Below are 121,840 nucleotides of genomic sequence, written 5' to 3'. Positions count from 1 at the left end.
CAGTGGATAAGCTTTTAAGTCAGAAAGCTAGCGTGCTGGCAGCAGTGTCCCCAGCTCCAGCTCTTGTCATCAGGCTTGACAACGCTGCAGAAATGATTGATGCTGAGGGGCCAGTGCCATCGCTTGAGATGACAGCACTCAGGAAAGCTGGCAGTGCTCAAGGAGAAAGGATCACCACAGAAATGCAGTCTCATTTCCCCTTGTCTCCAGAGTTAGTTACTCAAAGGTCATAAATGCGTGGATCAGGGCTTCTAACTTCACGAGTTCCTGGGCAGTGGACACCAAGGGTTGTATTTCTGTAGGAAAATGTGGAGGTACCTCCCTCAGGTCACAATGCCATGAAGCAGCCAGTATCTAGAATTCATTTGGTGTATTGTGCGGTTCAGAACTCATGGAGGACCATGGCAAACGTCCACCCGGCTTAAAAACAACCGCGGTTAAGTCCCCGCATTGAGGATTCTTCTAATTATGCCCTGGGAGGGAAGGGCAAAAGGTGAGTGAAGCACCAGGACGCCTACGAGTTAGCACTGGCATTACGTTGTCGGTTCTTGTGCCCTGTGGTATCAGAGGAAGCTGTTTTTTGGCAATTTGCCTGTTATCAAGAAGGTCCTGGAAGATAACCCAGATGGCAACGTGCTGCGTGAAGCAACTTCAGCTTTTCTCAGGAGCTTCCCACTTGGTTCATACGCTAGTCCAAAGGCAGTGGTCTTGCCCGGTGCCTTTGTTATTGGTATTTCAGGTTGAACGATCGTTTGTGTTGAACAAATGGCATACATCAAACCATTGCTTTTAGTAGCTTGTAAGAGAAAGGCCAGGAATTAGACTCAAGGTAGCTCTGAGGTAGCTCAAAGCACCAGCCTCTCATGTCCATCCATTTCTTCTGAGGCCACTTCAAATTCCCTTTGCTCCCAGAGGAGCCATTTCTCACTGTCACTTCCGGCCAGCCCCGTTCTCTGAGGTACTTTCTTCGGGTGCTTATTTCTCTCACAGAAAAATTCCTGGTAGCTTGCCACAGTTTATCTCAATAAATCTTCACATACCCAATTTTTGTAAGCTTTTATTGGTGTCAAGTGTTGAGCAATCTAATATTGCAACATTTGTACCGAGCGTTCACTGTCATCAAAAGCAGAGAACGGCCTACTGGACACGATTTCCTTTCAGAGGCAAAACAAAGACGCTTTTTGCTAAGCCCAAGCGTTTCGGTCAAACACCGCCAGCCTGACCCCAGCCGTTCACACGTGGAGAACTGGCGTCAGGCAGCCACCGAGCACCGCAGAGCTCCCTCGCCTTCCAGAAGTGGTTTGTCCGCACCGGCAGAGCAACGCGGGATGACTGGGTTCCAGTTCAGCAGCATTTAGAGTCCAGTTTGTGTAGGAATAAAGAGAAGGCGGAGAATTGAAGCGTAGTATCCATATGCTGTATTCAAAATGAACAGAATTGGTAAGGACAAACGATTGCAGGTGTCTTTTTGCAATTATTAGGATCGACTCATTCTAAAGTGCTATTATTAAATGGATTCAAGGTGAATTACATCTCTGGTAATAACCATAATACTTCCAAGAGTAGCTTTTCGAATTATCTGTTGCCTATGTGCCTTCCAAAATCGTGCGTGCCGCATCTCTTGGCACAAGTGTAGCGACCGTGTAGACAGAAGTGACATCTGCGCATAGACGTGGCCAGCTGGACACCAGGCCGGACTTGGACTGAACATCTGAGCCGGAAACCCAGATTCCCTCAGAGAGGTTGGCTCCTGCTTTTACTAAGTCACTGTCAAAACAGCGCAGATAATAGAGCGGCAGAAGCAGAAAAGCTGATTCCAAGTAACGTGGACAAAACTGAGCTCACGAATCATGAACAGCAGCAGCAGCTGCTTTGATTTTGCATTTGTCTTTCCTGAAGACGTTCAGCAATTCCTCACAGCTCAGGTGCCATCACACCTCAGGTTAAAACATTTCTTCTTTTGTATTACCCTGCTTTTACATAAAATCCTTTTATATTTTATTACCAGTGCCTATTATTTGGATTAAGTTGCTTCCCTTGTGTGACTGGCTACCTCCTGGCTACCTCCGAGAGCAGCAGTGATGAAGTGGGGCAGAACAAAAGCAGCAGATGCTCTCCCTTCTGTCCCCACCACCCGGCACTCCTTCCCCAGACCTCTGTCCTCCCTCCGTCCCTTGATTTCTGGGGGTAAGAAGGGGGAGAACTGTCGCTGACAGCTAGTGGGATGGTGATAAAATGCTGTTTTTCTCTTACCTCTTTATAATAATCTCTGTCAGAACATTTCCAAAAAAAAAGCCAAACCAAACCAAATCACCCGAACAACACCCAAGCACCCAAATTCCATTGTCCTCAATGAATTCCCTTGTCCTCAGGCTCTTCACATTTTGCCTTTAGTACCCATTTAACACAGCCTCCCTCGACGCTGGGCAAAATCATCAATTTTCCCGTGCCTAACTGGAAATCTCTGAGCAGTCATTCCAACATTGGGCGCTGCAAGATACATCACGACAGCACCATCTCTATTCACACTTCTCCAATACGCCCTTGAGAAATCATCTACTGTATTTTCAACTCCTTTTCTGGATTGGCATCCAGACCTTCGCTTGGTATTTCCGGAGTGTTAACAGCTGCCTCCCTATTCCTGGTGAACACTTCAGTGAAGGTTCTTGAAAATAACCTCAAACACCTAGCGATCTGTTCCGAGAGCTGCTGGAGTTTTCCGCAGAGGCGCTGGCGGAGACCATGGGGAGCATCGCCCTTGCGACATCGGTATCTGGGTTGGCTAAAGGCTGCTTGAGATTAGAGGCACGCTTGTAAAAGACAATGCAGAGGTGGGATGGGAGATGAGCTGCGACATAAAAAGAGCAGAGGAGGAACTGGGGCACGCTTGGCTTTCAACCAAATATGCAGTGTATGCTGCTTATAAACACAGGAAAGAATAAGGAGGTGGCACATGAAAGCCCTTAAGTCTGTCAAAGGAGAAAATAAATTACAATTCTGCATTATTACCAAGGACCTGCTTCACAATTCAGTGAAAAAAAAAAAATAAATTCCAGTGGCTACAAATTTAGCTAGTTCTTTGGGGATTTGTCTTCAGTCTCTGACCTGCCAACCAACTCTCTATTGGTTTAGAAAATGACTTACTTTGTTTTGCTCTACCTCCCTGTCTGTAAAATGGGTGAAAAAGAGTAAGAAGAGTGGTGTTTCCTTACCACCGTGCCAGACAGCGGAAGTTCGGAGCGTGGAGGTGCCCCAGTGCCACAGAGTCTGCCACCACACCTTGGAAGTTGAAGAGTCCCCATCCTACGGAGCTGGTTTCTGATGCGCGCCTAACAGAAGGTAGCCACCAGCACAAAGCAATTAGTTCAGTGACATTTTCAGCTGCCTAATGAGTTTCTCTTCTGCTTGTCACACAAGGGTTTCGGAATGGGAGCTTGCATTACCAGCTCTCAATATTTTACGCTTTTGCAGGCTGCAATTCAACAGCTGTCTCAATATTACAGTCGGAGCCAAGGTATTCCGTATAGATTTTCCTCAATATGTTGAGGAAACCTTTTTAGAAATTTTTTCAAAACCTTTGCTGTGCCTCTTTGCTGTTCATGGTTTGATTGTGGCTACCTGCTTATTAGAAATCTGGCGCTTGAGTATTTCTCATACAAACATGTGAGCTGAGGTTGTTCTCACGTCAGGGAGATTAATTTCATGGAAAGCTCAGGTTTCTGCCCCAGCACTTTCCCAGGCTGCACACCATGTTCTTGTTAGTCAGTCCACAAAAATACCACAGATCTCCTACAGAATCCCACTCTTTCCAGCCTTTCTGTTTTGCTTTCTAGGTTTGAGACACCCGTATCGATTTTAAAATTGAACCCACAGTATCTTTGACACCTTCACACGGATCGATATTCTCTAAGGCTTTGCCTTGCTGCTCTATTGCAGGAGCCCCTTTCTGTGTGGGAAGGGCTTTCTGCAGCAGATCCATCACTGTCCAGGGCTGGAACACGCCTACGGATTATCTCTGGAAAACCTTTCCATCATGATCTTTGGACCACTTGAACCACAGACTTATTTAAAAAAATGCAATATTTAGGAAAAAAGAAAGTATACCTTTGTGCTTGATATTACTTTAAAGTACTATTCTAGGATTGCCTGTATTTCTGGAATCAGACTTTATATCAGAAAAAAAAGTTTATTTTGTTTATGACTAGGCCAAGAGGTGTGTTCTCTTTTTGTCCACTAGATTTTTCATGCAACCTGCAAGTACGCAGAGAACATTCAAGACCTCAGGACACCTCTATTCTCCCATTCCAGTTCTACCATTACATTATTTGGCCTTCTGAAGATAGCTTATGCAACTTGTCAAAATCTGCAAGTTCTGGCCTATTTCTGACCTTCAGCACTATTTTTAGATCAATCATGTACAGGTCACCAAGCATCATCTTTGGTTTTGTCGTTTAGGCAACCTTCTTTCTTCATTCACCCTGTGTTACCAAAATCCATGGGTGGTCCCTTGCCTTCTCGCCCAGGTGTCACACTCATAGATGCTGTGACTATTTTGTGTGCCTTCAAATTCTTTGTCCTGTGAGGAGTGATCTCACCCACCAGGCTCTCCTCAGAATATTTCTATTTCCCTGGCTCCTAGGGCTGCTCAGCTGAAATCGTTGCCTCCCTTCCCCATCCCCTTCCAGGCTTGGTGTAACCCTGTGATTTGCAGGAGGCCGTCGAGCAGACCCTTGGCAGCTGTGGGACAAGGAGCCAGGTCTGATGGGACCTTGGTAGTTGCCCTACTCACCTAGAAACTGTTCTTCCTTCCAACCGCATGTGCCTGCGAACAGCGCAGCTATTGTGGGAACAGGAAATTAACCCTGTTCTTTCGGGGGGGAAAGAACCTTTCGCAGCTGGTGTCAAAAACCTGGCAATTTCATGGCCGCAACCGTGCCCGGGCTGGAGCAGTAGCTGAGATATTCATGTGCAACACCAAGTCCTGCTTGCTAAATGTCACAGAGTCAGCAGGGCTTTCATCAGTCATGGGCAGATTGGATGGGGCCAGCCAGCTGCTCATGGCCTCACCACCACTCTTCCCTCATGGCCATGTACTGCATCACCTGGACCTTCATCTCCCCCACGGAAGATGCACATCTCTCTCACTGGATGCCCTCCTCCTTCCCCTCGGTTTCTCCTTTCAGCCCATTGGGAGAGCGGACCCAGGTCCCCCGCAAGCCCTGCCTGGCAAGCCTCCTCCAGCCGTGCTGGGGCTGCAGGCTCGGTCCAGCCAACAACCGAAGCTCGCGGCAACCCTCACAGCCCGCATCTTCCCAGGCAGAGCAAGGGGTTAAAAAAAATGGTGAGGGATTTATCTGCGAGCTGTGGAAAGGACGACTGAGAAAATGGAAACTAGCCTGAATTTAAACTGAAGGACCCCCATTCTTCTGCCAAGCCACTCGGTTCCTCAATCAACTGCGGCCTTGTTTTGCAGTCAGGCATCGGAGGCTTTGGAAAGTCGCTCAGATAAATCTGACGGGAGAGCCACAAAGGCTGGCTTTTCTCTGGCTCGCTCTACCTCGAATGTGCGACGCTTGGGGATGCGGCTGCCCTCAGTGGCGCTTCTGTACTGCCGGAGCACAACGCACAATGATGCCATGGGATGCTCTTGCTGCTGGGCTCCTGCTCACTTAAAGACGCCTTTAATTAAAGCGAGTCCGGTAGGAAAGCGAGCGATGAGCTTTCCCAACAGCACTTCTCCTCCCCAAAATAACATCTTTGTTGAGGTCGGGAGCGGGTTTCGGAAGTGCTGCAGTCTGCTCCACGTCAGGCTTCACTGCAGCCCTGCAGTCCTGTGGCTTACTCGATTTCGAGCTTCTAAGGAAATACTTAATTCCCTTTTATTTTTTATTTTTTTTTTTTTTAGTTCAATCAAGTAATGCTTTCAGTGATTTCCAATAGCTACACTTTTATTTCTCGTTATTAGAGAGTCAGGATGAAAAAATACCCCACAATCCCAGAAATCTGATTATTCTGGGAAACTTTGAAGTTCCCTTCTCCAATGCTCTTCTTTGATGTTCCTATTTAATAAATAATGATTTTACATCTGAGGTTTATCTTACACTGTGAAATGCACCATTATCCTCAGTGTAAAAAAATTCTTCTCATTATTAGCCACCACAAACACCAGCTGAAGCTGTGATTCAAAAGGGTGCTTGAGGCTGACCTGCCCAGATACGGGGCGACGTAGTTTTTCGCATTAACTAATTGTAAAGTGGAAAGCAGCGTTGCAGACAGAGGTACTGCGACAGGGGGAGGAAAGGGAGAGGTTAGATCAAAACAGAACAGGCACACACAGGCAAAAAAAAAAAAAACCCTAGCAGACGCTCAAAAGACAGAAATGCATCAGATGAGAAACAGAACGTGAGTCTTTTCGTAAGATTTTTCAGTCACGGCCGCGGGCACTTTGTGTGAGAGCGGGAAATAGGATGACATTTCTGGAGCTGTGCTGAATTAAAAATCGTAATTAAAAAGATGAGAATTTACTGTAGAAGGAACTCATTAAAGACGTCAGCGATGGTACATGCGGCGTGTTACTGTGTAAAGCAGGCCACCTAAAAGAAATTATTTTAACCTATTAACGTGATGTGATACTGGCGTTGACTGCAAAGTTAGCAGGGTCTGAAGTCCACTCTCTCTCCTGATCCGCCAGGACACTGCACCCAAGCCTCAAATTCTGCGTGCGCGTTGCCACTCGAGGAGCCACGCAAGGACGAGGGTGGGTAGGGTCCACCGCAATACTGGAGGCGAGGGCATAGAGCAGGAGCACACCAGCACCAAATACGGAGAGAACAGGAGAAGCAGAACAGAGAAGTAGAAGCTGGAAAGAGAGCTCCCATGTTTGTTTTTTTTTTTTTTATCTCCTGATTTCTCTGAGATTTTTTTCTTTTTTTTTGCATTACAGATAAAACCTTGAAGTCTTAGCTGTCCTTCCCACATCTCATCGGCAAGCTGTGATTAAATCTTGGGCAGCACAAAAAAAAAACCAAAACCCACAGGCAGGTGAATTAACAGAGAACAGAAATTAGCTCCAGTCTACGTGGCTTGCCAAACTGTAGCTGGTTTCACATCCTCAAGCGAGTTCAAACATGGTAGGAGTTCCTAATACAACAACAAGACTTCATAAAACCATAACTGGTCTGAACCCTCCATAAGACAATTACAAAAGACACGTTACTCTAAATTTAGGCTCCTCTTGCATTTATAATTCTGCAAGGCATTGGATGTGTTTCAGAACCATAGACAATTAAATTCTGGAAAACATGAATAACTAAAGACCTTCTTCTCCAGAAAGTCTTTCTTTCCTGACTCTTGGGGAAAAAAAATGCAACTCTGTTTCTAGCCATTTCTTCCTTAAAGCATTTCCAGAAAACAAAAAGCTTGCAAGATTATGGAAAAAAAAGAAAAAGATTTAGTTGAAGAAGCAAAAATCCTGAATAATTTCTCATAGCCTTTTACTGGAATCCAATAAACACATTACCAAATTACACTGTATATTTTACTAGGCTGAGTTATCTTTGTGTGTATAAGAGGCACAGCAGGAAACAAAATAATAAAAAATATTAACTGCCTTCTAACTTAGTAGAGTTATAAAATATCTAATTGCATAAACTGCGTTTGACACGAACAAACGGCGTTTCCATCAAACGTTGTCTTTTTGGCTCCCTGACAAAGAAAAGCTGAAGGAACCAGGATTTTTGTTTCCGAAGGGCAAGTTCTTCTATTTTTATAAACTCAGCAATCAATACCGAAGTATGAGCATAAGCACTTTTAATTTATGAACTGTATACTTTGAGCAAGTTTAATAGTTGAATTTTGTGCGAGTTGTTGTAAGAGTGTTTATTTTTGTCGTACCGCGTCGGGCCGCTTAATGGAAAATATTGCATTAAAGCATAAAAGCAGCCATATACATGGAAAAAACCAGAAAAGGAATAATTAAGACACAGCGAAATTAATGCCGTGGAGATTTCTTGTGAGCAGAAGAGCGCCATGAACTTGAGGGAAAGCACAACCCCAAACAGGGAGCCTGCACCCCTGCTACCCTGAGGCAGAAGACCATCAGATATGAAGATCTTGGCTGTGGCTAGCGCTCGGATGAACAGGCTTCTTCCCCCCTGGCGAGCACTTGGCGCTCTTCTTCTTCCCTTAAAGATCAGAGCTCAGCCTCAGTTTGATACTTGGCTTAGGTGGGGTTTTGTAGCCCCTTCCCAACTCTGATGACGTGGCTTGTCCAGCACGTCCCCTCCAAAGCACCCCTCCGGCGCCTGTCTTTGGACCAACTCGCGGATCTGCTGGTTTGCACAAAGCTGGGAGCTGGCCAGAAGAGGTTACATGTGTTGGTTTAAGCTGACCTAGAAAGGACTTACCAACAACAACACTGGGCTATAAAAATATCGCTTCTATTCATCTCTGAGAATGAGGAGCGGACTTTTATGAGACTAGCTGCAGAGTGAATCACCACTACCCATTGTTCACAGCTGAAATATAACATGACGTTCATGTTAGGGAGAAGATGGCTCTTCCCACCGAGCCCACGGTCCAATCTGATAAGGATTTTTCACAACGCCTATTTATCCTGTAAAAAGCAGGCGCTCTCACTTTCTAATATTGATGGTAGTCGCAGATGGGCTGCTGGTTGTCATGCAGATGACAACCTTCCAGGGAGTTTCAGTTCATGTTAAACAGAAAGTGGTGCGATTTGCATGTCTCTCTAGAAATGGTGCAAGAACCATATTGAGAACCAATATTGATAATACTCTGAACGCGAAGCAAAAAGATAAACACACGCAGCAACAAGGAGCATATGTCACATGGTGGCTCTAACAGCTGTTAAAAGAGTGCAATATCACGCAACGGGAAAAGCATGAGATTAAAAAGAAAGCAAAAAAACAAGTTTGGCCTACCCAGCTTTGCCAAGAAATAATATCAGAGCCAATTCTTCATAATTCTTCTCGTCTCCCAAGTAACTAGTGATAGGACAAGAGGAAATGGCCTCAAGCTGCAGCAGGGGAGGTTTAGGTTGGGTATTAGGAAACACTTCTTCGCTGAAGGGATGGTCAGGCACTGGACCAGGCTGCCCAGGGAAGTGGTGGAGTCACCATCCCTGGAGGTGTTCAAAGAACGTGTAGATGTGGCACTTGAGGACGTGGTTTAGTGGACATGGTGGTGTTCGGTTGACAGCTGGACTTGATGATCTTGGAGGTCTCTTCCAACCTTAATGATTCTATGATTCTATAATAAGCGTATTCTAATTAAGATCATGCATTAACTAGCAGATTGCAGAATGTCTACACACAGCCACAAACTTTACTGGCCAAATCCACTTACGAGTGTAGGTGACCACCACATGCAAGAAGACCACACGCAAAAAACAGGCCCACTGAGCTGTAGGTGATGTCCTAGAAGTGTCCAGGGCTGGGAAGAGACCTCTCACCACCCTTTGGCAAGGGAACACAGGGCCAAGGCGAGTCTGTGCGTGCATTATTGGATGTCAGGCTTTCTATTCTGGAATTTGGCCTATGGAAATGGAGTGAGACAAAGCAGCAGGTGAGGAGGGTTGTTTCGCAATTCTGACTCTCAACCCACATCACACACACAACAAAGAAAAGTGATATTTGTTCGCCTAGCTGCCTCAAGCTAGGACGAAGTGCTCATGACCACGTGTGGGATCCAACGGCTCTTACCTGTCTCAAAGGAGTTGCACTTCTCAACCTGGTTACGCAGTCAATAATTGGTGGAAAATTGTATCATCTGAAGAGCAATTTCTACACCAGCCAAACCGACCTCTCTGATAGCCTGCTGTGTTCTCCCGGTGCCAACTTTCTTACTTCTATTTCATAGAATCATAGAATGGTTAGGGTTGGAAGGGACCTTCAAAGGTGGAAGAAATAGAAGATTTTCAGGAAAGTATATGTACAATGTTCTCAGCTCATTTTTTATTACCCATAGACTGACTTCTCCTAAGTATTCAGCTAAAATAGATTTAATCAACTCATCAAAACAGAGGATCATTCGAATCAAGGCATGGTGCTGAAGACCACGCGAGCATGGAGTCCTACATGCTCTCTGTAGGCAAGTCTCTTCATACAAGCAGGACTCTCACGTATTTAATTAACGTAAGAGTGTGTCTGTATGCACAAGACAATAAAAAACTTTATACTAAGTTTAAAAAAAATTTAGAGCAAGCAAAACCGACAGCAGACAGAACTGGGAAAGACACCCCATGGCTGGCTTGGAATTTGAACCTCAATGATTGCTCCATGATGTTCATGCCAGCGGAGCCCACGTTATCTCCTAAAACTCGTCAGCAAAGGACAGCGTTGAGGTTTTGGACACACACGAAAGACAGAACATGTTCAAAAAACACTGAATGGGTGGCGATGCCGTGGCAAATCCCAGTTCAGGGCTAGCGGTGAGCCATAGCAATTCCACTGATCTGGATGTGGCCTCTCTCCTTCAGCTCGGGCTGAGGTTCAGGCGGCCTACTCGTTTCCCGATGAGCGGAGCAGCGTCTTCATCACCCACACATAAACAGAGGAGAGGGACGTCAGAAGCTAGCCTGGAATGTAGAAACAATTTGAGCATGGCTTAGTAGAGTGAAGGAGAAGAGCACATGAGTAATTGGAGTCATCAAGGAAGGGAAGACAGAGACCAACATCGGCAAAGCTTAAGTAAAATCCAAACGAGAGCGCTTGTGTGTTCCCTCATCCGCAGCCTCGGCTCTCCCCTCAGTACAGCAGGCAACTTTTCTGCGGCGAGAGGAGAAAAACCACATGCTTAGCTCAATATCTCATGATTTAATAGCGAAGAAATTCACTTAACTTTTTTTTTTTTTAATATACTTTGCTATTTCAGCTGGATCCAGATCATTTTTGCAAAATGCTCATCGCATGCTTACCTTTTCTAATACCGGTGAAGTGATTATGGATGCAAATGATCCTGTTATAGTTGTTGCCACGGGAATAAACTGCAATGTCATAAGCACAAAAATAAAGAGGCCGCTGCAAAGGAAGATGCAGCAGCCACGGCTTGAAGGAAGTGTTTTTTCGGTTATAAATGATCAACCAGTTCCTCCGAACCCCCTGAGCTGCGGGAGGTAATACAGCAGCCCCGTTTTGCATTTTTATAGAACCCTGCATAATATCTCAAATCGGGTTTGAAACAGAGAGCGCCTCATATGTGATGGCTGGAGGTTAAAAGGCAGTTTTGTCATACCAGGAACACAAGTGGGACCTTCTAAAGAGGCTTTGCCTTAGAGCCTGTTCTTCTAATGCTGAAATACAATCCCAGGAGCACACAGTTGCCAAAAAAAAAAAATTAAAAAAAATTTTAAAATACTCTTTTGTAGCAATATGCATGCATGAGCATGACGAGGATACCGTACAGCAGACATGTCCTTCCAGAAACTCCCCTTGGGCAGGAGTTCTCCACCGGCCGAATCCTTTGGGCCTGTAGACACAGGGTGCCACAGAAAGCTATGAAGACCAAAGTCTGATGAGATCTAGAGACTCATTTTAAAGTGAGAAAAAAAAGAAAAATAAAATCAATGTGGCTTAGTTATTCTTGCATGGTCAAGGCAAAAGACCATGTGGTCAAAAAAAACCCCTCACTTGGAATCAATTAAATACAGATTTCGAGCAAAGCCATCCCCTGACCTTGCTCCGAGGAGCCAATAGACCGTTAGTAAGACCCCAACCCACTGGCTCGTACGAGCCCCAGCCTCACACACGCCGGGTTGCCCCACCAGAGACACCGTGTGCGGAGGCAGCGGTCGTCAGAGAGCACAGACCAGGAGACACTGCTTTGGTACTTTGGGGATTTGGGGACATTGGAGCAAAAGAGGACGCAAGCCCAGCACTCTCATCACAAACATGTTCCTTCGGTTAACAGAGAAGAGATGCCAACGAGGCTGCAATAAAGCTCCTCATTTTTTTTTTTGTTCTGATTTGCTTTTCCAGCCCTGCCAAAGGAATCAGAGGGTCAGGTTTGCGGTGGCTCCCGTGCCTGTCCCTGCCTTACTTCATCCTAACCCACCCTCGCCAGTTGGGATTCTGCCTCGGTTGGGCAAGGCCGCAAGTCATCAGCCCTGGCAGCTGCCTGTGGCCTACCTGCGCGGGCGCTGGGCTGCCGGCCAGGAAGAAAACAGCCTCGCTGGAAGGCGTGAGGGTAGGCGTGGTGGGACAGAGCCAGCAAGCTGGGCCGAAGCCAACCTCCGTGCACCTCGGTGGTCGCTGGGCTTCAGGAAAGGACCATCCAGAGGACGCGGCGGCAAGCTGTGGGCATTGCCAGAGCCCACCCTCCGTCTGCTCTGGCAGGGTGCACGCAAGCAAAGTTTGCTTTCGTAGTCTCAGGCCGACTCATGTCACAAACAGTCAATTAGCTTTTAAAAAGTTAAATAAACAAACAGAGCGGGAGATTATAACTGATTAACTGAAGGCCAGGAAACACGAGAAGCTGGTTTGCTAGAAAGAAAAGCTCTTGTGCTGAGATCTCTGGTAATTAGCAGCAACAAGACCTGCAGAAATTTATGAGGGGAAAAAAAAAAAATGGAACTCTTCCTGTTTAAATGTTCTCCTTTCACATGTTTTGCTTGGAAGACTGGCTTAAAATACAAACACAGCCTGGGTCTCGAATGCAGAATAGATTCATGCTCTGCAAAAGTCATATGCTGGGAGTGCAAATCAAATGAACATGGCTCAATGCAAGTTGTGTTCCCCCCCCCCCCCCCCCCCCCCCCCAATTGTGTATTTTGTTAACAACTACGGGATTGACAGCTCAATACCTTCCTCCAGGCACCTGGAAGGGGAGTTGGTTACTGTTGGCAAACACCCCTGGTCCTCCTTGGAACGTGATTGTAGACCAAAGCCGCTGGAGAGTCAAAGGAAGACTCCCTTCCCCGTTACCGAACAACGCGATTCGAGAATAATTCAGCGATTTCAGCTCAGCGACGGCTCGCGTGACCCCGTTATCAGTCTACAGCAGAGCTGCTGTTCATGGCGCAGAAGCCCACCTGGTTTCAGCATAGCCGGAGCGGAGTGTTCCGGAGCAGCGCGGAGTTTCCCTGATTCGCAAAAGAAGATCTCGGGGCAGAGCTGAAACCCTGACCTGGATTGCAATGGCTCTCCAAGCTGTGTTTAGGGGTCTTCAGCATGGCTGTGTTTACTCTTTGAAATTGCAGATAAATTGCAAATTAAAGAGAAAATTGCAAATTGAAGAGAACCCTGGGTCTTTCTTTTTTTCCTTTTAATTTTTTTTTTTTTTCCCCAGTTTAAGTGCATTCATCTTTGCTTGGCTGCCCTGGCCTTTGCCTTTCTTTTGCTATTTCAGAAGAAAGCTCAGATCACAATTAAGACTTGCTCAAATTGATAGCAAGCCTTAGCATACGCTTGGGAAAACAGTACTAGCAGACCAGCAGTAATTTCGTTGGGAAGGAGGGCAGCACGACTGACCCTGACTGAACATATACAGCTTGTTAGTGTTGGGTTATTATTCCCCTTTATGGTCTGAGAAGGTCCCAGGGGCAATTACAGCTCCAGGATGCAGGTGTCTGCACGTGGCTGAGGATGGTGCTTAAACTCCAGTACAAAGGTGAAGGAGAGGGATATTATTTGATGATGAGAGGGCTGGAGCAGCTCTGCTGTGAGGCCAGGCTGAGAGAGCTGGGGCTGTTCAGCCTGGAGAAGAGGAGGCTCTGGGGAGATCTGAGAGCGGCCTTCCAGTGCCTCAAGGGGGCTGCAGGAAAGATGGGGAGAGGCTGTTTGGTAGGGCCTGGTGTGACAGGATGAGGGGTAATGGTTTTAAAATAGAGGGAGGCAGATTCAGACTGGACATAAGGTGGTGGAGCACTGTCCCAGGTTGCCCAGAGAGGTGGTGGGTGCCCCATCCCTGGAAACATTCCAGGCCAGGTTGCCCGGGGCTGTGAGCAACCTGATCTGGTTGGAGATGTCCCTGCTCCTTGCAGGGGGGTTGGACTGGGAGCTGCTTGGCCTAAGGGCTCTGGAAGTCCCACCAGCAGCATTGCTGGGGCATCCACTCCTCTCCTGTGGCTGGGGTATCGCTTAGGTGTTCGGACCTAACTTCCCAAAATCCTCAGCAGCGGTCAGACTCTTCCCAAGCTGAGACCAGTGACAGCAGGATTAGGCCGCAGTGGAGGGTTCTGAAAAAACCCTCAAAGACAGAGCAGCCCTCCTTCCCCTTCCAAAACCAGTTGTTGATTCGGGGAAGGAAAAACCCAAAGCTCAACCACCGTCCCTCACAGGACCTGACTGCACATGTGTACTCACCACAGAAGCTGGTGAGGCTATTAGCACCCATCCTTTGCTCGCTTACCACTATTGGAACGCATGGAGCCCTTTTTCCAGGCTATACTGGTAGGCACAGGAGGATGATGTGTAAAACCCTGCCTGTGGACACGCTGGATGTCCCCAGCTGGGGCCACCGCGGAGCAGAGCGGGCACGGGTAGCAGGCACGTCCTCTTTGGAGCCTGCCGAAGCCTTGTTCACGTTAAAAAGCAAACGAGGGGGTGACAATTAAAGTGTTGCATATTTTTGCCTAAAAACAGCTCTCCCACCATCTCACCCCACTTATTCCAGTGCAGCGCTGAACTGCCGTTAATTTACACCTACCAGAAAAGAGGAGGAACCAGAACATTTTACTTCTTTACACAAGTATTTCCTATTTTAGTGCCTAACATCGTGGGCTTCCTTTGCAGCCAGTTTCCCCACAGGCACGTTGGTGGAACTGCCTCCGCCCAAGGCCCGTTGCTGGCCCGGCTTGCGCAGCCCAAGCCGTTTTCAGCCCAAGCTTTCGATAACCCATTCACGGGATGACGTCCCCACCTCTCCATCACTTGCATCGGTACCTCTTGTGTTCATTGTTACTCTCCAAAACACGACTGTAAAATCATACAGTTGGTTAAATGAGAAAATCCGGTTTTTTCCAGCCACCCTGACAGCACTGTCGTGCTCTGTTGTGATGGCCATGACCGCACGCATTACATCGCGCATCAAATCTCCCCGTTTGGGCTTATCTCCACCGGTGTGTCCTGCCGGTGAGGCTGTTCGGCGCGTCATCCGCTCCTTCTCCTGCTCTCAGCTCCAGTCTGTTCCTCTGCTTCTCCATATGGCACGAACCAGGGCTGCGATGCTGATTAGAAGAGCTTTGACATTTATCCTGTTCGATTTACATCTTCAAAGGTCTCTGAAAAATGTAAATCTGTATTTTTTTGGGAAAAAAAATAAAATGCACTTCTGAAGCAGCTCCTGTTTAAGTGCACGCAACAAAAGGCAAGGAAACGGAAGGCTGGGCTCCCCAGTGGGGTGTGGGAGCTCATCATCCTTCCCTTGACGAGCGGCTGGGGCAGTCACCGGTGGCATGGTGGGCAGGACGCCAGGCTTGGCCCGTGACTACAGACGTGGTCCAAGTGAAGCGCCAGGATGCAGGGAAGAGAAGGCCATTCCCCGCTCGTGTGTTCCCAAACACGCACGTGCCTTTTATTTATTTATTTATTCTGGCATGGCACTGGAGGACCACGCAATCAATACCGGACCGTAAAAAGCTAAAACTGCCGACCAGGGCTTAGCAGCATGTAACGAAAAAAGTGGTACTTGCATGGCGGCAGCGGCCCAGTAGCCTCCCCGCGCCCCGTCACCTCTTCCAGATGGAGACCTCCATGCCGGGAGCCGTCCTTCCCTCGGCTGGGGAACGTCAGCCTTCAAATTAGAGATGCCTGAGAAAAGCAATATGAATAAACGACCACCTACCAACGAGCAGTGTTTGCAGATGCCCAAAAGTGACACGGGATCTTTTACATTCTCAATTAGATTCACAGAGGTTCATCAGGTGATGCCAAAACTGCTGGCACAGGAGCGCTAAATCATCCTTTACGGGCACATAAATATGCATTTCATTCTCTGTTGCGTTTCCTATCCGCGGTGATTTCACACGCAGCTGTAGATCAGCTCCCTTTTGGTCACAGTCTGCCACCCTTTTCTAGCCATTCAAATTTACAGCAACATTAATAATTCAAAAATAATAGCGTTTAATGTGTCCTAGATTTCCATAACTTAGGAGGAGGCAACCGTTCCTCACAAAGACTCCAGAAAGCAACAAAGCTGGCCCGAACATAAGCTTTTTCACCCTGATTAACACATCCTTCTCTATTGGCAGAAAGCATCCGTCGCGTCGATGAGAAAATAATTCCATGGATTATGTCACATCGATTCAACGTGAAATTCAAAGCCAAAGAGAAAGCAGAAAAGCATTCCCTGTGTTCCTACAGAAAATATCACTGCTTCAATTAGGTGCTACAGAGCCTTGGAGTAAACATATTTTCCACTGGTTTTCTTAGAACCATACCCAGTTAAACCTCCAAATATTCTTCTGCATGTTCATTTTTCATCCCAGTTTAATACCACGCCTCTGGGTGTTGGTGGTTAAGGGGATTCTGCCAAGCAACGCGAGCCAAGAAAAGCTGGGATAAGAAGGGAAAATATGGCCTTTATATAGTAAATAAACTTTTCAGCCTTAATGTTATGCTGTCAACATAACTCAGAGGGGCAAAAAAAAACCCAAAAAAACCAACCCGGTGCGAGTTGTACCTTGCATTTCTTGGACCGTGTGAACGTCCAGTTCTCCGGTTTTCAATTGGCTCCCAATCCAACGGAAATAACGCACACAGCTGAGTATTCAAGCCTCTAATAAATCTCATCTTTGTGCAGATTCACTGGGATTTGGAGCAAAAAACAACACTAGATAAGGCTTTTCAATATTTCTAGTAAGAACTTGAGCTCTAGGGAGTCTAAATAGACCACTGATGTAACGAGCACGTATTGGTGAAGTTGGAACTGAGACCACCTGGAGGCGCATCTCCAAGTAGGACAAGTGAATGGCACTTAAATACGTGTAACACCAGTATGGATGTCTTCAAAACAATAGTAAAAGCCAGCTTTGCCAGAATAAACTGGGAGTGTCTCAAATATGAACAGGTTGGAAGATATAAACCTCCCGATGTGCAAAAGTCCCTCCCAGGAGCGCTGACGGTTCTGGCGGCCCGGAGGTGGGAATGCTGATGGAGAAGCACCTTCCTCACCTTCCCGCAGCACCTGTGATAGGGAGCTGGAACTGCGTCTCGCTCGCTCGCAGATAGAGAGGATCCAACGTTCTCGTCCTCGCGGCACTCGTTGTGGTCCTGCTTACGAAGCCAAGTCCCCCTAAACACGCTGTGCTGTTCTTCACCAACAGAAAATTTTCACCCTGAGTTATCATTGTGAATATCCTTCCCTTGCAAAAGTGTGGACAGGGGAGAGAGAGGGAAAAAAATCACTGGGCTTATAGGTGCTATCAAACTTTAGAGCTAAAAAACCCTGGCAGATGGCACCCAACATCTGGGAGAATGCTAATGCCCAGATATAAAATTTGTTTTCCTTATTTCTCTTTGTTGGGACCCTATTTGGTTACAGTGTGTTCTAATAAGATCTGTTTCCGAGGCTCGTCTCTGAAATTTAAATCTCAAAGCAACATTTATAAACATTACAACCTATCAGCTGTTACTGCAGTGCAGGGCTGAATTCAGAGCAGTGACGGCGTGCATAAATACGTCGCGCGGACGTCTGCAGCACTTTACCAAGGAAACAGCTAAGAATTTTTTTTTTTTTTAAACGAGATGGCTGAGAAGGAATAAAAAATGGATTATGTTAGCATGCATCATGAAAACAAATGGTTTGACCTTGTAGCAATAAATGGAGAAGCAGCTCCATTAATCAGGTAAACCCCCCCAAAATTATAAAGGTTTGCTGTTTCGGGGGCAGGAACCATCTCTTTTTATTCCTCTTTGATGGCAGCAGGCACAGCAGGGAGCAAGGAGCCATGGTGAGCGCTCCTGAGCCCTGCGATAACTCTGCTCGCCGTCCCAGGGGAGCAGCGCGGGAATGGTGCCGAGTCATCAGCATTCCTGGAGCCTCTCCCAGTTGGTCCTCAGGGAGCTGTGAGGGCTGAGGGTGATGCTGGGCTCCCGCCTGGAAAGCCTTGCTCACCCCAGCGTGGTGGGACTCTCGCTGGGGTACACATCCCACCCGTACCTTGCCATTCCCAGTGATTAGCTCCATTTTTGGAGTAGGTGGGGAAATCTGGGTTTCCCTCTTCTGGCTTTTCCTCAACCATGGAGGAAAAGCACGGGTCCTCTCAGTTGAGGACAGCAGGTCAAGTCTGTTCCCAGCTGAAATACTGCAGGAGAAAACCACAATCAAAAGGACAGCTACCTTCTTTTGGTCAGGCACCAGACCAGGCTGCCCAGGGCAGTGGAGTCACCATCCCTGGAGGTATTTAAAGAACGTGTAGATGGGGCACTGCAGGACATGGTTTAGTGGACATGGTGTTGTTGGGTTGATGGTTGGACTTAATATTGGAGGTCTTTTCCAACCTTAAAGATTCTATGATCCCACCTCCCAGCCACAGTGAAAACCCTCCATGCCAGCTTTCCAGGTGCCGAGGGAAGCAAGCAGCTCTCTTCAGCTCGCTAAATTGACAGCTAGGGTAGCAAGAGCTGTCTACAACATCTGTGTATCTGAAAGGGCTCGAAAATATTCCCATCGGAGGCACTGGATTAAGAGACCTGGAGGCACGTGTCTTTTAAAGCCTGGATCTCTGCTTTCTTCTGCCATAAGCACAGGTGAGAGAAGTCAGATGAGGGGAGGATGCTGATAAACACAACCTGCCACAGAGCCTGCGGACGGACCTCCTGTTACCAGAAATGTAGGCGGGATGGGAATATTTTCTTCAAACCAAGGAAAAACTAATTGTACAGCTTCTTCCCGTAGCTCAATCCCCTCGGCAGTGCAGACATCCAGCTCCCAAGGTCACTGGGGAGAGATAGCTTTGCTCCTACGCACGGGCTGCCCAAGATGGTGCTTGTCGCCGAGAGGCCCCAGGATTCTCATTACAAAGCCTTTGGAAATCAAGTTGCCACTGCGTGTGTGTCTAATTTTGGATGCCTTGGTGTGAAAGGTTTCATTTACCAGGTTATCTCCTTATTCTACTGCTACTTCACCAATGTTAAATAAAGTATTAATGCCTAAATGGAAAAAAAAAAAGACCACCCAAACCCACCAAACCAACCAAAAGCAAAGCTAATGATTCACCTTGCATAAAACGCAAGGGGGTTAGCTGAGGTATGGACACTGGTGGAAGAGCTCCGGCTCTGTTACTGGCATCTCGGTGAAGGACGTGTACAGAGCTAATCAAAGCTGGGCACTGACAGCAGTACAGCATCCAACACCTTCATGGTGTCTTCCCACCTTCTGTCTAAGGAGAAGAGGTTTGCAGAGACGGCAACCTTCTATGAACCTGCGGCACTTTGGATCAGGGGCATCTTTCCATGAGTTCTTGTAAAAGAAGTTGCAAATTCCTCCAGCTAAGGAAAAGCCAACACTGCAGAAGGGCATATCTTCTACAAGTGCCCTATGAAGTCATATTGAAAAAAGAAAAAAAAAAACCTAACTCTCGGCCACACCCTTACATCAGTTCATCATGAAAAAACACATTTCTGTCTTTGTGTTATTGGCAGTAGCTTGAGATTTCCCTCCGGTCACCTCGTCGCAGAGCGGTTCTCTCCCGGGAGTGTTGCTTTTCCGGAGGATGATGCAAGCTGCAATCAGCTAAAACAAGAGTTTTTACCTTCCATCCCCAGCGTGGGACATTGCTCTCCAGTGAGGTCAGGTGTTCTCCAGAAACTTTCCATACCCTTTGGCCAACTAAATAGTTGCATGTGAGGAGAGGAGAGAAAAGAGCCCAAATTCATTTTCACATGGTCTCTGAGAAACGCATAGGCTGACGAGCTAAAATGAGAGTGCTTTTAATAGTGAAAACATGTTTTCTTTGGCCTACAAGCAACCTAGAGCTTTCCAGGTGCTCAGGCTTGAACTAGTCATGTAGATCTAGAAAGGCCTTAATTATTTAACAGGCACAAAAGGAGGCCTGAGGAAATGATTCCTCCTTCCTCCTATCCAGTGCATGGCTACAGCGAACCCTGGCTCTTGGATCACAGCGGGGATTTTTCCACATAGCTCAGAAACCCTGAGTTTTATTTTTTCCCCTTCATTTCCTTCCTGCTAAAGGCCTCCTTGGTGCACAAAGCCTGGAAGTTGATCTGGGCTCTCCGAGCGCAGGCTTTGGGTGAGCCCAGTTTGAAGTCGGCTGCTCAGGCCCCAAAGATGGACACTTGCCCTCAGAGGTGCAGCTGGAGCCCACCAAAAACCCTGACGTTCGTATTTCGGTTCTTCAGTTGGTTGTCAGGAAGCAGGATGGGTGGTAGAACCACTGGTTTCTCAGCACCAGGTAAATGCAGCAGGGCAGAGGTCATGGGGAATGATGTACCAATGGCCTCGCCAAGCTGCAGCATCTGCCCCCAAATGGGGAGATCACTGAATGGTCTGGGTTGGAAGGGACCTTCAAAGGCCAAGTCCAGGTCATCCCTCGGGCCCTGCTGATTAGAAGTCCAAGCAATTCATCTCCTGCCTAAATTTACAGTGAATGCTTCCTGTCGGGGCAAACAGTGAGTGCTTCCTGTTGGGATTGTCCTGGGAAATTAACCGCTATAACAATTTCCAGAAGCCAGTGATGGCGCATGCTGTTCCCAGGGCAGATGACTCAGTGGAGTCATCTCGTCATGGTGTTTTGTTCTCAGCCTTGGACGCTAGAGCCCCCAAATGTACCGTTTGCCACACAGCACCCTGGATTTACAGCCGGAGCAAGACGGACGCCGCCAGGAAGGGGCAGGGGAAATAATTCCTCCTGCCTCGCAGAGTGAGAAGCCGAGAAGCGGCTGCTGTCTCACCATAAAGAAACCTGATGAGTGGTTTTAGCCCGGGTGGCATTTCTGCTTTCCCGTGCCACGTATTTCACTCTGCCATGCATGACCCTCCCCTGGTTCCCATCTCCCTGCTGGGACCATGAGCTCTCCGGAGCAAGGAGCTGCCCAGAATTTGTGCAACACCTCCCATCACAGACCCCGTCCTACCTGAGCTGCGAATAGAAAAAGTTGGTGTTGGCCTGTGCCATCGCCACCGTCACCACTATAGCTCAGTTAATTAAAAAAAATAAAATAAAGGAAAAACCAATCAATCAAAAATAATCCAGATGAGTCTTTTCTTCTGCTCATGTTTCAAGGCTGTGTTGAGTGATATTTTCTCTCTACGCTTAATTAGGGTGGGAACAAGGTAGGTTTGAGAAGCAGCCCTTATATCAAGCGAAGACATACTGTAAGAGACCGGCCTTGCAAAAGAAAGCAGCTGAAGTGGGGTAAAATAAAGCAGGCAAAAGGGACACATGTTCCTCATCTATCTCATAATTCAATAAGAGGCTCTCAGTGAAGTTAATTTTAAGAGTTGGCTGCAATTGGTCTTCCTAAGGAAGGTGGGGTGATGCTGGGAGCCTTCTCATTGCCCACTGGATCAACTCTGGTTTATCTGTTATGACCCAGGCGTACGGTCCCTACTAAGGCACAATTATCTGACTTTATGCTGTTAGGCAGCTCCTCTGAGCTGTAGGGAGCCATGTTCGCCAGTCATTTTGGAGTACTGCAGCACTGTAAAAGCCCCCAGTGAATCCTCCCAATGCCCACAGCCAACAGAAGAAGAGCCAAGAACTCCTCCAGGAAAACAACGAAGAGTCATTTCATACTTTTAGCGCTGGACAGAAAAGCTCAAGCTTTACCTACTACCTGGCAGCAGCCTCGTGACACAGAGAACAAGGTGGGATGCCAGTCTCTCACACCTTCCCAAGCAAGCCAGTGATCTTCTGGTTCCAACACTCTTCCAACTCAAAGTTTACCACCTGCTCCTCACTTCCCCCATGCCGCAGCACAAGGTGACATCAGAGCTCTTGCCGTTGTCCTTAGCCAATCTATTGAACTGCTCCATGTTTCAAACGCGTTTATTCACTCTTCATTTAAAACAGCCATGCTTTCTTTAAGCTGATGACTGAAGAAGAACAATCTGCCCTGGCCGTTCCTGTTGCAGCCCTTCCAAAATATTTTGGCTCACAGCCTCTGATTGTCTCTAGGGCCACTGTGCATCTGTCCTATCAGGCCTGACTTACCAGACCTTAAGGTGGGCCGTGGGTGACAGTTCAAGATCACTGTTTTCTCCCATTTGAAATGCCATTTGGCTTTGTCCTAATCTGCAACACAAATGGTCACGGGTTTTTTTCCAACCTTCCATGAAGCGTGGCAGCTCAGAGCGTTCTTGGCTCAAATACTTCTCGTGGGGAGTCAACCAGATGAACCTGCTCAGACGAGCGGCTTTGAAACAGGGTTCAGAGGCCTCGTGCCCGTTACGGCACATGCGTGATGATCTCCTGACAGAGCACCTACACCACAGTGAGTTACAGCCACAGGACAGCGTCAAGCGGCCGCGGTTTTTAGCCAGAACTCTGGCACAGAGCCACCGCTGCAAAAGCGGACAAGTATCAATATTGCATCAACATTTCCCAGAGGAAATGTCTCCTCCTGATTTCTTTGATTGAGAATTGAATTCCCCTGCTTCTCCAAATCTTTTCTTTTTTTTTTTTTTTTTTTTTAAGAAACACTGCCTTTTGCTGAAACTGCATATTTGTCTCAGGAAATAGTGCGGATAACCTCCCTGCCAGCTCAACTTAAGCAATCTTCTGTACAGTTTCTGCCACCAAGAGACACAGGCTTGGTGTTCAAGAGATGTCTTCCCAACCTGGTACTCTACAGCGCGTTGCCTTGTTGTCATTAGAGCTTCAATGGAGGAAAAGCACAGGAAACCCGTTGTACAAGCACATGGGTACTTTGCTACAACCAAGGAAAGTTTGTGACCATATTCAGAACATAAAAGGTACAGGAGCTTCGCAGAATTTGTGCTAAAACTTGTAAAAAAAAAGTAAATAGTAAGTTTTGCTGCTAATTCAGTTTGGTTATGAGAAACTAGGTGTTTTCAGGCTGCTAAAAAGAGTTCAACAGCAAGTTCAGGTCAGCATCAGCTCTTAGTCTGAAATACAGCCATAAGGGCCTGAGTGCTATGTTCGAGAAGATCTCGTTTTCCTAGATTAGGTGATGACGTGAACACAAATTACAAACAGAGCTTTTGAAAGGGTGGAAGGCGAAGAGAAGGAGATGTGCTGAATCATGGACATTTTGGCCAAAAAAAAAGGGTTCTTGCCAATAACTCCTGTGGGAAGCCAGGGCCTATAGACAAAATAAATATATTTTGTTCTCCTACAGATCTTATCCTGCCAAGTGCACAACAGGTAATTGCCAAACCTGTAACCACCCAGAATTTTCATGTATTTTCAAAGGAAGGTGATTTTAGAAGAAGCAAAGAGGGAGAAGACAGTATTGCCTTTGGAGCAGGCTGCAGCCATGCCACAAAGCCAAGAAGCTGAGCTTTGCACTAAGAGCGAGATCTTTCACACATAAAAACCTAACACAGCAGAAAGCAAAGCCCTCACAGCTACGCACTCGTAGTCATCATGGGTGGTGAAACCTCTGCTGGCTTGAGCATGGCACGTGGAGCCCCTTCAGCCCAACTCTCTAGGACATTTCCTCAACGTACCCCTAAAAACAGAATGTGCAGAACACGGGTTTTGCAATATGTTAGTTGTACTCGGTAAAAAACTTTCCATAACACACATAGATACCATCTTCTGTCATGGCCTACAAAACACTTTAAACAACCGTTTCCTCAAAAAAAATAAAACAAAAATTTATATCGTGCTGAAAGATGATGACAGACTTCAGCGGGATTAAGCAATTTCTCTCAGCATTTTTGTGGGTTTAACTAAACCCAGAGATTACAAGCAGAAAGGAAAGAACCACCCCCAGATTTTCCATTAAAAAAAAAATTAAAAGAGTGAGGAAACATTCTGAAAGAACTCTGGAAGGTAAACAGGCCAGTTAGACATGACGTACTGTAGCCTTGACCTCCCATCAACAACTCCCTGTTATTCCGATTCAAATTAATCGCCGATACGGTTTTCTTCTTACCCCTGCAGCTCCAGCTGTTTCTGGATGTTTCCGCTTTCCAAGCATGCAAAAGGAGAACATGTAGAGGGAGGAAAGTAAAACACAGGAAAAAAGCAAAAAAAAACCCCAAAAAACCGCAAACCAGTAAAACCTTTGGCTCTCTGAGCACCAAGAGATTGACCAAAAGCGTGGCAACTCTTTGTCAAGTTGCTTCCAAGAGTTCTTCAGTGTCAACTGATGGCACCAGCTTTGTAATGGGCATCTCATCATTATATATATATATATATATATATAAAATATTTATATAATATATATATATATATATTATATAACGGACTCATCATTAAAGCGTCTCACCTGCTGCCTCAGGAGCACTGTGCAGCCCTCCAGGCGACAGAGTCGGTGATTCCGAACGCACAATGCATATGATCGCTGGGAGAATAAACCCAAATCATGCCGGACACTTTTGGTAAAAGTTAGGATAAAACATAGTCGTCTGACACAGCAAACCACATCGTAAAAGTAGAGAAGCAGCCTGCCAGGAGGGGTTTAGAATTAAACACTGTACTTGATTGCTGGAGGAAGGACCAAAGATCAATGGACGTGCACGGAGGAGCTTGTGTATTTTCACGCTGAAGACCAGGGCAAAAGCGTTAATGGTGTATACGCCCTGTACGTACACTGGACACCTAGTGTGTTGGCAGACGTCAGCAGTAGAGATGCTAGGGCCACTTTTCAGCTTTTCTGTCACCTTTCCTCAACGACACAAGCTTGTGGGCTGCTGCCGTACTGCAAACAGGAGATACTGCCACCAGAGATAAATCTCACCGCAAGCGATGCTCGCGTGCAACACGCCGTTCAGCAAGTTAATGCACGTCTGTAAGACAGTGTCTTGATAGGTTAATCCTTGCTAAGACCTGAAAATTAGGAACTTTCTAATGACTCAAATAATAAATCAATAAATTCAAAGATATTAAATACGAAGTAGAGTAAAAAGAGTGTAGTAAATAGCAATACCTCTTGCACAGAAGAGAAAAGAAGTCTGTAAAGATTTTTTTTTTTAAACAAGGCTGGGAAGTCAGATTTAACTTCTCTCTTAAGTAAGCAATAAAAGAGGGAACAAATGTATTTTTAACCTCGTTATTACAACAATTAGCTGCTTGTTACTCGATCACCAAAGAGTTAAGCCCCAAAGGGCAGCAGTTTTTCCAGGGTGTTTTGCATTTTTCAGTACTTAGACCGGGAGCCGTTGAGCGCATTACCACACACAAACATCTCCCACAAGCATCGCTCTCAGTGCCTGGCTTCTGCTCAGGTTGAAAGCCGAGCCTATGCCAGAGCTTGGGAGGCTCGGGGACCGCCGAGCCACGCTCCAGCGAGCTGGGGCAGCAGCCAAGCCACACGGAAAAGGACAAGTCAGGTAACTAGTTTTTTTTTTCTGCTTATGCTTTTCTTTTTTTTAATTTTTTCTGGCTCCAAATAAGTATATAAACCAACACGCATCTGACGGCGTGGGAGGTCAGGCACGGAGAGGGAGGGAATGCAGGAGGAACTGCCCTGTCCCTTCTCTGGGCATCGCCATGGCGCTGGGATGGGGTCAGTGGTGACGCAGTGTGGGATGATACAGGGAAAGGTTTGGAGGACAAACACCCTGCCCTACGTCGGGCCAAGGACAACGTGTGGGGAGGGAAGCGAGACACCCAGCAGCACCAGGGAAGAAAAGCACCCCAAGCAACACGCAGTCCCACGTTTGGAGTTTTCCCAGTCTATTCCGAATATCTGGTTCATTATTTTCAATTAAAAAAAAAAAAATCAGCGAGCCTCGCTAGCTCCTTCAAGGATGCTGCTGTTCAGCCTGCTTTCCTGCGTGGCATACTGAACTGATTTAGAGTGCGAGAGAAAGGGGGTTTGGCAACTCGAGTGTTTTTGGGGTTTTGGCAAGGCGACAAAATTTCCCGACGAGATGGACACGTGTCATGCCCTTTCTCCTTCCCCTTACTGTGTTCTCCTCAGCTCAGGCATCTGTCAGCACTTTGGATCATCTGGAAGCGACATTTGGAATAAATAAGATTTTTAAGTAAAGCACTGATAACAGACACAGGATGGTTGGTTACCTGGATCTGAAGGGCGAGTTCTCTCTTTGAGTCTCCTGTGGAGAAATATTCAACAGACAAATTTTAATAAGTAACAAAACCACGCAGGATTCACCAGCTTGGACCTTTTTCCCCCATCATTAACAATCATTGCTTCATCCTCTGCTAACACAGTCCTACCGAATAACTAAAGAGGATAAATTGTTGCGACTGTACAAAAAACCAGGCAGACAGAGGCCAGTCCTCACCCAAACCGTGATCAGCACCACGCTGCCGCACCTTGATCCCTGTTTAGAGGGAAGCTAATAAATCTTTCCAACAAGAAACCATTGCCCCGCGCTTGAAGCGTCCCTGGTACACAGGCCTAACTCTACTGATTGCAGTAGAATCTCTTTGTCTTTTTTTCTATTCTGTTGTATTCAGGCAAAACTGCCTTTTCGTTTACCATCAGCTTAACCTGGCACAGGACAATCCTGTTCCATGACATGGGCAGGACCCACCACCCTAGGACGTGGGAGTATGGAAAGCATCAGTTTAAGGTCACATCGTAGCGGTTATTTTGACTGACGCGTTGAGCGCGCAGGCCCAGCCGGCTGTGTACGGGTCTATGGATCGAGGACTCCCTGTAGGCCGCCAAAGAGCTCCAGATCCATGAGGGATTCCTGCGACAAAGCCTTTGCGAGGCGGTGAACATTCCCAGTCATTTACACCTCTCCGTAAATTGGCAAAAGCTGCCTTCTGCAGCTCAGGCCTCAGCAAAGTTCCTGGGCTTTGCTCAGCGCTCTTTCCTTTAACAAGATTGTAAAAAACCCAACGCCGGCAAGGATGACAAGCCACTGGCAGCACATCCACAATTTAGTACGCAGCCCTAGTCCGTCCCCATCACCGCATGCCTCAAGAACAAACGTAGAAATATTTGCGTGCTATTTACTACAAGATTGAAAAATGAGAGAAAAATGTATTCGAAATACAATGAAACTCTCTCCCTTGCAAAACCAGAGTGTTTTTTTCCTGAAAGCTGTGAAATAAACCAACACAAAACCTATGTTCAGCGCACGAAAGTATCTTGGAAGTTCAGACTAAGGTCCCAAGGTGGGGAAAGCAGAAGCCATTGCCGAAAAATGCAGCTGGCATAAGAAAGAGAGAGTGTCACCACAATTCACCCAACGTATGGGTGAAGCAACGTTGCTTTTTCTTGGAGATTCGGTATTTAAAATGTTTGTTAGAGACTAAAGAACCTCCTTTGAGAAATAGATTTGCTAGCGTTTCTGGCTGGGCAGACTCAGACTGTAGTTTTGAAAGGCTGGCTTTTCAGGGTGTTTTGTCTCTTTCTCTAAAAAGAAAATTTAAAAAGCCTTCATTTTCGTTACTGAAACTATATTTCCCCTGAGCCCCTTCCCACCGCTCCCCTCATTATTAAGAAAAAGCATGAGTTGAGAGTTTGAGAGTTTGGCTTTTCAGTGTCCGAGGTTGAAAGGATTTCGAAGGTTTCCAGCTTCAAAGCCCTGCTGATGCCCAAATCCTACATCAACAGGAGCTGCAGGTTTTGATTTTCAGAAGAGTGCCTAGCGCTCGTTGCCCTCGAACAGGGTTTTGCTAGTGGTAGCAACATGAATCCTTTCTATAAAAAGTGCACCAAGAAACAAGTTGGTATGGGATAATCTAACCTTAAAAGGAGAAGAAGGAAAAAAAAAAAAAAGGCAGGACACCTGACCACCGAAGCCATGCCGTGAGCTGGCCTGCACGCTGCTCCCACAGCTCCCTGCGCGAGGTGGAAGAGCAACATCAGGGCAGGCGAAGAGGCTGCCTCGCTGACTTTCCCATATGAAATTCTAATTTCTAACTTGTGAGGACCTCTGCTAAACAGCAGCTGGATTTCCATACACCGCAGCTCCTGGTGCATTTTTTGCAAGTGTAATTTACTCATTTTGCAGCTGACCCACTTCCAGTCAGGCTTGGTATTGAACAAATCTTCCGAAAGGCACTAAAAGCTCTGTGCTCTGTATGCTAATGAAATCATAGAATCTCACTGCCATGAGATCATCGAATCTTTAAGATTGGAGAAGACCTCCAAGATCATCAAGTCCATCAACCAACCTGCTCGGCATCGCCGGCTCCCATTAGCAGCCACATGCTGCCGGCGGGGACTAATTGGGAGCTTTTGAGCAGGGAGGGCACACCTTGGTTTGACTTTTCCCTGAAGGATGTTCAAAATCTGCCAGTGAGTGTCCTGGCAGCAGGCAAAGGGAGGAACCTGGCCCTTTGTAAGGGCTGGACTATCCTGAAGCACAGCAACGCCCTGCTGAATTGCGTAAGGCTTCGCCACGTAGGTGACAGCAGCTCATTTGGGTGACCTCCTGCACTTTGTCCGTGGCCCTCAACTCAGCTGGCATTTACTTAAAGCACAAGGAATGAGCTAAAAGCACCAGTGCCGTCCGAGGTCACAGCCCGCGTGAGGTCCTAGGGCTGCCTCTCACGCCCAAGCGTGCTTACATCACTTCAGTGCTGTTATGCTGAGGGTGGAAATAATTTGAATAACAGACTTCAGAAGCGTTACACAGGCAGACTTACTCAGAGCAGAGCCTGCCGCCCGCCTGCAAAAGTGGCTCCGCACACATGATTGAGTTCCAGGGATACCCCAGTGTAAATCTGGAAATAGAATCACAGAATCAGAGAATGGTTTGGGTTGGAAGGGACCTTCAAAGCCCACCCAGTCCAACCCCCCTTGCAAGGAGCAGGGACATCCCTGACTAGATCAGGTTGCTCAGAGCCCCGGCCAGCCTGGCCTGGAATGTGTCCAGGGATGGTGGTGTTGGGTTGACAGTTGGATTTGATGATCTTAGAGGTCTTTTCCAACCGTAACAATTTTATGGAAGAGAGGTCTAGAGAGGTTTTTGCAGCCCACTATGAGGAAGGGCAATGGATGCACTGTAGCTTTACAGGCATTTATCAGCACTGTATTTCCAACAAATGTTGTCCCAAGTTCTTCTTGAAACCATGGGAGGTTTACGATAACACTGTGACTCTGCTTATTCTGGGAGGGTTCCTCCCACCTTTCCCTCCAAGAGATCAGAGAGAAATTATTCTCCCTGAAAGATCTTGACTGTGAGTTCACATAATCCTGTTTGTAATCAAATGATAATTTAAGTGTAAATTCCACTTCATGCTTTTAGGAAAACACTGGTATAATGTATACTGCTATTAAAACCTCATCTTCCAAAAAGATCGTTACCGCAGCTGCCATTTAACAAAGTAGGAAAAAAAAAAAACCAGAGCAATTCAGAATTTAGGCAGCTATGTCATCTATCTCTCTTTTGTCACAAAGATGAATTTTAACTGCTACGTGAGATTCTAATATTACACAAAGAGCCCCAAAAGGGAAAGTATGGCAGATAAAGCACACAGAGATATTTAATCCTGGATTTCTTCTTTCTGGAAGACAAATCTGTACCGTGAATATTCTGCTAATAGTCTTCCTTGAGGAATGTGTTTACAGGCAATTGCTTTGAAACCATCGCTCCCGTGAAGTTTTAGGAACCCGATTGATCTGCTCCTCGCTAGCGAAGACGCGAACGTCGGAATACTGACAGGAACATGGAGAGCGCCGAGATGTATTAGCATAAAGTTCACATCAAACGCAAGGAGAAAAGCAAAATAAATCCCCTCAGAAGTTTCTGCGTTCTCGGTAAAAGCCAAGACATTCAAACCACCGCTCGCACCACGATGCGCTATGAGCTGCGGAGATGATGGGCCGCTTCATCAGCAGGCACCACGGTCTGGCTCATTATTCTCATTAAATTATGCATGTGTGATGAGGTGGGGGGGGTCAGGAGTGAAATCAGAAGTCATTCCTGTTCATCAAAGTAGCAGCCACAGCAGCTCAAGAAGCCCACAGAGCTCACGGCCTTGGGGAGAAGATCGGTGCTACCACCCAACCCCATGCAGCCCTGGCCACCCAGCAGCTGTGCCGAAGAGAACCAAGGCCAGCAGGAGAGAGAGAGATTATTCTTTTTTTTCCGCTCCATTTTCCAGCACAGAGAAACAAGACCACGCAGGCAGCCTGTCCTAGCACCATTGATGCCCAGGTGAAGTACAAACCACAGCTGACCCCAGCGAAGACCAACCAGCGGGTAGCAGAAAGTCATTTCATCACTCACCAGCATTTTTCCCAGCCCAGCACGATGCTGGCAAAGTTGTTTTTGCTTGCGCAGCAGAAGCACTGCGACGGAATAAACGTGCTCGCCGAGATGGAGCCATCAGCACTGGTAAACCACCACCGCAGATCGGGCCGCAGCGTGGGCTGACCGTTGTCTCGTCTGGCGGCACCGCCGATCTCGCAGCTAAGTGCTCTTTATCAGCGCTGGGAAGGCAGAACAGGATGAGAGCAGAATAACAAAAGCTCTGAGACGTGATTTATGGAAGCAAAAAAATAAGCTATTAGTTTCCAATGGCATTTAAGTTCCATAGGCCAGCCAAGACTTCTTTCTCAAAAAAATCCACTTCACTGAGATACTCGGTTCTACAGGGACCTGTCTGTGTTGTGCTTCGATGGTGTTATAACAATAAACAGGCAGCTTTGCCTTCAGGGACTGTGGACACTGCCAAAGCACTGCCAAACCTACAGGAACCTTAACTCATTGCAGAAGTAAAGCCAGACGGCCCAAACAGGCACGGAGCTGGGGCTTGGGCAGGCCGGGAGCGCGCGTCAAGGAAGAGTGACACAGCACGGGCTCTTGCCCAGCTGCTGCTGCCAACTGGCTTACGGAGGAACTTTACATCACCGTAAAGTCCAGGAACTGCCTTCGAAAAACTTAACCGGCTCCTTGAACCTCCACACAGTTAACTGTTTGTGAATTGAAGGCAACGTGTGATTTCCCAGCCTCCCCGGCAAATGGCGGGGATAAAGAAGAAAGCGGACACGCAGCCCTGGGCGTGGAGAGACGCGCTTCTGCTCCGAGCCATGGGGGATGCTTGGGGGGGAACCCACTCCAGATGAAGAGGAGGCTGGCTGTGGCATGGCGCGCTTGCTGGAAAGCGTTAAAACCTAGGCTAGAAAGAAAGAAGACAAATTTCTTCATCTTCTTTCTAATCATAGAATCAATTGTTTAGGTTAGAAAAGACCTCCAAGATCATCAAGCCCAACCATCAACCCAACACCACCATGCCTACTGAACTATGTCCCAAAGTGCCGAGTTTACACGTTCTTTGAACGCCTAATACATTAGATTCTAAAAGATTCTAATCACTTCTCCCCCTCCTCAGACAACTGAGGCTGGCTGAGAGGTGGGATGTGTTTGGGAAGCTGCTGAGCTTTGCTGATGAGTTGCCCAGCGCTTTTCACCGATGAAGATCGACGGTAGCTCATTGAGCACCAGCCCCATCGTGGGGTTCCTGGGCTAACGGCTGCAGTACAGCCACTGGAACATTTTAACTGGGTCTGAAAGCACATTCCTCCTCCAGGGATGAAAAGCCCGTGAGTAGGGTAATCCAAACTGGGGCAGTAACACAGCTGCTTTTGGCAGAGCCCAGGGGCTGGCAGTGGTCACCGTCCGAGGCCATGTGGCCGAGAGGAGACCTGGGCTCCCTTCAGGGGCCACGCAGCAGCACCCAGGTGAGACCACAGCACAAAGTCACACCCACCGCAAGCCTTTGGGGGGCTGTGAACTGAGGCCCTTTTGCCTGGCCCACATCCTAGAGTGGCTCAGGCAGTTTATTTTAAATTGAGTCAATTTTTAGAGTTACGGTTTATGAGCCAAGAGGATTTAATTTAAAATCCTACATTGTTTTTTGTGGGGTTTTGTTTTGTTATTTTTTAAATAATCAAATTAAGAGCACCCTCCCCCCAGCCTGGTCCATGAAGCTTTCCCTGGAGATGCTCAATTGAAAGGATCTGGAACTCATCACAGCACCATCTGCCTCTCTCCGAGAGGTGATCCATCATCCCGAAAGTTTAAACACCCATAGTGCCTTCATCTGTTGTAGTGTTCAAACCAACCTATCTTAAACGGTGAAAAGGAGGACACGCTGTCCCCTCGCGGCACAGCGGTCAAGCACCAGCTCCCATGCCTGCTGAGCCATAAACCACCATCGTTTCCGAATTTGTACCACCCATGCTAAGAGATCCTTCTTCTTAGGGAAGACACATGGGCAGAGATGGAGTCTACGTGTCACACCGGCTCATACATCGCCCTGTCATGGGGGTGAGGGAGCAGCATGGTCCTCTGCTATGACCAGGCGAGAGGCCAGGCCAGACCTACAAGACAGCTTTATCCATCCCAGACCAACGCTGACCAACCAACAGATCAAGTACACGGAGATGACTTTCCACTCCTGCTGTTTGCAAGCGTTGGTATTGCACAACGCGGGTGCTTTGGTTCACACCTGAGGACAAGGTCAGCTCCTGATGCCATCGAGGTTGGCTTTCCCCTGCCCTGTGGTGGCTTGGTGCTGCCAAGGAAGGTGGCCACAGCTCAGGTCCCTGTGCCCAGTACAGCTCTACGCATCCAAGAGGCATTGCCAAGCCTTTTGGAGATGGGGTTGTACAGAGGGACCAAGGTGCCTTCCAGGAGAGCAACCACCAGCCTCTTAAATCCTACTAGCATCACAACTTTGCTTCTACGATTTGGATTTAGGACGCACCAGCGCAAGACGTCAGTGTTGGTACTGTTACGTGAAACACTGGGAGGGGGAAAAAACGGTACAAAGCATTTACTATCACCTCTGTTCCTAGCAGATGAGTGGGCAGCCTATAAAGAGAGTTGAACTGAATGCAGGGTTTCTTCTAACAGCCTAGGAGGAGACATGCTGTCATTATTGGCTTCAAACAAATCCTGCTCGAAAAAATTACTGTTTGTCCAGATTGGCAGCAAATTGTTTTCTTAGACAAGAACATCGAGTAGTCCACAAGTTCATGATTCATTCTCCACCACAAAGATCTCCACCCTACGTTTCTCTAACAGACGGCTGCTTATTGACTTGCTAAAGCTTTTCTTAGCCTACCTGGAGACACCAGCCACCGTCATCGTGCTGATCTTCATCTACAGGGAGAAACACATGGGGGCAGCTGAGGGTTCTGCTCATCGCTTCACAGTTCGAGCTCCTGGACGTGGCTCTCCTGCGTGGGAAACAAGCTGTAGCCGTGAAGATTGCAATTCTGGAAAGCACACGGTGGTTCGAAAAAGCAAGTACATCTCACCCCCAAAATTGCCTCCCCGCTTCAGAGAGGCCACCGTAGGCACCACGGGATTGGTGAAAACAGAATAAACCTGACAGATGCAGGACATTTATGGACTGAAAGAGAAATTCCCCTGACAAGCTCCGAAGCCAGGCCAACGGTGCCGTGCTGCTGTACGCTGACTCAGAGGCAACCGAGGCATGAAATACAGCGTCTGTCCCCGTCCCTTTTCAGTCTCGATCCAGCTAAGGATGTCTCATAAGGCAGATCAGACCGGAACAGAGATGAATCCAAGCCTGGGTACGGATCCTCCTCCAAGGCCACTTCCACCAGCCAGAGCGTTGCCTGAAAAAGGGTGAAAAAGGATTTTTGGAAACACTTACCGGCGTGATAACTCACTGTCACTGGGAGCCAACGGCAGCGATTGTCCCCATGCCGCCGGCTGGCCAGCTCCACTCTTCTTGGTCAGAAACGAGAAGGAAGGACCACAAGACCTGCTGCCTCTCTGGACTTGACCCGCAGCTCGCCTTGGAGACAGCTTTCGTGATGAAAAGGCCTTTCCTGAGGTATCCAAGCCACATCAGGATCAGTCAAGACAGAGTTAAAAGCCACAGCAAATCATCCCTAAATCAAAAATACGGTTACAGCGTGTGCTTTGGGACGAGCGCAAAGGGCCAACATTCAATTTTCCTTGAGTCAGCATATAAAATGATTGGCCAATGTCTGAAATGCAGCCGCCTCCGTGATGCACACTGAGATTTCCCTGGAGGAGAGAGGGAGAGAGATGTATTCAAGACGTAACGCAAGTAGCATGAACTGAGCTTTTTTAATTCTCTCTTTCCCCGTTCCCAGGTTTTGCTCCAGTGTCACTCGCAAGGCTGAGTTTTTACTGATGTCTGCATCTGAAACATTTTCAAAGCCCAGAAGCGAACAGCGCTGTGCAAGCCACTCGAGAACCACTTTCCAATATTTATACGAACAACCTCGGAGCTCCGAAAAATGTCTCAAGGCCCTCCCGTCCCACGCAGGCCCTGCGTTGCACCCCTGAGCTTTGGCTCTGGCCCAGAGCACAGGAAAAGCCTGAGCTGGTGAAACAGAGGTTAGTCAGATCTGAGTAAACATCTGGTCATCGTCAGCGCGGAGAGCAGCGCGCCGAGATGGGTGTTGATGGCCTTGGCCCTCAAGAATTGCTGTTCCTTACGAAACGGAGAATTTTTAAAGTTTGCTGTATACAAGGCTGTTTATTGGCTGCTGTTATTGTTTCCAGTGGTTTCCTTTTCCAACACCCAGCTTGAGAAGAAGGATTAATTGCATCCAGCGGACACCTCCCCAGACACCCACCGCGTTCTTTACTCTGTCGGCAGCGGTAACATAGGCCGGCAATTCCGAATTTGACTCTGCTTGGCAGCAGGGACTCCCTAGCACCTTCTGAAACCCAGCCGCTCTCGTCAGAAGCGCCGTCCTTGAGGCAGCCAAGCTGGGAAAACGTTGGCCAGAAATGTGTGAATTAGTCAGTCATGCTGTGAGTAACAGGAAGGGAGGTATCACGGCCCAGATGACTGCTGCCTCGTCACGCAGGCTGCGGAGCTCCACAGAAAATGTTAAAGAGCGTTATTCATCCTGCCGCTCACCGGGGAAACGCACTTTCACTGCAAGGCGCCAGGGGATGGCGTCCATCTCTGTGCCCATGCTGGGGACCCTCCGAATACCGCCAAGGGACAAACTGGGAGTGTGAGCTATACTGATGCTACGTCACTAGACACTCCCAACGGAGGATGAGGTGATCTCCAGTTCTTCTTTGGAGAGATTATTTAATGAAACTGCCCAAGGCAGTGGTGGAGTCACCATCCCTGAAGGTGTTCAACAAACGTGTAGAGGTGGCACTCCAGGACACGGTTTAGTGGACATGGTGGTGTTGGGTTGATGGTTGGACTTGATGATCTTGGAGATCTCTTCCAACCTTAATGATTCTATGATTCTACGAAACTGCAGGGAGTGACATCCCCCCAAACCTGTCTGCTTTTGATAAGACAGCAACCCCACCAATGACCAGTCCGTATGGACAGCACAGTGCCCTGCCATGGTCTCCAGGTGAGCTCAGCCCATATCAGCATTGCCCCAGAGCACAGAGCCCCACGCTACCCTGGCTGGGCTGTAGTTCCCCAGCCATGGAGAAGTTGGTTGATACAACTGGAGCCCTGCATCAGACCCCATTTGGGTAACTGCGTGGCGCAGGTCCCACTCCCCCATGAAGACCACAAGAGTCAAACCCCATAGGGGGAGGTGCGTAGGCTTTACCTGCATCTCTGAAGAGCCCTGGTGTGCACATCAGGGTCCTTCTCGCATTCTGCACTGAGCCTGAAGAGATTCAGGGGAGAAATACTTGAGCGTGCACTTTCCTGAAGGAAGGTCGCAGTTCCAGATTGTTTCTCTGTGTTCAAATAATCAGGCTAATAAATCAAAATCAGCTCTCAGAAGATTCCTGTTCAAAAAGGATTAAAAACATCAGGGTTTTTGCCAGAAATAGTAGGCCTGGATACAGAGTTTGACCCCTTTTTTGCCAAACACACAGAAAACATCTGCACCGTCAAGCAAAACTATGCAGTAAATTGGATCAAGATGATTCCGACTGTGTGGGTTCCCCAGATCCTTTGTTCAGATGGAAAATAAGCAAAATAATATGCGAGTCTTATAAACTCGGGATACGCATCGATTTATAGGGGGGCTTTTACGCCTCTAGATAAACACATCACAAAATCGCTTCGTTTAAAAGAGCACAAGACAAAGAAGATGAGCGTTTCCACGGCACAGCGCGAAGCTCGCCACTGTCTGTAGGTTAGGTTCAGTGCACAAAGACGATAAAAATGAGGTGGTGCTGACAAGATCGTATTTTATGCAACAGTATTCTACGAATAAATCAGGGAGGATGAGAAAAGAGCAAGTTTTACCTGTTCAGCACTAGACAATAAAATTTCAATATTCAGCTGGCACATAGCGGTATCATCAGCAAGTCAGAGCCCTGGTAAACGAAGAACTTTACAAATAGCAGAAGCCCCAGTTCTTGCTGGGAAAGCACACTGGGCCCTGGCTGATTTTGGCAACAAAGTCACCTACAGCAAGTCCCAATTAAACTAGGCCTCTCCACCAATGGCTCTCTCGCCATTGCCTCTCCCCACCTACATCCCTGTTATTCCAGGTGAATGTTTCCAGCTCTCGGGTCAAATCAAGAGCTTTGGAGTAAGCTACTGCGTATCCCGTAACTCTGATTTGGGGGTAACGACCATCACACCCGCTGAACGTGGGCTAAGGGAAGCCATCCCTGGAAACGTTCCAGGCCAGGTTGGCCGGGGCTCTGAGCCACCTGATCTGGTTGGAGATGTCCCTGCTCCTTGCAGAGGGGTTGGACTGGATGACCTTTGAAGGTCCCTTCCCACCCAAGCCATTCTATGATTCTATGACTCTAAGTGGTATTGGTTTACCTTGTGCAAGCCTTTGGCCTCCTACGTAACCCAGATGAGGTTTACAAAGGCACAACCATATCTCACTTAATGTTTCCCTCGCTTGCGCTCAGCCGTTGGCCTTCACACACAGCCCGTTAACAGTTTCGTTGCTTGAGCGCGATCCCAGCAAAGCTCGGCGCTCCGGGCAGCTCTCCTAGGGAGCATCTCCACCCGGCGAGGAGGAATGGCTGGCGGCTGCTGACAGCAGAGGCGTTTGAAAGACGATGGGCTAAATTCAGCTGTTGTTGCGGAGGTTACGCCGCTGAGATCTTATCGTTCTGGGAAAAACACATGGAAGAGATTTCAACAAATACAGACGCAGAAAGCAGAGCGGAACATTAGATCTAGAAAGAGTCCAGTGATGCCTTGTGTTTTGATGGATACCGAGCCCGCAGCGATGTCCTTTGCACGTAAGTCCTGCTGAGGAAGGATGGCCTATCTACAAAGGCCATCGGCAAGGCAGAAGGTGTGGTTTTAGTCTATCACTGAAAACTCCTAATCCAAGTGATTACTTATGCAACCGACGATCTCCTGGGACAGCAGTACTCTGGACCCACCTTCCTTTTGGTACTGTGATGACATGGGCTGAGCCACTTTGAAATCGTATGAGGTACTCCCATGTTTTAACTGGAACGCTATCATAACTTATTTTTTCTTGGCTTCCATTACTCAGTCAGGAGCATTTCTTACAGCACTGGGCCACCTTCCAGGCATAACATCTACCAAAGGCACTGCCTATGTCCTAGTTTTTCTCAGAATATGGCCAGAGCGAAATGACTACAATACAGCAAGTGCAGAAGAGAAGCAGCAGCAAGGAGGTCAAATGGTAATTAAAACCAAACCGAAAGAAGAGCAAACCAAAACTGCCTAATCTACGACCCCAGGAGAGAATTATTGCGAACAGCAAACAAAATCAGCAGCGCAACACAACTCTGCAGGGCAACGCGGGAGCCAGGGCAGCCCCAGTATTCCCAATACCCCGCGCTGCTGGATCAAGATCCATTTTCCCTGCCCACACGCCGAGGAGAGCGCCCACGGGTGGGCGTGGGGCTTCCTCAGCACCAGAGCACCCGAAGGAGGAGGCAAGCCTGCTGCGGGTGTGTAACTTCTAACAGGCAACGTCAACGATGCCTTAGCTGGCTGACCTAAATCCACGAAAGAAGGGCACAGCAAAGATCTGTTAGATCAACCTCCCTAGTATCCAAATCACAAGGGCTTCTTGACCAGGAGAAGGGTGAAAATTCCAAGCGCTGCTAGAACTTAATTTCCAAGCACAACCAGTGTTCCCGCCAAAGCAGGGCCATCACCATCCACTCCCCAGGATCTTCCAGCAGCCCACAGTCATAAGCACCTCCGAAGGCAGGAGAAAGACATACGCAGCTCCATCAACACAGGTAAACACATAAGGAGCATGGAGATAGAAACGTTCATGAGTTATTTCTGATCCCACCATTCACATCCCTCTGAGATACCCCGTTGAATGCCCGGATTGACCAAGAAGTGCCTTAGCTGTAGTCTAGCTGGCCTCCCAACTTTAGACGGAAGAAAGATGCACTAAATAGCTCGTAATTCCTCCAAGAAAGGAGGGGGACTTCTTCATGTCATCCAAAAGTCCCTTCTCCTCCTACAGCTGCCAAAATTTCCAGGCCTTCTGCCCACCACTGACCAGCCTTCAAGTAGCCGTTCTAAGATCACCGCAGTTGGCATTTATCCCATACATCTGCATTCATCCTCTTCCTAATCATTCTCATCCTCCTTTCCAAACAATAATGAGGATTTTTTTTTTTTTTTTCCCCAAATACCAGACCGAGGGTTCAGACCTGTTCAGGTGTGAAGTCTTGGCATACTGTTGAATTCACGCGAAGCCAGTTCGTTGCCACTGAACAATAGCTGGCGAATTGGCAATTGCTCAAAGAAATCACTTATCAAGGCCACGCCCAACAAAAACAAACTGGTAGCGCAAAGTTTTGAAGTGCATGAAAGGAGGATTAAGAAAGGAGGATGTTGTTGCAGTTAATGTGTAAGATTGAGAGATGAAGATCTGGGTTTTTATTAAAGGGACGCGCCCCGTGATGTTGGGCAAGCTGTAGAAAATCCCTTTATTTTTCATGTCCCTCGAAATAAAACGGGAATAATACTATTTTCCTACCCGGTGGAGAGGTTTAAATCACTTTGGCCCTAATGCTCACAGTACCCACCACCAAAACGTTTGTGAAGCACAAGGCGAGAGAAAAACCAACTCAACCAACCACATCCAATCGACTGAACTTTTAAACTCCAATGAATTGACTTTCACCCAACGTTCAAAGCCCAAACTGACTACACACCAAGAATAAGCATGAGAAACGACACTCTACCGGGTAGTTTTCTGGAGTGGCTGGAAGCCCTGGGAGAGGGGCTGGGGAGAGAGCACCTCCTCAATCGTGACTGCTCAGCTGCGCCTACGACAATCTCATCAATTTTGCGTCACGGCGCAGCGTCCCAAGGGCAGTTGGAGCCCGGGGCGCGCTCTGCATCCCCGCCAGCTCTCACGCTCCTGCTGTGCACGCCCACGCGCTGGGTTTCAAGGCATTAAATTGCATTCATCCAGCTGAGACCTCTGTGGTCCCACAGGGGTAACCGCGTTTTAACCTGCCGCCTCTTTTAAGCGAGCCTGGTGCGTGGCATCCTTTCCAGCGAGATGAGCAGCTTTTCAGTCACGATCCCAGATGAACAAAAGGTTTTTGAGGAAATACTGACTCCACATCCGAGCAACGTGAGCTGCAGATGTGCAAGAGCCAGGCTGGGAGAGGACAGGACCGCTCTGCTGAGGCCTTGCTGGGCCAGAGGGCAACTGCATCCAGGGCTGCGTTTCCCACATTTCCAGGGAAATAACTGCGCTGCCTCCTACACGCTTTGCAAAAGCACATAGCGCAGGGCTGCGCTGCCCCCAAAGCCTGATCCCGTGCTCGGCGCTGACATGTCGCAGCTGGAACTGCTACCCACCACTGCAGGAAACGGCTTTCGGTCTAAAAGGAAGAGAAAAAAAAAAAAAAAAAAAAAAAAAAATCACTTCAAGCTTGGCAAAGCCTTGTAGGAAATTTTCAAGGAGGCCTGTTTCTCCCACGCATCCTCTGCATCAGCACGGTTACTATTACTGTTATAATTTAAGATTACAGAAAAATAGAGCATACAACGGGTGACTGCTTTGGCTCTTAAAAACCTGGCCAAGATGCTGTCGATGTTAAAAGGGGCTGCCGCACGCCCGTAACGTCTTTCCCATTACCACTAGCAACACCGTGCAAGCCTCCGGTAAAGTAAAAACACATGCCGGGGCGTTAATCGTAAGAGATGGATGGGCCGCGGCTGCCAACGTGCATTTCTGCGCGTAGGTCAAGCGAGACGGAACACAAAGGAGAAACACATAGAACAAACGTGCTCAAATAATCACCCTCCAAGCAAGGAGCTGCATAGTGAATCCAAACTGTGACAGATTTTCTTGCCCGCAAATCCTGCCCGGAATGGCAACCGAAAATACCAGATAAGCGTCCATGAGGCCACCACTGCCACCGCCACCCGGCCCACGGAGGCCCAAGATGGCCGCCGTGGGCAGGGAGGCCTGAGGCCTGTCACTGCTTCTGCTGTAAAAGCACAGCAGAACACAGAAAATACAGGAATCCATGGAATCTTGCAGTTACACCGGAATCAAGAAAAGCTCAAGTTAAACCTCAAAAAGTCCCACCCCGCTCCGTTTTTTTGCCGAGTTGCGTGCTCCCCGGCTGCAGCAAACCCTGCAGCCTTCCTCCCCTCCCCGCAGAGCCCGGCTGCGGACGCGCGACCGCGCTGGCTCCCGGCGGGCAGCATGAGTCACCACGGGGGACGGAAGTTGTCCGCGTGCTTCCGAACGCTCCGAGACACGCTCCCATGAATCAAACAGCCGAAAATAGCAGCAGATAAGCGGGGCAAGGGCTGTGAATCTGCAAGACAGAGGAGGAAAGCGTTTTACGATCCTCCTTCCTTCCTCTCCTCTTTTTTTTTTTTTTTTTGGCTAAATACACAAGGTTTTCTTCGGGACATGGCTTTCCACATCGCTCATGAGCTTAAGTAACCCAGCTTGTGCAAGCAGCCACGCGGTGACGGGGCTGTCTGGTATTGCGGGGGGCCGCCGAGCTGACGTCAGCCTGCGACTCAGCAGCTCCCACCCTGAAAACTGGATCCCAGAAGCTCTCTGCTCCCAGCTACCACGTGTTCTGCCTCTCGGGTCACGCTGGTGGTCGCTGCTGGGTTGATTTGGGCTGCGATCCCCGAGTCAGATTTGGTGGGGATGGGCAGCATGCGCGGACAACGAGGAGAAGAAGCTGCTCCTCTCACATGCCACAGCCACCCTGCCCCAGCGTGTGGAGAAGAGCCAATTTCAGCCCCCGGCACGTCCTCCCACCACCATCCCAGCTCCTGGTGACTCCTCCGTGTGAGCCCGCCTGCCGAATCTACCGCACCTCTGACACCTGCACACCTCCTGCTCCCACCTGGCAGCAATTTTTTCCTGAACTAAATCCCAGAATCAAATACAACACACGGCACGGAAGGAGCATGAAGGCCATCAGGAATCTCCCACATCACGCATTCGCCTTACTGATGCCAGGAAATTGTAATTTCTTTGAAGGAGAGGCACCCGGAGACATTGATCATTTGGGGAGGGACAAGGACCGCGTATCCCATGCCAGCTTGGTACAAGATAGGGCTTGTCCACAGCACGGTTACATGTCAAGCAGAGTGAGGGAGACGAAAGCCCTGGGTGCTGATGAAGGCAAGCAAAGCCAGCGCACGGACACAGGAAGAAAAGACATGCCGGGGAGGCATTGGGCCTGTCATCGCTTACAACGTGCAAACACAACAGCGGTTGTTACCGGAGCCAAACAATGAAACTGGAAAGAAAAAAAAAAGAAGTCTCAACTAGGAGAGACTTTGGGTGGGAGAGTTGATCTGATGGAGGGTAGGAAGGCTCTGCAGAGGGATCTGGTCAGGCTGGATCCATGAATTTTGGACAAGGCCAAGTGCCAGGTCCTGCACTTGGGTCACAACAACCCCACACAACGCTGCAGGCTTGGGGAAGAGGGGCTGGAAAGCTGCCCAGAGGAAAGGGACCTGGGGGTGCTGGTCAAAAGCCATCTGAACATGAGGCAGCAGTGTGCCCAGGTGGCCAAGAAGGCCAACAGCATCCTGGCTTGTGTCAGGAGCAGTGTGGCCAGCAGGAGCAGGGCAGTGATCGTGCCCCTGTACTCAGCACTGCTGAGGCCGCACCTCAAATACCGTGGGCAGTTTTGGGCCCCTCAAGAAGGACGTTGAGGTGCTGGAGCACATCCAGAAAAGGGCAACGAAGCTGGTGAGGGGTCTGGAGCACAGGTCCCATGAGGAGCAGCTGTGGGAACTGGGGTTGTTCAGTCTGGAGAAGAGGAGGCTGAGGGGAGACCTCATTGCTCTCTACAGCTGCCTGAGAGGAGGCTGTAGGGAGGTGGGTGTTGGTCTCTTCTCCCAGATAACTTGTGACAGGACAAGAGGAAATGGCCTCAAGTTGCAGCAGGGGAGGTTTAGGTTGGGTATTAGGAAACACTTCTTCACTGAAATAGTGGTCAGGCACTGGGACAGGTAGAGTCACCATCCCTGGAGGTGTTCAAAGGACGTGTAGACGTGGCACTCCAGGACATGGTTTAGTGGTGGACTTGGCAGTGCTAGGTTAACAGTTGGACTTGATGATCTCAAAGGTCTTTTCCAACCTAAACAATTCTGTAAGACAATTGCTGAATCGAAACAGCTACAAGAAGTTTTGCTCTTCCTTAACAGAACATGCTGGGTTCCCCACAGCACATATCTCGGTATCTTGTACCAACTGTTCTGACACCCTGTGCCAATATCCAACATGACACAAACAGATGGTAAAACCCCTCATTTCCCTTCATTCAGGACGGCAAAGCCATCGCACCACTAGATATAACTTCTCTTGTTCCCCACCAAGACTGTTTCTCCCTGTGAGCTTTGCTGGGATCCACATGTGGGACAGGAGCTGGGCGAGAGAGGAGCCCACCACCAGCCTTGCCCACCCCGCACGTCCGCCCCTTCCCAAGGTCAGGCCGCTTACCTGCGAGCTGCTCGCGCGTTGTTTGGGGTAGAGAGCTCCACCAGACCCCTGTCAGCCCGTGGTTTCTCTTATAAGTTTAAAAAAAAAAAACCAAAAACCTGAAAGACATGGCACAGTATGCAAGGAAGAAACGTACAATTAAAGTTGCAGAGACAGGAACAGCCTACAGAAAGCTCTCACGCTCGGGTAACGCGGGTAGAGAGAAGGCCATGAAGCCTCTCGGTAAAGCTGCTTGTCCCAGGAATCCCGCTTCTATCCAAGTCCTGGCTCCACGACTATTCCATCCAGGCCTCTGCCCCCCTCCTAGCCCCCGCGCACACCCCGCAGCGAGCCCCAAGAGCTCGCCTCCCCGCTGCCTTCCTCGTTGCCCATAAGTTTTCTCCAGCTCTGAAGAGCACCGGCTAAATTTCTAGCCTGCTAGGGAAGATTAAATAATCACCCTCCTAGATGTAAAATGAGTATGATTTATTAAAAAGCCCAAAATTTTACAGAGCTTATGAAAACATCACAGGGGGTTTGTAGGTGTCCAGTTGAATAAGTGCCCTGTTCAGCTTTTTGCGGGTTTCGGTCCCTGAATCGGAAGGTATGCGAGCATCGCTGCCAGGGCAAGGGTGCAGAGGCACAGAGCAGGGACCTGCCCTCCTCCAGTTCCCTCCCCATAACTTCTCCTGCCTTCTGTTAATTAAATCCCAATTAGGGCTGCCTGCTGGTAACAGCATACTGGTCTGAAAAAGCCTGGCCTAGTGCTGGGCTTATTTTGCGAAGCGTCACACAAATAAGCAACAGCAGGTCTTACTGAAGCACAGACAGCTCAAACTATTCTCCGCAAGTCTTTGCTTTTTGCGTGTACTGTGCTAATTTGGGGAAAAGGCCTCTCTAGAAACTGCTTTCTTCCAAAAATATTTTAAAAGCACATTATTAAATGTCACATCTTGCATAAAATTGACAACATTAAAGCTTTTGAATACCAACACCAGGGGAAGCGAGAAGGAACGCAGAGGGAAATCAGCACGGCCACTGTGACCATGCCGGGACGTCCTGGCGAGGGGTGGTGGGGGCATCCTGCTGCTCGGGCAGCGCAGGCGAGCTGCACCTTCTAACCCCTCCGAACGCGCCACTGGATATTATTTTTAATGTCTTAGAACAGCACTAAGAGTCATATGGCTCATCCCTAGTCACCGCACAACAATCCTCCAATCTATTCTGCACTAAAATAAAAAAAAAAAAAACCAACCAAAACCAAAAACTTCTCTGTAAATGCAGTGCTATTTTTCCTGCTTTGCTCTCAGCCTCCGTAGCATCGCTCTGCAGAAAGGAAGCGTCCACCTCGGTGAACCCGCCACGGAAGCGTTTTCACAGCTACAAAGGCAAGCTGAGCGTCGGTGGCCGCAGCACAAGGAGGCACAGTGCACACAAAAGCTGTCATTTGGAGAGGACACGTTCATCTGATGCGCTTGTTTTCAGTCATATGAAGAACTCCTCCTCCTCCTCATCCTCCGCTCTGTTTGTAGGGCAGGCCCGCCGTGTTTGCAAGCGGCAGCCCGAAGCTCTTGGCCCTGCTCTGTTGCTCCTTTTTGGAGCAAGCTGGGTCCTGTCCCGGGAGGGCACGGCCTCGCCGGCCCCGTCCATGGGCGCTCGCAGGTGGAGGAGGCTGCTGCGCAGGTCCCTGGAGAAGCCGTTCAGCGGGCAGCGGCTGCCAGCGGCATTCACCACGGTGAGCCCAGTGTCGACGTCGGTCTCTGCTGCCCGCCCATGAACACGTCTCTCCTGGAGGGAGGCCTGCGGCTCGCTGCTGGGGCGGCTGCGGAGGGAGGTGGCATCCCACCACGACGGGGCTGCTGGACCGCGGCGAGAGGAGCAGGAGCGCCTGAGGAGGTCATGGCCAGCTTGCTCAGGAGTCAGGGCTTCACTGCGGTCAGATTTTATTTTACCCTTCGTGGCGTTGATCTCCTGGGTTCCCCGCTTTACTAGGAGAGGGGCTGGGACACAGTCTTGCAGGAATTTTTCATTGCCTGGACTATCACGCTGATGGGAAAGCCCGACATTTGTTTTAAGGGGCTTAGAGCTGTCTTGAACCTGTTGAAGAAAATTTGGAGAGAACCCCATTAGCACATCGTTCTAGCTCGACCACATGATGATGCTCTCACCCAGCCTCACCGTGCTGAAACCACCTGTAGATCACTCAGAGCCCCACCAGAGAAGAGCACCAGACTCTTCCGAGCCAGAATGATGGAAGATGAAACTTCATGCAGAAGTTTCAATTTGCTGCAGGTGACCTAAAGACAGCACACCACAAATAGCTGTGCCTCTTCCCAAACCTTCCTGTAGGCATCAGGTCTGTACTGGAGCTCCTTCACATCTGCAAATCCTGAGCAGCTGCTTTTGGGAAAGAAACTTGTTCAGGAAGCTCTGGATCAAATGACGTTCCTCTGATGGCTGGGCAACGCATGGACCAACACCATGGGTGATGGGTATCCAGGAAGGAGATACTCATCCCAACAGCAAGGCCAACAACAGGCTTGGCTGTTTGTTGTAAAATTTGAGCAACAGGGATCTCCTGTGAACAGTCTGAGAAAGGACATGGAATTAGTGAGCAACTTCAGGGAGGAAAAAAAAAAAAAAAAAAAAAAGGGGGGAGGATGTGGTTTATTTACTTCTTTATCAAACCATCTCTTCCCCAGTAAAACCAAGAAAAGAATTCTTGCAGGCTCAGGGGGGAATGACAGCTCCACGTGGGTTGCAGTCCATGAGCAGACCCTTGGATCTGGTTTCCAGTTAAGGCAGAAAAGTCAACCGTGGAAAGAAATTATTTGCAGGTACAGACCTTGCACCTACAGCAGGAAGAACCACAGAGTCATTTAGGAAGGGACCTCGGGAGGTCACCTGGCCCAGTCCCCCGCTCCAGGCAGGACCGACACCAAAGCTACGTGAGGATGCTCCAGTCCAAGTGGGTGGGGAACCAGTTTATAAAGTGATACTCAATAAGAAGTACGCAAAAGGCTGCCCTGAGGATTAGTGTTCAAGAGTAGCATATAAATAGGCCATACGGAATAATTAGCTTGTAACAAATGACTTCTGGAAGGAAAAAGAAAAAAACCACAAGATGGGCAAATTATTTAAATATCCAAATTACAAGGAAAAAGAAAAATAATCAGAGGTGGGAGCGGTTGTTACAATGGAAGGAAAGCACACTGAGATACACTGCCCTCCTGCTCACGTGCGTAATTCCCATAGGTATAATCCCAGCACAGCCTTTTGGGTCATTTTTTAATTTATTTCTATTCATACCACCTCTGGGTCGCATGCTTGGACAGAAAAGGCAGAGATTTCCTTCGACACATTTCTTCGGCACTTCTGCCCAACTGCACCCCACGCGAGCTCACAAAAATCTACTGCAGGCGATGCTGTATCAGCGCTGTACTTGTGGTACCTCTGGTTTTGGATGCTAAAAATCTGCTTGCAAAAACATTTCACGCAGAACGGCTTATCAGAAAAAGAAAACTGGCTGCTACGATCATTTCATTCAGGCAGGGAAGATGTTAAACCAGCCTGCTCAAAAAAGCATTACTAATTTCAATTTAAAGCAGTAATAATGTTAAATTAACAATATAAAAACATTCCAAGGATCTGTGCTTATATTTATCATATTGATCAACAGCATCACAGCACTGGCAGATCCCGGTTACTGCACTGACAAATTCAAAAGAACACATGAACAAGCAAAAATCTTAATTTCCATTTTGAACCAGTACTGCTTCCCTTGAAAAAAAACCAAATTAAAAAACCCCCCCTCCTCTCAGAGCACCACAGGCACATACCTGAAGCAAAATGGTATTTCCTTCGTAGTCTTGCGTTTGCCACCTGGTGCTACTGATAGGAACGCAGGGGTTGGGCAGGAGAGGCACCAGCTGCCCAATTTCTTGCACCTTGAACTGCACGGCCGACGACTCCTTCGGCTCCGCTGCCACCCCGAGGGGCAGCTGCTTCAAGCAGAGCTGCACCGCGACACTCCGGGTCGCGTACAGCGCGAAGACGCAGAAGTTAATGTTCTGCATGGCCGGTTCTTTCTGCAGGATCATCTCGTAGAGCCTCACCGCGTCCTCGTAGTTATCAAAACTGCAGTAGAGGGTGACGCGCAGGATTTCGGGGCCGCAGTGCACCCGCCTGATGCCCCACACCGGCATCTGGTCGTCCAGGCTGTAGAAGTCCTGGTGAGTTGGGGTGTAGGGGTGGCTTTGCCTGTTAGCGAGCTGGGCACACTGGTACCGCCAGGGCGGGCGCTGGAATTGCTCGTGGATCTGGAAAATCCGTTCTTCTCCCAAGCCTTCGTGTAGAAAAAGGAGAACAGATATTCCGGGAAAGCCGCAGCTTCTCTTACGGTATCTCTCGTAGTATTTCAACGGAGTAACTCGCTCAGACACCAGGAAAAGGCGGATGTCTGGGCAGATCCACTCCAAGAGCCGATCCAGAGTTTGCTGCAGAAGCGACGAGTGCCCCGAATTGGCGAGGAGATGCACGGTCATCAGAGAGTCTGCTCTGTCGTCCATTGCAAAGGTTCCTGGCAAAAAATAAAAACAGACAAATTGGTGGCTTCCCTCTTCTTCTCCTACTCTTGGAGCCTCGGTAACACAAGTCTTTGACAGAATTAGTTCATTTTCCAACTCCACAACTCCAGCTCTGGTCCCTGCGTGCACTGAACTGTCTTGTCCAGAAACACCTCTGTGTCCCACCGGAAGAGAAAAGCAGGAATTCTCCGAGAGGAGATGACGCTGTAAGCACACTCGCCTGTCAGCGGTGGAAACGGATGTGCCGGGTCCCGCCGAGTCCCACCAGCGCGCATCTCTGATCGACGCCTTTTGCACAGGCGATGCGGCACTCGCGTTGGAAAATCCCAGCGTATTTTCCTTGCGGTCAGCAGGCTGGCTGTAGCTGGTTGTAAAAAGCTTGTGATCTTTGTGAGGCACACCCTTCTGGGGCATACAGATAAGCTATTCTTTAAAAACCAAGGAAGGAAAACAGGCTAACAAAAGGAAAAAAACCAAACATGTGAACACAAGGGATAACAATAAGCACAGATAGGAATCAGCCTCAGGAAAGAGGAGCTTTGGGGAAAAAACCTTGACTCCTAGCGACACGCGTCACAACGTCGGTCGCTTGCTGCCCAGCTGCAAACCAGCTCCTGGGCTGTTACACACAGCCCAGAAAAGCTAGGACCAGGCTTTTCTCTACAGACCTGCCCCCGCTGCAGCCAGTGTTTAAATCAAAACCGGGGCCTCCGCCGACTCCAGTTTTACTCTCAACTGGGCAAAGTCTCCAAGGGCTGAAGGGACAAGTAGTGGTGGTTTCCTCTATGTGGAAGATCACTCTCACTGGTAGAAATACACATTCATGCTGTAAAACCACAATAACAACAACATACAATAAAAAGGCTGACTAGAAGCTGAGGGAAAAAAAAAATTAATTTGCACTGATGGAGACAAAAATCACCCGCAATGCTGCTGAGCAAGTGGCAAGTGTTGAGAGGGAGAGAAAAACATCCCAGCCTTTGACAATTGCAGGAAGAGAGCAAAGAGAAGAGTGCAAGTGCTCAAAACATTAAAACGCTCTAGATGAGCTCTGAACAACACAATTTTACTAAAATATGGAAGAGGAAATGATTCATCAACTCTTCGCTATGGGGCAGGGGTGAGCAGTCATCTCCCTTCCTGCATGAGAGGAAAATGGGAATTTCGCCTGGGAAAGAAAACCCTGAAACCAGGAAAGTTCATTGGGGTTCGGTTTGCAGCTGGAAGCAGGAGCTGGGTTTCAGGGTCCTTGCTCTGGCAGGAGGCAACGGCGCCGGGCATGGCAGCCTAAACCAGGTTTAGGCCTGGTTCTCAGACCCGTAAGCTCTCCAGCAGCTCCAGGCCAGGGGTACCCACCACTCCTACAATGAGGAGCACGAGATGAACATCAGCCTTGCCCGAATCTCTCCTTGGCAGGGCCATCCCACCACCCTGGCTATGCACTGGGCAGTGGAGGAGCGCTCTGCTCCTCTTCCACTTTGCTTTGACATCTAAACGTCCATGGGAAGGGCTCACACCCAGGCTCCCCAACCTCGGACAAGAGTATTCTTACGCCCTCACCTTGTCTCTGGTGTATTGTGCCCCAAAACCTTGGGGTAAAGCCAGGATGGCACGGCCCCCGCTGCCCCAGCCTGGTGAATTTGGAGCTCTTCATCCACCGCTTTTCCGAGACACCAAGAAGGTCTCGGGTGGGGAAGAGATCACTCCTGTCCGAACAAAGTGCTGGTTTCATTCTGATCCTCGAATGTAATGAGTCTCTGCCTTCCTCTCTGCTTCCCCTTCCCCCAGCTTTCCCGTCCGGCTGCCAAACGGAAAAGCACATTATTCACAGTGACCTAGTGAACACGCCAAGAAAGATTTCTGTAAGAGATTAGGAAAATAGCAGTTCAGCCTTATGCGAAAAGCCACACTGCTGAGGGGAGGGGAAAAAAGAAAGATTCTGATACAATACTAAAAAAAAAAAAATTATATTGGAGCCCCATTTCAACATGCTAGCGACCGGCCGCAGAGCAGGACGTACAGCAGAGTGCTGGGGCAGTCCAGCTTCGTGTAAGAGCAGGGCAAAGACGAGTATTTGTGTCTACCACCAAGATATACACCAGTAAGGTCTTCATTGCGTGAAGCCTCAGAGAACACTGGCTGCTATCTCTCTAAAACCTTACAGCGGAAAGGCACAGCAAAATAATTAAAAATTCCTTTTCACAGTGAATTCTTAAGATGTGCAGGGTCCTCTGCGGTGCTCAGAGCCCTTCGCTCTGGCTGACACCAGTGAGACTGATGATGCATCACAGGATTTAATAAGTCCATAGCAGCATCTGTAAGGAAGTTACTTTATGAGGATTTAGCCTTTCTGTACTGGCACGTAATTAACTGCAGAGAGACCGGGTGTGAATTACCTAGGCATCTCAGGAGTGGGCCTCATTAAATCCACGCAATGTCTCAGGCTTACTACATTTTAAAAGGCTTTTTTTTTTTTGTTCTTTTACCCTAATCTCAAGTTTTTTTTTTCCTACAGCAAGAACAAAAATACTACATTAATCTGCTAGACAACAATTATCTACAGCATATACAGTACGGAGACAAAAACCAGGATTAAGGTCTTACTTGAATACAACCACTTCTTCAAAGAGTTCGTCTCCTGCTCCAAACCCTTGTGACTCCAATTCATCATCACTTCAGAGGAAAGTAAAACCCCAACGATCAAAAGAGGGGAAAAAAAGAAAATCACCTAACCTATTGCATTTATTTAAGACAACTTCTCTCCTAAACGGTTCTTGTTTCTTCTTTTTAATCAGCTAGCAAATCCAGCAAGGGTCTGTAAGCAGAGAGACAAGAACATACGCATGCACAAAAGGGGAAAAAAAGAAAAAAATACTCGCTACAGGCTGCAGCCTGCCTTACCTCGCAGAGCTACCAGGAGGGCTGACCCTCGGCTGCCGCGGGAGCCGCAGCTCCGACCCGGCAGCAGCATCAGCACAGCAACTCCTGCAACTCCTCCCGTGGACGGGAGCAGCGACTTGAGACTCCTGCCGTGAGAAACGCTGTGCGAGGAGGTGCACGGACACGGTAGAGTTTCAAGGCTAACAGGAGATAAAAGGCAGGCTAAAATGAAAGCAGTTGCTCCTGACGTGGGGGAACAGGCGTCCTTGCGGCAGCGAGGCGCGCTGTCAGAGGGACAATGAGGATCAAACCACATTTCCCCTCAGCGACTGTATTTAAGAAAGTGAAGCAGTTATGCTCGAGCAGCACAGACTTTGGGGTGAGCGCAGGCTGGGAGAGCAGCACCGAGACACAGAGATGATGAAACCACGACCCTGACGAAGCCCACGGTAAAACCGCCATAGTCTTTGAGGCAACCAAGCTTTTACCGTTGGTACTAGAATGATCTCTCAGAAGGAGAGAGGAATAAAGAAGCTTTCCCTCTCCTGACGCCTGAAACTGCCCAAGACACGCGGTTACGTAGATACCTTTGACATACACCAGCTTCCCCCAGCCACACAGCTGGTGGCTGCTACAGCCACACGCGAGGGAAACCTTGGAGAAAGCACCAACAGAAGGTCGGCTCTAGTTGCTCATATGGACTTCTTTCTTGAGCTGTGCTTCCCGAGCAGTCAAAAGGCACAGTCCCTGCCTGGCTACAGACATCCCACCACAGCCACAAACCCAAAGTTTGTGGGATTTGGATTTGTACAACCTGATCGAGGCAGCTTTTGTATTCAGCTCCAGCCAAATCTGGAGTATGTGTCCTCAGCAAGTTACGTGGAACTAACAGACAGATTCTTCCTCAGTTTGACATTGGTTAAAATACTTCAAAAAACCCAAAGCGCTCCCTACATGCAAACCAAGACCCAAGAAATAGAATGAGCCAACAGAAGGCTACATCAGAAATTAGTATTAGAAAATAAAGTCAAGTCAACACTACACAGAGCCAAAATCTAGCACTGACCCGAGAGGGTATCTTCAGGAGCCCACTCCCACTCAGGTCAGTGTGGGATGAGGTGGGAGTCAGCCTGCCTACATTTGAGCTTAAATGCCCAGCTTCAGGGACTAACTTCTGAAAGATTTAACCTAGCAATTTTTATATAAATTACATCTCAATGAGAAACCTTCTAGAAAAAGAAAACAGGCTCATCTAAAGAAAACTGAGACTTGCAGGGCCCAGTGAGGTGTTTATTGAATCAGCTTATGTTTAGCATTGTTGAAGACTACTCAAGGCGAAATTCTTGGAAGGCCAGCAGCAGATGCTGAGAGAAACTGCGCGCCGCAGAGCGTTAATAAGAGCGAGTCACCAGGAGACGGTGAGCTCACCAACGAGTCCAAGCTCCAGCTTAAGGAACAAGTCAGACCTACGCGGTATGAAGGCTTCTAATTACTTCCTGTCCTGAAGGACAAGCCTCCTGAGATAGAGTATATACTCCAAATTCTAATAAAAAATACAACAACAAACCAAACCAAAAGTCTTGGCCTGGATCCCACATGATGTTGGAAATGCAGATTTGCATAATTAAGTTGGTAACAAACACTGAGACAGACAAGCTGCAGGAGATTATCAGCCTTATCTTTAACAGAATTTCAAAAGAAGCAATATCCAAAACACTGAACAACCACCAGTATTAGCAGAAGCGGCTCGCAAGGTCTAGGAAACTCAGGCGTTACTGGGATTTGGGGCAGAGAAAAAGCAGCATATGAAGACTGAAGGAGAAGAAGTACCTGCCTGAACCTCACAGCCATAGCGTGGAATGAGGCAGAAATACAACGTCACAGAACCACTGGTTGTGAGTGTACTTCCCTAAAACCGCCTGGATGGCCTTGAAAACCTCGGCTTAACTTCAAAGGTTGTAAAAAGAAATAAATTCACATTAGATGTAAATACAATAATAACGTCCTTAAAGCAATGCTGTGGCTTTACACGTACAAGATAAATACAGTGTGATCACAACCGAGGCTGCAGGTACTAACCTGATGAGAATAATAAATAACTAAGACTAAAAACAAGCAGGTAAAAAACCCACCAGACTAAAGATGATCCTGACAGCCCACCTGGAGAGAAAGCATAATTGTCCCTGGGCAGTAACACCACATCTACACCAGATTTTCAGAGCAGCTGAAGTGCAGAAGATGACAAACAAGCTAAAGATGCTTAAAGTGCAGAAACAGAGTGATTTGAGAACCTGGAGCATATCTCCTCCCCTTTGGAGTAGTATTTTCACTCTTTTCTGTTTATTATTCACCAATTCCCAGCTAAGACCTCATTTTTCTGTCGCTCTTCCTTTTATTACTGAGGAGATTGAGTGTAAAACGTTAATCCATGTTGACATTGTTCTCTGTCTCGACACACAGACCAAACCGACAGACAAGGGCAGGGCACTTGTCAGATATTACTCCCTCACCTGGATTCCAGCTCAGCAAAGACTAACAGTAGGCTTAATTTGAACCAAGACTTCCTAGAACTAGAGTTGATAGTTGCTTCTTTGTGAAATCTGCTTCTCTGGAGGAATGCAATTCCCAGCTTCACCTGAGAGTGCACTGAGTAGCAGTTCCTTCTGCAGGATTTCAGCATGGTTCCTTAGGAAGGTAGGAACTAGCGAGCCCAAGCGCTGCTGTATCACATAACTGCAGACCAACTGCTGGAACAACGGCTCAAGACACAGGGATTTCAGCCTAGACAGGGTTTATTGGTATTTTTCTATTCGTTTCCTTAAAACTCACTCCAAGTTCAGGATGGTACATGCTGCACCTCATCGGCTACCCCAACTCTATTACGTTTATCCAAAGAGCTGGTTTAGACAGAAAGGAAGATAAACAAGTAGATAATAAATAATAAGCACAACAAATATTGATCGCTGCCAACTAATCCTCACACTTTCTGTGGCCTTTGGAAGTCCCAAAGTTTTTTCAGCTTGTAAGAAATATATCCAAGAAATAAAATCTGGCATTATAACTTCAAAAGAAGATGTCCTGTGATGAGATGGAAAACTCCCAATTTTCAGGTTCGTTTTACAGCCCTAACACTATTTTGATTCATCAGCTGACGCTGCGTACGTAACTCTCAGTCCTTGTTTGTGTCATCCTTAAAGATGTCACGCTAAGCGGGAAGAGGAGTTGCTTTTCCTGCCCTGATTCCTGTTGTTCCAAAACACATTCTTAAAAGTTTAGAGAGTCTGCGCAAGCAGGTTGCTGAAGGCGTTACTGGATGTTTAACAGAGCTTTAGTCTGGGTGAGGAAAAAGGGAAGCAAAAAAACCAGGGAAGCTTACTGAGGTGCTGGTGCCCCTTCTCCAGCGATTTCCCACAAGGGGCTTGCCCTCAGCACCAGCTCCCCACCTCCAGTGCTCGGCAGGGCCCTCAGGAGCCGTCACAGAGCCTGCTCGTTTCTCTCCGTCTGTGATGGAGCCAAGAGCACAGGCAGAGCCTCGGTGACACTGCTGGCACTGTTTCAATCCGTGTCACAACTTCTGATGTGCAGGCGTCTTTGGTAATGCTTCTTTCCTGCTGGAAGTTGCCCAGGATGCCACAAGGAACCACAGAATCATTACGGTTGGAAAAGACCTTGGAGGTCATCAAGTCCAACTGTCAAACTACCAGCACAGCTCACCATCTCAATACCTGACGAATACAAGCTACTCAAACGGCATTTTGCACAAGGTTTGCCAATACCCACCACAATCTCAGAAGAAGTTTTGCTCCACGCACCTCCCGTGCTCTCCCTGGAGATGCGCCTTCCTCGCTGCACGACAGCTGACACGCCGCGATGACAGCGGAACAGCCCCTCGCTGCAAACACCCGTCACTCCGCTGCCTAAACATTTCTTCCCCCAGCGCGCACAATACACCGCACCACCTTTGCTTTGCTTCAGCTTCTGACAGATCCGACGTCAACGCTGAGCCAGCACTTGAAGGATAAGGCATACAAATTAAGTGAACTGCAGCGATGTATTGTTCAAAGAGGAGGAACAGAACAGCAGTCATTAAGACTGGAGGGTTCCTCAGCGTCTGTTGTACCTGGAATGAAAGCTGAGTTTTGAACTGCAGGAGAAAGAATAATTAGTAAAACATCAGCGCTGCAAGTTCAAATGTTGTTTCTTTTCCTCTCCATAAACTTCATCTTCATCTCAATTATATTAAGCGCATTAGCTCCCACAGACTCGCTCCCCATCAAAACTCCAGTTTTGGAGGAGAAATGAAGAGCAAAAACCTGAGAGAGGTGAAGCTGTTCCATAAATTTGGCACGCACTAATGCCAACGCAGCAGGGGCTTACTGCGACGAGAGGTCCGGTCATGTCAGCAAGGTTACATCAAACACGTGGACCTAACAGAAAGTTAGGTGCCTTATTCTCCTGTTCTTTTATCCGGCTTTCACTTGGATATATACATACAAAAAAAATATTGCATTTGTGTAAGATTATGCCCTAAAGCATACATCACGACAGGCTCAATTACCTTTTTTATATATATATATATATATATATATATATATATATATCCACCACCTATCAGGTACTGTACAGTTTCATTACAATACATGTGAATAAAACACTTTAGTCATCCAGAACATTTAGTGCAATGCTTCTGTTTTTACAGGTCCAGACAAGTAAACCTTGTGGCAGCTGCCAATTCTCAGTGAGCAAAGGCAACAAGAACAGACAGCGTTACACCAAAAGCTTTAGGGCTGGCTGGGCAAAGTTTGTCTTTAGGAAAGAGGGCAAGGAGAGACGCTTCCTCCAGGGGTAGCTTAGCATCCAGCTTTGCAGACACACTGAACATCCATTTGTTCTGCAACAAACGGGGAAATTGCACGGATTAATTCTAAGGAACAAAAAGAGCAAATCAAAGCTGGAAGGTAGCCAACGTTGAAAAGAGCAAAAACTAAACCAGGGAATTAAGTGTACTCTAGACCCTTTAAAATAAACTTGTCTACAAAAAAAATACGTGTCTATGTATCTTCAAATAGCTACAAAACTCTAAACCTACTTTTGATTTATAAAATTCTAAAGAATTAAACTCCATGTTTATTACATCTTGTTACTGTGTTTAACTGCATATTAACACAAAGAAACTAAACTTACTAACAATTACACTCATACATGTAACTACAATCCTGCTGACAAAAATGTAACAAAATTACAAGGAAGCTTTAAGCAAAACCATAATTAGATAAAGCATAGCAGAAATCTACTATGGACTGTAAAAGAAATCTCGCTAACGTACACAAAGAACGTAAAGGCACGAGCATCAAACTCACCTTAAGCAGAGTCCTAGGGATCTCTTGTTCTCTCTGAGCAGTTTTCACATTGTCCATCTTTAAATCATCGCTATCGTGGTCTCGTTGTTCAGTGGTAAAGGGCATATTTCCAAAAGGTGACTTCAGCAAAAGTCCCTTCCTAAATAATTAGTCTTCAAAATTCTATTAAATTTAAAATGGAAATTACACTTAGTATTGGTTACCAAGAATAGCCACCATCAGTCCTCCTGTCAGGGATAGCAACGTTAGTATCTCTGTAAGCTTCACGGGGAACACCGATGTGAACCCGCTTCTCCCTGAAAAACACGCAGGGAAGCATTAACATGCAATTATCACAACACTCATGCGATTAAAGAATAAGGTATGCATAAAAAAAATCCTTCATACTGATCCATGGAAGGGCAAGTACATTTTGAGGAAGGTGTTTCTGATGACTTAAGACACAATCCAAAACCCAGACCTCATGCAACCTGTATTTAGCGTTGTTCTACGGCTAAAAATGGATTAGAGTTCTGTTGAAGTTTTGCATGTACTGTGCAGAGACACACTGGTGTTTTAATAACCCTCAGCAAATACATTTTTAGAACAGCTCACGGCCTAGCTGTTTTCTCTGGGGGGGTAAATTCTTGATGAACAATGGCAGGAAAGTCCCTCAGCCACCTCCCCGCTCGTTATTTAAAAGCTAATCTGGTGTGTGCGTGTTGGGGATGTGCAGCAAACTTAAGCAAAGCTTCTTAAAAAAAAGTTTCAGAATAGCCAATCTAAAATACCACCCCCATTCCAGCAGAAGGAACAGCCTACTAATGCACAATAGCCAGGATCGGTACCTTGAGAGGCGGGAGAGGGGTGAAACTGGGGACATGTTATGAAAAATCCTCTCCCATCACATTGCAGCACTACAGCACCACCACGTATTTGTCCGATACAGCTAATCAATAACTGCTCTGGCAGTACCTCCACACTCCACAACCAAGTTCTCTTTTCGTTTCAACTCCAGCTGTACATATTGGGAAACCCATTCCAACGATATTTTTCACTACCTATGGACGAAAGTAATGCGAACCAAGGAAAAAAAATAAATATTGTTTTGAATTAAAACAGAAAAATACCTGTGGCAGAAAAGCCATGTAATATGTGCACTGGAATGTCAGAAATACTGCTTAATAAAAACTCTGCAGTGCAATGCACACTTCAAACAGTTTCTAACTATGAGAATAACGATGCCACTAAACTGCAATTTTTTAATCTATTTTTGCAGCATACTGACAGGAAGAAAAAAGTTCCAGGGTAAGCACTAAAAAAATTCATTACAGTAACAATTTTTTTATTGCATGTTCAAAATGCGTTTTTAAAAACAAATAGTGAACGCTGGCTTCGCTTTAATCTCCTGAAAAATGCGCTTATGATGGGAAGCCCTGGGGCGACAGATCCATCTATGATGTTTATTAACAAAATATAATCCCAGTACGCTCCCCCAGGGGACAGTATTTAGTTTCAGAAGATTGTCAACCCTGTACGCTAACACACTTAAATTAGTTGCTTGTGTACACTAAATCCATTTATTTTAAATTTATTTTGTCTACATTTAGTGAAATAAAAACATCGCCCTGTACAATCCACCATCAGCAGTGAGTACAACAGCAAAAATTATTATACAGTTTATACACACTAAAATCTTTTCCTTTCCCCTATAAAGAAACCAGAACAAACCTAATCAATATAGAGTTTAATTTAGAAGAACTCAAATTACAGAAGGGAAAGCCAAAATTATGACGGTCTTTTCGGAGCCCCCAGAAGTTCCCGATTCATGTTGTTGGAACAGTGAGTGCAGCTGGAAGAGTGAAACACGCTCAAGTTGTCCGCTCGGGTCTTCAAAAAATTACCAGATATTTAAATTAAACATGGCTAGTTAAAGAAACATTTGAAGCAGAGCAATATAACTGGGAATTTTGCCTTACCAGTTGCGGTTTCTTTTAAACCCAACTTATACAATGCGCGAAGTGCTAAGCAACACTACAGAAACACATTTACATCAACACTGAAGATCTGGGGAAATGAAATTCCAACAATTTTATTTTTTTTTATATGAGCTGTATTTTCTAAATTTGTTTTTATTTTTCTGTTTTCATACAGTATTGAAAACAAACGCGGCACATTCACATTTTCCCGAAGAATTGTAAGGATGATCTCTACAGGGATAACGTTGAAAAGCCTGAAGCTCAATCAATTGATGTCGAAAACTCTCAAAAGGAGTAAAAGGCTTGATCTGAATGGTCTAGAACATGTATTGTAATTTAATAGAAGAGATGGTCGTCTTAATATTAATGATTTAAAAGAACTTCCCAGTTCATGCGAAGAGTATAGTCCAAGAATAAATCAAATTTTCTGAACGCATTTTATGCTACGTAAGTGTATACTTTGCGATCCTCAGGTGTTCGTGCCAAATATTCTCTCTCAATAAGTCCTTCAATACGTTTTTTAATAACAACTGGACTTGGTAAGAATCGGGCCTTCAGCTGCTGAGTTACCTAAAACAAGATCAAAAACAGTAATGTAAGATCACCGGGGAACTAAGAGCCTTAAGCATCCTAACTGACCAAAATAATGAGAAAAATGTACTTAGACAGGGCTGGCTACAACCATGAAGTATAAGAAGTGATTTGCAAACTCCTGACATTTTTTCCCCCGTCAGTTGCTTGCTCATTTTTGGGTACGATTCGAAGTCTGACCCTCTACAGAGGCATGGTCACAACCTGAGAATCCTCTCAATTTCACAGTCCTGAGGGAGTTCACGAGTGGAAAACACGTACTATTCCTGAAGCTGTCAGAACTCAGGAGTTAAGAGCAGCAGGATTCTTTCTCCCTCTGCTAAGAGCTCAAATCTCTCAAACCTGGAGCCAGCAGTCAGTAATGACATCAAAGCAGAAAGTAATTAATGTTAAGTACTGTGTTTTTTGTCGCTGAGTGTTATTTCAAGGAATTTGATAACATCATAATAGCGCTAAAAGGAGGAAGGAAAGTTAGATATACTCATGAGTACATTCTAAACTGAAGGGCGAGGATTTAGATGTCTTCAGATAGACAGGGAGAAAGAAGAAAGGCTGGATTAAATACAGCATCCCTCAAAAGCCTTTCAGAATCACGTTAGTGAGAGCTAGGAAACTTGCATGAATTAACAGGAAAATCAAAAAGGATTCCCAAGCCCGTATCAAAACCGTGTACAAGCATACCTCTGCTACTAGCACATTGTGTTGCATCTTCTTCCTAGATTTCATTATCCGAACTATAGCAGCTTCTATCTCATGTTTTCTGTCATCATCTACTTTCTGCCTTGTTTCTTTCCTTTCTGGATCAGATTCTCCTTGTTTGGCAGCAACTTAAAAGAAAGAGAACGTAAAGTATGTTAGAAAAATTAAAATTAATTTCATTGTGTAAGTGTTAGCTTCACTATTTATTTCATCTAGACATCAAGTTATATTTTCCTGAGTTTTGACATTCTCAAACTTGATTTTTGGATGAAAAGCAGCCACAAGAACATATTAACACTTTCTGGCATATTTTGATAGCAACTGACAAGGTAACAATCTGTTATTTAATTATTGCTGTGTTAAGATTTGAACAGTACTCAAATCTGCTTAGAGGCACCACCAACCCCCATCTCCCATGAAATATTTTTTCTCTTTAATACAGCAAATAATCCATTAATTAAAATAGAGAAAGGATTGAAAATTTACTTCACAAACTAGTGAAATGCTAGCTAAATACTAAAGTCAGTCAGAAGAAATAGTCCAACTCAGTTACATTCTTTGTATTCTGTTCTTCTCTTCTACTTTAAAGTTCAAACGGTTGTCACAGAGTTTACTTTAATTATACCAGGGAAGTGTCTTGGGTCCTGATGCTGGACTTGGCGGCTGCGCTCCTGCTCACCAGAAAGATGCCCCAGACAAGGCAAGTGTGCTGACACCACAGCACTCTGCACGTGCACGAAGACAGTCTAGCTATCACTTACGCAGAGGGATACACGCAGCGTAACGTATGCGGGTACGACTGGCTTTTACACGCTTACATCCCTGGGCACAGCGTGCTGCGCAGAGGCCCAACAAGTTATGACATGCAACAAACAGCACGTGAATTACTAAGGTTGCACTTAAAACACTGCCCATGGTGCTGTATGTTTTAGGTACTGAGTTCTGCAAAGTCAGAAAATATTTTTAGATGTACTGAAACTAAGAACTAATCTTCCAAAATGCTCTATGCAGTGTATCCACAGCAATGCTACAACTCAAATTATTTCCAGAGAGCCTTCTAGACAAAAAGGTATCATCATTACTTGGGCGTAATACAAACCAGCACTCTGATGAACTAATGAAGTGGTATTGTACCGATCAGCTTCTCGTATCTGTTAAACTCAAATCATTGTCCCAAACCGTTACTGGCACTTGGAAACAGCTGTTGGGCTAAAAACACCACTCCATTTCACAGCAGTACAGCAACTTATGAGGCAATTTTCCAATTTCTGAATCAATCAGCAGCCTATTTTTAATTTTACTATTTGAGTTTGATTTCTTTTTCAGCATTTCCTTTTAAGAGACTATTACAAATTTTGTGAAGCAAAAGGCTTAACTGTGACTTCCACACTTTTTTCAGTATTTGGGTTTTCATTTTGACACGACCAATCATCAACAAAAAAAAATATACTACTCCCTTTCTTTTACCTGTATGGACATCAATCCTGCAAAAGATCATTTGACACTTTAAGGCAGTTCTGGGACTGTAAGACAGAAGACTATAAAGCTCCCTTACCTGTCTGAATCTTGACTCTGTGTAGTTTCGATGTGAACTGGTCATTCACTGTAAATATATGACCATTTTCTATTTCTTTTGATTTCGGCTCTTTTGTAAGAACACGTTGCGTTGGTTTGCCACATGCAAGGGACTGTAGGGCTCTAACCAGTTCTCTTTCGGGGATATCGGTTTCTTGTTGAATTTCCTAAATAAAAACATCTTAATTAGTTTATTGCTTAAAATGTCCACCTTCAAGCATGCAAAAGAATATTGCTGTGACAGCTGTAAGGCTTGAAAGGTTAGAATTGAGGCAGTAGCGAAGCCTCAGTGTGTACTACGCAAAATGATCCACCTGAGTCAATGCAGAGAGTGAATTCTGTCAAATAAATAGTCACCACGAGTTGAAAATAGAAGAATGGATATCCAGCTGTTTCATTTCACTGTAAGTCTGGAGACGGCTGAAAGGATTTGTTCCCCGTCTCCAGCATTTGCTGAACAGAGTGAAATCAAACCTTTTCAGTAGTAACTCAGTGATGGAAAGCATCCATGATATTCCTGAGCATTCCTGGCAAAAAACTGCATGAATGCTTTTGCATTCAGCAGCAGCGTTGTAAAGATCTCATTTTCAAGCGGAAGTAAACAAGGCCTAGTTTCAGCGTAACACAGAAATAATCTGGATTAATTATACCTCCTTTCTGGATAGCCTGAAACAATTTATTTACAGCCCAGATGTCCTTTGCTAGGACTTCCCTAGGTGAAATACAAAACCTCCATCATAGTCCAGCAAATGTACGAATTTTGAAGAAGAAGGTTTGTAAAAACATGTACCTAACTTGTTGCACCTCTGTCAGTACTCCTAAGAGTTCAGCTGAGAGCCATGTCAGAGAAGTCACCAGTGACCACGAGTTAGGAAGCAAATTATTCTGAATGCAGAACGACATCTTAACATGCTCCAGGAGTAGGCCAACTACTACTGCTTCCTCAAACCTCGCTTGTTTACTGAGCTCCCATTCAGGAGAAGTTCATTTTAGCCTCATCTCTATCTTCTCCCTTTTTCTAGTCTGAGGAAACTGCAGACATCCCTGATTTCACGTTCCCATTCAGACTCTTGAGGGACCTCTAGCAGCTAAACATTAAACTACCAAACAGAAAGAATAAACCTCACAGCCATAACTGTTCCCCAGCTTCCCCACCTCTGGTTCCAAGAGCAGTATCAAGCCCTCCCACTGTCCCCATAAATTCCTAATGCTCATGGCACACAAGTCAATCTGATGACCTTCAGGCTAACAGCAGCAGTAACAACTGAAATTGCTGCGATCTGTAAAGACGTATAAAGAATTTGGTAGAAGTTCTTTAAATAGTGACCAGAAAAATTAAACTTCAGGGTACAACTAAGTTCTGTTAAATGATGTTATTTCTTGAGTGTACTCAAGTTTTTTTAAAATCAATCCAGAAAAAATTGCCACTCTTCCGTCATCGTCCACTGCTGACAACATGCAATAAAAATAATTTATCTGTACTGGCCTCTACTCAGACCCTGTAATTAATTACAGTGCATCTTATCTACATCTCACTATCAGGTTTCTGCGATGCCAGGGCACAGAGTATGCCTTACTTTTCAACTACAGACCCAACATTACATGTACAACGTTGACTTTATGTGAAATCATGTTGAGTTGTGTTTTTGACATGAGTTCAAATATGTCTGAATGAGGTAAATTTTAAAAAAAGTAGCACGTCTAAAATAAAAAAAAAAAAAAAAAAAATCAGAATTTTTGACATCTACTGCTTATGGATGATTGGGAAATAATAAAGTGTTCTAAAACTTAAGAGCATTCTTAGCATAATGCATTAATAAATATTCATAGTATTTGAAGTAAGTGACACATATCCACACGTTTTAACTACCTGCTAGTATCAAAACACCACTTCCCAAGTAGCTCACAGAAAGTTACTATCTCTTCATTTGTTGCTTTATCTAAAACACAACTGGCACCTTCATGCAATTTTTTCCAGATCCAGCACAAAGTAGTACTAAAAAAAAAAAAAAAATCCCCAAATTGCTATAATTCTTTACACGGTCACAAACAAAAAGCCTTGAAATGGACCGATCAGCATAAACTGAACAACCGAATGCACAGTGACAGATTTTAGGACTTAAGTAAACGTAAAGCCTCGAGGCTCCAAACCAAAGCCAGCTTATTAACGGTGTAATGCCTGCGACGTGCAGGCTCCCAAACTTTGACTTCTGATCAACACCTAAAATTAATCCTTTCAAAACTAAATCACTCTACAAGGAAATACATATACTCTGCTTTTGATGAAAGCGAAACAAAGAGCTAAAATGGAGGGGTTTTTTTTGATGCGAAACATCCCTATACCAACCACTATGTATTTCTGTGTTGATTTTACTCCACTCTGCAGCATTCCAATTCAGCCACTACCGTATGCGAACCACTTGGGTTTCAGAATTTATAAGCTAGCATTAAAATAAGAACCACAGAAAGAATCACACTGCAATCTACTGCCTCAGAAGGCAAAAACTTCAAGCTAGATAAGAAAGATTAGCTATGAAAGTAAATGTGGATAACAGATGTTTCTGCGCTTTTTCCTTCAGTCTGTAGCATACCATTTTTCTAAACATATTTTTATACAGACATTTGATGTAACAGTGAAAAACTTACATGTTTTTCCCCATCTCCAAAAATGCCTTATTTTAAAGAGCACACTAGAGTCCTGCATAAGAGCAATACCTGTAACACAATCTCAGTTCTAAAAATATTAGAAGGAAAATGCGCAGAAGAAAATTAGAAGGAAAAACATTATGACATTTTGTTAAAACGACAAAAAATAAACAAGCATTTTTATTTTTATTTACACACTTCAACTTGTATGTCTTCCAAAGCACAGAGCAGCAAAAGAGAAAACAGGTAAGCCACTTTTAAGTCCTAATCTCTCACTTTTGTGGAATTATTCAACAACTTTACTTCTCCTACAGTCACATTTGTATTTCTTGCTTGTTCTTAGATTCAAGCAGCATTGGCCACCACATTTGTTTTTTTTTTTTTTGCATAAACAACACATTGCTGTATAGGAATGCAATAAATTCATACATTTTTAAAATAAATTTTGCTATGTAATAATCCTTTAAGTTTTTATAGCCCCTAATGCATAATTTCTGCATCATTATTATCCCATTTTTCTCTTAATGACATGGCCTAATGGCTATAAGGATTATTGTGAAGATGCTGCCGAGTTTGCAATTAATAATCACACTGAATGCAAAACACAACAGCAATGCCTGTTTAATGGTGAAGGCAACTTCTAATTTATCTTTTCAGCTGTGAATCTGCAGAAACACTTGTCTATCAGACAGTTTTACCTTCACACAAGCACACACACCACAACTCACCTCTCATGCTATGTCACAGTAAAAGCACTGATTTGGTATGACAGAGAAGCAAGAGTTGCCCAGCACTAGCAACTAATTGCGGTATTCAATAATCAATGAACAATGAACTCTTAAGTTTTCATAAGCTTTCCTGGCTTGAGTTAAAGACAACTCCCACACGCTTCACCAAAGAAACCAAACCAAACAAATATGCCTTCTTAATGTTTTGGTTACAGTGGGACACAAAGCAAGAGTTTAAGAGCTCCCAAAGCAGAAATAAACAAGACATACTCAACCTAAAAGCACATGGACATATATCTCTATTGTTTGGTCTTAGTAAAATAAACTACAATTTACAGCACATATGAAAAACCATATTTTTCTCTGCTCTACCAAGTATTATTTACTCATACATGGGTGAGGCTCCACTCGTAAAGCCTACAATTTTGTGGGCTAAGGTAGCCACCAGCCCAATTTCAACACCAACTTCAAGAAAAAATGAGCTGTTAAGTCACTCTCTCCCCACACCCCCAAGTACTCATCAGACAAAGTACTCAAAGCTGTAATGATTCTGCAATAGATTTCACAACACAGAGGACTTTCTGTGCTCTAAAATAATTTTTTTTTTTAACTATGAGTAGTTTATTAAGAGCCTCTTATCAAACTCTGCCTTCCTTAATCCCAGTTGAGATGGTTCCAAAGAAACACTCTTTATTAACAGGTTAGAAGTATGCCAAATAAGCTGAAAACAAAATTCAAACAAAAAGGCAAATGATTGCTATGCATAGCACAGTCAAAAGTAGATAGGAAGACCTGGACATCCACTCAAACTACACAGCTTTTCAAGGCTGCCAATGCTCTCTCAAACAGAAGGTAACATAAAAAATGAAACTATTAATTACCATTAACAATACAATGCTCAAACCTCACAGCACAGGATCCTCCTCCACTCCCAAAGGCTTCTTTATCACCTATCAGCTGACCTCTTCAACCTTTCCCAGCAACGCCCCTCTAGTCTCCTTGTTAAGAACCTACCCGGACCTTCTTCATTGTCCTTTCTGGCTCTCCAGCACAGAGAAGGGATGCGAGTTCTTTGATTCGTCCTACAGCTCACTCAGCCTGCTAATTTAAGCACTTCAGTGTTTAAGAAGCCAGGATACAAACCCTTCTCCACCCTTTGGCCTCTAGATCCAGTTTCTCAAAGATAAAATGAGCAAATGGAGCCACCTGCTGCATTCCAGCTCTGTGGCCTAGGAACAACCACATTCACAACTCTTCAACATTTCTGAAAACTTCTGTTCCCAAATGATTTCCTCCCCTAGGACTGCTTCCCAGGTGCATTGCTAATGATCTGCTTCCCGTATTCACTGGCTTGATCCATGCTCAAATAGAATGAGAGGCACCTGACCTTCAAAGGTTTACACAAGAGGATGAGACAGTACCTAAATCAGTTATTTAAAATCAGGTGAGAAAGCCACAGCACGTACCTCAAATGTGTATTTTTCTCTGTTGTTAAAGAGCATTAATATCGTCATCTGGAAAGTGGAGACTTGCAATATGTGCTTCCGTGTATTTGAGCCAGTTACCTGGGCACCTCCTACGCCAACCTCCGAGCCATCTTCCTATTTTAAAATGACAAAATTACTATTAGATTATTCTCCACTGCAAAATATTTTACCTTGGTAAGGTGAAAGTTATACGACGAAACAATTATCTAGGAGCTCGGTCTACACGAGTGACAGAAGAGCATATGCTTGGTGGCATAAGCAGAATGTCTCTCCAGCAGCTGTCTTAGAATCGCAGGGTGACTGAGGTTGAAGGCATCTCTGTAGGTCCCAGGGTCCAGCCACCACTCAGAGCCAGGCCGTCTACAACAGGATGCTCAGAGCTGTGGCCAGCCAAATACCGAGCATCTCCAAGGACAGACTTCACCACCTCTCTGACTCCTGTTCCACTGCTTGCCCATACTCCTCCACTTTTCTTACTCTTATCTTTAAAATTATCAAAACGTTTATCCTATGGTAATACAATTCTAACATCCTCACAAACGCACATTACTAATATTTTATGTTATAAAAAAATTTGTTCTCACTTTGCTTTGCCTTGTATGTTCCCAAGCATCATGCCATTACTACCTCTAGCTTAGCATTTTAGAACTGGTCTAAATCACTAAAACTATTTTCTTGTACATATAAACATTAAGCAGTGACTTCTTACTAAGAATCTCACGTTAGAAAAAATGCTGTCTACATTGCTAGCACTCTGCATATGAAGAGTACGCTAAACTTGGCTTAACAACACTTTCTCACATTAACAAAAGTTACTCCAAAGAGAAACAAGTTTCATTTCACTTTTGACCAATTCAGTCAGCCCCCAAATCACTCAAAGAGCATTGAGGTCCCTTCAAGATCAAAATTACTACTTTTCTACAAGGTAATGACAAGATGATGCTGAGTGATTCATTCAAATTAGGTTTGGGGGAGGGGAGGGGGAGCAGAAACAGAACTGCTACAAAGGAAGAATCAGACTATAAAACCAATGGAAGGCATCTTTTTTTATTCTTATATTACCAATGGGTAAGCTTTTATTTTACAAAATTCTGACGTTATTACAAATGTGCATTTGCTTACTTAAAAAAAAAACAAACAAACCAAACAATATTTTCATAATCTTGATACCTTACCTTTTTAACAGGTCCGTAGAAAGTGGCATTGAGATCTGCAGAACCCATATGATGCTGGAGTGTCAGCTGTCGCCCACTATGTTTGGCTAAATAAAATCTGTAATATCGTTGAATCCAGAACTTAATACATTAGCTCACATTTTGCATCTAAGAGGCAATGGCTTTAAACAGTTACATGGACTTTTCACAGCCATTAAGGACACTAAAGAATTTCTAACTTTTGCTTTTTCAAAACATTACTCTTGTGAGAATTCTAATTAAAAGCTACCAAAACCGCAAGCCTCATGATGTAACGACTGCTTTCTCTAATTTTCACATGAACTGAAGAGCAGCAGTATGCTAGCTAGCACGTCTTTAACTCTAATGGTAAAACATATCTGTAAGTTAAGTTTTAAAAGTTTCTTAAAATCTCTACCTAAAAATCCGGTTTAATACGTACCTTCTAAATATTTCAAAAGCATGCCTGGGAGCTGGAGGGATGTTGCACTTTGGTGTGGCTGACTGAGTAGGCCAGTAACCTGTTGTGAGGACCCGCACTGTAAGATCAACACCACCTAATGAGACCTAGGGACAATTGGAAAAAAACAGCCGCTATTTTAAAACAGGATCACGTTTCACCGTTTTTCTATGTCAGTGTAGAATGTATAGAATTTTCAGACTAAGAAAAAAATAGACATACATCTACAAATATTATTTTTACAAAGCCAGGCAAATTAGCTAATCACTATCAGAGCAGACAGTACAGCAAAAAACCCCCACATCATTCCCCTCTGGCATTTAAGAGATAGAGAATTTAACAAAACAAATTCTTAACCAAGAATCAAATGTCTGTGATGACAAACAGAACTCAAAATACATATAACAATTCTTTCTAGATAGTTTTTTGATGACATACAGTAAAAGCCAGGGTGCTAAGTGTATCAGTTTCAAAATAACTGTTTATAAATTTACTTTCTGGAAGCAGAGAGTGAATGCTGAGTATCGACTGTTAAACAGCTTCTGCAATTTACCTCCAGTCGGCAAGGTACACACACAAGCCAGCCACTTTCCCTAAAGACAGCCATTACCATAAATATTCAGCACGGGTTAGGAAACATTCTACAACCCAACTGCTGATCTACAAAGTAGTTCTGTTAGTAGGTGATAAACATCTGGCTTCTGGTGAGCATAATCCTCACTGGGTATCTCAACTAAGCTGAATATTATTAAACTTAAAACTGACTACTTTCAGCTCCAGGAGGTATAACTAATACCTTCAAAGTAGTATTAGTATTGTGGACAAGAAAAACCAAAGCATACTACATCCAACTTGTTATAAAACTACTACATAAAAATAGAGCACATTATATTTGAGAAGGTTAAAAACTGTCGTATGAACTCAGAAACTTCCACCATTAAACAGCAGAGTAGCATTTCCACGCACTACAGAAAAGTTTTGGTATTCTGTGTGTTGAATGCCTCTGTGCATCAACAAACTTCGGCCTAGGAAACTTCTGAAAAAAACTAGACAGACCAGTGACAGGCTACTCAAAGAAATACCTTTGAATTTCACCAAGGTTTAAGAGGAACAATTTGCAAAAGTAATTAAAGACCTATACAAAGGTTGCTCTGCACCCAGCATTACTGCCATGCTTCTGATCTCACATCAGTGATGTCAGGAGGCTCACAGAGAAATTCAAACAGACATTTAGACACAGAAAACTTAGCTAATCTGTGAATCACCTTTAAAAAAAAAAAAAGCTTCAACAGTTTTCTCCCTCCAGCCAAAATGCAGGGAAAGGCCATCAATGCAGACAAAGATAATCTCTTTATCTGGAATCGAAATGTCTAAGTTGAGATGGCAACAGTTTCCCAGTTTTTCTAGGTCTTAGCCAGACCAGAAAACAGCATGCATTTAGAATGCCTCACATCATACATTATAGAGAGCACTGAACAGTGTGTGACTTGAAAAAGTTTGGGAAGCAGTTTATTTTACAAGATGACTCTGCAGCACAAAAATGGTATGAACTAATGGAAAGTGCCTTCAGCTGATCTCATTTTTACCAAACTCCAACAAACCGAAATTTCAGGATCACCGTTGTAGAAATTACTCATCATCTATTAGCTTGGACTTTCCCTAGTGCTGAGCTTTCCACTTACTGATAGCAAACAAATCACCATCTACGCAGTCCTTGGCACCACCTATATCTCAGAATATAGGATCCAGCAGAAGACTTTGCAGGCAGGATTATTTAGAGAGGAGCAATGATTAGCCAGCCATCAGGCAAACTGCTGGTCCCTTGCCAAGAAGATGATGAAGTTTCAAATAAGGCCTAGCAGAATATCTATTAACAATTTAAATTCATCCTATCAGCTGTACATAGCTAAAAAGAAGATAGAGACACTGTTTATTAACTCACTTAATGTAAAACTCTCACGTAAAGTACATGAATCTTTAGCACAACACTCCCCCCCACGTACAAGTCCTGCATGCTACCTAAAAACCGGAATATCCTAATAAATTGCTCTCAAGATTAGTATTTCAAGCATTCTAGAAAGAAAACTCAATTAGCCTCAAAAATAAAAAAGTGGTAAAGCTGCCTGTGCACAAACACCTTTATATCTATCCATATGTGCCTCTACAGCCCTTTCTGAAACCACTCAGAGCATCCTGTTCTTTCACTCATGATGATTCACAGTACACTGATGGGGAAGATTTCAGCCGAGTGCTTCAAGACAGCACAGTTTTTAAATCACCCTGCACAACCAGGGACATCAGGCAGAGTAGAGTCACAAACATATATTCCTGGCATTCAGATTTCTGAAACATGCTTGATGTACAGACTTACCTGCACACAGGGAACTACATGGCTGTTTATTATACATTAGTAAGTGCTACTAAGTATCAGTATAGGAAAGAAGTGTTTGCAGTAAGCAAACTGGTATCTCAAAATAGCAGTGATCTTTCCACTATGCAATATTCCAGAGGTCCCCTTTTACAAGAAGGTGTAACACTTCTTGATTGAAGAACTAAGTCCATATTTGGTAATTTTAATACAATTGTACTTCTGCTTTTAACAAAGGCATTAAGTGCATCAGGAAAGCTGAATACGAGACGGCATGTTTGTCAGACACCCGCAGCATGGAATGTTTTTCTTGCCGTTAGCATAAAACACGGGTGGCAGTGAAGATGGCCTTCGAAGAACGAGAAAGGGAAGGCGGTGCTGGTGACACGGTTTGGAAAGGCAGAGGAGAGCAGGCGGCCCGGGCGGGGAGGCGGGCACAGCTGGGCACAGCTGGATGGGCCGGCGGCCGCCGCCCGCCCCCTGCCGGCCGCAGGCGGGAGCAGCCGGGCGCCTGCCGCAAAGCCCTGGCAGAAGCCTGCGGACACAAGAAGTGCCGAAACAGGATTTCACGGAACGAATGGGCACTGCTCAAGCCGTGGATCGGGCTTCCAACCGACTCTTTAAAAACTACAAGCCTTCATCAAGGTGTAGGGTTTGTACGGAAGCAAAAGGACAAGCACGCAGAGCCCCGCGCTCTTACCCCAGTTGCCTGAAGATGTTGCCTGAACTCATCCATCGTTGTGTTTGAGATGCTCATGTCCCTGAACATTCCTTCCAGTTTAGAGGTGAACTGACACCCACATTCAGTCTGAAATACACAAAGTAAACCTTTTGTGCCAGCACTATGAAAACAGAGCTTCTGATACGTGAACTGTGAGACAGAGTTACTTTATAAATCTGATTAAAAATGTTATTTCTGCACATTTGGTTAATGGGATTTCCATTTGCACTACTTTCAGAACTTTAAAAAGTTTCATTCTTCATACAAGGACCTAACTGTACACATATTTAAACTTGCTTTCCTTCTTTTTTCTATATTATTGTATTTTTTGTTTCTTTTAAGTTTCCTATCTCATCTTAAAAAAAAAAAAAATCTGCGAAAGCTTATCAGATCAAGGTCAAAATTGCGGGTCAGTAAAGTTTGATTTTAGGATGAAATCAGCCAGGTTCAGAAGTTCCCTAGCCATTTATCATGCTGCTTAGGAAGAAGCTGCATTAGAACTTGCTTCAAGGATTGTTCACCTTTAGGCTTTACTTCTCCATCCCTTGGCTTATTTAATCAGTAAACTGAACCAACTAAGGAAAACACGTTTCCAGACACTGAGAAGACCTTTTTTTTAAATCTATCTCAAGCTACTTAATCAAAAAGGAAGTGAGCACTATCATTAGTCTGCAGATGAAGGCAATTAAAAAACAACTACACATGCAATAAAAAAGTTTTACTGTGAAATGTCTTCAAATCTAGTCACTAGATAACAGGAGTTTTCTTCTTATTTGGAAAATCTTAACAAATTTTGAAAAAATTAGTTTATTAGTTTTGTTTTCTAGATTGTACTCTCATCACAGGTGATTTCCAGTATTTCCTTGATTTTATTTACAAAAATTATTCAGGGAATCCCTTCGTACTTTCTGTTGAGGCTTTAAAGTCAGATCTGTATTTAACAGCAATCAAGATGTATGTTTGTCCTTGAAAGAGGAAACCACCATGATGAAACACGTACAGGGTACACAGATACTGTCTTACCTTTAATTTAGATATCATATTTTTCTCAGAGTCATCTGAAACACTCTTGTTTGTGAGAAGTCTTCTTGCCAAGTGCTGCTTGTAATAGCGTTCAAAAACATCTTTCTCTTGCATAAACCTAAATAAAACCATTGCCTTATCCAATATAGTTTCCACTTCTTGCTCTGTTAGCTGTAAAAGAAATAATTTGCCCATTTTAACCTTCCAGCACAAGTGTCTTACACAACCTAAAGTCATTCACAGCAAGCATATGGTCTAACAGCAGCCTATAAAGAAGCCAACAAAACCAGTTTAACACATGAACGACAGAGCCAAAAGAACAGTCTCCACTCCATTGAGTCTGTGCAAAGAAATAGATTTAAAATGGAGGGAAAAGCAATTGTGAGGGAGAAGGGAGACGATGGACGGGTAGAATGCCTGGATGAACACAGGAAAAGTTCCTGAACAAGTTTTTAATTATTTAAAAAAAGCACAGATGGAAACCAGTGTTAGGAGTGCTAAAAGCTACCTGGGAATGAAAGCTTGAGTGTTAAGACTCGTCTTCCAAAGCCTGGCTAGTGCCACAACAGACAAAATTATTATTTATTCTACAAATAAATATAATTTACTATTTGATTCCCAAAGCATAAAGATGCATGCAATAATATTCAGCTTTATTCAGAGCCACTAAAGCCTCAGCTGAACCTGTTCAGTTCCAGGTGCTGGACCTCAAAAAATTTCATGAAAGAAGCTATGAGGTAAGACTGAAGGAAACGGTCGTACTTCAGCTAGAAGAGACACATGTGGTAACAGTCCTCTGGCATGCAAAAAGAGCATGATCTTTAAATTTAATGTATACTTACTCCCTTGACTCCCTTTTTCAGCTTATCATCAATAAATAATGAGAGGTACTCTGGAGACCTAGAGTTGAGGTTGAGGAAGTACTCAAAGTCACCCGCAATAGTCTGTTTGAAGAGTCGATCATTATTGAAAGATTCTTGAAGAAAGCGATCAAACCTACTCTTCAAGTCCAGCAAGCCCTTTAAAAAAAAACCAAAAACATTTTCACTGACTTGGAGTTGTAAGCTATAAAACAGTAATAATAGATGAAGTTGTAGAGAGGACCACGTCTATAGTCAGAGATTCTGCAAAGCTCTTCATGTTAGAAAATATCTGAAATTTCATTTCCATTTTTAAATATCTATAGCTGCCATAAATCTCTCATAGAAGCAATTTTCAGGTAAACTGATTAAAATACTGGTGTCAAATACTGGTGCAGTTTGCTGTAACAGACTGCTCAAAGATTAAGAAAGTTTTTTAATCACCCTTGTTAAAGAGCCTGATTTACTGCATCTTTAAATCCACAACTAAAGGAGGCATTTGTTGTACTTGTTAAGCCTTTTCCATTTCAAATAACGTTGACAAAGTCACAATCATAAGCACAGGATATGGGAAAGATAAGGTTAGCACTCACTAACTGCATCCCTACAGCTACTCAGCAAGTTTGAGGAGAAAACACATTGCAACATCAACAAATCTTGTTAGGTTTCCCCTCCTCTAATTTAAATCCAGGGACACGTTCTATATTATTTAGTCACATTTCTTACTGATCTTTAAGAGTCACTATGAACATAGGCAAGTCAGAAACAAGCAATAGCTCCCCAGTTTTCACGGTGTGAAGATCACAGGCGTGAACTGAACCACCTCCTCTAAGCTAACTAATTTTTAGGGTCTGCACCATCTTCATGTCAAGTTAAAACAACTGAGTGCAAAAGGGGGAAGCATCTTTAAATCACTTTGAGCACCTTGCTAAGTATATAATATAACATTTAGACATTAGACTTGTCTAAATCATGTGTGTATCATATCTTGTTCATGTTAAATGATCTTCAAGATCTCAGTTCCTTAAGAAATTATTTACATGTGGTTACTTAAAGAAGCCATTCAAGAATTACTCAAAGAAGTAGTAATGTCTCTTAGGAACTCACCATCTCACTTAAAGGAATGGTCTTTAGACAGGTTAATTAATGCGTATTAGAAATTTTAAATTCAAAGTAAATCCCACTATCTCTCTGTTTACCAAGGTTGGCTTATGTCTCCTCTCCAGGAGTACACCATCTGAACAACCTGGTGTTAAACAGGAGAAACTGTTAGCACCTTAAATCACAGCAGCATTTTTACATCCCTTCAAATCATCAGAAGCTGTTTTAAATCTAATCCCCTAGCAATGCTTTTGCAATCATCTCACCACTTATGCTCAGGGTTTGGTGATGTCATGTTGCAGAAGCGGTGCTGGACTATGATGAAGTTTTTTTTCTAGATGGTACAACATAGCTTCCTCATCTGTCTTGTTACTGCTATTTAAGTCCTGGAAAGATTCAGATGAACATGGCTGAGACAGGAAGAGTGAGGTGGTTTCTCAGTTCACAGCTATTTTTATTTGGGGCTCTAGTGGTAATCAAACATCAGTCCCTTCCCTAGGACACCTATGTGAGATGGCTGGGGTGCACACTAACGGGCTGAGGATGAGCTCTGCCGAAGCACATGCAGCATGGCTGTGAGTCTTCTTCAGCTTCATTACTCTATTCGCCTCTGCAGCAGGAAACACTGATAGCATCTTTATAATTAAGTTTTAAAATATTTCTCAGTTAAATTTTTTATGATACCCCTTTAGGTCCACCAGGATTTAAAGGAGCAAAAATTACTTCAAAGTAATCCAGGCACTTATTTTTCCACATAATTTGCCCCTTTTAAAAAATAAATTAAAAATCGTACTACCACAAGAAACACAACAGGCCTTAATCATTAAAACTAATACATTTCAAAGGGCATTCTCTCTTCTTTTTAACAGTCCTTGGAGAGGTGATTCTTGTTCAAGCTTGGCAAGACGTTTGCTTCAGCACTGCCAGAAAATTAATAATCCAATCAAAAATGTTTTCATACTCAAATGGCTTCTTATGATAGTAACCAGTTATAGCAAAGTTATTGATTTCAAACAAAAGAGCAGAGATTACAACAGACATACAGCATCAAATGTTTCTCATAAAGACCAGACACAAGGACTTGAACTACACATTTTAAAAAGTTTAATGGAAACACATTTTCACAGTAAGTATAAAACACCTTCCAGCTATAAAAACACTTCCTTAAAGTTCAATGAACTCTAAAGATTTTATGTGCAAATTTAAAACCATATTCTCAGAGACAATGGCAGAGAAAAGACAACAAACACTCCTGAAGCTTATTTTGTGATTTCGATAAATTAATGGTTCACATCACTTCTTAGTGCGAGATGGAGAACAAGAAAGAACACTTACATCTTTTAACACGCAGAAGTGCTCTGTTTCTCAGGGAGACGGAGAACGAAGCAAGTAATTGGTTATGATTTATAACACATTCACCTCTCAGCCACAGTTAATTGTGCCATGAAACACTGTCATGTGATTTTCGTCTCCATAAACATTGATAGCTAACATTGCGGAAAATTAAACAAAACAGACACTATAAAGCTATTTGCCAGCAGACGTACAACTCTCTCTGGAGGCAAATATTACTTAGGATAATCCAAAAAGTTCCCAGCAGTTAGATAACTAGCCTGAATATGTTGTTTAATAAAAGCAGCTACGAAGAGCACAAAAACTGAGCGTATACTTTCCAAGCAACTGTGGTAAAAGAAGAGTTCTAAACGTGCCTGAAAATTTAGAACACGTACACTTTAAACAAAATGATCTATGTCGCTATTAATAATAATTCCTTTTGAATCAATATTAAGGTTTATCTCTTACTTTGGGAAATGTGGGAAAAATGGAAGAAGAGAAAGTTAAAATATTTAACTACCTGAATGTAGTCAACTGGATTCTTTCCTTCTCCCTCTTCAGAAACTAGTGCTTTGCCTTGCTCTCTCAGGTATGAGCTCATGCACTCGCACATTGTCTTCAGACCATTTGGCACACGGCTAAACAACTTGTACATGCAAGCAAGGTCTGAAAACAAGAATGAGAGAGATTATGCAGGACACCCTCTGTGATACTCCTGTAACTCATTCATTTCATAGAAAAAAAGACAACAGTAAAAGTTCAGCCACTTGAGACACAAAAGCATCCCTCAGGCACTAGAAAAGCAGCTCAGGCACTAGAATCTTCTGATGTCCCCTTTCCTTTACCCCTGACAACACACTGACTGCAGCAGCCGCAAAATTAAAAACAAAGATGGTATTCAATTATTCTAGGTTGTCTACAGCATGGAACCTGCTATTGCTGATCCTCAGGCCAGCAAAAGTTGATGCTTGCATTAAAGAACGGTGTACTCCAAGCTTCAGTAAGATTATGTTTTCCAGTGATATGTAGCTTCCGAGGTTATAATTCCAAAAATCAAATACTGTATTAAAAGTTACAAGCAAAATCTAAGTTAAAACAAATAGGACACTACTAATGAGATGCTTGTTTCTGTATGAAAAGCAAAAACTGGTAAAAATTGGAGTTTAATTCATATTTGCCTTAAAGTCAGGCATATAAATTTACACTACTTTGTTTCATCCATCTAAAATCACGATAAGTGGCTTAGCTTAAACAGTGCTTTCCAAAAGAGCAATCCATCCTTGTACATTTATGGGAAATCTTATCTTCACAATGCAGCATGTATTTCCCCACAGGGCCTACAGAAGTTCAAACTAATTCCTGCATCTTATGAATACTCTTCAAAATCCTTGTACCCTCAGCCTGAAGGCTATCTTAACTGGATATTAAAAAAAAAAAAAAAAAGTCAAGTATAGTATTATCACTTTCCTTTTTGATATAGTAATTATCTTTTCTTACCTCTAAGAAATCTGCTCACTTTGTCACTCTGACAACCACCTAGTAATTGTGAAGCTGCTTTAATGAACAAAGGCCATTAATCTAAGCAGCAAGTCTGTTCCCCATTCTCACGGCTTTAGCATGAGCACCAGTTTCCAAATACAGATCCTACAATCACCCTTTTCATTATACTGCTTAAGAAACTTATGTTCTATCTCCTTCCATAGTAACTTCCATTCAGTCAGTTATTTCCCTCTGTTAGGGAAAACCAAATCTGCTTCTTAAGGAAAAGCAGCCAACGTTTTTTTTCTGCAACAAAGCCCTCTCCCCAATAACTGGTCCTGTGATACTTCTATTAAGTCAGTCATTCATACTAGCACTTTTTAAATAACCGCTTGGAGGCCAAAAAACTTCGATGCATTTTGACAGCTACACACTAGAGGAAAAGTAAGAAAATGGCTCATGGAAAACAGGTAACAGATCACTACAATAGATTTGTACTCTTCTTAAGAGATACTTGGCTTACCAAAAAAGTACCCATATGTGGTATTGCACAGAAACAAGTTACACATATGGGCTCCTTTTTAAGAGCCCTCTAAAAGTCTCTGAAGTACTATTCTCAGATGTTTGCAAAACAGAGCTACCAAAGAGTTTTTACAATCACACAGGGACACAAACATCAAGCTCCACTTATGCTATGTTTAAAACCAACACGCAGTATCATAAGCATTTCTCCCACACAACGCAGTCTTACCTTCTGTCTTCCCATTTTTCAGCATATGAACTAGCCCAGAGTTCTCCATTTCCACGATAGTTTTCATATGCTTGGAAATAAGCTCCCTCTCAACAACTTTCACAATTGGTTCTTCTGTTGATTTATCCAGACAATGCATCACCCGTTCTATTTCTTCATTGATTCTAGCTTCTACTTTCTTTATATACACAGAAGCACTGTTTTCAGCTAAAAATTTCTGACTTTCCATCTGTGATTAACACAAATTAATACTTTAGATTTCTTTTTTTTTTAAAGGGGAAAAGGAAATGTATTAGTTATTTCAGATCAGCATCGGTAAGCAAGTTCAAATCAAACCCAGCATGTCCAGCAAACGAGATCTTGATACCCCAGAACAAAAGCCCCATGATACACAGAACAAAATACAAATTCTATTACACTGTTTCATACGTAAGAAGGTACATGAAATACGAATGTAGTATTTTTCATACTAAAACAACTTCAGCCAACCTAGTTTCCAGTTACCAAACAGAGTTTTAGCCACAGGTCCAAAGAAAACAGAAGGATGGGGAGAGGGAAGAAGCAAAGATTCCTTTCAAATATGAATTTATGGCATATTTATGAGTTGTGGGCATCACCAGTTCTCATTATTCACATCAGCAACAATGCTGAACACATTATTTCATGTCGAACTGGTTTTATCCATACTGGTCAGTGTAGTCTTTCAGAGGAAAGATTTTTTTTTTTTTTATTTTAAAGGCAGAGCTTTAACTTAAATGGAAGTAATTATTTTTCTTAATTTTATGTAGCACCAATGAAAAACAGAATGCAATGACATTTAAAACACTGTGCAATATATGCTTCTGATTTTCAAAGAAGTTTGGAGATCAGAGGATATGACAGTCAATCCTGCATAAGAACCGGCAGACTGACAAACTATCTTGTCTAGGTATCTTTTAACATGTTTTACAATTTCTATCAATTTCCAGTAATAGAGGAGCATGATTACAATCAACAATCATTCAATTGTCTTTTTTTTCCTGAAACCAGCTCACAAAAAACCTCAGGAAATATTTAAAATATGTTATTTAGTGGTTGGTCAACAACTGGATAGCCACTTGGATACACTTAATTCCTTGACTTGGTTAATTTTATTATAAAATATAACTCATGAATGCAGAAACCACAAAGGAAATAAAACTTCAAAGGCAGTTCGACAAGTAGTCTCCCTTCTCCAATCCCAGCCTGAAACAGTTTGAACCTTTCATGCTACTGGTATTTCAAGAAGAAATTTTTTTTTTTTCTTATTTAATGGAAGTGGACATACTCAAATAAGAAGCAATTACTTAAAGTACCACCAATTCTCACAACTCCAAGCAGTTATAGCAACAACATTTCAAATACAATATTACAATATTACTGTACCTGAAAAAATTCTGCAGACATCTCCAAAAACGGAGCCTCAAAGTCTTCTTCATAGACTGACCTTCCTTCAAGACCTAGAATCATTAACATCTGGCAAGCATTTCTTATTGCGCCTCTGCCAAAAAGTAAGTTGTTAACAACTTGAGAAATCTACATGCTTGTAAGACAGAGTACACAGCAGAATAACAACTCAGAACATAATATCAACTTAAATAAAATACAGTAATAGAAAGTCCATCCTAAATCTGTTTGGTACACAGTAGGAAGATTACAGGAGCAAGATTGATTGTTTCTGTTCTAAACTAAATTAATGAGCTGACAATGGTCACTGAATATTTTAAATACAATGATAGGGAAGCAAGTTCTAACCTGGAAAACTATGAAGAATGTATTTCAACACACAAGCAAGTAAGTAAAAACACTACTTCAAAGAAAACTGAAAACTGCACATGTAGCTTGGAATTGAGCAATTCAAACCAACTGCACAGATGAGATTTGCTGTGCAAAGTTTGAGGGTTTTTGTTTGGTTGGATTGTTTTTTTTAAAAAACAACACAAAATGAGAATGTATCAGCAAGTTAAGCATTTGGTCAGGCATAAAAACACATCAATAAAATGTGAAAACAAAAGAACTGCATCCAGGAAAAAATTCCACTTTCTGGCAGTAGGGGACAATACACAGCTGTTGCCAGGGATTATTTTTCTCTTCATAAATTGTATGTTGGGCAATCTCAGTCACAGAACTGCAGCCAAAGGAGCACGGAGTTTACGTGTCTCCACATCCAACAGCTGCTCTGAAACTGGAGAAGCACAAGAAAACTTGCAAACGTGAAGCTACTTCAGCTGCACTATCTGCAGTGCGTGGCACAAAATGCCACATCTACTAAACTGGCTGGAGAACACGAGGAAGAGATTTAAAAGCTCAGAGGTGCAACTGAGCTACCAAGAAACAGACGGATTGAAACATGAGGAAGGAAAATAGAACTAAAAAAGAAAACTTCAATAATAATGATTTAAAAAGTCAGGCAAAAGAAAATTAAACACTTTCTCAGTAGAGGTAATACAGGGTAGTAATTGGCAGAGAACTGTCAAAACGTCACTTTTATAACCAAATGCTCTGGCACAAGGTGGTAATGAAGAGATTTAAGCAGTGTTCTAATAAAAAACACAAGATAAATACTAAAAAAAATATATTAATGAGTTTCTCCATTTGCCATTAAGCTAAACCTTACTGTACAACGAAATACATTACTCCAGGTTATGTAGAAATTTTACTTGTGATCAGAAATGCAGATTTAAGCAATTATTTACTTGTGTGTGTTCTTGATTCACTCTTAAAAATTGACAGGTGTTAGCTATAACAAAAGACAGTCACTTACATACACACATCTTACCTGTCTACAACTTCTCCTTTCCTTTCTCTTGCAATCATATCCAGTAGAGTTTGCCGCAAGTGATCCCTAATACAGCCATAGCGTACAACTTGGTCTCGAAAAATAATCAAGCCCAAATTGTAGACATTCTCCACGTTATTTTGTTGCACATACACACGATCCTACAACAAAAGGCACACACAGGAGTAAAATATAAAATTCAGTATACCCACACTATTAAAAATTTCAAGAGATTGGTCATATTTGCACTGTACAGAAATAACCAAATGAATCTTCTCTTCTTTCCTTATAAAAGGAAATTACGAATACCCTCAAAACTCAAAGTCAGTCCCATTTCCCAAAACTTCATTTACCCAGAAAGTTTACTTTGCTTAAGAGCGTAAGCACAGCATTTATGACTCAAGCATGTCAGAACAAATCTACAACCTTGCCACTTTTTACTTTGGGGGCAGGGGAATCCCCAAATACTGACAAAATTCCCAGCACAATCTGAAAGAGGTTTTACTTATCTACTCAAACCTCTTCCATCCACCCCTTTTTGTTCATTAAGAAAAAAAATAATTTTTCTCCATCTCCCACGCATCCTCCTACCACTCCTTTTAGGCAGTTCTCCCCTCAATATTCAGTGAAATTTCCTGAAATAGCATCACTAAATGAACAGAAGAAAAAGTAAAGTCAAAATGAGACTAGCTATAGTTAAAGTGTTTACGGATTGATACTGCAACATCGTACGTAGGGACTTCTGTTGATTTTCCATCAAAATAAATTCACTTTCATTCAACTTGAGCAACTATATCGGAATCCTGTTACACTTCAGTAAAATCACATGCATACACACACTCCCTCAAAAAGACAAGAAGGAGGAGAGAAGAAAGAATATTTTTCATGTTTCAATATGGGTTTAAATTCTATTTCTCTACATAATCTCAGTCCGTAGGAAGGATCAAGCTCCTCGACTATCCACTAGCCCTAAGCTACTGCGTTTACAAACTGAGGCTGACCCTCAGCTCAGTATTAAAGTCCACAGCACAAACATCACTGTACGGAGTTGACTGAGACACTGCTGAGCAGATACCCTCAGTGTCCTACTGCAATCTGCAGATATGTTCCAAAAATTTTCTCCCCCTTTCTACTCCTCTCTCACAACTTATCAACTCTTTAGAAAAGGAAGACTAGTAATAAAGTTAGTAGCAGCCAGAAAAATTAATGTATAGTAAGACCAGATAAGATGATTTAAAACAACATTAACAACAGAAAAATTGTGAGTTTTTACAGACTATTTCTGAGACAAGCAACGATTATTTTTTAAATTTCTGTCTGGGCATAATCTATTCCTCTAATGCAATAGTTTGGGTAATTACTAAAAATACTGCTTTACTACCATTTAAACCTCAGGATGATATTATTAGAAAAAGTTAAGTGTTTTGTACCCACTCACAAATCTGATCGTAACAAGGTTTTCTGAGAATTTACATTGATATAACAACAACCACAAAAAAATCAAATTCCATAAAGGATGAAGAGCAATGTTTGAAGTTGAGTACAAAGATTAGCTTCTCCACTGGTTCCATCAATTAACTTCAAGTGTTTTACCACACACAGAATTGAAATGTAAAGTTACTCAAACATCTAGAAAACCGTACTATTAAAAAAATAAATAACGCTTCAGACTATGGAAAAAAAGATTATAGAATTATAAGGTTATATAAATTCCATAATTAGAAGAAATCAGAAGGAACAGATACCACACCCTTCAGTATTTTAGCAGCTGAATCTACATGGCAAAATAATTAATATACTAATTACATGCCAGATTACCACTTGATGACCAGAAGAAAGTGAAACATTGGGTTTCACAATTCATGAATGATTACCCACTCACTCCCTTCCGACAGGCAGCACTTAATTTAAATGAAAACAAAAAATCTGATGGGAACAGGTCAGATATGCCTCCTCTGTGGCTCATGAAGCAATCTCTGTTCTGTCTCAAACTCAGAAGTTTACTGATTGTCTCATGAAATCAGTTTAGCAATACATGGTGGTTTAGATTTCTGAAATATGTTACTCTAATTTTTCTGTTATTCAGAAACAGGGTTATTTATTTCACTCCCTTATTTACACACTTGCATCAAGAACAGAAGTAAAGATGCTTCTGAGGCAAGACAAGCTTACACCACTTTCAAAGAGATGAAAAAGAAAATCAAAAAGTGGTGTCTAATATACTACATAACCTGAGGAGAAAATAATATATATATGATTTCCAAAGAATATTCACACCTCTGAAGCACAGGCAACAGGGTATCAAAATGGATTAAAACCACGGTCATGACTCATCTGCATAGCTTCTGGAACAGTAACTGCACCAGAAACTCCTCTCAGCGAGCAGCAATGCCTCTTTAGTAAGCCAGACCACCCTGCAATACTCAAATGAGAGCAGCAGCATGAATGTGTCTGATACCGATTTGCTTACCCCTGGTAACAGATGACTTTTACTGTTGACTGGAAGCTCTCCCAACCTAAAATGATTAATCTTAGAGCCAGGAAGCCTCATTTGGGAACAGGTTTGACTGACAAGGCTACATGCTACAGACCAGCAATCACTTCCCACGGGGAGAAGCAGCAGGTGCTTAAAAGGTAAGAGTAACTCTCAGGAGACAAGGGTGGAGTTTCAGACGGCAATTATTCAGAAACTACAATGCTGCTTACACTGCAGAACAATTCTGATCTCAACTAAAGCAAGTTACCCACTGTAAAGTATCACGAGCCACTTTTTGCCCCATCTCTGCATGGATGGACTAGCTGGATGACGTAGCCTTCAGACACTGCTGTGTGTATATATACAGCAAGTGTCTGATCCCAGTTCTGAAAAACAACACTTCTGCCTACTACCTGGTGCATGAGCCGTGAACAATGACAGTCGTATGCCCTGAGGTCAAAACTCACACAGCTTATCTGTCTGTGCCGGCCCAAATGAAGACACCGCACAGATGAGGAGGGAATGCTCCGCCCTCTGCAAAATACACAGATGTGTTCTCAAGAGTAATTGTTCATTTCTGACAGTGTTTAACTGGGACTACCCATATACCTATAATGCAGCCAGGGGTGCGACTGCTGAGCTTGCATGCCTGAAATTGCTTTAAATTTAGCGAGTACAAGTCGCAAAGATGGGGCAGCACAGAATCCAGTTTAGCCCAGTTTCCACAGGATGTTCCAAGGACACTCACGCTCGTGTAACTTGAAGAGAAGACTAACTTCCACTGCTACTGTTACATACAGTAGCTAAATGAAAACTATTGTAGGTACCCTTACACTGATTACTGAGGCCTAAACATGTAAAACTACAGGAGGAGAGCCGGTGCACATAGACTGCAAAATACAGCAAAACTATGTAAACGTGAAATTCAATTGTGGAAACTGGAATGTCTCAAGAAAGTTAGATCTGCCTTTATTGTGCAATTCCAGGTTGTAAAACCTCGCACTAGAACTACAACAGACCTGAAACCAAGCAGAAACCAAGCAGATTTCTACCAGACAACACCACGACACAAGAGACAAGGGAATAAATTTTTAAAAATGCAGAAAGGTCAGCTTTACAGAGCGTCTTGAGGAAGAGATCCTGCCATAAACCTCAAACAGCAAGTATTCTAGTCATGAAGTATTACAAAAATGTACAAACCCCACGAACAAAATAAATGTATTTCTAAAAATGATCTATCTGAATTCATTTTTATTTCAGAAGTAACAAAAATTAAACAGAGGAAAGAGATTAAGATGGGTTGGAGAGGTGTTTGTTTTGACTTAGGCTGCTAACGGGTGAAAAGAAGCTGGAATACAAACACAGCATTAAACAGATATAGTTTAGTTGAATATGCACAATCACTAGGCCGAAGCAAGAATCTAAGAGAGTCGTCTTTGACTAGAAGACCTTCGAAGGTCCCTTCCAACCCTAACCAAGATCAGAATTCAAGAGGATGTGAAATGTTTTACTCTTCCTGATGTCAGACTGCGGTTTGGTGGGTACCAGTAGGAACATTTCCTGAACTGATGGGTAAGTAATTGCGACAGCCTACAAAGTAAGAGGAGAAGGATTCGGTTATCCTTTACTTATAAACGTATTATAATTGCATATACTACTTCTGGTGGAACAAAAGCATATCAAGCAACAATGCCTGGTGACTGAGTTTATATAGTGTCTTTTTTTTTTTTTTTTTTTTTAAGATAAAACACTTCTAATGTAAATTGTATTAGCTGTGCTTGCATAAAGAGATATAAACAACTTCTGACAGGAGCATATCACCAGAAAACTACATTTCATTCAGACTCAACCTCATAAAAGAAGAATAAATCTTTCCTTATTTTATGAAGTTATTGAAAATCATTTCTCTGAAGACCAGCCAGGTCTCATCTTCGATAAATGTTTCTCCACTTCATAACTTCGTGATACTAGCAGCTTTTTCAAGCTTTTTGAAAGAACACCTACTTAAGACTAGAAGTTTCCTGCTCTTAGTCTCTTTCCAATGAGCACAATTATGTTTGACTCAACAGGACACCCCAGTGAGAAAGGTGAAACTGCAAATCTTTTAAGACTTTAAATGATAGCTTATGCTTTAACTTGTAATCAAGCATGTATTTTCTAATGTCAATTTGTCGTATGCCCCTCTAAGTCAAAGAAAACGAGGGAGCCTATCCATTGTATCAGCTCCTTGCATTAGAGAGGTCTATCTAATAAAAATGAAATTTATAACCATAAAAACCATGTTACATTATAGATGTTTAACAGACAAGTATCAGCGCTCCTAAACTTTATAGATGTATCTTGAAAGATAATGTATTACATTTTTACTATTATACTATAAAAACACTTTATTGTAGATGCGCCTTTTCTCCTTCTTTGGGTCTCTTTTTGGTACAAGGGAAAAAGCCTGTGGGAGGCAAACACTTTGTCAAGTGGAGGCCTCAGCTGCACACCCACTTGAAATAATGAGGAACTGTCAAACAGCATATGAAAGACTATATATTCCAAAGGTATTCCAGTTTATTTGTTTTATATTCTGTTCTGAATCTAAAATACAACCAAAAGGAAGTCAATTTGCACTTGCAGGAATGCTGCAGGTCTCCATCTTCTGAAGTTTTGGTGGAAAAACTTCAGAAGTTTTCAGGCTGGGTGTTCTAACAGCACTCGTGAGCTTCAAATAAGAGTCAAGGCATTGCTCTCCTAAGCACAAAAAATGCTTCAGAAACACATCTCATCTTCCCCCAAAAGGGCTAACTGAAGCATGTAGGTCTTCCTCCAACAGGTGACTTCTTGGTCCTCAATATACTGGTCAATACACTAAAGCTGATAAACCAGCTTTCTCTGACACCATTTGAGGGATCAAAGATTTATGGAATCAGAGCAACAGACAACATGGCCTTATCCACTCCAACTACCTATGTGCCTTGGAGCATCCAGAACCTCCTGTACTGAAATAAAACACGACAGCTACTCCCCTAGAAAGCTCTGGATTCCATCTTCCAACTTTTCAGAAAATCCACTGCTAGCTTTGGTAGGTTATTCTAATTGTTAACTATTCTTGACTTTGTCCAAATGCAGCTAGCAGCTATTGATTTGCCTCTGCCCCTCACAAAAAGATTAGAGATTCCAGGATTTCTCACGGGGAAGACAGTACATCTTCAAAATAATCTCTCAATCTTCCTTTTCGCCAGGTAAGATACACTGATCATTACCTGTCACTGAGTGCATTTCATCTAGCCCCCTATCTTTAGATGTGCAGTCTTTTCCCAACCTAAGAAAACCAAACCAAAACACGAAAATCCCCATAACACAAAAGCCAGTAAACCCATTCAAAAAATACTAAAAAATTACACTACCATTATCCATCCTTCACTACCTAATACTGCATAAAGTACTATCTTCAGTATGATATTCGGAAAAAAAAAGATTTTACATTAAAAAAACCTACAGTCCCTCAACATATGTGTCTTTTCCTTCTCAAGTTAAAGCCTTCGGCTAGAAGCTATGCAAGAAGACACTCGCCTGCATCCTCAGAGCATGCCCACCATTCTGGGAATTTAAACATACACCAACTACCTAAAGCACAACAAAATCCAGACACAAATATCTAAGGCACTCTCTCTTCAAAAAAGGCCTTTTCCATTAGGTATCAGGTAAGGAATGCTTTTCTTTTTTTCTTTTAAAATTACAATCATGCAACCAAAAAAAAACCCAAAAACCGTGTTCTCATTTATGTATGCTGCTTACCTTTGTACCCAAGCTCTATACGAACAGCAAAGGATTCAATTAGAATTCAACATTCGAGGACACAGAGTGCACCTAAGCTAAGTTATCCTCTTCAAACCCTTCAGTTTAAAGAACAACAAATACATTGGCAGTTTGAGGAGGCTTTACACCATCACACTTTCCACAGTAAGAAGCCACCACTACGTGAACTAAAACATGTAAGTAACTTCTGTAACCTGCCAGAATGGGTCTGACTAGCTTGTTTTTTTTAAGAATTGCAGAATTCAGTCATTTTTCAGACACAATTTTCGAGTGATGTTGAGATAACCTGAAAGAAGAATCCAATGATAACTTGTCACATACTTTACTATTGGTCTTGCACACACGTAGGGAATTCAAAACAACGGACAGACAGTTGTCTTAGGAAGATGACTGGTAAATATACCTTGTTTTTTACCTCTGCAGCACATTTGTCTCTATTTGTCACAAGACAACTTACTGCATCAAGTTAAATGTGTGAAAAAGCAGAATACCTACCATATACATCAGAATGTCTCTAATCATCACCATCGCTGTTTGATGATCATTCCATGCTTGGTTTAGTGTTTGTAGAAAGTTGTTATTCAAGGAGTTTAACACATCTTCCCGCACCTGAAGCAAAAGAGAATATATTGTCATAAACCCAAGTCAGTTTTTGCTGCATCATGTAAATCTTAACATGCTTTGCTTAAAAAAAAAAAAAAAAAAAAAAAAATCTTGCTCCTCTATGAACTTGAATATTACAAACAAGTTTTTGCTTTTCCTAGGTGCTGACCATCCCTGCCCCTGTATTTCCCTTCTGTGGAAAAATAAGACTTCCCACAAGTAAGAAAAATCAGGCTAAAACCAAGAGCAACAAAATAAACATGTATATTAAATTTCAAAGGAACACCTGAAATCTCACATGATAACAATGTTTTGTTACAACTCGTCAAGTGTTCAATTTCCTATGCTACAGTGTTTCAATTAATGTAAACTTTACTATCACAAGTAATTTCAGAAAATTGGGTAGTACTGGTAAATGTTACAAACAGGAACACGTATAGGTGGAAAACTGGCCGTGATGACACTTAGAAAGACATTCTGAGATAGCATAAAGTTCCAGCAAACAACAGTTCTGAAAGGAAACAGTCACTTGGTAAAGACAAGACTCTTATACTAATAGTTTGTAATTGTCAACAAGATGACTCTGGAGCACAAAAGAAAGTCATAATTGTTTTTACAAACATATTTGCTAGTTGATTGGTTTGCCCCACCAACTTTGGTCTTTATTTCTTTTTCACACTACTACTCCCTACTAATAAAAAAACCCATCCAATTTCATATTTTGATTTTCATGCAGTAGGCATGTACTGCAGTGCTCAAGCTTTAAACTCATATAATAGACAAACCTGAGTGAATGTAAAAAAAATTATTCCAGAGTTCAGAAATTGTGCGAATTGGCTTTTGACCTAACAGGCAGAATACATTCTGCCCTCTGTTGTAACTGAACAGAATGTATTTTTACATGTATAGATTTCCATTTATACTTGCGTGATAGTGTAAGTTTCAGCATAGAGAATTCAAACAGGAAAACAAATCACACACGACAAGCAGCTACAAGCTGCACCACCATCACATGTGACCCCGCCTGACAGACTTCATTCTGTCATTTAAGTTTTACAACAGTATTAGGCAAAACCAGCATAATGAAAAATTCAGAGTCTGACACTATATATATACTCTCTCTCTCTCTCTCTCTCTCTCTCAACTTAGAAAAGCAAACCAAAAACATAGCGTGGCATATCATACTAGCACAATGGTCTCTTCTTGAGAAGCTGTGGAAACTTATTCCCATAATATTCACCTTGTTACTAAATCTATGTAATGTACGTACGCTTGTAGGTTGCTCAAAGCTTTCTGAACTCTCTACACACTTGAGCAAGGCCTCTCCTCCTTGCTTTCGGAAAACGCAACATGCAGGTGTAAGTCACAGCCGGCACTGCTTAGCTGCCTCATTCTTCACAACAGTGACCATCATCTACCTTTCGGTATCCCAAATGTGTTCCCTGTTGTCGTCCAATCTATGTAGCTTTCAGCTGAAATGTAACTATGCATGAAAAACTTCACCAGTTGTAAAGAGTATGCAGAATCTCCCACAATAAGAAACATAACACGGTTGCTTTCACTTTTTTAGTCAATACGAAAAAATACTGGAAACCTTATTTGGTTTTACTACTCCAGACTAGTAAAAATTACCAAAGCAAAACTAAAAGCATGATTAATTTACAAGCACAGATAATCAGGGTAGGGATTGATCAGTTGTACCCAAGCGTACAAGGCCATCACAGATTTCTCCAAGGATCAAAGATTTTTCTTTTTTTTTTTTAAATAACACAAAACCAGAATGCCTTTATAATTACAGACATCCATCACAATAATCCTACTAGACCAGCCAGTCCCAAACCACATACCAACTGGTAGCAAAACGGGCTGCTTGCCACTAGGGAGCAAAACTAAGAGTCCCTCTGTGAAGCTTCTCAATGACAGGCCTCTAGGTTTATTTTAAGCTGCAGACAGGTTTGGGAAACTGTTCTTTCAGTTGCTACAAAAGCCAATCAAATTATCGCTCACAACAGCTGCCTAGTTAATAGGTGTGGAACACATTTCTTGTCTGGGCCATGAATGCAACGATATTACAGGAACATCTGTACAAAACATCTTAGCCACACAAAGGCAGAGTCAAACACTTCGGAGGAAGTGAAAAAACTTGGATACCCACACTGTTCTATAGAGAAGGAAACCCTTCAGAGACACATCTGCTGCTCTCCCAAAACCTTAAGAAAATTTAAATCTCAAAGATTTTTATCAGTAAAATGTTACTTTCAATTAGCTGAGCTTATAGTGATTTCTACGACAATCTTTGCACTTACGGAGTAAACTGGCAGGCATATCCAGCTTAAACAGGACTGTCCATATACAGTCTCAAAAATAAATTAGCAGCTTCATAATCTATGCAAGGTCGTCTTATATTTGCAAGGAAGAAATCCTGTATAAAACTTCACTCAACTGTATTTTATACTGGATATAGCTCTTCAGAAAATATAGCACCCTCCCCCACCAATCTCTTAAGAATAGCTTGTCGGCATAGGTATCTTTAAATAACTCTCTATTAAGTGTACACAAAGCAGACTTATATCCTAGTATCTTCTCTCTTACAGCGCCTGGCCTGACGCAGCAGCACGAGTAGTTCAATTATGTCATTTCCACTACTGTAAGGACAGCCAGAGCCTTTGCTGGGGAGCAGCAGTATAGAATGGCACTTTCCGAACTAAGGCCAACAAGGTCTCAGAACTTCTATCAAGGAGTTCCTTCACCTCCTACAGAACCCCACGTAATTCAAAAGATAGTATTCTACAATCTTAAGAGTTCCAACTAAGTTGACAGATTAACTATGACTTTACCAGAAATGCCTGAAAGAAAAAACAAAAAAAACCCCAAACACCACTGAAGAATATTGATGATTCTGAATTGCATTTATTTTCTGGCAATTCCCTCACATCTTTTTGCAGCTTTGCTCAAGATCATCCTAAAACACCATTAAGGAAAGATAAAGGCACATAACACTTCATATACTGTCAGTCAGGCTTATAGTACACCCTAACGCTCGCTAATTAATTTGTCTCCTACACAACCGCTCATATATCTATATCATTCCTCCCTATTTCATAAACGTTATGGAAATAATCTCAAACTTTGTGCAGAAGAGACCTATCTTCTCTCTTCTCTCTGTGACATCATAGTAGCAGATTTTAAAGACTGCCAAGGAACCTAGAGATACCTTTTTAAGCCCCAGAGCAAACATGCTTCCTTCACCCCATACCTTCTGCACCAGCTCCCCGTACAGTCCTTCCACATTTAACAACGTCACCATGACCAGCTCTGTGCCCACCTTACCAAAGCCTTTCCTGCATGCCTGCCTTTATTATTACTCTGAGATAACGCACACCATCGCTACCAAACTCCACCATACCATAAGGCATTCCGGCCTGCCAGCAACAGACAGTAACAGAAATGTTTGGTAAAATCAAGAAATCTTACAGGACATGAGAATATCCCAAACATCTCTTCCTTGTCAGTAATGCTCTAGTATCTCCCTAAACCCAGCATGTTTCGGCCCATTTAAGTTTAGGACAGTCCCTTGCATCTCAATCTATGACTTAGGCTGCACAGAAAAAACAACAAAACTGTACTGGGCTTGGCCACCAAATCAATTGATTCCTTTGTCACATACACACATCTTACAGAATGTATATAATATGTTGCATGTCATGGGTTTAGATTTCACTAGACTATGAAGCGTTCATAAAAACCAAGGGAATTTAAAAAATATTATCCTGCAAAATTTTTACCTTCAAGATTTTTTTTATTTTAACACAAGTGATGTTGCTTATCATCAAACGGTTTACAGAGCTGTAAACTAAGCTTCGTGTGTTTGCTTTTTAAAAACACTTTTATGACATGTGTGTGAAAAAGTACCAGATGAGGCTTGAGAAGTGTGAAGGAATAGCATCCAGATCAAGCTACGAGATTGCCAAAGGATAAGAAAAGGAGAAATCATGAAGTGCCAGATGCACAAGAATTAAATGCTTGAATTAAGATGAAAGGTTCCCGTACTTTTTATTCAATGGTAGTTCTAAATTCAATTCTGCGTGTCCTATACTTTAATAACGATGTCAACGCACAGGCAGAGACAAGTTTTAGCATGCCCTGACCCCGTAGTAAGAAGAAGGTAGTTCAAGACAGCTGACTCCTGTCAGTGATGGAGAGTAAGCTACATGGCTTGCTACTTACTGCCTTCACCGAGCAGCCAGAACCTGGTGACCGTAACTACAAGCCGTTATGGTCTGCAAGTTCAAAACCAAGTCTACTTTACAGTAATCTGCTTCCAGGCTTGTATCTTCTATTGATCCTGTTTGCATCTATCCTTTTATTTACAATTACACAGGCTATAAAGACAGTACATGGCATTACATTTTCTTGCAGAGAAGTCAAATAATTTTCTTCTTTAAAGTGATTGGTTTCTTTCTAATAAAAACGCTGAGTAAGCACAACTTTCACCTAGCAATAAGCACAAAGCATAAATACAGCCTTAATTGTGCCATACCAAAAATAAAAACTCTCACATTCCAAGTTTGAAAACTATTTGTAAAACCAACAAATACATTGCCTCTACCTAATCTCTTCATCTATTCTTAACCAGCACAACTGGAAGACTACAGGAATGTAACTTTTTTGGATGAAGACAACCAGCAGATGTGGATACCAAATGGCAATTCTGTTTCAAGGATTCTAGCAATGCAAAATCAGAGTTTGGCTCCCCAGCAGCGCTCCCTGAATGGAGTGCAGTCCTTTACTAAAATCTATTCATTTCTGTACATTTTCATTTTGGTAAGAGTTAACAGATTTCATGAACAACATTTCACTTGGCAAAATCTCCCTCTTCTAAACTCTAGCATCCAACACTGATTCTCTGAATAGAAGTTTACAAAGACTCCTGATGAGAGCATTTCTTGTAATTAGCTACTTAACATTGTTTTAACAGAGAACTGCTCTTGGAAAGAGACACTGAAAACACAAGTTTCCTCTAAAATTTCTGTTACATGAAGTGTGAGGCTAAACAAAAACTTTTTATTTATCTTACAACAAGTACTACTGGCACAATCATAAGATGCCATTATAGAACTGATAAAACTGTTCTTAATAAACAAAGCACCATGTTTTCCATACTTTCATCTGCAACTGCCTCAACATAACATCCTTAACCAAACCACCAAAAAGGACAAGGAATAGCTTTGAGCCTATAGAAGTTTTCTTTATCATTCAGAACTTCTTTGACAGAAGTCACATTTTCTTTCTTTCAATCTTTTCCTGGGATTATTTAATTTATAGGATGGCATCATCAGACACCGGAGCCCTTTTAACTTTACAGCATTTAACTACCAAAATTTAGTAGTTAGGTTTTTTTTATGCAAAAAACTTCCAGTCATCTATTTTTATGTTACCTATATGCACAGATATAACTTGATTAATCATGTTAAAGATCAGAACACTAGATCATTGGAGAAGATTTTTTTTTTTAAAGCATGCAAAAGCATTAAGCATCAGAAAGGCACTTTCTCTGCACTAGCATCTGTGCAGCCCTCTCAGCCAGCGCACTGACAGTACAAACTCACAGGATCTTTTGCTCTTTCGTCAGTTTGCCACAATCAGCACTTTAGAATTATTAGCTTTGCACATGGGTAATTTTTAATATGCAGAATAGCTAGGAACAAAGATAAGAAGCTTCCCTCAAATTAAACCAAGATAAACTAAAGCCTAGGAAGAATAAGAGTTTAGTGTCATGATTATTAAGTATAGACTGTAAACACAGACATATACAAGAACAAAACACAAAATGTCTCAGCCGTTTGCCACATTTTATATGAATAGTACAGATTATGAATGCACCGATTATGAAAACAGAAGTGTTTGAGAGTCACAGATGTGCTACAATTATAGGATAGTGCCATAAATTATTTAGCCACTTCATACAGGATGTATCCTCTCATGCAAACAGTAAAAAAGCCCCATATTCAAAGCAGTTTCAGTCTATATTTGTCTGGATCACACCTTTGAAAACAAAGATTTTAGAAAAGAAATAACACACTTCTCTTCCAACAGCAGTAAAGCCAGTTGTAACGCATGAAAAGCTCCCCAGGCGTTACGCATTATTTAGACATAAACCTCCCGTCCACTCTCTGTAACTCAGCCAAGACACATGATGGTATATGACTCTCCTTTTCCAATGTTGTAGTAACAGGAAAAAAAAAATCCGATACTCCACCAGGACCCACAGCCAGTACATGGGATCAAAGTGTATCTTTATAAAGATACGCAGCTATGGATGTTACTGCAAGGAATAAATAAGCCATCTTCCCTAGACTTCGGACCCTATTACCATGAAATATTATCCGGACTCATAAAAAGTGAGTTTTAACTTCTTTTCAACAAGATATTTATTAATCAACCCTAAATGCTCCTCACAAAGACTGAAGAGGTGATTCCATGGTTTAACCCGAGAAGTGAAGAGCCCTTTTCTCAGATGATACATCTTCAGAAACAAGAAGTTTCTGCACGTCATTATGGCTGAATTACATGGTTTTGAAAAGGCTGAAATGATAGAATGCAGACTACCCAGGACTTTTGTTGTTGGTGAGCTGATGTTTTTGTACATTGCCTACCGCCTCTTTAAATAGCGTAATCCCAGCACAACTCTCTAACTTGTGAATTAGTTCATTAGCCCATAACAAACAGGTTCTTACACTGGTATCTATTTTGTTCCACAGACGAAAAAACTGACTGGAAAACAAACCAAAATTTGTTCCCAGAAAGCCACAAAATGCCACCAAAAGGCCACAAGCCTTTTTTAAAAAATTCCCAGCTCTCAGTAGTTCTGCTTCAGCTAAAGCTGTTTCCTGTTAGATGCTTTCAAATACTTCCTGTTGTCCACCTTACATCAGTAACTTACAGCAAACAGTACCTGGAATATGAAGTCACTTAAGCTTGACGGTAGCTCTAAGCTACCATTTCTGAGGGTAGCAATACAATTTCAACATAAGGCAACATAATAAAGTTAGACTTTTTGTCATTTAAATAACTGTTCAGAATTCTTTCTTATAAGACGCTTCAATTTTAATTCACCAAATGACATACCTTATTTATTAGATGCTCAGTGACCACTTCTCTTAGTCCAGTGTAGAGTTTTTCGCCATGTTTATGCAACACCATTGTATATGCATTCCTATACAGCTCCTCAAAACTGAGACCACTGTTGTTCTTACGCTGGATCTCTTGGATTGCATTTTTTAGAAGATCCCAAATGCTGTTCACATATTTCTCATCCATAGTCATCTGTAAAAACAAAACAATACATTATTGTTTAGAATCAAGAAGGATCACTACAGAAAGCTATCTTTAACAGTTGTAACTCCAGGAACAGTAATTGCTTCTGTGATGTTTCGTTGATTCCACTACCACAAGGTTTCTCAAACTTTATCAAAAGAAAACCAGTATTTATGGAACTAGTAGGGATTTCAAGAAATAGTTAAGAAAATTATGATCTGTTAAAAGTTGAATGTTTTTCTCCTTCAGAGCTGCAAATCCACAGAACCCAACTCAAGCCTGTGCGGGCAGGAAGGTAGGTAATTGTGGACATGAGTCTCTTCCCTGCTCTTCCTCCACCATGTTAACAACAATAGTTAACTTTAATCCCATATTAACATGCTACTTGGCACCTCAGAAATCATACAATACCACTGATCTGCTTAAGCAGACCCCAAATTAACTTGTACAATAAAAGATAATTATGTCTGACACAGAGTTAGCAAACTTACTCACCTGCTTGAGCTAACTAGGTACTCTTTATTTACAGCAACGTACTAGTGGCCAAAGAATTACACGCCTACGCTATTGAGCATACAACTTAAATATTTACAGGTGTTGTTGAGAAACCCCACAAATCTCCAAAATTAACATCTGTATTGAACATATTTCTGCTGCACAAATATGGTTAAATAACTTGCTGGAGGATATGCGTGAAGCACTAAGCAGAATATACATCCACTTGATCTGTTACTCAGACCCTATGTGCTTCAGTAAAAACATCAAATAAAAAAATAGAGCAATAATGAAAAATTCAGAGAAAGAAAAACTCTGAGTACTAGTCTCAATATAACAGCAAACCAATTTTTGTCCTTTACTATCTAATGCTTAGTGTGAATCAGTTTACCATTGTGCTTTACCAGTGCAAAGGTGCTTCGCAATATGTTTTACAGATAAAGCAGCATCTGGGACAGCAAATAAGTCAGTATTCCAAAATATTCATCAAAATATCAGACGTCAGTACTGCTTAAAGTCTGTGATCTAGCCAAGTCTCATCACCCAACTGAAAAAAAACCCTCGACTTTTCAACTGAACCAAGTCTAAAAATGCAATGTTTAAAGTTGTTTGGCTTACCTCATACAAAAAGGAGCTGATCTAGCATTTCACATGTAAAGAAAAAAGCTCTCTAGCTCTCTTGTCCGTTCCCTTCCACCCAAAACCCACTAAGTGAATAGTGGAAAGACATGGAAGATTAGATTTGCCTGCATTTGTAATCAAACATGGAAGATTAGATTTGCCTGCATTTGTAATCAAACACAATGATTAGCAGAACTTTCTTCATTAAAAGTACATTTTACATGCAATTTAAAAATGCGACGTTTTCTAGGCATTATAAAGAAAAGTCAGGATGAGCCATTCACTGCCTTGGGAGGGCATGGGCTGCTGAACAAAATCAAAACAAGATGCATGCTCCTCCATCCTCCTAGTCTTTTGGAGTTTTGGTTAAACACAGATTTTAATGATAAAAATAATCCTGTCGCTACTTTTCCCACTCTCCTGATACCAAATCCACTAGCCTACTAACCTGTATGTAATCAAAACTTGAGAGATATGTCATTGTATATCTAAACCAAACAAAAATTACAAACACATTAAAAAATTCCTAGCTCCCTATCTCCCAACCCTCAAAACTCAACATAACAGAGAAATGGTGGAATGTCGTTGTCTCCCTACTTTCTTCTTATTCTGCTATGTATGATATTGAAAGGTCTGTTATTTTCTTTTTAATTCACATTTGTTACATTGGTGCCTCTTCAGGGAAATTATTTCCTAAAGCCTTCCTGAACAAGCAATTTTACAAGTCCTGATAATGAACGCAACCATTTAGAACTGCAGACAGCAATGCCAAGTAAAAGCTTTTCAATTCTTAAAAAAAAAAAAAAAACTAACAAAAAACCAAAAAGCATAGACTCAAACCAACACTTCCAATGCCATTTTCTTCCCTTGCTAATCAAAAACCTCCCAGCAAACACCACCTCCCAGCAAACACCACCTTTTTATCTCAACTGCAGTTTAGTTGCTCACTGTATTTAAAAAAAAAAAAAAAAAAAAGTATGATCTGTGTAAGACAGGGAAATCACCAGCCACCGGTTTTAAGAGGTATTGCAGCATTGCTGATTCTGGGTTGGTCAGCTGGTAAACATTTCTGTATGTAACAGATATGCAGTACATCTAATAATTTTGATCTGTTCAAGAAAAAGCTAGAAGTGCACTGTCTAATTCTTCTACTTTTAATCCAAATGCTATAAAAAAATGAAGGAATGATTGTAACGCTCTCTGCTGCAAACTCACTGAACACAAACATGATCACAGAGCTTTCTGCCACTTAACTATTGACCCATCACGAGCTGCTCTGGAAGCACAAGAAAGATCCATAAAAGGTAATTCTAAGGAGTACACATCTTCATGGGATAAATACACAGAAATATTCAAGATAGTATTAGAAACTTATCTTATTAACTTTTAAGATTAAGCATGAAGGACTCTGCTTCTCAGTGCAGCTTCCCATTCTGCTACTGAATTACTTTCAATTAATATCTCTGAGGTTTTGTAGGAACGGGTTTGCTAATGTTCTAGGATATCCAGTTAGAAGAGTAAGTCACTGCAGTAAAGCTTTAGCAAAAATGTATTATTTCCTCTCCACTGCTTGAAAAGCTGTTTAGCTTTTGAACAGAAGAGGTCTTCCCGTATCCTTATCAGCAAAGTTATGTAAGAATTGCAATGACTAAATCTACCCTTGGATTATTTAACTCACAGGTTCATCTCTTTTCATCCCCCTTCCTCAAGTCAGGCTTGTACACAGATTTAAAAAAAAACCACAAACCGAACAGCTAAGTAATAAACAAATTTGTGATGCTACTAGAAGATTTTCACATCTTTCAGAATTCTGTACAAAAGCATCTCTAAAAACACTCAGAGATCTGTGATCCTAATCCAACAGTGAAGATTTATGCAACTATCTAGATTCCTATCAACAAAACCTGTCAGCGATCCACATCCACAAACATAAATACAGGATCAGAGTTCAAGTGTTTTTCCATGCTCATTCCCAGATTTATTCTTATTACAACTGTAGAGTTCACTTTTGAAACACAGCTGCCTTGCTTATGCCTTCTATTCTTGCAGATTTAAGCAGAAGCTAGATTACTGTTTCTGCTGGTACTTTGGGAAAAAAAAAAAAAAAAAAAAGAACAAAACCAAAACACTCAGGTTCAGAAAAGCTTACTGAAATTACTGAGATATTGCTTCTGAAGTGTTTACACCCAGATGCACCAAGATAGTAAAAGCCAGTGTTCAAAGAGAGGAAATGTGTCAATGTACTCCAGTTTATCTGAACATTACCTTTCTCGGGGACTGGGAGAGAGATCAAGTCTGTTATTGGCAGGAGAGAGCACTGTTTACAAGGAGCCGCTAGCTGGAAAACTTCCACCAACCACTGCCCAAATGCTGATGATTCAAAGATGCAAGTTGAACACAAACATCTGAACTCAAAGTGTAGCAGAAGTACATCTTGAGGAAATTAGACTAAAACATCAGTGTACATGAAAGAAAGAGTCTGCAAAGGATTCAAAAGGTCCTTTTTTTTCCACAGTACTGCCACAGTGCAGGATCAGATACATGCAAGCCCTTTCTGTAACAATGTTTGTCTATCCTATGAAAACCTCCAAAACCAAATAAACAATCACTGTTAGCAATCTATTGCCATGATCACCTGAAGAGCACAACACCAGCAGGTAAAGCCAGTAACAGTCCTGAATGTGGTTCTCAGTGTCTCCCTTCTAGAAACTAACACTACAGACACCTCTTTTGAATACCTTTATCAGCATTCCTTAAATCAAAAGGGGCAAACAGCTAAACTCCAGTAGTTTTGGTATTAACATATCGCTTCATACAAAATACTACCATCTCCCTTCTAGTCACGTAGTTCAAAAGGAAATGCAACATCCTGTCACTGGGGAGGAACAACCCCACGCGTTAACACATGCTGGGGCCAACTGGCAGGAAAGCAGCTTGGTGGAAAAGAACCCAGGGCTCTGAGACACGTGGAGTTGTTGTGTCCAGCTGTGGGCTCCCCAGTACAAGAGAGACATGGGCATACTGGAGAGAGCCTAGTGAAGGGCCACTCAAAGAACAACACTAACACTCCCACATTCACACAGAAGATCAAACACATCTACTGCTGGAAGTCTAGATCACTTTACATAAAAATAAATGCTTTGGGGCATAACATTCATAGTATAGAATTTAGCTTTTACAACACTGTTCCTCTGAATGCAACTTCATTTCATATTCTTGTCAGTTGGTCATTTTGCCCTTAACACTACGGAACGTGCTCCTCTTACTTAGATAACTATTCTTGGAGTGCTGTGAATGGTAAGAAAAGGCAGTTACAGCAGTAAACAGTCAAGAATCTGCGGAATTCTTGATGGTTGACACCAGCTTACTTTTAGCGGAAGTAGCTACTTAGTCTTCTTAAAGAAGAGGTGGTTAGGAAAGAAGTGAGGAAGAGGTAACAGATGTCCTACAAAATCTCAGCAGGAGTACGCACAGAGGTTTACTAACCAGCAGAAACAGGAGCCATGCGAACTAGTGTTCACAAAACTCGTGACCAGACAACACAGCTTCTCATCCTTCTTGCAGAAGAAGTTTCTAGACAAGTTCTATGAAGTTCTCAAAAACATCTCAGACCAAACAAGCCATTGTCAATTCTCAGAAGTTTTAACAGACGGTCAACTTTTTAAAAAGTCAAACATTACTACTCAATTTTTCTACAGACTAGCTGCAGAGTGTTTATCACAGTCCTACACACTACCAGGGGAAGCAGATTGATTTGGAAGTGATTATTGCACTGTAACATTTCTCAAATTCTTCAAAAACCGCAACCATCACCTGCCTCATCCCGTTCCACGATATCCTTCGGGTCTAATATCTCAGAGCACTGACGTGAAAACCGATTGAAATTACAGAATGTAAGAGTTAACGCTCTACCTTGAGGGAAGTGAGAGGATACTGACAATTAAAGTTAGTTAGCAGCTCTGGGAGTAAACATTTGCAGCTGGTACTTGCAACCTGTTCTCACTCCCCTATTTCCTACCCCTCGGCAGACAAAATGAGCATGGGCTGACTGCTGCCATCTAAAACTGCCACCACAGGGGTCCTGACCCACAGTCCAAGAGGCGAGGAAGGCTGTCAAAACTAACACTCTTCACTTCTATTCCAAGACAGGGCATTCATCAAGATGGTATTAAACAGTCTGGTACACAATAACTCAGCATCCTAAGCCTGGATCTTTCAATCTGGACAAAGCTTGGCTGAGGTTATGCAGGAAAGGGCAACAACAGCACATTTCCTGCCTCAGAATCTAATCACTGCTTCAATTTTTATAAACCCTTCCAATATTGTTAATTTAAAAGACAAAAAATTACAATGACAGACACATTGTCTAGTGTTTGTGCCAAGATTATCTCTGAAAAATGGCATATTAAGATATGGAACTACATATGCTTCAACTACAGAGCAGATAAAATGTACTCCTATTAATGACAAATGGAGAGCTCGATATTCACATTTCTCTGAATTTTGAGGTTTTCATCACTGCGTAGGATGAGTGGATCTGGAAGAAGATACATTGACTACATCTCACTGCCCAAGATACATCAGTATGTCAAGAAGCAAACAACTCTAACACATGCTCACAAATAAAAACAACTAATCTCTGAACAACCAAAACCACCAGATACAAAATTCCTCAATAGTGTTATCTGAATAGGTTGACTGTTACACACCAAAAAACATGACCAGAAGCTAAGAGAAGGAGTATGAAGAAAGTAAGGGGCACTTTGACCTACTGCGGTTCTCCTGCATCTGGGCTACTATTTCACTTCGGCCATCTGCTCAAAGAGTCACAGGGAAGTCATCGCAACGTGCTACCAAAACTGGTCCTAATAACTAGGCTTTTTCTCCTAGGTGACCTAAACCAACATCTCCTAGGAGCGTCAGGAAACGCCTACTACACGATTACAGTCCCCTCAGGGGGTGCGTGTGGTGGTGGTGAATCTATGCCTATAGTTTGCTTATGGCATCTGCCAGTTATCATTTACATTAAATTCTGACATCATTTTTACTATCTGCATTTTGTTCTTCACTCATCCCTTGACATTCAAGCCTTATCCTTCTTTGGGTGGGCAATCTCTACACCAAACTTCTCCAGATTGCTCCTGCAGGGAGTATTCATAGCCTGCACTGTGATCCATTCCAGGCTCAGAGGAGCTGAGTAAGCAGCGCTGAGAGCAATCCCATAAAGGCCAAGAGAAAAATCGACTCCAGTCTGACCTCAAAAAGCCTCCAGTCTCTGTAGAATAGGCAGGGCTCCACAACAATACTCAGTCAGTAGTAGAAATGCAGAAATTGCAATATACACCTCTCCTTCCCGTCTCTGTCAGGTTTTACTCAGCAGAAGCAAGCAGAAGGTACAATTAGGTCAAAAAAGGGAATCCTCTTTGTTAATTGAGATGCCAAAGAGCTGCAGGATTTTAGGCAAAATCCTTTCCTTCTCTACTTTGCTTAAATGGGTTCTGCAGCAAAGAAAAGCTATTCTGCCAGATCGGGGCAGAAGAAGTAAGCTGATGAAAAGGTGATTGCTCCTTAAAAGATGGAGTCATACCTTCTGCTTAGCAACTGACAGATCTGGTCTACCTCCAAGGCACTCCCAAACACCTGTTTCATCTGAACTGTGACTATGAGCTATGAAAATCTGAGCAGCCATCAGTTACTGAATAAACACAAGGCAAAAGATAATCTACAATTTTTTTTTTGTTTCATTTCTTTAAAAAAATGCAAAAACAACGGAGCAATCTGGAGAGGCAGACAGCTAAACATAAACTGAAACACAAAATTACAGCGCTGATTCTGTGAACAGACATCTTTCCTGTCACAGACCTTCATACATTTTCCCAACACTAACTCATACTAAGTTTTTGTAGCCACTAATGAGCAACTATAAGAATGCATCATGTACGCAAAGGTCAACAGTCTTGCATAAGATGGTTTCACAGCATATCCCATCTGTAAAAGACAACATAGTCAGAAGCACAGTATGTAACAGCACCTATTTTGTTCAAAACAAGGTCCATGTGTATTCACTACTCTCCAACACCATTGAGACTCTCTGATTTGCCAATTCTTTCAATTTTTCTATCAGAGATGCACGATGCGTTTAAGTCAGTGGACAAGACTTACCTATCTTTTTCCTCCCCCATAGGTCCGTTAATGGTAGTTCACGAACTATGTCATACTGTCTAAGAATCAGCTTACAGGTTCAATTTGCAATTTATGATGCTCAGCTTACAAAACGCACCTTCAAACAGTCACTTTCATTAATCCAGATAAAAACAGAACTCTCATTAATACAGATAAAAGCAGAATATTACTTGTCTGAGCAGGGCAATGAAAAATGAATGACAGGTCACCAACCTAATTTTTCATTCACTCATTGGTACACATGGATTCACACAGACCAGTCTTTAAGGTTCTGTATAAAAACTACATCACAAAGTTAAGCAATAGCATAGGATAATCATAGTCAGGAAATACTATATCTAAGATCACGTACACAAAGCTTAATTCTGCCTCTTATACACACTCATCTGTCTTACTATTTATTTTCTACAAGACCCAAATCCCCTGAAATAGACATATGCCTTAGTCAGCAAGGGCTGAAGGATGTTGTCCTCCAGCGAGGCTGGATACTGGGGAAAAACAAAGAAAACAGACCCAAATAAACTTATTTTCAACATAAACTTTCAAAGATGCTACTAATTACGTTAGAGACTTTATCCTAAATTTACATGCTTTGCCTAAAGAGGATAGCAGAACAATATTTAATTAAAAATACAGAAATCCAAGTTTTAAGTTTTTTTTTTTTTAATCTCAGCATCTGCAGACAAATATAAATGCCTTTTCAGATACCAAAAGGTATTATCTGTAAATGAGTAAATCTCCCCTTGCCTCTGTGCAAGCTTCTGCCCACCTGCCATCAGGTTATAAACCCTGTGTTTAAAAAAGTTGTATTTAAAAGATAACAATCCGCTGGTTTTGTTCAAGCTTCTAGAAGAACTGAATTGGTAAGAGGCTAAACATAGGAAGTTCTAGTTCAAAAGATAGTTGTCACTGCTATAGAATGGACGTGCTTATACAGCCAAAATAATGACACTGCCTGTATTTTCAACCAAGGCTCTTTTAAAAACATTCAATGACATTTCTACAATGCTCATTACGGTAGTGCCTGCAAATGGAGAATGATGATAAAACACTTATAATGAAACTACTTATTTCCTGAGAACACTTCAGCCTAACAACCCTAAGGAAGAACTGTCTATACTTCTGAAACTTCTCTTATTGATTTGGAAACTGTTAGAGCTGAAGTCTAGTGCTAAGTTTACACTTCAAAAAACCTGATCTTTCATGTTTAACCTTGCAAGGTAACAGAAGCATTTTCACACATGAAATAAGTTTTTAGCTTATTTAAGTAGTCATATTGATTACTTAAGCTGCAAATAACACCCATGGGGTGTTTCCTTAACTGAAAATAAATAAATTAATCCTGAATGAAACACAGGAAGAAATACAAAGCTTTGACACCAAAAACCTGCTATTTCCTCTCTCCTGCCCAAAAGAATAAAAATGAATATCAATATTTTGAAGACTAATGAGAAGTTCAGAGTCCCCTTGACTCAATTCAGAAGCAGCAATCCTAAAACCACTTTCCTCAGATTAAAGTCATGCGGAAAAAAAAAAATTCTGAAAGGCTTGTGTAACAGCAGGAAATATATTCCTGAAAGAAATACAATAGCTTTCAGTTTTCTATACTAAAGAAAGTTGGTGTTAAAATAAAATATTTGAACATCATTAGAACAGCAGAAATTGAATGAATAAGAGCTGAATTTCTGGGAGTGAATCATCCCTCTCATCTGTCAGCAGGATCCTGGAGGTCTAGAAGGTGCAAGGACAGACAAGTAGTTCTGCACTTCAAGAGCTCAGCTGCGTGTCCGTAGCTGTCAAACAGGCTCTTGTCAAAGGCAAAATGGCAGACAGTGGAAACAGGAGCATAAAATTTTAAAAACTACCAGGCCTGCCTTCCCCGTTTACAAACAATGGCCAGATCCTAAAAATTTCATTCAAGTCATTTAGCATCTCACTGAAGTAAAAATCTTAGAACAGCCAAGGACATGCTTTTCAAAATCTGAGGACTACGTGACTATGAGCAAACCACCACAAAGTTCGACCCCAAATTTCCTCAAAGCAGCTTACTTGGGATAGCTGGCTATGTGGAGGCTCTTACACTACAGTAGAAGGAAGGTGGTTCATTCCTCTTCTACTAGAATTTCTTTCAATTAAGAGTAAGAGAGTACTTAAGAGTAGAAAGGAAAGTCGTTTGTTTAGCTATAACCTAACAAGATTTACTGGCAAAGATGAAAAATTGCTGGAACTCTCAAATTTCCATGGGATTTAGGTCCTTGAATCTCTTCGCCTTTTAAAATCCAGGTGTGGAACTGCAACATTCCATTTCGCATGCAGGAGGTCATCTTGAAACTGCCGTAATGGGCAATGGGTCACTGTTGCAGTGTCACTGTGAAGCGGCAATGTTATACCCCAGCCTGCTACTCATATCACTCCTAACTCTAAACCAACAGAAATATTTCCTCTTTTTTTTTTTTAACACTAAGTCAAAGCAGTTTAAAATTTTGATTTAGTTTTATTTAAAACTATAAATTCTATTAGTTTTAAGACCATCAACGTAACACAGAGTAGAAGTAAACAGCATCAATTTAATGAGCGGCAAATTCACGTTTTTTTTCAGCAAATCTGTTATGTTGATGACTTGTACGATATTAACATTGTAATGACTTTAAAGCATAACGGAGATGCAGTGTGCCTCAATCCCAGTTAAGAACTGCCAGGGGAAAGAGCAATGCTGTTCTACACACCCATATCTTCTGTGGAAGGCACCGAGTCTCCTCAGGGGTATCATCTCTCCAAGAGAGGAAAAAAAAAAAAAAAAAGCATTAATTCATTAACTTCCCAGCCTTGATGACCGGGATTCAGAAAGCTCCCCTGAACCACAAATGGCCCGTTCCTTGCCCACTCAACTTCAATGGAAATCCCACAAGAACAACTTCTGGGTTTTTTTTCAATTAACCATCAGGCAGTTCAATATCACAATTGTTCAAAAATCAACACTATTTAAAGAGGAAATCTGTGAAATACACACCAGTTTATACAGATTGTAGACACATTTCCTGAAGCCATTTCAAGACAAGGAACACAATGAACGATTTGAGGGGGATGAATAGGGGGGTGGAGGGGAAGAGAGAAGGGCCTTTAGAGGCTTTTGGGGCTTGATGACAACTTCTCCTCCATAATAACAGCATACCAATTTGAAAACTTTTACAGTTAAGAAAAGATAAAATTTCTTAGTAGACAGAGGCCAACAGAGGATAATTTTTTTTCTCAGCTTGCTTCATGGAGGGGAAGGAAGACACACTTAATAAATCACTTATACATTTACAGCTAATCAATACTGCTGCAAGCTGACAATAGCCTTTCTCTGGGGGATTTCTGCACTACACAGTGCATGATCAGATGTACAAACAAGCAATTGCCTGGAAGAGCAAGACTAACAGTGAAACAAGTGCAATAGGAAAACAAACCCAGAGCTACACATGGAAATTATATCCACATATATAAGGTCAAAAAATAGGTCCACTCAGATGCTACCAACACTTTTAAAAAACAAAAGTTGTGTGAAAATAAAAAGTATTTATTTCAATAAAGATTCTTCACCTATAAAACGCAAGAAACAGACACACACAGTCTGTACTCAGCCCACACGCAGTATAAGAAATGAACGGTATGAATTTTTGGTGATAGAAGCTAGTCCAATTTTATACCATTCACATGTGTAATTTAAATTATTATTGTCTTCATTTATGGGTATTCTCATTAGTATTAAACCAAAAATTGTCATTTCCACAAAGGCACCTCATCCATAACCATAAACAAATAAAGCAAGTTATCACTGAACATTTTGCATACAATTATACCTTATTTAAACAACAAGCAAGACAGTTTCAGTCCTCAAACACTAATTTTATGCACAACCGATTAAAGAATCTAGAACTCCACAGCAAGGACCATCCAAATGTAAATGTTTGTTACAGTTTTGCCCTCCTTGCTCTACTCTGCTATTAAATGCACTTTCTTCCTTATCTAAAATGCGTATGTTAACAATGTCAATAAGGAAGTTCTTCTGTTAAGTCATCTAACAGTATTTACTTCTGTGATATGCCAGTATTTGTACCTTCACAAGAGTCTTTAATGACTTTAAAATTCTACTGGCTTTAACTGAACTTGAGAAAAAATAAAATAATCACATGATAAAATGTACACTGGGCTATGCTATAGTTTTCCACTACAGTACTTCCTATTCTGTGTTTCCACAAAAACTAGCTCAGACTGAGAAATGGGCTCAGTTCTTCTCAAGAGTTGGTTTTCCACATGTATAGCTACTAGAAACCAAAGCTAACATCCAGCGATCACATGCACAAGCTCAAGAACCTATTTTGGACTGCAACAGAATCATTGTGCATTCTATGAATGGACTCAGTCAAACTATCTTAAGAAAATCTGCCCCACTCTATCACAAAATGTTTTCACTAGATATAGAGACTACCAGACACTGCAGATCCATCACACTGACGAAAATTTAAAAGCACCTGCACTAAGAGTACCTGCCGTACAGATCAAAGCCGAAAACTTCAGAACACATTTTTGAAATTCACGTAAACCCGCCCAGAAGAGATTAAAAAAGAAATATTTGGAAAAATTATAACTTTAAAGAAAAACCTTATATTTTTATGCTACTTACTATTATTATAACTCTTCATATAGAATACCAAAAACTCTTGACCAGTTTTAGAGCAACCCTTAAAAGCCCTTTTATCTACCACTACCGGAAAAATAGTAATTCCTGTTTAATAACACACTACTATACAGCACAAGAGTGAGGGGGTGGAGAAACCTACCAAGCCACTTGAAAAAACTCAGATTAAATCAGCCAGTATAAAAATCTTAACAGAATGCTAGTGGTGTTACTTTATACTCTCACATAAAAATAAAGCAAATTTCAAATACAGGCAAGGTCTGAGTACTCTTTTCAATGCCACTTACTCGAAACTCAGACCAACTGGAATGATGATTGCCCAGAACTTAAGGTCTAACTAAAAAGGAAAACAAAGAAAATGTGCAACTGAACCCCAAACATCTAGAGAACTCAGGAATTCTAATGAGATTAGGTTAGACAACTAAAAGATATTACGTACAGCGTGTTAAAAAAAACAACCAACAAGTTACCTACAACTACTCAAAGTCTACCCTGGAGTTAGTGTTATCACCTCTTAAAAATTCTAAATGTAGTATCAGGGTATTCAATCTGCTTATAGCATTTCACTTAAAACAACAAAAAAAAAAAATTGTGAAAATTGGAAGGCTTCACAAGATTAATTGTCCAGTAAACAGCAAGTATTTCTGTATTTTTCTGTAATTTACGCCAAAAAAGACCTTTTTCCTTTGAGTAAGATAAACAGTGTTCTAGGTTTTCAGTCTGTTTTATTTGTAGGTTTTAAACCTACTACAATTTTAGCTGTGAACATTCATTTATTACTACTGTATACACTACATGAGTTAATAACCAAGAAGCTCTTGTAAATATGCTTGAGAATATAAAGGAATCAAGATTCACAAAGCCCACCACGTTAAACATAAGTTAACTAGGTGGTCTTGCAGCACTCGTCGAGTTTACACTATTTTGATCAGAGCTGAAAAAGCCTGCAGCAAGCCATCCTCATCCCATCCTCCACGCCTCTCCATTCACTCAGCAATACAGCGCGCAGGCTCTAAGGGCTATAAGCCAAAGCAGAAATATATGTACTGCTTACATAACCTGAACATTTAAAAAATTAACTGCAGTTCAGTGTGTTTTCTGCAGTCTATCTGCTTAAGATGCTCAAGACAGACACAGAATTTACATCAACTTCTTGATTTGACAGATCTACACATTACAGGTTGAAGCATAAATTGAACAAATCGTCAATTCCCCAAGATTCAAAACAAACCACAGAAGCAGTCAGCATTCCCTGACAGAAAAAAAAAAAAAAAAATTAAAATTAAAAAGCCTTCTGCCTACACAAAGCCTAAAACAAGTGGCTGCTGTTACATCTGATGAGAAAGGCACAGTGGCAATGAAAACATGAGCTGTAACGCTTTTTCATGGAAGCGTTGAGGCCCTTCACTTCTAAGTTTACTATATTTCCTTTGAGGAAGATGTAACATCAATTGAGAAACACAGCTAAAATAAACAAAAGGCTGTCTGACTTTTTGCGCAAGACTGGATGAAATGAGAATTTTCTTGGGCACAAGTATTTAAAATAAAATGGATCAGTGAAGCTCATATATATATATATATATATATACACACACGCACATATTTGAAAGATTCATTCTATCACAAGTGCACATGTATGATCTCTCTAAAAGCTTTCCAGAAATTCATAATGTAACCATAGAATACTGAACACCAGAACAGTTCTGAGAACTGGCAAAATACTATTTTGTAGCCTTGCTCTAGAGAAGATAGCTGGCTCTGCGGGAAATGAAATTATCAAAAGCACTCAACTCTCTCCCCCACCAAATTGTAAAGATAAACCAAATAACCTACATTGGGTCATGCTGGTTTAAAGAAAGATCTGATCAACCAATTTTATGGTGACAACTGATACTGCATTGAAAGAAGGATGAGTTTCTCGCAAAAAAAAAGTTCATTCAACACAGCTTAACGTTTCTTGTATAAATTTTGAAAATGAATTCCCAAAATGCCTTCTGAATTCTCACATACTCTTTATTTCTGTAAAAAAAAAGCTTTTTTTTTTTTTTCCACTTTGTACAACTTTTCCATCCAAACACATTTTCCACTGCTAAAGAGCCACAGCAAAACAGCTCAAATACGCTTGCAGGAAACATAATTTATACAGGCTAGATCTCCATTACAAGCATCACATCTCTCCAAAAGTTGTAAGTGCAAACCTAGCATTCTTTGGCATCTCTTTTCACAGATGAACATCATCTTAAAATCAGATTTGCTGCAAGCTCGTTTGAGAGCTTTTAAAGTATTCCTTTAGCCAGCAGTAATGGGTTCGCTGAGAGTTAAGCAATAAGAGCCAACTGGAGACCCCGCGAGTATTAAACTAAACCAAGGAAACAACCCCCAGCACTTCTCCAAAACAGGTGCAATTAATTCACGTTTTGTAGGAGTACCCAACCTGCATTTTCATTGAATGCACAGTATGTGCATTCATCAAAAACACTACTGCACTCCTCCAAACAATTAAAAAAAAAAAAAACCAAAACCTTACAAACCTTAAAGCCAGCTTACACCACTGACACCTTTCAGAAATGACTCTGTTATTTCTAGTGTCCAACCACAACAGATTCCTATTTGTCGCAGTGTGTATGAATTTGAAACAAGAAAGTTTAAAGATTGCATAAGAAAAAAAGAGCCTACACTCACTCGAAAGCCCTCTTACAAGATTCCGCGTCTCGCTTTAACGCTGTTCTGAATGCTATCTGGATAGAAGTCATACAAATACAGAACAGCTATATATGACCAAGGTGTTAAAAGCACCATAAGCAGTTATCGGAAGTCGCACAATGGAAGTCTTCTATGGTGGTACACAAGGTTACTTAGCTGCACATGCTTAACCTCAACAGTTTGCCCTACTGAATACACAGTAAACTTTCGGTAAAAATTATTTTTATTATTCTTTCTAGGTTAAAAAAAAAATCAAAGTCTGAAGTCTCAAAAAAGAATGCATCCTCATCTAGACTACTTCTGATGCAAAGATTATCACTGTCTTTAAGTCAAGTCAAACAAGAACACAAGAAACTTCACTATAATAAGTTAGTTTTTAAATTAGGAAAAGAAATGCATTTTTTCCTATTGTGAACAGAAAAAAAAATGGTTACATGTGTAGAGAAAACTATTTTCCTCAACTCCTTTTGATTACTTTACAACCTCTTGCAGCAAAACAGTGCGCCCCATACTCAAAGTCATTGCCCTTGAGGTAAGAAAAAGCACATCAGAGCCCATACCAGGAGCTATCAAATATTAACGGGCACTGGCGATGACAGATAATCTGCCACCAATTACAAGAAATAATAAGGAAGGAACCTAGAATAAAGCTAACTCCAAAATATTAAGATCTCTAAGTACAGCATTGGTGGTTTTCAAATGTTTTTGCCAATTTCTACTTAATCTTTAGTAAGGCAGAAAAAGAAAACTTTGGAGTAGTAATATTTCACAAATTACTGCTTCTCCTTTCCTTCCCCTACTGTAAAACATCACAATAACAGAAATATCAAATATTATGAAAAATGCAAAATACTAAAGAGAGAGAAGCTACATGGAGGGAGTTACTGTAACACCATTATGTTCCAGGAACCTCACCTCTGCAATTTGGCTACTTCTAGTTTAATCTAAAGATAAACAGCTACCTCCATGCAAGAAGTGAACTGATCTAAAACGCACAGACCTGCTGAGGAAAGATGATCGATAAGACAACAAATCGAAGCAGTCTACAAAGTCACCTCTGGAAGCACTCTTAATTCAGAGCTGGAGAGCAGAACCACCAAATTTGAGATAAAAGAGTGAAGATCAGTAGCCAAAGTATGAATAGTACACTTTCTAAATATAGACTGCATCCCACGCACAAATGCAACCTCACTGACATGAATAATCCCACTGCAGTCACTGGCACCATTCGCAGGACCAAAGCTAAACAACCACTCAGGCCTCCACAAAATTCACGTTACGATTTTTGCATGAACTACAGCTACGGCCTTCTGCAATTATGAAAGGGAAACCCCTCCAAATCTCTCAACTGAGTACATGCTTCTTTTCCATAAATGCTTTATCAACAGGATCGTCAACAAAATGTCTTAGGAAAAAAAAAAAAAAAATCTATCAAAGAACACCTGAAAAATTTCTGTCAACAGATGTCATTAAACATTTTAAGACCTGTAGGCCTAGATGCTGATTTCCTTACTGAATTATTTTAGGGAGAAGATTTTTTTTAATTTTTAACCTAGAGATTCTTTAAGCAACTGAAAAGAAAGACAATACTAGCAAAAGCAGTTTCAGAAAAAAAAAAAACAAAAACTGATCACAATGTTTAACTTTACGTAAAAGCAGGGCTCTGTAGGAGCATTCTTCGCCCCCCAAATTAAATTCATATGCTCATTTACAAAACTGTTGAAAAAAAACCCCTACAAACTAAAGTTCATCTCATTGTTAAGTCTGCCTTTGTTGGCTGAATCAGTATCTACATACGCACGGCTGGAGTACATGAATCTGTTTATCAAATTAAGAGACTGCTATATTTTTGGTGTAGTTTGTTATAAAAAATAAATATTTGTTTATTTTTGTACAGGTTTTTCTACTACTTGTTAGTAAAGCCCTGGCCACACTGCAGTAACTCTTTTTCCTTATTGCTATAATCCAACACGTCCTAACAAAATTGACATTCTTGAAAAAGGCTGTTTACAGAAATAAATGCAATTTGGAGATTAAAAAAACCTTTTGTCAGCTAAGATTCGTAATTTCATAGCTCTTTTTTTTTTCTTTCGACTTTTACCACTACCTGCAACTGTCAATGATTAGAAATAGAGGAAGGAGTAAGAGGAAAACAGTATAAATCAGGTTGCGATGATTAAGCCAGCTGCTGAGAATATAAGGAATCCTCTAATGTCATCAGCGAGTTTTGATGAAGCAAATATATTGATACATTCCTTGCCAGTGAAATAAGATAAACAGGTACGTCCAGTTTCTCTACAAAGGCAAGGCGCCTTAGTTCCACACGACTGCTTACTGGGATCAGACGTAGCATCAAAAAGTTAACGCTAAACCTTAAAAGCCAGTGACTCAACTAAGTATCTTCTTTTTAACGTACACACCGACGAGCACATACACACTTCCTGGCCATCCTCTGGCAGACTGAAGCTTTTTCTGTTTCTCTCCTTCCCCAAGGCCATTAATAGTACCGTAGCTGTTATTCTGTTGTAAGCTTTAATTGAACCAACTGTCAAAACACAGCAAGCTTTATGGCAGGATAAATTAATAATCTGGCTGGTTCCCCTCTGTAACTCAAAGAGATGGCACGCTCCCGGCTCCACTGAACACGCAGGAAAGTTACCTGTGCCTAGATGTTTATAGTAACATCTCCCGAACAGCTGGCACGGTGCCACCTAAATCTTATAATCATACGACTTACAGCTTCTTTTACGGAGCGCAGAGGAAAATAAATTCACCAAGAGGAAATTCTCCAGAAGACATAAATAAATACCCCCTCCCCTTCCGGGGTTAACTAGTTTTGTTGATGTAGGCGTTATAACCTTCGACTCCTTCTCTGAGGCCTTTTCCTTGAAAACAAAGAAACCAGCCCCCCGCCCCCCATCCCAATGCCGTCCGTGGATTTTCATAATTGATTTGCCCGACCGATGAGAGAGACGATAGTGGCGGGGACCGGTTCCTCCACCTCCCACTCGCCGTGGGGCAGGCAGCCCCGCTCCCCTGAGACGCTGCTCCCGCGCCTCCCTCCCGCCCCGCAACCGGCACGGCGGGGTGCCCGAGGCCGCCGGCCGGCTGACAGCTCGCCCCGCACCGCTCGCACCCGCGGTCCCCCGCCGAGGCCGCCTCTCCCCGGGGCCGGGCCCGGGCGCAACGGCGCGGCTGACAGGGCGGTGAGGCCGCGGGGCCTGCGGGCAGGCGAAGGCCGGGGCCTGGCGCGGCCGCTCAGCCCGGCCTAGGCCCGGTACTCACAGGGAAGGCTCGGATCCGCATCTTGGTGTCCTTCCGGCTGCCCGTTCCCTTGCTCAGGTTCGACATCTTCGGGCCCGGCGGCTGCGGCGGCGCCTCCCGTCCGGAGGGGCGCCGGGGGGGGGAAAGCGCGGCGGCGGGGCGGCAGACCCCGGGAGCGGGGCCTGCGGGGGGGGGGACCTTCGCGGCCCCCGAGGCTGCGGGGAGGGCGGGAGGGCCGGGCCGAGGCGGGCCGGGTCGAGGAGGGGGGAGCGGCGGGGGAGGCGGCGGCGGGGGGCGAGGCGGCGGCGCAGGCCCCTCGCTCCGGCGGCGGCGCTTCCTTCACCCTCCTCCTCCGCCGCGATGGCGGACAAACATCGCTCAGTGCGCAGGGCCGAGCGCCCCCCCTCTCCTCCTTCCTCTCCCTTCCCTTCCCACCGCCCAGCCAGCGAGAGACAGATCCGGCCGCGGCGACGGGCGGGGGCGGCGGCGGCGGCGGGAGGAGGGCCGCGGGGCGGAGCTGCAAGGGCGGGGGGGGGGGGGGGAAGGGCGGGGGAGGGAGGTTCGGCGCTCTCGCGAGATTCCCGCCGCTGTCGCGAGACGGCCGGGCGGCCGCGAGCTGTCACCGGCGGCGGCGGGAGGGAGGGAGGGAGGGAGAAGGGGAGGGCGGGGAAAGCGGGCGGGAGGAATGGGCGCCGCTGATTGGCGGAGAGCGACGCCGCGGGGCGGGGCGAGGCGAAGGCGGGCGGGAGGCGCGTCCGGGGCAGCGGGGCCGGGGCCTTCGTTGGGGGCCGGGTTGTCCAGAGTTTCCCGCCCGGGCCTTACCCCGTTTTTTGGCCTTATCCCATTTTTTTTTTGGCCTTATCCCATTTTCTGGGCCCGTGGCAGCTGTTTCAGCAGAGTAAAAGTGCAAATTTGGCCACAAACACGGGGAAGGAGCGAGTGAGCCTCACAGCACTGAGCGCGGCCTGCGGAAAACTGGAAAAAGGGGCAGCGCCCTAGGCCTGGCCCCAGGCCCACAGCACCGACCCCATGTTTCACCTCCTTGGTGTTAACAGCTCTCTGCACAGCTAAAAAAAGGAAGGGCAGTTTGTTCCTTTTCCTATTCCTTGCCCTTTGAAGTCTGCCGCGTGCCAGTTCTGCCCCTCTGAATCTTCTCACCGGTAGGCGTATCCCTCCACCAAGGCTTACAGGATGGCACGGTGCATGGCATTTTTTTATTTATTTGTGTTTTTGTGTTTTCAGCGCAGTGCATGCCTGAGAAATGAGGGTGTCACCTGAGGCAACGCTTCCATGAGCACAGAGTTAAATATAGGTCATTCCGGAAAAGGCAGTTGCTGTAAAAGGTAAGGACGTTTAGAAAACGTTAAATTCTGTAAGATTTAGCAGCGTAGTACCTCTGAAAGTTAGGCTGGTCAGCCAGAAAAAAAATCTAGGTCCCAGTCGCCAGGGGACTAACTGAAGAGTTAGTGGATGAAACTGAAATCTGGGTCAAAACGTGCCTTGCTCAAGATCCCCCGGAGGAAGTCTGTGGCATAGCCAGGAAGATAATTTCGTTTAAGTGACTCTCAAACTGGACTCTGAATGCCAGGGCATCTTGTGATGTACGTTTTGCACGTACCTCTGTCATGACTGTTTTCCTACAGGTGCCTCTATGCAGTGCGTGCCCTTGGGGCACTGAGGCAGCATAACCTCCTCTGAGCTAGTTGGCCTTCTGTTAAGAGTGATTTCACTGTTTTCATCTCTTGGAGTTTGTTACAACCACTTCCCACTGGGGCTACGCGTGTTCATAGATGACGTATTTTTTAATCTCCCGATCAGGGTTAAGTACATACGCCTAGAGAAGGTTTTGTATAACAGCAACACAATAAACAACGCTTGCAACGTGACTATGCAATACGAACCAGTCCTTCTGAAAATTACAGTGTAGTCAAGATGCAGATGAAACAGTTGAGATGAGAAGGGAAAGATAGCCATTTGTTAATGTGAAGAATATGGCTTCCACGTTGTTTCAATATCATTTCAATCTTAATTCTCCTCCTGAGTCCTTCCGTTGCCAAATGAGGACAACCTTTTATGTTAATATGGGTTTTTTTTCCATTCCGTGACAGTTAAGATCAAGTAATTTGAAAAGGTTTAGTTTTGGCTCTTGTAAAAACAGTTTGCAAAACTAAAGTAAAAAGTAAATTTGTACTGAAACACAGAGTTTTCAGTTTGAAAATGTTGAAAGAGTGCTTTTCAACAAATTTAGTGCCATTTTCAAAAACCAAAACTTTCCCCACAAACTCTTTTTGAGGAACTGGGATTTCTTCCTTCAAGAAAGAAGAAAAAGAACAACTTTTACTGTATCCATTATTGTAGATTGCTCTAGATGAACTTCCCTAATTACTGCTTTTGTCCTTCCTCTGATGCTGGCCTTACGCTTATGGCAGCCCTGGAAAACCAGCCTCTTGCCTTCTCCTCGTCTAAGTTGCACATTTTTATCTAAGTCAGGGAAGTGCTGACTCACCCTTAGACACTGTTCAGTCTGGCACAGTACGCTGAGCAATAAATAAAATTACTCTCCTACCAAGTGATCTCAATTCTCATCTCAAGTAGCTTTACTTTACACTGGGAGCTTATGCCTTCAACACACTAGCCTAAGTATATTGCTAGTTCTAACTTCATTACTAAAAGCTGAATTTGCAGTCTGAGCCTTCTTTTTGTGCAGATTTATGAGCCAGTGTGGATATCTGCTTTGTAGAGATTTACCCGTAGCTCCTCCCTTCACGTCTGAGGTCTGTTCTGTGACCCGTCCAAGGTGGAGACAATTACTGTTTTTTAGTGCAAATTTTTTATTTCCATACATCATGTACAAAATGAAGTTTCGCTAAAAAATTAGCCTTTGAGCTTACACAAAGAACTAATTTAGAGGTTCATTAAGTGCTTAAAATGTTAATTCTAGGTGGGTCAAAGCCAGAAGGAAGGCAAATGGGTGGAGAAGGACAGATTAGCGTCGGAAGAGTTAGCCACCCTATTGCTTAACTGGGTCACCTCCGCTATCTCACGTACACATCTTACGTATCTTCGGTTGGTCCGGCAGTGAAGTAACGGTTCTTGGGCAGAAGAATGGTTGCCCTTGTTGGAAAGTTCACATCTGTGCAGAGAAGAGCTCAGCATTATCCAAAGCAGTCATTTACTGTTGTTGTTTTTTTTTTTTTTCCTGAGGTCCTATCACTCCTCTGATTGTAGATATTGATCTCACTAAATAATAGTGGAAGTTGCTCAGGTGCCTGCTAATCCATACAGAATGTTTCCATCTGAATGACATCTCACCATCTTTCTGTCAGCACGGGGAGGGTGACCCTTTTCATTGACATGTGTATCTTGAAGGTGGCAACAAATCTTTAATTATTTAAACATTGTTTTTATAATCTGATTTCATAGAATCATAGAATCATAGAATGGTTAGGGTTGGAAGGGACCTTCAAAGGCCATCTAGTCCAACCCCCCTGCAAGGAGCAGGGACATCCCTGACTAGGTCAGGTTGCTCAGAGCCTCATCCAGCCTGGCCTTGAACGTTTCCAGGGATGGGGCTTCCACCACCTTTCTGGGCAACCTGTTCCAGTGTTCTATAACTCGCATCGTAAAAAATTTTTTCCTAATTTCAATCTAAATCTACCCCCCTCTATTTTAAAACCATTACTCCTTGTCCTATCGCAACAAGCCCTACTAAACAGCCTTTCCCCATCTTTCTTGTAGGCCCCCTTGAGGCACTGGAAGACCGCTATCAGGTCTCCCCGGAGCCTCCTCTTCTCCAGGCTGAACAGCCCCAGCTCTCTCACCCTGTCCTCGTAAGAGAGGTGCGCCAGCCCTTTTATCATCTTCGTGGCCCTCCTCTGGGCCTTCTCCAACTGGTCCATGTCCTTCTTGTGCTGGGGGCTCCAGAACTGGACACAGTACTCCAGGTGGGGTCTCACCAGGGCAGAGTAGAGGGGGAGAATCACCTCCCTCGACCTGCTGGCCACGCTCCTCTTGATGCAGCCCAGGATGCGGTTGGCCTTCTGGGCCGCAAGGGCGCATTGCCTGCTCATGTTAAGCTTCTCATCCACCAGCACTCCCAAGTCCTTCTCCTCAGGGCTGCTCTCAATCCATTCCCCGCCCAGCCTGTATTTGTGCCTGGGATTGCCATGACCCAGGTGCAGGACCTTGCACTTGGCCTGGTTGAACTTCATGAGGTTGGCACGGGCCCACCTCTCCAGCCTGTCAAGGTCCCTCTGGATGGCATCCCTCCCTTCCAGCGTGTCGACGGCACCACACAACTTGGTGTCATCAGCGAACTTGCTGAGGGTGCACTCTATCCCACTGTCCATGTCGCCGACAAAGATGTTGAACAGGGCCGGGCCCAGCACGGACCCCTGAGGGACGCCACTCGTGACCGGTCTCCACACGGACATTGAGCCGTTGACCACCACTCTCTGAGTGCGGCCATCCAGCCAACTCCTCATCCACTGAGTGGTCCGTCCACCAAACCCATGTCTCTCCAGTTTAGAGAGAAGGATGTCGTGCGGGACAGTGTCAAAAGCTTTGCACAAGTCCAGGTAGATGATGTCAGTTGCTCGTCCCTTGTCCACCGATGCCGTCACCCCGTCATAGAAGGCCACCAAATTGGTCAGGCATGATCTGCCCTTGGTGAAGCCATGTTGGCTGTCACCAACCACCTCCTTGCTCTCCATGTGCCTTAGCATGGTTTCCAGGAGAATCTGCTCCATGACCTTGCCAGGCACAGAGGTGAGGCTGACCGGCCTGGAGTTACCTGGGACTTCCTTATTCCTCTTTTTGAAAAGTGGGGTTATGTTCCCTCTCTACCATTCATCGGGGACCTCACCAGACCGCCACAACTTCTCAAATACGATAGCCAGTGGCTTGGCAACTTCATCCGCCAGTTCCCTCAGGACCCGCGGATGGATCTCATCAGGTCCCATGGACTTGTGCACCTTTAGGTTCCTCAGATGATCCCGAACCTGCTCTTCGAGTACAATGGGCGGTTCTTCACCTCACAGTCCCTGCTTGCACCTTCTACAGCTTGGGTGGTGGGACAGGAACTCTTGTCAGTGAAGACTGAGGCAAAAAAGTCATTGAGAACCTCAGCCTTCTCCATGTCCTGGGTAACCAGGACACCAGTTCCCTTCTGGAGGGGGCCTACATTTACCCTGGACTTTCTTTTGTCCCCTACGTACCTATAAAAGCTCTTCTTGTTACATTTTATATCCCTGGCCAGATTCAGTTCTGCCAGGGCTTTGGCCTTCCTTACCTTATCCCTGGCCACTCGCGCAGCCTCTTTGTAGTCCTCCCAGGCTACCTGTCCCCACTTCCACCCTCTATAGGCTTCCTTTTTCACTTTCAGTTGGTCCAGGAGCTCCTTGCTCATCCACGCCGGCCTCCTGGCCTTTTTGCCCGACTTGTTTTTCATCGGGATGCACCTCTGCTGAGCTTGGAGGAGGTGCTCCTTGAATATGGACCAACTTTCCTGGGCCCCTCTTCCCTCCAGGGCCGCCTCCCATGGCACTTGGCCCATCAGGTCCCTTAAGAGGCTGAAGTCCGCCTTCCTGAAGTCTAGCACTTACCTTAATCATGGGAAGGGCAGCTGAAATTTTAGAAGAATGTGGAGAGTACATTACATTAGAATCAAATCTAAATTTACATTTTTATAATCAGGCCTTTGAAAGCAGAACATGGCTCTTGTTTAACTTACAGAAAAATATTCTCTATATACCTATGAGAAAATAATTTATTTATTCCAAATAGTGACTTTTTCCGTGGTAAGGCTTGTGCTCCACCAAAGCCAAGAACCAAGATTTTTTTTTTTTTTTTAAAGTAAACATCACTTCCAAGGAATCATACAAACATATTTTCAGATCTTGCTTACATATTCCCTCACCCCCCCCAACCATCAGTGGTATTTCACCACTGAAATACACAAATATAAAGAAAAGAAAGGTGTTTGTGTCACAGCAGGAAGCAGAATGACCACATCCTGGTCTGTAGAGCACCAGAGTGCCTGACTGCAGACGCAGCTAAGGATTTCAGGGCTTGACTTTGCTGTAAGGTCCTACTGCAGAAAAAAGAACCAGAATAGCATTTGCATAGCGTGGTGGGAAAAGCAGTGAGCTCTCTCCCTTTAAAGCCCAGAATCAGAGGGAGGGCTTTTTTTTTTGGCCTTCCTCCTTTTTTTGTTGTTTGTGGTTTTTTTTTTTCAGTGAGTACCTGCATCACTTTGCATGTGATGGTCACTTTCAGATTTGCATGAATGATACAGGAACCATATGTGTAAGTCAGTTCCCTCACTTTCCCATGTTACTATTTTGGGAGGTACGCTAAACAAATAGTTCTTTCCATCACAATTTCTACAACCTGAGGAGAAATGTTACTTTTCTTTAACAACACAGAGATACGTACCGGCAAAACAGGCATCCACTGAATGAACCACAGGGTGGTTTTGAACAGATCGTATTGAGGATTCTGCCAAAAAGTAGTTCTGCCAAAAGCAGAATCTTACTCCAGATCACTGGAAGAACAAGAAAGCTGAGGACAACCAGATAAATGTATAGTTTTAGTGCCATCATCCCTCAAATCAAAATAATAACTGACGATTTGTGTACAAGGTTTATCGATTACAATAGGTACGGGGACAATAGGGTCCTGTAAAACCCTGGTAAATATTCGGAAACGTTATTTACCAGGACACTATGACATTTCTCTTCAAAGAAACAAAAGCATCTCAAGGCATGCTGTTTCACATTGGCTCTATCCACTTAGAGAGTTTTTTTTTTTCTTTCCTGGATGACGAAAAAGCTTGTTTTTATCTCCCTCCATCACTGCTTCAGAGGACTTTGGGGAGAGGTATAATTCAACACAATAAAGCTACAGCATACCAGGTGGATCTGTAATTTTGGAGGGTTTTTTTTTTTTCCTCTCCTTTCTTCCTTCTACAGAAATATGTAAATACTATTTTATTTTCTTTAAAAAGGAGCACAGTTGGGTTTTATTGTTGTTTGGTTTGGGGGTTTTTTTGACATGGTGGAGGCAGCGGGGGTGGCTGAGAGGCTTGGGGGTGCAGGGAAAGGCTGCAGAGTGGGAAGGCAAGAGGGAAAACAGGCAGCATAAGGTTATTTGTTTGTTCCCTCATGGAAACTCGTTGCTTAGAACATTTGGCGGGGCTGTGTTTAAATTTAATTTCTGTTGCATTTACATGCCACCACAAATAGAGTAAATGCTAAAATATGACAGTCTAAACAGCTCAACAGTTTCAAAATTAAAACAGACTGAAGTACTTCCAAATACTCTTGCAAGCAGGGAAAAAAAAAAAAAAAAAAAAAAAAAAAAAAAGAGATGTAGAGATACTATCTCAACCCAATCTTCTCTGTTCCTGACCTAACTTAACAGACAAACCCCTTGCTGGTGGGCACAGCTGAACCCATGCTCACAGACCCTGGGTATCGCTTTGCGTCCCATCAGCCCACCCAACAGCAGCCTCCACCACCGACTTGTTGCCCAAGATCTGCCCCTAGCGCTGCCGGACTCGGAGTGGGCTGTTTACTGGCAGCGTGCTGAAGGACTGGCAGGAGAGGTGATGAGGAGGTTGCTGTAACGAGCGCATCATGTAGTGGCACATTTTAAAAACAGGTCTAACCAGACCATGCACATCGTAACCAAAATTAATGCTGTCCAACCAGCACTGGCTTCCCGTTCAGTACCTGACCCACTTCAAGATTGTTGGAATAACAATGAAGTCCTTGACAAAGTCAAGGCTCACTCCAAGTGCTAGTGCATGCCTTTGCCGGTCATCTTGCACAATACCACTGCAAAATCCACCAGCAAACTGGTGGCCTCTAATCCCCCACTTGCTGTAACTATGGGACCATCGGCTTCTTTCAGCCCTACGCTGGTCTCTGTCCAACAAAGACCACAGCTGTACAGCGTAACTGTGTAAATGCCTGTGTCCTCTCTACACCGCTACTGCTGGAACAGCGGACACCATCACATTGAGAAAAGGCAGACTCTTCTATTACAGCCCCGTTTTCTAGTTGTTAGACCACCGCCTCACTGTCAACTGGAGCATTTTTACTGGTTCTCAGCAGTGTGGCAGGAGATTTGGTCAGAGCAAATCTTTTGTGCAATGCTCGCATGACAAAAAAAAAAAAAAATCATGCTACAGCAGTTGCAACTAACAGTGAAAGTGACAGTGGTGCAGTTAGACAAATGGTTCTGGTTCAGAAATTTTTCCTACCGCATCACAACAGTCTGCTCTGAGAGGGGAACAACTCTCAATCTAGTGTGTCAGATGGCCTGAAAGAGCCAAACGCTTCAAAACACTCTAGGCAAATTTTCAGAAAAAAAAAAAAAAAAAAGTTTCAGTTACAAACCACAGAAGAAAATATTGTGCACAAACCTAAGTGAAAGTTAAAAGGTTGCGCTGGTGCCATCATATTACACAAACACCTGCCGAAAGGTGGGGAGTGACCTGAGCTCGCTGTATAAAGCACCCACGCGGAAAAGTGGTTTCTGAGAGTCCTGAGTGCCATTTAAATCAAGTAGGAGAAGACAGCTCGATGAAGTGGTTGGGAACTGAAGCAAGATCAAAACCAATGCAACACCGAAGGTAATTATTCCTTATGACTATTTACCCAGAGATGTGACAGATCCTTCGTTATTCAGCCTGTCCAATGAAGCTCGGCAACTTGCCAAATACCAAGCCAGAGTCCAAACGGGGCGAGTTTTGTCAGGACGCGCTAACGCCACTTTCTTCCAAAGCAGAAGCTCCGGATTTACTGAGGCACCCACTGCAGCAGCAGCACCCTCCGCAGCTCTCGGCACCGTACGCAGATGGGGGTGGTTGAAATAGCTATTTGGTAGCACTCACCCACCGCTTTGCTGTGGCACACACGATGCTGGTGGAGAGTGTGTGCTCCGAGATGGTGGACAACTTTTTATTCTTATGAGATAAAGTTTCTCTCTACCGGTTCAGTTTCTTTGGGACTGAGGGAAGTTGCTCTGAAAGTTGAGGGAGAAACATGTTTCAAAGTTTTCGGGGTTTCACTCACCAGAGATGACTTTGTGGCTGTTACTGACTTCCATGCCTCAGCTACTTTGACGTTTCCTGTTAGCTAAGTGACAGAGAACTGGTCGCCTTGCATACGTAAAGTGCTTGTACATTTGTGGCCTTTTCACATACTGGGTTTCCCAGGTGGGAATTTCCTCCTCCTAAAATATATTCATCATTTAAAGAAGTTACTTGTGCACAGGAGAAGCCTCTAGCCAGCTGTAGTTTGTGTGCTTTCCAGGTCCTTGACGCTGCCCTAGAAAGCCTTGGGCAGCAAAGTGACTAATCTTCAGTCTCGGGTCACGTATTTGCTGGAGAAGCAGCTGTGCCAGTTTAAATGACGACTGACATCCAGATGTTTGCCATCGCTCCGCAGGAGCTCTAGTCAGCCGTATCACATAGCGGAGAAGACTGTATGAAAAAATTGACGTTCAACTTCCAGCGGAAAGTCAGGTGGGTAAATTTGCGTCGCTCCTACCTGCTGCCTTTTCACTGAAACACATGACAAGTGCCCAGATTATTTATTCTGACATCTGAGCTGCACCAGGAAGAGGGTAATTTCCAGTTTATAGGTGGAAATGAATGTCTTCAAGTGCCACAAAGCCATTTTTACAATGAGCGTGTGACTGTGGCCTCAGAAAACAGTCATTATTTTAGAGGCTGTGGGTAAACATCCACTTCCAGACCTGGCTCTGCAGGCTAAAGATGCCAGGCATCTGGAATAAGCATTCCCAGAAATCAGGACTCTTCCCGTAGCTGCATAAATTGGAATGGTGCTGCTGTTTTCCTGATTTGCCCGAGACAAACCTTGCTGGTTAGTGCAAGCCTGCCTTTGTCAGCTGTTTGAACCAACCCAGCGGAACTTGCCTGAAGCGGAGAAGCGTGCATTTATTCCCCTGGCTACACCTTTTTGGCAGAGTTGTGCCGGTGGTAACTCCTGGCTGTGGTGAAAATGCAAAATTGGAGGCAGAGGGAGCAAGACTTTCAGCAGTCAGTAGTGTCTGCGCAGCGGTAATGGCACATGAGCACCAAGTATTTAAGCACGTTGCATAGTACAGCTGTCCATCTCTTTAGTTCTGTGTAAAAAGATGTGAAACGTCCATGAAAAAGACAAACATCCTTCAGCCGTTAAACAGCTCTCAACTCACAAGTT

At 43.4% G+C, this 121,840-nt stretch overlaps 2 protein-coding genes across 2 annotated transcripts; both read right to left on the bottom strand.

Moving 5' to 3' along the window:
* Nucleotides 1-43,346: 43,346 nt before the first annotated feature.
* FAM124B (family with sequence similarity 124 member B) lies at nt 43,347-47,919 on the bottom strand. The gene is made up of 2 exons (XM_086754618.1): nt 46,721-47,919; nt 43,347-44,978 (listed from the first exon to the last, which is right to left on the bottom strand). Exons 1-2 carry the CDS (start codon nt 47,879-47,881, stop codon nt 44,367-44,369), a joined length of 1,773 nt encoding a protein of 590 aa, XP_086610744.1. The 5' UTR covers nt 47,882-47,919; the 3' UTR covers nt 43,347-44,366.
* Nucleotides 47,920-57,418: 9,499 nt separating this feature from the next.
* CUL3 (cullin 3) lies at nt 57,419-112,090 on the bottom strand. Its single transcript, XM_086754571.1, has 16 exons — nt 111,630-112,090; nt 93,473-93,670; nt 86,237-86,350; nt 79,459-79,619; nt 78,066-78,180; nt 76,662-76,890; nt 74,952-75,097; nt 71,978-72,154; nt 71,136-71,306; nt 70,092-70,199; nt 67,006-67,130; nt 66,567-66,663; nt 65,371-65,505; nt 60,511-60,697; nt 58,938-59,083; nt 57,419-58,235 (listed from the first exon to the last, which is right to left on the bottom strand). The coding sequence occupies exons 1-16, from the start codon at nt 111,693-111,695 to the stop codon at nt 58,104-58,106; spliced, it is 2,307 nt and encodes a 768-aa protein (XP_086610697.1). The 5' UTR covers nt 111,696-112,090; the 3' UTR covers nt 57,419-58,103.
* Nucleotides 112,091-121,840: the final 9,750 nt, after the last annotated feature.

Source organism: Chlamydotis macqueenii, chromosome 9, assembly GCF_036417535.1.
Source record: "Chlamydotis macqueenii isolate bChlMac1 chromosome 9, bChlMac1.mat, whole genome shotgun sequence".
Lineage (NCBI taxonomy): Eukaryota > Metazoa > Chordata > Aves > Otidiformes > Otididae > Chlamydotis > Chlamydotis macqueenii.
Note: the sequence above shows the minus strand (reverse complement) of the source record. Positions and strands in the feature narration are given on the sequence as shown.

Coding starts and splice junctions, on each gene's coding strand:
- FAM124B (XM_086754618.1), bottom strand. CDS start 47,881: ATGCCCCAGAAGGGTGTGCCTCACAAAGATCACAAGCTTTTTACAACC. Junction 44,979..46,720: donor GAAATACCATTTTGCTTCAG/GTATGTGCCTGT, acceptor TTTCTTCAACAG/GTTCAAGACAGCTCTAAGCC.
- CUL3 (XM_086754571.1), bottom strand. CDS start 111,695: ATGTCGAACCTGAGCAAGGGAACGGGCAGCCGGAAGGACACCAAGATG. Junction 72,155..74,951: donor ATCCAGTTGACTACATTCAG/GTAGTTAAATAT, acceptor TTTTTTTTAAAG/GGCTTGCTGGACTTGAAGAG. Junction 67,131..70,091: donor AACATCTTCAGGCAACTGGG/GTAAGAGCGCGG, acceptor AATTGTCCCTAG/GTCTCATTAGGTGGTGTTGA.